The sequence below is a fragment of the Callithrix jacchus genome, chromosome 22, assembly GCF_049354715.1.
Source record: "Callithrix jacchus isolate 240 chromosome 22, calJac240_pri, whole genome shotgun sequence".
Taxonomy (NCBI): domain Eukaryota; kingdom Metazoa; phylum Chordata; class Mammalia; order Primates; family Cebidae; genus Callithrix; species Callithrix jacchus.
Genome location: NC_133523.1, coordinates 17,382,813 through 17,523,050, shown reverse-complemented (window position 1 = coordinate 17,523,050; position 140,238 = coordinate 17,382,813). Strand labels below are relative to the sequence as shown.

General features: G+C 55.5%; 3 protein-coding genes and 1 pseudogene across 12 annotated transcripts; 1 reads left to right on the top strand and 3 right to left on the bottom strand.

Moving 5' to 3' along the window:
• The first annotated feature begins 24,348 nt into the window (after positions 1-24,348).
• Positions 24,349-32,816, top strand: COMP (cartilage oligomeric matrix protein). Its single transcript, XM_035286334.2, has 19 exons — positions 24,349-24,448; positions 24,708-24,793; positions 25,028-25,079; positions 25,470-25,642; positions 26,308-26,445; positions 26,711-26,785; positions 26,874-27,032; positions 27,110-27,214; positions 27,295-27,402; positions 27,592-27,751; positions 28,579-28,697; positions 28,937-28,989; positions 29,082-29,263; positions 29,377-29,555; positions 29,682-29,730; positions 30,203-30,399; positions 31,239-31,411; positions 32,393-32,532; positions 32,625-32,816. The coding sequence occupies exons 1-19, from the start codon at positions 24,370-24,372 to the stop codon at positions 32,669-32,671; spliced, it is 2,274 nt and encodes a 757-aa protein (XP_035142225.1). The 5' UTR covers positions 24,349-24,369; the 3' UTR covers positions 32,672-32,816.
• Positions 32,817-33,248: 432 nt separating this feature from the next.
• On the bottom strand, positions 33,249-137,341 carry CRTC1 (CREB regulated transcription coactivator 1). 9 transcript variants are annotated; one of them, XM_035286335.3, is made up of 15 exons: positions 137,157-137,341; positions 74,410-74,526; positions 73,296-73,343; positions 71,440-71,577; positions 70,310-70,371; positions 66,952-67,046; positions 63,638-63,723; positions 57,525-57,565; positions 56,889-57,109; positions 51,330-51,454; positions 47,821-48,129; positions 43,930-44,034; positions 40,369-40,455; positions 39,598-39,778; positions 33,249-38,295 (listed from the first exon to the last, which is right to left on the bottom strand). In XM_035286335.3, exons 1-15 carry the CDS (start codon positions 137,280-137,282, stop codon positions 38,084-38,086), a joined length of 1,953 nt encoding a protein of 650 aa, XP_035142226.1. In that variant the 5' UTR covers positions 137,283-137,341; the 3' UTR covers positions 33,249-38,083. The 9 variants fall into 9 exon arrangements, with proteins under 9 accessions (XP_035142226.1, XP_035142231.1, XP_035142229.1 ...); XM_035286340.3 differs by having other exon boundaries at positions 47,821-47,871; XM_035286338.3 differs by lacking the exon at positions 40,369-40,455.
• On the bottom strand, positions 77,033-80,911 carry LOC144580938 (small ribosomal subunit protein eS6 pseudogene; annotated as a pseudogene). Its single transcript, XR_013531295.1, has one exon. The product of XR_013531295.1 is annotated as a small ribosomal subunit protein eS6 pseudogene (transcript).
• LOC144580916 (uncharacterized) lies at positions 77,033-84,037 on the bottom strand. Its single transcript, XM_078361617.1, has 3 exons — positions 83,965-84,037; positions 83,738-83,851; positions 77,033-83,181 (listed from the first exon to the last, which is right to left on the bottom strand). The coding sequence occupies exons 1-3, from the start codon at positions 84,035-84,037 to the stop codon at positions 81,785-81,787; spliced, it is 1,584 nt and encodes a 527-aa protein (XP_078217743.1). The 3' UTR covers positions 77,033-81,784.
• Positions 137,342-140,238: the final 2,897 nt, after the last annotated feature.

The window sequence follows — 140,238 nt, the reverse complement described above, 5'->3', positions numbered from 1 at the left end:
TACAGGCATGAGCCACCGCGCCCGGCCTGGGATATATTTTGGGTGGAAGTTCGCTGGCTGTGTTATTATTGTTGGTTTGCTTGTTTGAGACAGGGTCTTGCTTTGTCACTGAGGCTGAAGTACAGTGGCATGATCATAGCTCACTGCAGCCTCAACCTCCTGGGCTAAAGCAGTCCTCCCACCTCAGCCTCCTCAGTAGATGGGACTACAGGCATAGGTCACTACATCTGCCTAATTTTTTTTTTAAATTTCAGTGAGAGATGCCTGGCTAGTTTTATAATTTTTTGTAGAGACAGGGGTCTTGTTATATTACCCAGTCTGGTCACAAACTTCTGGCCTCAAATAATCCTCCTGCCTCAGTCTCCCAAAGTGCTGGGATTACAGGCATAAGCCACCACATCTGGCTACTGAGGCTGTTTTGGAAGGTGTGACGGGGTGGGGGGAACCAAATAACATTGGTGGGCCCCTACCCAATATACACATTGAGGTGGGTGTCACCGTCCCCAACTCAGAGATGACCATGTGACCCCATGGAGCCGACATTCTAGAGAGAGATGGACAATAAGCAAAGCCATCAGGCATAAAACTGGTGTCGTGTGTTAGAAGGTGACAAGATCCAATAGAGATGCTGTGGCTCTGGCCTGTAATCCCAACTCTTTGCAAGGTCAAAACGGGAGCACTGCTTGAGCCCAGGAGTTCAACACCTGCCTGGGCAACATGGCGAAAACAAAAAAATGCAAAACTGAGCAGGATGTGGTGGCGCATGCCTGTAGTCCCAGCTACTGGGGAGGCTGAGGCAGGAGAATTGCTTGAACCCGGGAGGCAGAGGTTGCAGTGAGCCAAGATCGCACCACTGTACTCCAGCCTGGGCAACAGAGCAAGACTCTGTCTCAAAAAAAAAAAATAAGGCTCGGGCCAGGCGCGGTGGCTCAAGCCTGTAATCCCAGCACTTTGGGAGGCCGAGGCGGGTGGATCACGAGGTCAAGAGATCGAGACCATCCTGGTCAAAATGGTGAAACCTCGTCTCTACTAAAAATACAAAAAATTAGCTGGGTATGGTGGTATGTGCCTGTAATCCTAGCTACTCAGGAGGCTGAGGCAGGAGAATTGCCTGAACCCAGGAGGCGGAGGTTGCGGTGAGCCGAGATTGCGCCATTGCACTCCAGCCTGGGTAACAAGAGTGAAACTCCGTCTCAAAATAATAATAATAATAATAATAATAATAATAATAAAAATAGGCCGGGCACAGTGGCTCACACCTGTAATCCCAGCACTTGGGGAGGATGTGGCAGGTGGATCACCTGAGCTCAGGAGTTCAAGACCAGCCTGGTGAATATAGTGAAACCCTGTCTCTACTAAAAACACAAAAAAATTAGCCAGGTGTGGTGGTGCCTGTCTGTAGTCCCAGCTATTCAGGAGGCTGAGATAGGAGAATTGCTTTAACCTGGGAGGCGGAGGTTGCAGTGAGCCGAGATCGTGGCACTGCACTCCAGCCTGGGAGACAGAATGAGACTCCATCTCAAAAAATAAATAACTAAATAAATAACAAAAACAATTCCTCCAATTTAGTAGCAGTAGACATCTTTTGTTTGCGTTTTCCTTTTTTCTTTATTCAGTTTTTCTTTAATCACATGTGTCACCTATGCAGCAGATTTTTTTTTTTTTGAGACAGAGTTTCGCTCTTGTTACCCAGGCTGGAGTGCAATGGCGCGATCTCGGCTCACCGCAACCTCCACCTCCTGGGTTCAGGCAATTCTCCTGCCTGAGTCTCCTGAGTAGCTGGGATTACAGGCATGTGCCACCATGCCCAGCTAATTTTTTGTATTTTTAGTAGAGACAGGGTTTCACCATGTTGACCAGGATGGTCTCGATCTCTTGACCTCGTGATCCACCCGCCTCGGCCTCCCAAAGTGCTGGGATTACAGGCTTGAGCCACCGTGCCCGGCTATTTTTTTTTTTTTTTTTTTTGAGATAAAGTCTAGCTCTGTCTTCCACGCTGGAGTGCAGTGGCGCGGTCTCCACTCACTGCAAACTCCACCTCACTGGTTCAAGCCATTCTCATGCCTCAGTCTCCCAAGTAGCTGGGATTACAGGCATGTGCCACAAAGGGTAATTTTGGTATTTTTAGTAGAGATGGGGGTTTCACAATGTTGGTCAGGCTGGTCTCGAACTCCTGACCTCAGGGTATCCACCTGCCTCGGCCTCCCAAAGTGCTGGGATTACAGGCATGAGCCACCATGCCTGGCCTCTAACACTTTCTAAATTCTTTTTTATTTTTAATTCAATTTAACTTTAGAGATAGGGTCTTGCTCTGTCACCCATGCTGGAGTGCAGTGGCACAATCATGGCTCACTGCAGCCTCCAATTCCTGAGCTAAATAGATCCTCCTGCCTTGGCCTCCCATGTAGCTGGGACTACTGGCACACACCACCACAACTGGCGAATTTTTGCTTTTTTCTTCTCACCATGTTGCCCAGGCTGGTCTCAAACTCCCGGGCACAGAGGTCCTCCCGCCTTCGCCTCCCACAGTGCTGAGATTACAGGCATCAGCCCCTGTGCCTAGCCAACTTGAAAACTGTCATAACCAGTAATGTGAATCTGGGCTGGGAATGGTGACTCATGCCTGTAATCCCAGCACTTTAGGTGACCGAGGCAGGCGATCACCTGAGGTCGGGGGTTGGAGATCAACATGGTAAAAGCTCATCTCTACTAAAAATAAAAGAAAGGCCGGCCAGAGGGGCTCACGCCTGTCATCTGAGAACTTTGGTAGGCTGAGGCAGGAGGATCATGAGGTCAGAAGTTCGAGACCAGCCTGGCCAACATAGTGAAACCCTATCTCTACTAAAAATAAAAAAAAACTAGATGGGTTTGATGGCAGGTGCTTGTAATCCCAGCTACTTGGGAGGCTGAGGCAGGAGAATCACTTGAACTGGAGAGGTGGAGGTTGCAGTGAGCTGAGATTGCGCCATTGCAATCCAGCCTGGGCAACAGAGCTAAACTCGGTCTCAAAAAAAAAAAAAAATTAGCCAGGTATGGTGGCGGGTGCCTGTAGTCCCAGCTACTTGGGAGGCTGACAGGAGAATTGCTTGAACCAGGGAGCTGGAGGTTGCAGTGAGCTGAGATCACACCACTGCACTCCAGCCTGGGCAACAGAGTAAAACTGCATTTAAAAAATATATATACAAGAATTAGCTGGTCATGGTGGTGCTCACTAGTAGTCCCAGCTACTCCGGTGGCTGAGGCAGGAGAATCTCTTTTTTTGAGATGGAGTTTCGCTCTTGTTACCCAGGCTGGAGTGCAATGGCATGATCTCGGCTCACCGCAACCTCGGTCTCCTGGGTTCAGGCAATTCTCCTACCTCAGCCTCCTGAGTAGCTGGGATTACAGGCACGAGCCACCATGCCCAGCTAATTTTTTGTATTTTTAGTAGAGACGGGGTTTCACCATGTTGACCAGGATGGTCTCGATCTCTTGACCTCGTGATCCACCCGCCTCGGCCTCCCAAAGAGCTGGGATTATAGGCATGAGCCACCGTGCCCGGCCAGGAGAATCTCTTAAACCCAGGAGGCGGAGGTTACAGTCAGCTGAGATCGCACCACTGTACTCCAGCCTGTGTGACAGAGTGAGACTCCATCTCGAAAATAAAATTAAATAAAAGGAAATAAAAGAGCCAAAAAGTAGAAGCCATCCAAATGTCCATCAACAGACGAAGGTGTGAACAAAATGTGGTCCGTCTATGCAATGGAATATGAGTCAGCCACAAAAGGGAACGAAGCACAAAATAAAATAAAACAAAATGAGAAAGGAAGGAGGCGCTGCTCCATGCTGCAGGGCAGAGGAGCGCCAGAAACATGTGCCCAGCGAAAGACGCCAGACGCAGAATGTCACATCGTGTGTAACTCCATTTAGAGGACGTGCCCAGAACAGGCAAATCCATAGAGACAGAAAGCAGGTTCGTGGTTGCCAGGGCCCGAGGAGGGAAGGGGGAGTGACTGCAGATGGGAACGGAGTGTCTTTACAGGGTGATGAAATATTCTGGAAGTAGATAGAGGTGGTGATTGCACAACATGGTGTGTGTACTGAAGGCCACGGGACTGTGCACTTTATTTCACTTAATTTTTTTTTGAGACAGAGTCTCACTCTGTTGCTCAGACTGGAGTGCAGCCTCCTGGGTTCAAGCTCCTAGGTTCAAGCGTTCCTCCTGCCTCAGCCTCCCAAGTAGCTGGGATTACAGGTGTATGCCACCATGGCCGGCTAATTTTTGTATTTTTTGGTAGAGATGGGGTTTCACCATGTTGGCCAGACTGGTCTCGAACTCTTGAATTCATGATCCACCTGCCTCAGCCTCCCAAAGTGCTGGGATTACAGGCATGAGCCACCGCGCCCGGCCGACTGTGTACTTTAAAATGGTCAGTTCTGTTTTGTACATGTCACTGAAATCAGAAACTAGAAAACCGGCTTTGGAGCCACTCTGTGTGTTGGGTTCTGACCCTGTCACTTATTCCCTTGCACCATCCCAGGCAAGCAGCTGCCCCCCAGTGCTGTGGGACATGGGGTCACAAGAAGCGCCCTCTTCCACCTTTCTACAAGCTCCCACAGAACAGTGAAAGATCCTCCTTGCTCCCATTTGTGCCGACACAAAGTGGGCACACTCTGGGAAAAAAGTAGATTGTTTGTTCAAGGAATAAACGATGGAAAAATGCATCAGCTCCAAGATTGAGCTCCCAATGTGTCTTTTCTTCTCTTTCCCCTCTTTCTTTCTTCTTTCTCCTTTCTTCTCTTTTTCTTTCTCTTTGTTTCTCCTCTTTCTCCTTTCTTTTTTCCTTCCTTCCCTTCTTTTCTTTCTCTTCTTTTGCTTCCTTCCTTTCTTTCTTTTTTTTTTTTTTTTGAGACGAAGTTTCGCTCTTGTTACCCAGGCTGGAGTGCAATGGCGCGATCTCGGCTCACCACAACCTCTGCTTCCTGGGTTCAGGCAATTCTCCTGCCTCAGCCTCCCGAGTAGCTGGGATTACAGGCACGCACCACCATGCCCAGCTAATTTTTTGTATTTTTAGTAGAGACGGGGTTTCACCATGATGACCAGGATGGTCTCGATCTCTTGACCTTGTGATCCACCTGCCTCAGCCTCCCAAAGTGCTGGGATTATAGGTCTTTCTTTCTTTTTTGAGACAGAGTCTCACTCTGTCATCCAAACTGGAGTGCAATGGTGCAATCTCGGCTGACTGTAACCTCCGCCTCCCAGGTTCAAGCAATTCTTGTGCTTCAGCCTCCCGAGTAGCTGGGATTATAGCTGCCCGCCACCACGCCCATCTAACTTTTCTATTTTTAGTAGAGATGGGTTTCACCATGCTGGCCAGGCTGGTCTTGAACTCCTGACCTTAGGTGATCCATTTGCCTCGGCCTCCCAAAGTGCTGGGATTACAGGTATGAGCCACCACTCCTGGTCCCCAACCTCTATTTTTTTTAGGGAATTGCTCCCCAGTCGGGGACAAGGACAGGGGAAACTTCCCTTAGCTGGAAAAACCCTGCAGAGGCCGGATGCAACGACCCATGCCTGTCATCCCAGCACTTTGGGAGGCTGAGGCAGGAGGATAACTTGAGCCCAGGCGTTCAACATCAAACTGGGCAACATAGGGAGACCCCATCTCTACAAAAAGTTTGAAAAAGATAGCCGGGCATGGGGGGTGGCAAGAGACTGTGGTCCCTGCTACTCAGGAGACTGAGGCAGGAGGATCGCTTGATCCCAGGAGGTGGAGGCTGCAGTGAGCCAAGATTGCACCACTGCACTCCAGCCTGGACGACCCTCTCTCAACAAAAAGAAAAGGAAAAAAAACCCCTGCAGAACCCTGGCCTCCAAGGAGGGCGTGGGAGGGCGGGCTGGGTCCGAGCCTTGCAGCGGGAGAAATGGTGGTGTGATGAACCCTTTCCACTCTGTGGTCGGACTCCTGGCCGGGAGAGCCGCAAAACAGCTCTGCTCAGACTGGAAACATTTCCCTTTCATGTGTTTCTGGAGGCGCTGGCAGGGCCCGCAAGGAAAATTCCAGCGGAATAAAGAGAAACGTCTTCGGCATCCAACGAGGGCCAGGAAGGGGTGGTCGGGCCGGGAAGGGGTGGTCAGACCCAGGCCTTGGGGGAACCTGGCCATGCTGGGGGCAGGCCTGGAGGCTCGGGCAGGGCCAGGAGGCTGTCAGCGCATTATCTGAGTCTGGGAGGCTCCTGTAGACAGATGAACCTCCCCGGCCTCGAAGTGGTAAGGACAGCGAGACCTGGCCTGTTGGAGACAGCTCCCTGCAGGAATTCACATAAAACTGCTTTGAGAGGCGTCCACCCTGCATGTTGAGCCCATGGGCTTCCCAGGTCTGGGAGACAGCTCTCAGTACCTGGAGCAGGGAGAGGGGGTACAGGTCCAATGTGTCTTCTCCCTCCCAAGCAGCTGGGACTACAGGCCGGGTGTGGTGCCTCACACCTATAATCCTAGCACTTAGAGAGGTCGGGGTGGTTGGATCACTTGACTCCAGGAGTTCGAGACCAGCCTGGGCAACATAGAAAGACCCTGTCTCTACAAAAATACAAAAATTAGCTGGATGGTGATGTGTGCCTGTGGTCCCAACTTCTCAAGAGGCTGAGGTGGAACACCCCAGGCCAGTAGTTCGAGGCTGCAGTGAATTGGGATTGCACCACTGCACTTCAGCCTGCGCGACAGAGCAAGACTCCGTCTCAAAAATCAACCAATCAACCAATAAAGTTCTGGCTGTAAATCCTGGGGCATTGCTGGGGGCAGTCTGGGGGACTCAGAGGGTAGATGTTTCTGAAACTTTGCTGTGATGGCCAACATCCTCCTTTGTCCCCAAGGAGACAACCTCACATAGTATATGCCGGGCACAATGGCATGAACTGGGGATCAACTACGTTCCCAACTCCATGAAAATGTAGCCACAAAGATCATTTCCAAGAGTGAGAAGTTTTTGAAAGAAATATCTGGGTGTGGGTGTTTTTGCCCATGGGTTGGGGTGGGGGTGTCTTCTGAGGTATTGACATTTAAGCCAAGTCCTGGGTTACAGAAGGGTATTATGTAAATATGAATTGCCAGGCGCAGTGGCTCATGCCCATAATCCCAGCACTTTGGGAGGCCGAGGTGGGCAGATCACTTAAGGTTAGGAGTTCAAGACCAGCCCGGCCAGCATGGGGAAACCCCGTCTCTGGCCTGGGAGTCCTACAGAGCAGGGCCAACCTTGACTCCTGTCATGGGACCCATCTGCCTGGCCCAGGGCTTGGCACGCAGGCAGATGCAGCACTTGACTTTGAATGTGGACACAATTCCATAGCAATGCCCTGTTTTCTAGATGGGAAGCCGAGTCTCCCCTTGTGCCGAGAGATGCTGGAACCCAGGTTTGGTTGTTTTTTTTTTTTAAGAGAGAGTCTCGCTCTGTCACTAGGCTGGAGTGCAATGGTTTGATCTTGGCTCACTACAACCTCCATCTCCCTGGTTCAAGCGATTCTCCTGCCTCAGTCTCCCAGTGCCTGGGACTACAGGCACGTGCCACCACACCTGGCTAACTTTTTTGCATTTTTAGTAGAGACGGGGTTTCACCATGTTAGCCAGGATGGTCTCGATCTCCTGACCTCCTGATCTGCCTGCCTCGGCCTCCCAAAGTGCTGGGATTACAGGTGTGAGCCACTGCGCCCAGCCGGGACCCGGCATTCTGGCCTTCTGCTCAGGCCCCTCTGCAGATCTCTGGCCTGTGGGTTGGCGGGGGTCCCAGGCCTGTTTTTCCGCCTGGTGCTGGGATCGACGTCTGGAAGGGGCAACGCCTTGGTGCTGGTGATTATTTTTTTAACATTTGCAGTTTCATCCAGAGACTCAAAATCAAAGCCATTCTGCTCCGCCAGCCCCTGCCAGGCCACAGTCAGCGAGGCCACATGGAGGCCTGGCCTGTTGTATGCTGGGCCGCTGGCCTCCCCAGACCACAGGGTCCCAGGGCTGCGTCCAACTCCACATCGGGACTTTTCAAGTTGATGGCAATTTCCAACTGGAACAAAAAGACTCAGGAAGGCGAAAACATGGGGTCCGCCCCATCCCACCTGTTCGCACAAAGGATAGGGGACAGAGCTCCCTATCTACCTCCCTGCCACGGGCACGGCCCAGGCCTGGAAGCCACAGGCCACTCTGCCCACAAGGCCCACAGTTCCATCTGGAGCCCGGCAGCCCAGCCCAGACACCTCAGCAGCAACATGGCCAAGGTGGGGTCCATGGTTTTCTGGCAGCATCTCCCCAAGTCTTCCGTGTCAGGCAAGAACCCTGCCAACTACCCTGTGATGGGTTCGATGTCTGGGCAGCGTCTGAGACTCCTCCCTTTCTTCCTCCCCAAGCTCAGCAGCAGCTCCAGTCCCCTCAGGCTTCAAAACAAACAAATCCAACCTCTCCTCCCCACCCTGCAGCCCCGTCCTGGCCCTGGCCCCATCAGCTCTTCCCTTGACATTGCCTGGCCTCTTCCCCACTGCAGCCACACGAGATGTCTCCAAATCATAAATCAAGCCATGTTCCTCCCCTGCTCACACACTCTCCATGGCTCCCTACTGCTCTCAGAATAAAACCCAACTCCTTGCTGCAGCTTGCAAGGCCCCCATGTGATCTCACCTCAGCCCATCTCTCCAACCCATCTCCCCCTCCTCCCTCACTCTGCTCCAGTCGCATCAGCCTCCTCACCTCTTCCAAAAAGAAAATTACTTCCTACCCCAGGGCCTTTGCACAGGGTCACCTCTCTGCCTGGAATGCCCCTCCTTAATTTTTCTTTTTTTTTTTTAAACAGAGTCTCCCTCTGTCTCAAGGCTGGAGTGCAGTGGCACGATCTCGACTCACTGCAACCTCTGCCTCCTGGGTTCAAGCAATTCTCCTGCCTCAGCCTCCTGAGTAGCTGGGATTAGAGGCATGTGCCACCAAGCCTGGCTAATTTTTGTATTTTTAAGAAACCAGGTTTCACCATGTTGGCCAAGCTGGTCTCCAACTCCTAATCGCAAGGGATCCAGCTGCCTTGGCCTCCGTAAGTGCTGGGATTTCAGGCGTGAGCCACCATACCCAGCCCTTTTACATTATTTGGTTTTCGTTTTTTGTTGAGACGGAGTCTTGCTCTGTTGCTCAGGCTGGAGTGCAATGGCACCATTTCTGCTCACTGCAAGTTCCGCCTCCTGGATTCAAGCAATTCTCCTGCCTCAGCCTCTGAGTGGCTGGGATTACAAGCACACACCACCATGCCCAGCTAACATTTTATATTTTTGGTAGAGACGGGGTTTCTCCATGTTAGTTAAGCTGGTCTCTGACTCCTAACTTCAGGTGATCTGCCCACCTCTGCCTCCCAAAGTGCTGAGATTACAGATGTGAGCCGCTGCACCCGGCCCTACTTTTTTTTTTTTTTTTAAGAGATGGGGTCTCACTATGTTGCCCAGACTGGTCTCAAACTCCTGAGCTCTGAGGCAATCCTCCTGCGTTTTCAAAACGTAATTTTAAAAATGAAAAAAGCTGGAGGTGGAGATTGGAATCAGACCTGCCTCTCATTTACTGTGTGGCCCTGAGCAACTGCCTTGGCCTCTCTGGGCTTCCCTTTGCTTCCTGCCTCCAATTCCTTGGTTCTTGGTCACTGTTGCCATCCAGAACTTGATAAGTCACCGTGATTCTGAATTTTCCCATTTTAACTCTTTGGACCCGGGGCCCGAGGGGATGAACATTATTTAAGTAGCCTCAGAACCAATAATGGAGTGAGGGGGCTCCTGGTACTTTTTTTTTTTGAGACAGGATCTTGCTCTGTCACCCAGGATGGAGTGCAGTGGCATCATCATAGCTCACTGCAACCTCTGCCTCTTCAGCCTCAGGTGATCCTCCCACCTCAGCCTCCTGAGTAGCTGGGATTATAGGCATGCATCATGTCCAGCTAATTTTTTTATTTTTAGTAGAGACAGGGTTTCACCATGTTGGCCAGACTGGTCTCGAACTCCTGACCTTAGGTGATCCGCCCACCTCAGCCTCCCAAAGAGCTGGGATTACAGGTGTGAGCCACTGTACTTTGGTCCATCAGCAGCAATTTGGAAAGAAGCTGCTGGTCGGGACTCTTCCAGGTAACGCCTGTTTCCTTGTGATGCTTAAGGTGGCTTGGTACCCAGGGGAAGTCGGGAGGCCAGTAGAGTAAGGAAGAGCCTCACTCCTGTAAACAGGGCAGTAAGAAGGGGCCTCATATACAGCAGCTGGAGGTAGACACAGAGGATGGGGCTTGGCACATGGCCAGGGTCTCCCCCGTTAAAGCTACTCAGGCCAGGGCGCAGTGGCTCATGCCTGCAATCCCAGAACTTTGGCAGGTGGATCACCTGAAGTCAGAAGTTCGAGACCAGCCTGGCCAACATGGTGAAAACCCTGTCTCTCCTAAAAATACAAAAATTATCTGGGTGTGATGGCATGTGTCTGTAATCTCAGCTACTCCAGAGGCCAAGGCATGAGAATCCTTGAACCTAGGAGGTGGAGGTTGTAGAGAGCCAAGGTCACGCCACTGCACTCCAGCCTGGCGACAGAGCGAGACTCTGTCTCAGAAACAAAACAAAACCCGGGTGTGGTGGCGCATGCCAGTAATCCCAGCTACTTGGGAGGCTGAGGCAAGAGAATCACTTGAACTTGGGAGGTGGAGGTTGCAGTGAACCAAGATTGCGCCATTGCACCCCAGCCTGGTTGACAAGAGCAAGACTCCGTCCCCTGCGGCCCCCCCATCCCCCAAAAAAGCAACTCAGAGTAGCCCGTGGTGCCAGAGGCCACTAAGGTAAGAGTCTGGGTGGGATTCAGTTTCCATCAAGTTTGCCTGCACCGTGAGTTAATGACAACATGGGCTCTGGCCCCTGCCCCTGCATCCTCCAGAGGGGACTCTGGCCCAGCGAATCAAAGCGCTCCACCCACCAACCACAGTGGTTGGTTCAGGGCTGAGCCAATGAGAGTCATTGAGTTCTTTAGGGGGAGGGTGCTTTCCCCAGTCACGGAACTGGCGGAATTTCAGCCTGGCACTTCAGGGGTTTATCCCTGCTATCCAGAAAGGGCAGGCAGGCCGGGTGCGGTGGCTCACGTCTGGAATCCGAGCACTTCGGGGGGCCGAGGTGGGCGTATCACCTGAGGTCGGAAGTTCAAGACCAGCCTGGGCAACATGGCGAAACCCCATCTCTATAAAAAAATACAGAAATTAGCTGGTTGTGGTGGCAGGTGCCTGTAATCCCAGCTACAAGGGAGGCTGAGGGAGATGAATCGCTTGAGTCCAGGGGGCGGAGGTTGCAGTGAGCTGAGTTTGCACCACTGCACTCCAGCCTCATTTTTTAAAATTTTTGTAGAGATGAGGTCTCAATATGTTGCCCAAGCCAGTTTGGAACTGCTGGGCTCAAGCGATCCTCCTGCCTTGGCCTCCCAAATTGCTGGGATTACAGGCGTGAGCCACAGTGCCCGGCAACACCTATGTTTTTACTACACTGCCGATGAGAGCCACCCTCCCTGAAGCTGCCTGGGTGGGTACCGGGAGCATAGAACCTCACTTTCTTGCCTTCTGCTTTCTCATAGGTAAGAAGGAATGAGATAATCACACAAGCGGAACCTAGCAAAAGAAGAAAAGAAAAGGGCCAGGCTCGGTGGCTCACGCCTGTGATCCCAGCACTTTGGGAGGTGAAGGCAGGTTGATGACCTGAGGTCAGGAGTTCAAGACCAGCCTAGCCAACATGGCAAAACCGTGTCTCTACTAAAAATAAAAAAATTAACTGGCCATGGTGGCACATGCCTGTAGTCCCAGCTATTCCGGAGGCTGAGGCAAGAGAATCTCTTGAACCCAGGAGGTGGGGGTTGCAGTGAGCCAAGACTGCACCACTGCACTCCAGCCTGGGTGATAGAATGAGATTCCATTTTTTAAAAAGAATAAGGAGAAGGAGAAGAAGAAAAAGAATAAGGGTGGGATGAACAGAACGATGTGGGCAAGGCTCCTATCAGGCCAGCAATCAGGTCCCCTTTCCGTGCTATGACCACAGTTTGTCCTCACCACAGCCCTGTGAGCTAGACATTCTGAGCCCATAGAAGGGAAGAAACTGCTTCGGCTCATGCTCTGGGCATTCCGCAATGCAGCACATTTGGAAGCAAACATCTGGGGGTCCCAGGTGAGGGACTGGGGCCTGAGGCAGCTGGGTGATTGTAAGCTCAGGTTTAGCATCCTGCAGGCTTGGGGTTGAGACTCGGCTCCAGCCCGCTGTGTTCCTGGGCTCACCTCTGAGATGGGGGCCTCAGTTTCCCTCATCTTAAATGGGCTGGTCATTCTGGGCATTGGGTGCAAGGTCTGCTGGGTAAACGGGTGCTGACTCCAGGGAGCGCATTAATACATGGATGTGTCTGGAGAAATCTGAGCTGAGCTGTGACTCCTGGCGATGGAGCAGGCAGCTTGTTAGCGTACCACGCCCTGGAGGGGACGCAGCTGGGGCACGGCCTCCCTTCCATGCTATGTTGCTGTTGGGTTTTGAAAGGATATGATGTAAACGTTGCTCATTGATGCCCTTGCCCCTGGCTGCAGAGCACTCAGCGTCCCCGGGAGCCTGGCTGGAGGCTGGCAGTGATTCCTGGTACTTGGACAGCCTCACTTGGCCCTGGTGCCAGGACTCACTGTTTGGAGGCTGGCTGGCTGCAGGCACTGGTGATGGCATGGTCCTGTCCCCCAAGGCTGATCCACAGATTGGGGAAAAGCACCCTGTGGCTTGAATGGCCCCTGGGAGGCTCCTTGTAGAGCTGAGAGGTGGGGGTCTGGCCAGAGGGTGGTTCTACTGGGGTCTACTCTGAGACTCTATCCTGGTGGCACCTGGATGTGGGATGCCCCAGTGGCTTATCTCTGCCCCCACTGGGGTCCTATAGCAGCTCCCTCTACCCTATGGAGCTGTGCTTCTGATGACTGGGCTGTGCAGATCTCTAACTCTGTGGTCCTGTGGCCCTGAGACTCTGAGATTCTACCATGCAGTGGCTCCATTAACCAATGAGGTCGTGATTCTGTCATTCCTTAGTCCTGTGGATCTTGTTTTGTGGTCTTGTGGCTTTTCTTTAATCCATCATCCATCCATCCATTCACTTACCCACCCATTCATCCACTTATCCACCCAACCACTTATCTATCCATCTATCTACCCATCCACCCACCCATTCATCCACTTATCCCCCCATCCACTTATCTATCTATTCCTCCACCCATCCACCCATTTATCCACTTATCCACCCAATCACTTATCTATCCATCCATCTACCCATACACCCACCCATTCATCCACTTATCCCCCATCTACTTATCCATCCCTCCACCCATCCACCCATTCATCCACTTATCCCCCCATCCACTTATCTATCCATCTATCCCCCATCCACCCACCCACCCATTCATTCACTTATCCCCATCCACTTATCTACCCATCCACCCACCCACCCATTCATCCACTTATCCCCCCATCCACTTATCTATCCATCCATCTACCCATCCACCCACCCATTCATCCACTTATCCCCTCATCCACTTATCTATCTATCCCTCCACCCATCCACCCACCCACCCATTCATCCACTTATCCCCCATCCATTTATCTATCCATCAGTCCACCCATCCATTCATCCACTTATCCCCCATCAACTTATCTATCCATCCGTCCACCCATCCACCCACCCACACACTCATCTACTTACCCCCATCCACTTATCTATCCATCCATCCACTTCTACATCTTCCATTCATTCAGCCATCTACCTATCTACCCACCATTCATCTACTTATCTATCCATCCATCCACTTGTTCATCATCTACCCACTCATCTATTCATCCACCAGTTCATCCATTTATTTATCCATCCATCCACTTATGCATCTATTCATCTGTTTATCCATCTATTTATCCACTATCCATCCACTTATTCATTCATCCATACATCTTCTCCATTCCTTTATCTATTCATCCACTTACCCAACCATCCATTCAGCCATCCACCCTCCCATCCGTTTATTCACCCATCCATTCACGTATCCACTTATACATCATTCATTCATCTATCCATTCACTTATATATCCATCCATCCACCCACCCACACATTCATCTACTTATCCCCCCATCTACTTATCTATCCATCTATCCACTTATACATCATGCATCCATCTATTCATCAGTACATTTGCTTATCTATCCACCCATCCACCTATGTATCCATCCATCCACTTATCCATCTATCCACCTATCTATCCATCCACTTATACATCATCCATTCATCCATTAATCAGTCCATTCATTTATTTATCCATTTGCCTACCCATCCATGCACTTATCCATTCATCCACTCATCCATCCTTTCACTTTCTGTTTTTTGGTTTTTTTGTTTGTTTTTTTGAGATGGAGTTTCACTGTTGTTACCCAGACTGGAGTGCAATGGCACAATCTTGGCTCACTGCAACCTCCGCCTTCTGGGTTCAAGCAATTCTCTTGCCTCAGCCTCCCGAGTAGCTGGGACTACAGGCGCGCACCACCATGCTCAGCTAATTTTTGTATTTTTAGTAGAGACGGGGTTTCACCTTGTTGACCAGGATGGTCTCGATCTCTTGACCTTGTGATCCACCCGCCTCGGCCTCCCAAAGTGCTGGGATTATAGGCGTGAGCCATCGCGCCTGGCCTGTTTTTTTGTTTTTTTTTAGATGGAGTCTTGCTGTCTCCCAGGCTGGTGTTCAATGCTGCAGTCTCAGCTCATCGCAACCTCCGCTTAGCTCTCCTGAACCTCCAGGTTCAGGAGATTCTCCTGCCTCAGCCTCCTGAGTAGCTGAGATTACAGGTACCCACCACCGTGCCCAGCTAATATTTGTATTTTTTAGTGGAGAAAGGATTTCACCATGTTGGTCAGGCTGGTCTCAAACTTGTGACCTTGTGATCTGCCTGCCTTGGCCTCCCAAGGTGCTGAGATTACAGGCGTGAGCCACCGCACCTGACCTCATCCATCCACTTGTGATCCATCCATCCATCCATCCATCCATCCATCCATCCATCCATCTATTCACTTATCCATCCATCTGTCCTTCTATCCATCCATCCATCTATCCACGCATCCACCCATCTGTCCATCTATCCATCCGTCATCCATCCATCCATCATTGGAGTATTCTATCATGTGTATATGCAGAGAACACAGAGGAGAACAAGGTGGTGGAACTCAGTCTGATGGAGAAAGCAGCTAAGTCTGATGCAGGAGGCAGCTCAGTCTGATGGAGGAGGCAGCCCCATGACCCAGTCCCATGACCACAGAGGAGAACAAGATGGTGGAGCTCAGTATGATGGAGCACACTAAGGGTGTGTGAAGGCCAGTGGAAACCTCTAACCCAGCTGGGGCGAGGAGTGAGCCATGTGAAAGGAGACAGAGCTCCAGGGAGCAGTCACAGCTCAGGTAAGGACCTGGTGTGCGGGAAGATGTGGGCATGGGCCTGCCCGTGGAGCCTGAGCACAGCAGATTTCCTCCACGTCTCTCCTCGCCTGCTGCAGCCACTCCTACTGCCTCTCGGAGCCTCCGACACAGCAAGCGCATACCCATCTCTGGGCCTTTGCCCCTGCTGTGCCCTCTGCCCGGGGCTCTGCTCTGCCAGCACCTGTTTGCCTGTTCAGATCTCAGCACCAGTTTCCCCAGCAGAGTGACCTCCCTGACACTTGGCCTCTGTTTCCAGAAGAGGTCCAGCTGGCCCCTTCTTCCCTGCAGCAGTCTGGGGGCTGGGCACCTCCCTACCTGGGAGCCTCCCTCCCCAACTGGCCTGGCCCTGGCCTGAACTCCTGTCTGCAGCCGCCAGTGGGTAAACACACCCCGCCCTCTGCCTCCCACGCCATCCATCACTCCCCTGAACAAGGGCCTCCTGTTAAGAGCCCAGGTAGGGGCTGGGAGGGGCACGAGGGGTACTGACGAACTGCAGCAGCACTCTGGTCCCTGCACTCTCTACTCTCTGGCCGCTCACCCCACTTCTCCAGCGGGAACTGCAGAAACCTGGTTGTGAGACCCTCTCCTGGAGCCTTAGGCAGGGCTAGGTGGTGACTTCCCTCTCTGAGCATCCAGTGACAAAACTGAGACAGGACAGACTTGCTAAGCCTCAGTTTGTTAACCTGTAAAATGGGGATGTTAATAACTGACATTGATTGAGGGCTCAGCTCTTTTTTTTTTTTTTTTTTTTTTGAGACAGGGTCACCCCAGGCTGGAGTGCAATGGCATAATCTCAGCTCAGTGCAGCCTTGTGCCTCAGCCTCCTGAGTAGCTGGAATTAAAGGCACACAGTGGCCGGGCAAGGTGGCTCACACCAATAATCCCAGCACTTTGGGAAGCCAAGGTGTGCAGATCACCCGAGGACAGGAGTTCAAGACCAGCCTGACCAACATTGAGAAACCTCATCTCTACTAAAAATGTAAAATTAGCTGGGTATGGTGGCACATACCTGTAATCCCAGCTACTCAGGAGGCTGAGGCAGGAGAATTGCTTGAACCTGGGAGGTGGAGGTTGCGGTGAGCCAAGATCATGCCACTGCACTCCAGCCTGGGCTACAAAAGTGAAACTCCATCTCAAAAAAAAAAAAAAAGGCAAGCACCACCACGCCTGGTTAATTTTTGTATTTTCAGTAGAGATAGGGTTTCGCCATGTTGCCCAGGCTGGTCTCAAACTCCTGACCTCAAGTGATCCACCCGCCTTGACCTCCCAAAGTGCTAGGATGACAGGTGTGAACCACTGTGCCCGGCCCTTTTTTTTTTTTTTTTTGAGGCAGGGTCTCACTCTGTCACCCAGGCTGGGGTACAGTGGTACAATCATAGCTCATTATAGCTTCAAACTCCTGAGCTCAAGCCCTCCTCCCACCATAGCCTCCCGAGTAGCTGGGACTACAGGCACATACCACCATACGTGGCTAATTAAAAAAACATTTTTTTTGTAGAGACAAGGTCTTGCTATGTTGCCCAGGCTGGTTTTAAATCCTAGGTCCAAGTGATCGCCTCCCGAGTACAGGCTGTGAGCTTTCTGTGGGATAATTCACTGGATTCTTATACTGACCCTAAGAGGTGAGGGTTCTTCTTGTACTGATCTTCACCGTGGTTTTCACTGCTGCACTTAAACTGCATAAAACTTTATGCAGCCCCGTTTTTACTTCATTAGACAGACTGAGGAGAGAACAAAACTTCTACAGTTAGCACTGCGGGAACTCTCCTTCCTCGGAACACAGATGCTGATTTGTTTTACCGCACAAAAACTTCATTCAGTAAGGGAGCTTTGCCTGTGATTCTAGCTACCCAGGAGGCCAAGGTGGAAGGATCCTGTCAGCCCGGGAGTTAGAGACCAGCCTGGGCAACGTTGCAAGATCTTGTCTCTGTGAAATAAATTAGCCAGGTATGGTGGCACATGCCTTTGGCCCCAGCTAAGCAGGAGGCTGAGGTGTGAGGACGGCTTGAGCCCAAGAGTTTGAGCTGCAGTGAGCTGTGTTTGTGCCACTGCACTCTGGGTGACAGAGTGGGATCCTATCTCAAAAATGAGAAAGAAATAAAGAGAAAAAAGGAGAGAGAGGAAGAAAGAAGGAAGGGAGGGCTGGGCACGGAGGTTCATGCCTGTAATCCCAGCACTTTGGGAGTCCAAGATGTGCAGGTCACCTGAGGTCAGGAGTTCGAGACCAGACTGACCAACGTGGAGAAATCCCCTCTCTACTAAAAATACAAAATTAGCCTGGAGTGGTGGCTCATCCCTCTAATCCCAGCTACTCAGGAGGTTGAGGCGGGAGAATTGATTGGAACCCAGGAGGCAGGGGTTGTGGTGAGCTGAGATCGCACCACTAGACTCCAGCGGGCAACAGAATGAGACCCTGTCTCAAAAAAAAAAGGAGGAAGGGAGGGAGGGAGGGAGGGAGGGAAGAGGGAAGGAGGGAGGGAAGGAAGGAAGGAAGGAAGGAAGGAAGGAAGGAAGGAAGGAAGGAAGGAAGGAAAGAAGGGAGGGAAGGAGAAAGAAGAAAAAAAGAAAGGAAGGAAAGAAGGAAGGAGAGAGAAACCAGTGTCCACTGAATATATCCACTAAATACTGCGAAATTCCTATCTGTTCCTAGTGAATTTTTTTTTTTTTTTGATATGGAGTCTTACTCTGTTGCAATTCAAGAAATTCTCCCACCTCAGCCTCCTGAGTAAGTAGTGGGATTATAGACGCCTGCCATCATGCCTGGCTAATTTTTGTATTTTTGTTGAAACAGGGTTTTACCAGGTTGGCCAGGCTGGTCTTGAACTCCTGATCTCAGGTAATCTGCTGGCCTCGGCCTCCCAGAGTGCTGGGATTACAGGCCTGAGCCACTGTGCCTGGCCCCTAGTGAAATTCTTTCTCTCCTGAAGCAACTCTTCAATATAGTAACCTGAGAAGTAAAATTTTACATTATAACAAACTTTTGAAGGTGGCAAAAAAAAAAAAGAAATAAAGGAAAAAAGGAAATCGAGGCACAGAGAGGGTAAGCAACTTGCCTCAGGTCCCACAGCAGAGCAGGGATATGAAACTCAGGCTCTGATGCCAGAGACAGAGACCTTCATCACTATGCCCCACTGCCTCCCATGATGACAAATTTCTGCTTTCTGGGACTTCAGGGAGGACAGAAAGGAAAAATCCACAAATACTGAGTGGCATGGTTTCGAGTATCTGGCACTTGCTCAAGAAAATTGTAGCCACTATATTTATTGTTGTCTTCTTTACCAGCATCCAGTGGAGCCTGGGATGCAATGGGGGTAGGGACGGGGTAGAAGGAGAACGAGGCTGGGTACAGTGGCACTTTGGGAGGCTGAGGTGGGAGGATCACTTGAGCCCAGAAGTTGGAGGCTGCAGTGAGTGAACTGTGATCATCACTGTACTCCAGCCTGGGCAACAGAGCAAGACCCCATTTCAAAAAGAAAAAAAAAATGGAGAATGGGAGAGGAGGTGGCGCCTGCCGAAGGTCACATGACCAGTTTGGGGGGTGTCTTCTGGACTTCAATGCTCAGAGCCCCCCATTCCGCCCTGCCTGTGGTTCCTTCTAGAGTGATGCCTCCAGGACATCTCTCCCAGCTCAAGGCAGACTAAGGATGCAGAGGTAATCAAGCCTCCTTCCCTTGCTGCCCTGATGAATTCCGCAGACCGGGGGCCTGCAGCTGGGCACGCCCAGGGCGGCCGCCTTCACAACATACTTTCCTTCTGCATTCACAGGGGCAGGCAACAGGGCGGGAGGCAGGGAGCTGGGGCGCCCACACGTCTCCTGGCTGAGCAGCCGTCTGCCAGGAAGGGCCCCAGGGCCCCATCATGCAGGCACTCGTCTCTGTTCCTCAGCCTGGCCAGGCTCCTGGAACCACGGGGGCCTGGTGTGGGGCTGGCTGGGGCGCTGGCCAGAAGCTCAGGCCAGGAGGTCCTGGGCTGAGAAGGCATCCCAGCTAATGAGGGGCTCGGGCCAGAAATATGCTGGATTCTGTTTCTGCGGCAAGGACAGTGAGGGTGGGCGTGAAGGGCTTGAGGGTCTTGCGTTCCCCAGTTCTAATTCTGACTGTGTGACCTCAGGCCGTCTCCTCTCCTCTCTGAGTAAGACGGAAATCAGAACAATCTGAGATGTCAGCGACAGACACAGGGTGTAAGTTTTTTTGTTTTGTTTTGCTTTTTGAGACAAGGTCTCGCTCTGTTGTCCAGGCTAGAGTGCAGTGGCGTGATCTCAGCTCACTGTGACCTCTGCCTCCCGGGTTCAAGTGATTCTCCTGCCTCAACCTCCTGATTAGTTGGGATTACAGGCACTTGCCACCATGCGCGCCTAATTTTTGTATTTTTAGGAGAGACAGGGTTTCACCACATTGGCCAGGCTGTTCTCGAACTCCTGACCTCAGGTCATCCACCTGCCTTGGCCTCCCAAAGCGCTGGGAGTATAGGCGTGAACCACCACACCCAGCCCACAGTGTGTAAATTTCACATGGAATAAGCAGGTTAGTGCTGGAGTCGGGCACTGGGCTGAAGGATTTCCATGGGTCACCTCATTCAATCCTCTCAACGGTGGTCATCTCATTGTATGGGTGAGAAAACCAAAGCACAGAGAGGTTAAGTAACTTGTTCTAGGTTACACAGCAAGGCCTTGCTCGGCCAATATTTGAACCCAGGCTATGTGGACCCCTTCCCTGCCATATCAGGTACAGAGGTGGCAGAGGTTACTAGGATTAATACGACGATGTTGGTGGGTGCAGTGGCTGTAATCCCAGGGTTTTGAGAGGCTAAGGAAGGAGGATCAGTTGAGACCAGTAGTTCGAGACCAGCCTGGGCAACATAGTAAGACCCCATGTCTGTTTTACAAAAGAAATAAATAGTAACAACATTGCATTAATTATAAAAAACAGTATTGGCCGGGCACAACGGCTCATACCTGTAATCCCAACACTTTGGGAGGTCGAGGCGGGCGGATCACCTGAGGTCAGGAATTCGAGACCAGCCTGGCCAACATGTTGAAACCCCATCTCGCCGGGCACGGTGGCTCACGCCTGTAATCCCAGCACTTTGGGAGGCCAAGGTGGGTGGATCACAAGGTCAAGAGATTGAGACCATCCTGGTCAACATGGGGAAACCCCGTCTCTACTAAAAATACAAAAAATTAGCTGGGCACGGTGGCGCGTGCCTGTAATCCCAGCTACTCAGGAGGCTGAGGCAGGAGAATTGCCTGAACCCAGAAGGTGGAGGTTGCGGTGAGCTGAGATCGCGCCATTGCACTCCAGCCTGGGTGACAAGAGCGAAACTCCGTCTTAAAAAAAAAAAAGAAACCCCATCTCTACTAAAAATACAAAAAAATTAGCCAGATGTGGTGGTGGGTGGCTGTAATCCCAGCTACTGGGAGGCTGAGGCAGGGGAATCACTTGAACCAGGGAGTTGGAGGTTGCAGTGAGCTGAGATTGCACCATTGCACCCCAGCTGGGTGACAGGAGTGAGACTCCATCGCAAAATAAATAAATAAATAAAGAATAGTAACAAACACAAATCATAGGCATGCTCTCCCAGCTCACCTAACCCTTCAACCTAACCTTTCTATACCAGTCCAGGCTCCTGGGTGGGAGCCCCTCAGGCTCAGAGGGACAGAGCAAACCACAGACACTCCCAGCCCCCAAGATCAGGGCTGGGCTGGAGGGTTATCCAGAGAATATCAGCAGGGAAGGCTTCCTCGAGGAGGGGGCATTATAGCTTGACCTTGAAGGATGTACAAGGTGGTGGGAACAGCAGGTACAAAGGCCCAGAAGGACACCTAGAGTGAGTTATTCTGTAATGTGAGGCAGGGGTGGTGTGCATGGGAGGAGGGACTGCTGCCTGGAAGGGGATTTCAGGGCTGGTGGGATCCAGGAGGCAGGAGTGTGACCCCAGACAGCCCCTCTCCTGGCCTCTGCTGTCTGATCCTGGGACACCCTCAGGATCTCCACCTTTGCAATTCCCTCTGCCTAGCGTGGGCTTCCTTGTAACTCCCCATGGCCCAGCCATGGATACGGCCACGTGTGTCCAAGCCCCAGCCCTTTGCCCAGCCTGCGGCAGGGGCCTGGCTTTCGTGTGTTCCTGTCCTAGCTCTGTGCGGCATATGCCAGCCCACAGGCCCCGTTGGAGCCGTGGTTTTCCCGAGAATTCCAGCGCTGTGGGGAGCGGCCCCCAGGTGTGCTGGAGGCCAAGGAAAACAGGAGGTGAGCTCATGGCCCCAACACAGGCTGCAGGCAGGGCAGGCAATACTGAGGGACAGAAAGGCTCGGGCTGGGACCAGCTGCTCCCATCCACCGTCCCCTTCTGTAATGTGAGGCAAGTGTGTGCATGGGAGGAGGGGACTGCTGCCTGGAGGAGGATTTCAGGCCTGGTGGGATCCAGGAGGCAGGAGTGTAACTCCAGACTTTTTTTTTTTTTTTTTTTGACAGAGTCTGGCTCTGTGCGCAGGCTGGACTGCAATGACGTGATCTTGGCTCACTACAGCCTCCACCGCCTGGGTTCAAGTGATTCTCTGCCTCAGCCTCCCGAGTAGCTGGGATTACAGGCGCCCACGACCATACCCAGATAATTTTTGTATTTTTAGTAGAGATGGGGTTTCACCATGTTAGTCAGGCTGGTCTCGAACTCCTGACCTCAGGTGATGCACCAGACATGGCCTCCCCTTCTAGGCCTACCTCTCCTTACTCACCCTCTGTGGCTCCCCATTACCCTTGGGAGACACCAGAGACCCACACCATCAGCACTGCCCTTTCGCAGCCTCCTCTCCTGCTTCTCCCTGAGCCCCAAGAGCTTGTCACCCTTAGGTCAGTCCGTCCAGCGGGCCAGGTTCGTTCCTGCCTCAGGGCCTTTGCCTGTGCTGTTTCCTGTACCTGAAATGCCTTTCCACTACCTCCGCCTGGCTGTGTCCTCATCTTCCAGCTGCCAGCGTGGTGGTCCCTCTGCCTCCAAAAGCCCACCCCGACCCATCCCATTTTCAAATAGGTCAGTCTCCTGGGGGTTCCTACCATGGTCTGTGTGTCCTCATCACAGCCCCATGAAGGAGAGACTGGGTGGCTTCTTCACCCTGTGCGCCCAGCGCCCAGCACAGGACATGACACACAATAGGTGCATAATGTGTTGGTGCAATAATTAATGTGCCTGGAAATTTCCCTACCTCTGAGCGTCACGCGCTTCCCTCCAGCAAAACTGCCCTCACCTCTTCCCTCTGCTGATCCAAGTCCTCCTTTTCCTTTATGCCTGTCTCCTTGCCACCCTCTCCAGGAAGTCCTCAGTGACTTTTCTGTAGGCTCCTGAGAGAACAGATCTGGCTCTGAGTCTAGCTTCTCTCTGCCCTCAGGCAGCGGTCTTAGGTTAGTCACTTCTCCTCTCTGGGCCTCAGTTTCCCTGTCTACAGAATAGAGGCTGTGAGTACCGGAACGTGGGAGTGGGGAGGGTTAACTGACTCCAGGAGGCCAAGGTGTTTTGTAGCTCCAGAGCGTGGCTGGCCAATGAGCGGTCATTTTTATTTTTATTACAGGCTGTTCCAGCAGCTGGAGCACAGTTTGGAAGGTATGGCACAGCCTGGACAAACAGAAGCCCCGGCCCCCACCCTCAGACCTCCCCTTGTAGAGCCCTTTAACTTGCTCCCCTCCAGATGAGGGCCTCACACCCTATTGTATAGATTGGAAAACTAAGTGGGCAGTCCCCTTGGACAGGGGGCAGGGCAAGATCCTGAGCACTGCCCCTCCTCCACCAGCTGAGGGACTATGGGGAGGAGGAGCACCAGCAATGAGCTGGGTTGGGAGGAGCCATTTGCAGCCCTCCAGTGTGGCGACTAGAAGCAAGTCTCCTTGGACGTGCAGGGGAGGAAACTGAGGCACAGACATAATTTATCCAGTTGTTTTTCTTGGTGGGGGACAGAGTCTGGCTCTGTTGCACAGGCTGGAGTGCAGTGATCTCAGCTCACTGCAACTTCCACTGCCCCATTCAAGTGATTCTCTGCCTCAGCCTCCGGAGTAGCTGGGATTATAAATGGGCCACCACACCCGGCTAATTTTTGTATTTTTAGTAGAGACGGGGTTTCACCATGTTGGCCAGGCTGGTCTCCAACTCCTGACCTCAGGTGATCCATCCACCTCAGCCTCCCAAAATGCTGGGATTACAGGCATGAGCCATGGAGCTCAGCAATTTACCCAGTTTTGAAGCACATCAAGAGGGAGTGGAAGGCCAGTCAGTCTGACCCATAGTGGGTGGGCCTATTCTTTCAGATACTGTTTCCCCACGTGTGAGCTGAGGGCGTGGCCAGGGAGCCCGATTTGTTTGGAGCTGGAACCCAGGCTTGGCAAACAGCAAGCACTAGACCAATCATCAATCAATGAATGAGCTGAATGCTACAGCGGAGCCTGTAATCCCAGTTCATGGAGGATCGCTTGAGGCCAGGAGTTCCAGACCAGCCAGCACGACATAGACCCAGTCTCTAACTCTAAAAATAAAAATTTAAAAAAATTAGCAGGGCATGGTGGTGCAGCCTGTAGTCCCAGCTACTTGAGAGAGGCAAGAGGATGTGATATAGCCACACCCTATCTCAAAAAAAAAAAAAAAGTGAATGAAAGTGGGGAGGCACCCCCTGACTCCCTGCCCCACCAGTTCTCTCCCCACAGATCCAGGGACTCAGTTTCCCCACCATGTCAGATTCAGCCGCGGGTGACTACACAGGGCATTCTGGGCGGGGCCTTGAATGCAGGGCCAGCGCCATCTGTTTACCTTGAGGCTGGACGCTGGGCAGGGCTGCGGTGGGCCGTCCCTGGGGCCGGCCGTGCCTTGGGGATAAATAGGCCCCGTGGGCCTCGTGGGCGGTAGACAACGCCCCGCCACCGCCATGGTCCCCGCCACAGCCTGCGTTCTTCTGTTCACCATGGCTGCCCTCGGCGTGTCTGGCCAGGGCCAGATCCCTTCGGGTAAGCCGCGTTAGCACCCGCGCCGTGGCCACCGCCCCAAATGGACTGCAGGACCCGTGAGAGGCCCGGGGTCCAGGCTGTTTGGGGGCTCACGGACTGTTCACAGGGGACGTGCGGGGCACAGAAAGCAGGTGGCGGGACCGAGGCTGGACGAGCGGAGTGGGGCGTCGGGTCCAGTGTCCGGGTCCGCTGCGGCGGTGGGAGTTGGTGGTGGGGTTCCCCTGCCCCATGACGCCTCACAGGTCCCCTGTCGCCGCAGGCTCAGACTTGGGCCCGCAGATGCTGCGGGAACTACGGGAAACAAACGCGGCGCTGCAGGACGTGCGAGAGCTGCTGCGGCAGCAGGTGCGGGGCCGGGTGCGGGGCAGGGAGTGCGGGGGAGCGGAAGGGGGTCTCGGTTCCCATCCAGGGGAGAGGAAGTCCCTGGAGGGCAGAGGGGAGCTGGGGAGGGAAGGGGGTCTGTGGGTAGGGAGTCCCCGGTGAAAAGAGGCGGTGGAAAGAGAATCCGGGGCAGAGAGAGGGGAGACCCGAGGGACCAGGAGAGGTTGGGACCCCACTGATTCCACCCCACCCCTGCAGGTCAGGGAGATCACGTTCCTGAAAAACACGGTGATGGAGTGTGACGCATGCGGTGAGCGGGCCGGGAGAAGAGATGGGGAGACAGAGACACAGAGAGACAGAGAGCGAGGGAAAGCTGGGGACAAAAAGAGACGGAAGGAGATCGAGGCTGACAGAGGTGGAGGGAGACGAACGGGAATGAGGGGGAAGGAACAGAGACAAAAAGAGACAGAGGCGGTGCGAGAGTTTTGGGGAAGTGAGAGACGCCGCGGGGCAGGAAAGAGCAACAGAGACTCAAAGAGAGACCAGGGAAAGAGTGCAAGCAGAGCGCCCAGCCCCGCCGGGGAGGGATCGCTGAGAGCTCCGAATTTCGGACCGCCCTCGGGGCGGGGGCTAGGGGTAGGGGGAGAACTTCCAGCCCCCGGGCGTGGCTACGACCAGCCCCACCACGTTCCCCCTGCAGGGATGCAGCAGTCCGTGCTCACCGGCCCCCCGAGCGTGCGGCCCCTGCTCAGCTGCGCTCCTGGCTTCTGCTTCCCCGGCGTGGCCTGCATCCAGACCGAGAGCGGCGCGCGCTGCGGCCCCTGCCCCGCGGGCTTCACCGGCAATGGCTCGCACTGCACCGACATCAACGAGGTGCGCCGGCCCCGACACCCCACCGCGCTGACGACCCCCTCTACCGCCCCCCAATCTCTCGCTGTCCCGGAGACCCCTTGCTCCACTTGGGGTGCTCGCCCCGACAACCCTCTCACCTCCGGGGGCACACGGCCGGGCGATCTCCCTACCGCTGGGGGACGCCCACCCGGAGGACGATCCACGCCACCACCCAGGACGCCCGCCCCCACGACCCTCTCCATAGCTAGTGACGCCCGCCCCGACGACTCCCACACCGCCAGGGGTGGTCGGCCCTAGCTACCCTACTCGCCGCAGGGAGTCGCCAGTCCCAACGACCCTTCCATAGCCGGGGAACGCACGCCCGGACGACACCGCCACCGCAGGGCCCGCACGCCCAGATGATCCCTGCCCCCCTGTGCTGGGGATGCGCACCCTCATCCTTCCTCCCCTCGCCCATGAGGGAACAGCCCCTGGAGGCGCCCTCTCTTCTCCTCTCCCGGTTGCACCCTTGCCATCAAGACAAAGTCGCATCTGACCCCTGCGACAATTGCTTCCATCTCGCGTGGAGCACAGCTCCAAGCGCTGGCTGATGACTCTTGAACTTTCCAAATCCGAAACACTCCGAGGTGTGGCCCCCAGGGCCCAGCTCGAAGCTCTCTGACCCTCCGTGGCCCCTCCTCCCCCAGTGCAGCGCCCACCCCTGCTTCCCCCGCGTCCGCTGTATCAACACCAGCCCGGGATTCCGCTGCGAGGCTTGCCCGCCGGGGTACAGCGGCCCCACCCACGAGGGCGTGGGGCTGGCTTTCGCCAAGACCAACAAGCAGGTGAGGGGTGTGGGGGCCCCATTTCTGCAGCAGAAGGGAAGGGGGCGTCCATTTTGTTTACTAGTAAACGCCTCCTCCAGCCTCACGCACTTTTTCCAGCTTTCTACCAGCGGGCGGGACGGAGAGAGGAGGGTCCGCTGCGCCAGGGCTTATCGGTTGAGGGCAGGATGGAGGGGAGAAGGCAGGATGTGGAGGAAGCGTGGACCAGGTGGGAGGTCCGAGGTATCTGCGTGGGGTGGTGGCCTCTGAGATTCCCCTCCCCTAGGTTTGCACGGACATCAACGAGTGTGAGACCGGGCAACACAACTGCGTCCCCAACTCCGTGTGCATCAACACCCGGGTAAGTCCCGCCGGGGAGGAAGGACAGATCGCGGGAGGTGGGGCGAGGGGCCGGCGGCCTGCGCTGACCTCCAGCGGCTCGGGCGCAGGGCTCCTTCCAGTGCGGCCCGTGCCAGCCCGGCTTCGTGGGCGACCAGGCGTCCGGCTGCCAGAGGCGCGCGCAGCGCTTCTGCCCCGACGGCTCTCCCAGCGAGTGCCACGAGCATGCGGACTGCGTCCTGGAGCGCGATGGCTCGCGGTCGTGCGTGGTGAGTGCGGGCTGGCCGGGCGCGAGGCGGGCTTGGGGGGCGGCCACGCCGGGGCACCCACTTACTGTCTCTCGCAGTGTGCCGTCGGCTGGGCAGGCAACGGGATCCTCTGTGGCCGCGACACTGACTTGGACGGCTTCCCGGACGAGAAGTTGCGCTGCTCAGAGCGACAGTGCCGTAAGGTGGGTCAGGGAGGGGCCGGGCAGGAGGGCGGGCGGGACTTAATGACCACGCCCCTCACACCTGCTGTGCCCGCCCCCAGGACAACTGCGTGACGGTGCCCAACTCAGGGCAGGAGGATGCGGACCGCGATGGCATCGGAGACGCCTGCGACCCGGATGCTGACGGGGACGGGGTCCCGAATGAAAAGGTAGAGCTGTGGGCGGGGCCTAGGGAAGTGGGGGTGGGCGTGGCTTGGGTGAGGGTGTGGCTTCAGTGGTCTAGGAGGGGCTAGGGGTTCCTTGCAGAGGAGACCGGACCACGGAGATTTGGGAATCTGAGGAGTGCGACCTTTGCCCTTCCCGACCTAATCCCACCCTTTACCCACCTTGTCACCCAGGACAACTGCCCGCTGGTGCGGAACCCAGATCAGCGCAACGCGGACGAGGACAAATGGGGCGATGCGTGCGACAACTGTCGGTCCCAGAAGAACGACGACCAGAAGGACACAGACCGGGACGGCCGGGGCGATGCGTGCGACGACGACGTCGACGGTGACCGTGAGTTCGAATGGGGGTTGGGGACGAGGAGAGGCGGCGGGCACCGAAGGGTGGGATTCGGCTCCGGGACCGGGCTTGATTGGTTTTGGAAGCCGCATAGGGTGAGCTGGACTAGGTAGGGCGCCCTGGACTACAGACCGTGCTGGGGCGTCAGAAAAATGCAAGCAGGGCTGCGAGGCTGGAAAAAATGCAGGAACGTTTGGAAGGGAAGGTGGTCAAATGCCGCAGGCAGGAAGTAAGAGGATAGAGATGCGAGCCTGGGGTTTAGGACTTGGGAGTTGACACTTTTACAGATAGGTACATAGGGGCTCAGAGTGGCACACATGGGCACCCAGCTGCGCCACCCCGGGAGTGAGGGCCGTTCTACCTCACTGGCCTTCCCTCGGATGGGCCCATCCATTCTTAAAGTTCCCGTGGGCCTGGCGCAGTGGCTCATGCCTGTAATCCCAGCACTTTGGGAGGCCTAGGTGGGCAGATTACGAGGTCAGGAGTTCGAGACCAGCCTAGCCAACATGGTGAAAACCGGTCTCTACTGAAAATACAAAAATTAGCCAGGCGTGGTGGCCTGTGCCTGGAATCCCAGCTACTCAAGAGGCTGAGACAGGAGAATCACTTGAACCCAGAAGGTGGAGGTTGCAGTGAGTCAATATCAGGCCACTGCACTTCAGCCTGGGTGACAAGAGCAAAACTGTCTCAAAAAAAAAAAAAAAAAAGTTCCCATGAAGCTGGGGCTCTGTCCCAGACCAGTCTCAGGGCTGGCCCCACCCTAATGAAGTCATCCTGGCCTGGTCCCAATCTTGGGCTTCTCATCCCTTGGGTTCCCGCAGGGATCCGCAACCAGGCGGACAACTGCCCCAGAGTACCCAACTCAGACCAGAAGGACAGTGATGGAGATGGTGTAGGGGATGCCTGTGACAACTGCCCCCAGAAGAGCAACCCAGACCAGGTGAGGGCAGGCCAGACTCCAGCTGGGTGAGCCCCACCCCGGGTGAGCTGCAGGATTACCCAGCCCACAGCCCAGCTTAGAGCATTTCACACTGCCAGAGAAATGACCTCCCAGTCTGGGCAGCCTGGGGTGGGGGTTTCCTTGGGGTCAGGAGGACCTTCGGTGTGCGGCTGGGGTGGGTGGGAGGCTTTCTGATTTCCTCTGATTGTGGCTCCTCGCATGCTTCGCGCCCCCCGCAGGGGGATGTGGACCACGACTTTGTGGGAGATGCTTGTGACAGCGATCAAGACCAGTAAGGAGGCCGCCTAGGGTGGGCGTCCGGGTAGCCCTTGACAAAACGCTCTGGAGAGCTCACTGTCTCTGGATCCCACCTATCCACCCTAGGGACGGAGACGGACATCAGGACTCGCGGGACAACTGTCCCACAGTGCCTAACAGCGCCCAGCAAGACTCGGACCACGACGGCCAGGGTGATGCTTGCGACGACGACGACGACAACGACAGAGTCCCTGACAGTCGAGACAACTGCCGCCTGGTGCCCAACCCCGGCCAGGAGGACTCAGACAGTACGGCGGGGGCGGGGCCTGCGGCGGGGGCGGAGCCCGTGGGGGCTCCTGCGGCAGGGTCTAGGGCGGGCGGGGCCTGACCCGAGCCCACGAGGGGGTCTCCCACATCTCAGGGGACGGCGTGGGCGACGCGTGCCAGGGCGACTTTGATGCAGATAAGGTGGTAGACAAGATCGACGTGTGTCCGGAGAACGCTGAGGTCACCCTCACCGACTTCCGGGCCTACCAGACAGTCGTGCTGGACCCGGAGGGTGACGCGCAGATTGACCCCAACTGGGTGGTGCTCAACCAGGTGGGAGCGGAGTCCAAGTTGCGGGTGAGGGGATCCCAGAACCCCCACAGCGGGGCCTATGCTGAGGATGGGGTGCCTAGGGCTGCCACGGATACCCTGAGACCCTCCTTCCTTTGACCCCATCAGGGAAGGGAGATCGTGCAGACAATGAACAGCGACCCAGGCCTGGCTGTGGGTGAGAAGCGGGGAGCAGCCGGCTCAGAGGAGGGGCGGGCCCGGACAGGATGGGTGGGGCCAGAGGGGGGGCGGGCCCGGGTCAAGAAAGAGCGAGGCCGGAGGGAGCGGGCTGGGTCTGAGGATGGGCGGGGCAAAGGGGGGCGGGCCCGGGTCCAAGAAGGGCGCGGCCAGAGGGGGGCGGGCCCGTGTTCTGGAAGGGCGGGGCCAGAGAGGCGGGCCCGGTTTCAGGGAGGGCGGGGCCAGAGGGGCCCCTCCCCCGGGCTGAGGATGGGCGTGGCCGAGTGGGTCTAGACTCTGGAGGGGCGTAGACAAGTGTAGATGGGGGCGTGGCCGACTCAGGGCCCCGCGAGTGGGGATGGGGCGTGTCTGCAGGGAGATCTGGACTCAGGAGGCAGGTTCGGACTCTAGGTGCCAGATTCCGGGGGCTGGGGCTGGCATTCGGAAGGGCTACTGCTCTCTCCCATTCCTAGGTTATACTGCCTTCAATGGCGTAGACTTCGAGGGCACGTTCCACGTGAACACTGTCACGGATGACGATTACGCGGGCTTCATCTTTGGCTATCAAGACAGCTCCAGCTTCTACGTGGTCATGTGGAAGCAGATGGAGCAGACATACTGGCAGGCGAACCCCTTCCGCGCCGTGGCTGAGCCGGGCATCCAGCTCAAGGTGCCAGGGTCCTGCCTGATCTCCGTGGTCCTCATGCCCTCCCATGATCCTCCCCACAACTCTTTACAACCCTTATAGCCCCCCAACCCCCCAGCTTCATACTATGAACCTTAGAGTGCTTCCAGCTCTCCTCTGTGCTCCCACAGTCCCCAAATCCTCCCAGTTCCTTGCACAAGCCCTTGAACACTCCTAGGGTCCCTCAGGCTTCCTATGGACCCTATGCCCTCTCGCAGAGCCCTGAACGATTTTTTTTTTTTTTTTGAGATGGAATCTCACTCTATTGCCCAGGCTTGAATGCAGTGACACGGTCTCAGCTTACTGCAACCTCCATCTCCTGGGTTCAAGCAATTCTCCTGCCTCAGCCTCCTGAGTAGCTGGGATTACAGATGTGCACCACCACACCCGTCTAATTTTTGTATTTTTAGTAGAGACGGGGTTTCACCATGTCGGTTAGGCTGGTCTTGAACTCCTGACCTCATGATCCTCCCGCCTCGACCACCCAAAGTGCTGGGGTTACAGGCATGAGCCACCACACCCAGCCTCGTCCTGAACTTTTCCTTAGTCTTCAAGTCCTTCTGCAGAGTCCCCAGTCCTCCCAGACCCTGAACCTGCACATACAGACTACCAAATCCTCTCATGAGCATGCAGACCACTGCTGCCCTCCATGACCTAGCCACAAGCTCCCATTTGGCCCCCGAAGAAGGCTTCCTTGTGGGTCTCTCGTCCAGATCCCCCCTGGTTTCCTACCACCTGCTGCTCCCCACTGTCTCTCCAGGAAGGTTTCTAGGGGGCTCCAGTGGCCCACGAGGTCTCTGATCCCCTTTCCTGGGCACTGGCAGGCTGTGAAGTCTTCCACAGGCCCTGGGGAACAGCTGCGGAATGCACTGTGGCATACAGGAGACACAGAGTCCCAGGTGCGGCTGCTGTGGAAGGACCCGAGAAACGTGGGCTGGAAGGACAAGATGTCCTATCGCTGGTTCCTGCAGCACAGGCCCCAAGTGGGCTATATCAGGTGGGAACTCCACCCTCTGCAATGTGCTGGGCTGGGGACACGTAGGCCCAGGTGGAAGTCCTCTGGCCAGGCAGGGGCTGTGTGACCCTGGTCCCCTAATCTGTACAATAGGAAGCATACAGGGCAGTTAGAATGAACTTATGCTGGTCCAGGTGTGGTGGCTCACACCTGTAACCCCATCACTTTGGAAGGCCAAGGTGGGAGAATCACTTGAGTCCAGGAGTTCAAGGCCAGCCTGGGTAACATAGTAAGACCCTATCTCTACAAAAAAAAAGAAAAAAAAAAAATCAGGGCAGGCACAGTGGCTCATGCCTGTAATTCCAGCACTTTGGGAGACAGAGGCAGATGGATTACCTGAGGTCAGGAGTTCGAGAACAGCCTGGCTAACATGGGGAAACCCGGTTTCTATTAAAAATACAAAAAAATTAGCCTGCCATCCCAGCTACTCAGGAGGCTGAAACAGAAGAATTGCTTGAACCTGGAAGGTGAAGGTTGCAGTGAGGTGAGATCGTGCCATTGCACTCCAGCCTGGGTGACAGTGAGACTCCGTCTCAAAATAAAAAAAGAAAAAAAAATTAGCCAGGCATGGTGGCATGTGCCTGCAGTCCCAGCTACTAGGGAGGCTGAGGTCACCTGAGTCTGAGAGTCGAGGCTGCAGTAATTGCACCACTGCACTCCAGCCTGGGTGGCAGAGCAAGACCCGCAGCACACAGTGCGTATCCTAGAAATGCGGCCTCACCCAGCTTGTTCCTCAGTCTCCATTCCATGCTGCTAGCAAGCCCAGATGCTCAGCACCAACTGTGTGCAGGGCCCTTGATGTCCACCACACAGGGAAACTGAGGCCCAGGGCAGAGGCCCCACCTGCTCTGAGTGCAGCCCAGTCAGGGGGTACCCATCTTCCAGGGTTGGCCAGTGAGGTTCTGAGGGGGAAGGGCCTGGCCCAGGTCCCAGCCCCCACCCCTCACTGTCTCTGGCCCTCAGGGTGCGCTTCTATGAGGGGCCTGAGCTGGTGGCTGACAGCAACGTGGTCTTGGACACTACCATGCGGGGTGGCCGCCTGGGGGTCTTCTGCTTCTCCCAGGAGAACATCATTTGGGCCAACCTGCGTTACCGCTGCAATGGTGAGCCGAGGGTGAGCGGGGCGTGGGCGGGGAGTTTGCACACAGGCCCTGCCGGCCTTCTCAGCCCTGACCCGCCCACCCTCTCCCTGCAGACACCATCCCAGAGGACTATGAGACCCATCAGCTACAGCGAGCCTAGGGACCAGGGAGGGGACCCGCCGAGGGATGACGGCCACCCTCACCGAGGCTGGATGGGGCTCTGCACCCAGCCCCAAGGGGTGGCTGTCCTGAGGGGGAATCGAGAAGGGCTCAGAGAGGACAAAATAAAGTGTGTGTGTGGGGAACGGCACTGTGGTTTTTGCTGCAGGGAGACAGCTGGGACAGGCCTCTAAGGGAGGGTTGGGCCGGGGGACCCCACACCAAGGCCTCAGTGCTGCAGCTGCTGGTGAGTGCCAGTGGCCTGGTGGGGATGGTCCAACTGTGATTTGGTATTTGGGGAGGCCCCCAAGTCTGCCTCCTCGACCCACCCCCCTTGTGATCACGGGCCTGGATGCCAGCCATGGACAAGCTGAGACCTCTGATACAGTGTTCACCCCAGGACTCTGGGGGGTGGGTTCGCAGTGGCTCCCAGATGTGATCCCTCCCCTTGCCTGGTCCAGGGTGTGTGTGTGTGTGTATGTTTGGAAGGGCCTAGGCACCTGCCAGGTGCACCTGCCACACCCACGTGTCATCCCTGAGGGAGGAGGGAGGGGCTTGGGAAAAAGAGGAGGAGCCAGTGACGAAAACGTTGGATTTTTATTATGTTTCATTACAAAGGATGCAAAGGTACAAAGACAAAAGCGGCCGCGCCAGAGGATGGGACAGGGACGGCCGAGTATGCCCTGAGCCGCCTGCCCCCGCCCACTGTGGCCACCCACGATCACGGCCCACGGGACATCCGTGGCAAAGTATACATGCTGGGGTTGGGGGAGAGCCAGCCTGGGCACAGAGGGGCACAGGCGGGAAAAGGGCTCGGACCAGCAGGTTTGCATATATTAGTGGGACCACGCAGCCCCTTGGGGGCAGTTTCCTACTTGGGCACAGCAGGGCCAGCGGACCTTGGCTGCCAAAGCACTCCCTCCTCAGGCCTGGTGGCCAAGGCCATGGCTAAGTCCCCTTGTCCCTGGTGGGCAGAAGGTCAGAAGTGCTTGATGGCTGGGCTACGCTGGGCATGGATTGGCCCCAAATTCCAGAACACTTCAAGATGGGGGCTGCCCTCGAACCCCAACACGTGCCACCTGTCCCTGGCTCCTGGGGATGGGGTGCTGGCCAGGAGCCCAGAAGGTGGAGAGAGCCTCTGGAATCGTCGGAGCCAGCACCACCCTAAGGCCCAGCCCCTGCCCTCTATCCTGCCCAGGAGGAGCCTGGGGCCTGAGACCTGCAAGTCTGAGAAAGTGACAGGAGAGAAACTGAGGCTAGGGTCAGGAGGCACTGGCTCCTGCCCCACCCCTGCTCTCAGGACCTCCCTAGCACCCAGCCCTGGTGGTGCAGCTTACTCCACCTCCTGCTCCCAAGGGGAGAGTGGTGTCTGTGGCCAGTGGGGATGGGTGGACACCTGTGCCACATGGAGGGGTATGGGGTGCCTGACCCCTGCCTGGTCAGGACCCCAGAAGGCCAAGAGCCATGGAGAACAGGACACTTGGCTCAGGTGGAGCTGGCTGGGGAACATCCCAGGGACCCCCAAATCACATGCCGCAAGATCCCCCCAGGAAATGGAAGCCCCTGGTCCATGGTGAATGGGGGTAGAAAGAGGCCCAGGTGTCCACGTAGCCCAGGCAGGCCTCCCAGGGTAAGGGAGGGGCCAAGTCTTGTCCCTGCTTTCAGGCTGTACGCCCTGTCCCAGAGCAGCACCTGCAGGTGACAGGCCAGGCCCGGGGCACCTCTGTGCCATCGGTTTGTGGCCCTTGCACTGAGAGCCCGTGTCCCACTCCACATGGTGGGCCCCTCGGCCTCTGAGACGGCTCCATCAGGACCCAGTGAAGGTGATGGGAGCTGCTGTTTTCAGGGCCAGGCGACAGAGGACCCCCGAATACTGCTGGACTTCATTCTGCCAGCCTATCCCTGGTCGGGGGTGCTCCTTGGAAATACAGAAACCTCAGGAAGCAGGTCGCAGCCTGAGTTAGGGTGTTTGTTTAAAAACCAGCTCAAGGCCCGCCTGAGGGGGGCGCCAGAGCACCCTCTAGGGATGGGTCCTGCCGAGGATGGTCAGGCCTGGGACACTGGGCAGAAGTGGCTCACACCTGTAGCCCCAGAACTTTGGGAGGCCAAGGAGGGAGGATTGCTTGAGCCCAGGAGTTCAAGACCAGCCTGAGCAACACAGCAAGATCCCATCTCTGAAAAAATAAAATAGAAGCAACCCATGGGCCTCTGGCAGGCTCCTGTCCCAAGTGACCGGGCTAGGGTGAGGTCCCAGCTCAGAGCCCCCAAGCCTGACATCCAGGCCCCAGCAGGAGGGATGGATGGACATGGGGGACCCTCCTGGCTAGGGGTCCTCCTGGGAGCTTGGCCCCCTGAAAAAATCAGACCAAACACACCAATGTCAATACCTTCCTCCCCAGAGCTGAAAACCCATGAGCAGGGCCCTGATGCAGGCAGAGAACCCTCTTCCCTGGAGGACTCAGAGAGAGGCTGACCTGGGGCTCCACCCTCCACTTACAAGACTTGCCACCCTGGGGAGTGATGGAGGGAAACAGGCAGGTGGGGACATCATGCTCTCAGGAGAGCCCTGCCTGAATGTCACCTTAGGGGACCGGTGTGCACAGCGCAGGGGCTGCAGAAGCCAGGAGCACGTGGGTGGGTCGGGGAGCATCCTCTGACCCATTGTGGACCAAGTATCTGGGCCTGACCAAGGACGTAGGCAGTGGGTCTCTGTACACACCACAGCCCCGTACGTGGGCCCGTCCCTCAGGAAGCAGCTCGTCAAATCACAACATGTTCACATCACAATGCAAAAGTCTGATTCCCTTAAGCCGTCTTGTTTCAGAAAGTCTTGGCAACTCAAGAATATGTTAGTGATATTTTTAAAAGCCCACAGGTACACACACACACAAAAGGCTGTGATGCAGAGCCTGGGAGGCCTGCCCAGGTCCAAGAGGGGCGTGAACCCTTCTGGAACGCAGGGACACCCGGCTCCTGGCTCCTGGCTGGGCCCCACCTTCCCTGGAAGCTCAGACCTCAGTCTACCAGGTTCTCATTGGAAGAGAACTCTGTAACGGACCGAGGTCTTCACCTTAGCACAGTGACACCATGCACCTGGCCTCAGGATGCTGGAAACGGGCTTCGGGCCTGGGACGCTCTGAGGTGGGGCCCGTCCTCTACTAACTATACCAAAGACCTGGGGATAAGCAGTGGCACCGGCCGGAGGCTGGACAGATGGAGAATGAGGGCTGACAAGGTTTCCTAGTGAGTCCTCAATGCCTTGTTTTGAAAACCGCATCCAGGCGGGTTGCTTGTAATTTTAAGGCCATTTTTTAAAAGTCCCACATACAAGTCTAATGGTAATCAAACTCTCCTATGTACATATAGTTTTTCTTTAAAAAAAAAAAGTCCCCACTGTCTGCCTCCAGCCTCCGTTGTGGTAAAGGAAAGGGGTCTTGACCCAGACAGACACCGTGTCCCCCACCCTGCACCTCGGCACAAGACGGCAATGGGAGCGACTGACCAGGAGCCTTCTGAGCGGCCGCTTGCACGTATGCTAACGGCGATGCCTGGGAGAGGAGGGACAATGGCCGCTAGGATCAAACCCGTCCCGAGGATGGAGGCCAGGGTGCCCAGGACCCCAGTGAAAGCGGCGGCCATGACATCACAAAGAAATGCACCCAGCAGAAGGCGCTGGCCAGGCAGGCAGGGGCGAGTGAGAGCCACAATGCAGTTTTGGGGGGATCAGAACAGCGGTTCCTATTCCAAGAACAACAGAAAACAAAGCCAGCCCGGATGCCTCCCTCGAAGGGACCGTGGTATGGAGGGGCTAGGAGGCTCCCAGGTGCCCCGACTGTCATCCTGGCTTTGGAGGTGCTCCTGAAACCTGCCACTAAAACGCACTGTGTCTCCATGTCCACCTGCCACGACTCTGAGCTGCCAAGGGGTGGTTGGCAGACCACGCTGCCTGAAAGAGGGGGCGTGGCTCGGAGCCAGAGGGTTGGCAGGGAGGGGACAAATGCCAGCCCCACTCGGGTTCTCAGGGAGGACCATGGGACTCATCTTGGGGACCCTCGCTCCCTGCCAGCTCTCGTAGAGCAGAGAGGTCTCGGCCACCACTGGTCACCGGGTCTTCACACACACATATAAGGACTGGCAGGCACCTCTGGGAGAGGCCGGCGGGGCTAGGTCTTCAAGAGACCCTCAATAAACATCAAGGCCCCTTTACAGAAGTCGGGAATGCGGCCCTGGCAGAGGTGCCTCTGGCTACTGTGAGCTCCTGCCAAGTCCCTGTCCGGCCCTGCCCGACTAGCCCTTTCATTTTGAGATAACTTGGGGTGAAACCCAAAAGCCAGACACACCGCTTAGACTCAGGTGGGTGGCGGGCTGCTCCGGGGCATGTGGCCTCCAATTCCAGTTAGCTTAAAAACAGGTAAGGCTGGATTTCTGGATTAAAAACATGCTCTCAGGAAAGCGTTGCCTTAAAGGTTAAGCGACTCATCTACAACCAAAATGTAAATAGAAACCAAAAGGAAAAAAACCACAGTGAAACTCACGCAGCCGCCTCTCCCTGAACCTTAAATTGGGACAGCATGTGTGGCAGGACGGGTGACCAGGACAGGAGGGTTGGAAAGCCCCAGGAGGGAACCCTGCCTCCGCCTGTGAGCCCTCACGGGCCTCCCGGTCATTTCCCGGCAAAGGCGGCCATCGAAGGGCCTGCCTGGATGAGGCAGGGCTTGAAGGGAATGGAGACAGGGGCGAGGAGGGCCGTGGGGTCTGCCGCCCCGCATGCTCTGTCCACTTTGCGCCTGCCGCGGTGGATGCCAGGGCTCTGTGTGTGCTCAGAAATATAAAAGACAGCCGTCAAAATAGTGTTTATTTCACTTTGCGTCTGCCCCGTGCTCTGGCGCCTCCTCCCTGGGGCAGCGTGTAGGGCTCACTCTCTATCTGACCATGGGCTGGGGGTGGCGGATGGGTTGGGGGACCAGGAACTGAGGAAGGCAGTGAGAGCTGGACAAACAGTCGGAAAATGCACCGCGGCCCACAGCGCCGGCGGACCATGCGCGCCCCTCCCTTGAGCCTGCCCGCCATGCCAGGAGCTGACACTTCCCACATCATACAGGGGACGACAGCTCAGGCCCCGGGGCTGGGGGCGAGGGAGCCGATGCAGAGAGGGTCTGTGGGGGCGGGGGGCTCATGGCCTCCCATCCCAGCCCTGCCCCGGGTGGGCGGGTGGGTGGACGGCCCAGCTCGCAGCCTCGCGATTGGGCTTTGCGGGAGGTGGACGACCGGGGGCGGGCTGGCAGGGGGCGCTTGGCGGCATTGCAAGCTCAGAATCACAAGCTCGGCCGTTGGCGAGGGACGGAGCACGGCCGTCCCCGGGCTGGGGAGGCGCCGTCGGGACAGCTGAGCGGCAGGTGCCGGGCATGCCCGCTCACAGGCGGTCCATCCGGAAGGTGTCCTCAGTGGCTGGGTCAGCCAGAACCATGTCGGGATCGTTGAGCATGTGCAGTCCGTCAAGGGTCAGGGGGTCGATCTTGAGTTCATCCAGGGGAAACTGGCTGTCGGAGTCGAAGCTGACGTCGCCGACCCCGGCCAGAGAGCTGGTCAGTTCTTTAGAGAGGCTGGGGGGGGACTCTCCTGTCACTGGGGATGGGATGGGGACAAAAGGCACTGCTTAGCCCTGGCTCCATCGCCCGCATCCATGGGCCAGCCCAGGCATGCCCAGCGGGTGACTCTGTCCCCTGGGGATGCTGGCACTGCCTGGGGAGATTCTGGCTGTCATGACTGGGGGCGGGGATGCTACCAGCACACGAGATGCTGCTCAGCACCCTACAGTGCCTGGACCTCAGAGACCAGCCTGGCCCCGAGAGCAGCAGCACCAGAAGCCTCAGGCCAAGGGCTGTGTTACGGACGCAGGTCAGCACGATCTGGCAGGAGCAGCATGATCGGCATGAGTCACTGAGAAACAGTCTGGGGCAACCGTGGGGACCCGGCTGCTGCTAGGGCTGAAGGGAATCCTCGGTTCCTCCACAGAGACCTGGGATCAAACCTGGGCTTCAGCCTATACTTAAGTTTCCAGGTCTGAGAAATGGGTCTGAAAGGCCCTGTCTTTCTGGGCTCTTGAGGCCACCCCAGTGGTCGGATTCCTAGATCCTTCTTCTCCTGAGTCTGCGGCTGGCTCGTCCACCCTTGAATTTCTCGCTAACTGCTGCCTACGCCTATGGGTGGCACTCAGAGCCCAGGCCACAGTCGGGGGGCACTAAATATAGACCCTTCCAGCCTGGAAGAGGCCAGTGAGGACCGCCAGGGGGTGTCACACTCATTTCGGCAGCGCTGGCTCGTAAGGGAATCACCTTCTTCATGGGAGAGAACCAGCTGGGGTGACCGTGGGAGCATCTGGGCTCTGTGAGAGACAGAGCTGGGTCTTCCTGACATGTGCCATGCTGGATGGGGCTGGCTTGTCCTCAGGACCCCGGGCACTGTGCTCAGACTGCTTGGGCGTGGTGGTCACAGTGCCTCACAGTCCTTACCCGTCAGCTGTCTGCCCAGGCTGGGTTCACCAGGCAGGGCGGATCCCATTGCCGTCCATAGCTCTGGCGCACACTCAGCTGACAGGTCAATGGCCTTGGCAGGGGACATCGTGCACACCCAGCTGTCTGACCTTTACCCGGGCTGTGTAGCCAGACAGGAGGCCGCCGAGAGGGGAATAGTGTTCAGCTCTATCCCATGCACAGGGCACCTGGTCCAGGGGCGTCTCCCTGGCCTGAGGTCCAGGTGCGAGTCAAGTTGGGGAAAGAGGGAGCATGGCCTCCTCAGGCCCCCGTCGAGCTTGGGTTACAGCCCCAGCTCTGTCAACCCTCCTGCTGTGGGGCAGGGGTCTCTGGCTGTCTCTGCATGGGCTGAGGCCCCGTGGGGCGCCACACGCGCGCCCTGGCCTGGCCTCACCTGTGAGGATGATATTGGGGATGCCACTGTGGCTGGCGTAGCCCAGCTGCTGTGAGTCCGGCAGGCTCCCGTGGCTGCCCGTGAGGCCCATCATGGCCGCCTGCGAGTAGTTGAGCGTGGAGCCGGGGCTGTACAGGCTGCTGGAGCTGATGGCATTCTCCATCATGTTGAATTGCTCCAGCTGGGAAGGGAGGCATACCAGGCCGTGAGGGCCACTGTGGGCCTGCCTGGCTGGCCTGCCCGCAGCTGGGGATGCCGCCCCTGCAGGATGCCCAGCACCCAGGCTGCTGAGCACAAGCCCCGCTCCCCCCGTCACCTGGGGCCTCCTTGCCACCCCGAAGGCCGGCTGGATGAATGGATGAATGAATGAGCGAGTGAGTGAGCAGGCCTTGGATGCCCACGATCCTGGCCTCCACAAAGAGCCAGCAAGACCTCCCGGCAAACCCACGTGCATGGTCCATGCCGAGGCACCGTGTCCACAGCCACGGTCCCATCCCTGCCTGGCCCAGCGTTTGCTGCCTGCCCCTTACCCTCCGTCCTTGGCCTCTGCTCTGTGGGTGGGCGCAGACACCAGGAGGCAGCACTAGGCCACCCCTGCTGGGCCCTCAGCCTCTGTAGCCCACAGATGGGAAAGGGCGGGGGCCGAGAGGTAAAGCCAAGGGGCAGGCAGGGGCCCCCCAAGAGCACGTGCAGCCCTGACTCGCAAGGCCCAGGTCCTAGCGAGCGTCTGTCCTGGGCACCGGCAGGCTGGCAGCCTGGGCGCCCGCTCACCTGGTGGGACAGAGCATTGGCCTGCCTGGCCGCCATCTGCTGCTCATAGTACGCGTCCCCAAACACGCTGCCCAGGGTGGAAGTGTGCTGCAGACAGAAGAGAGGCCTGCTGTGGTCATGGCCCAAGGCCAGGCGGGATGTTGGCACCTCCCAAGCCTGGCTGGAAGACAAGAGGCCCCTGGAACCTCCCAGATGGCGCCTGGGATGGCAGGAGGCTGATGATTATGCTTATTTTGGGGTTCTGGGGGTGCTCCCCATTCTGGATGCTCCTGGGAGGCTTCTGCACCCTGAACGTCTCTCCCCAAGGCCCCACTCCCATCTCTCCTCAACTCCATTTCCATTATAGGGAAGTTGGGGGCCACAGGGATGGGAACCCCCACCCAACAGGGCCCAGAGAACGTGTCACCGTGGCCAAGGCAGGAGTTGCCCAGGCGCCACATTCAGGAAGGAAGGTGCACTTAGTGACTCCTGAAGGGTCCCCAGGGAGACAAAGGACAGGACGCAGGTCACATACATAGACAGGACGGGTGCGGAGCCAGCCATCAGCCGAGAGTGCACAGGACAGGCACAGGGAGAGCCCCCGCCCGGGGCTGCAGACCTGCGGGACCCGGAGCCCTACTCTTGCTCTCCGAGGCCAGAGGGGCTCTCAGAGGAAGGGGGACAGGGGCTGTCCCTGTGGCAGGAGCAGGGGCGAGGGGACCTTATGTTTGGTGGAGATGCTAGAAAGGGGACACTCAGAGCCCCTGCCCAAGAGATGATGGGATGAGGCCCGGCTGGGGTGTGGAGGTGAGGAGAGCGGTAGCCGCTAGCGAGGCCCTGGGAACCACAGCTGCAGTGTGACCTTGCGGCTGCCAGAGGCCTGGTAGCGTCCCAGGGGCTGGGAGCTCCAGCTGGTGTCCCCTCCATGGGACATGGGGGCCTCAGGAAGCCACTGCCCCACAGCCACTCTCAGAACTACAGCGTAAGGCATGTGCCCTGCAAGCCATCCTGGTGAGTGTCTCCAGAGACCCAACGCCCTGGCTCTCCTCCCCATCTGAGCTTTGTTCTAGAGCGATCCCCTTTGTTCCAGAATGATCCCAAAGCCCTGGCTCTCCTCCCCATCTGAGTTTTGTTCTAGAGCGATCCCCTTTGTTCCAGAATGATCCCAAAGCCCTGGCTCTCCTCCCCATCTGAGCTTTGTTCTAGAGCGATCCCCTTTGTTCCAGAATGATCCCAAAGCCCTGGCTCTCCTCCCCATCTGAGTTTTGTTCTAGAGCGATCCCCTTTGTTCCAGAATGATCCCAAAGCCCTGGCTCTCCTCCCCATCTGAGCTTTGTTCTAGAGCGATCCCCTTTGTTCTAGAACAATCCCAACGCCTGGGTCTCTGGCCTCAGTCCCAGAGAGGGGCCAGCCACAAACCCACCGGCTGCTCCTGGTGGTCAGCGGGCGGTCAGCAGAGACAGACACACTCACCCTGGGGTGAGAGGGCTTGTGAGGTTGGACGTCCCATTCAAACGTCAGGGAAGAGGTAAAGAGCGGAGCCGAGGAAGGGAAGGCCAGTCTGTGTGGCAAAAACATTATCTCGGCCCTAAAAATCAATAGCTCCAGGTTTTGGAAACAAGGACTGCAAGCTTATGGCTGGGTTTGCCAGAGTCGAGGGAGGCAGGCAATAGGTAAGTAACATCATGGCTGCCCTGGGTCTGGACCAAAGCTGGGTCTCTCCTGGGGCTCGGGGTGTGGGGTGGCACCAAGCTTCCAGGATGGCACCTGATCCTGTCCCGGTGGCCTTGGGCTCAGAGTGGCCTGGCACACGCCGGGGGAGGTTGAGGTTCCCCTGTGAGGCTGCCATGGGACGAGATGGGATGCAGGGATGAGAGCTTCCCTCTACCAGGGACAGGGATGGCTTCAGAGCACTGGGCACAGCAGTGGCTCTAGGGGCTTGCCAGAAAGGTGAGCTTGGAAGTCGGGAGACAGCCATAACCTGGACCAAATGGCAGCTGCCTGTGGCCCAGGGCTGTGCTGGGTTGCCCAGTGTGTCTACTTGAGGTGGCACAGCAGGTGTGGGGTGGCCTGGGCCTGTGGGACCGATGGGCGAGTCCTCAGAGACCCAGCGCAGAGGGAAGGCAGGTCTGCTTCCGCCTAGAACCATCTGCCCCTGAGAGCCCCATCCTGACGTCCCCACAACTCTGTGAGCCACCTGCCTCCCGCACCAGCACATGACGGACAGGACACACAGATAAGGGCTTGCCGAGACTGTCACTTGCTCGCTGCCTGGCAGACTAACCCACTTTGGCTTGGGGCCCAAGAATTCATCAACCATTCCAGCAACTCTCTCATGAGAGAAACTGGTTCGACCCCTAATTCCTGCCCTGTCTCACAAACAAGACAGACCTCATGCAGGAACCAGCCCCATCTGGGCTGCCCGCCTGAGACGGGCCCTAACTGCTGCTTCTGCAGCCCCTCCAGCCCCGTCCCCAACACAATGAGACCAGACACAGTGCTAGAGCCCAAGAGCCCAGAGGGCTGGTGTGGACAGACCAAGCGTGTGCAGATACCAGGCTGACCCCTATGCTGCCTTGAGACCACTGCTGCCACCCCAACTCGCCTCCAGAGCAGGGGACTACAGGTGGTGGCCCCAGATGGCCCTCGTGTGAGCTGGAGACAGGACAGAGGTCTTCACTGTCCTTTTCTGTGGCGCTCACAGTTTGTGCCCTGGGACAAAGGAGTCCAACCTCAGTCCTGGAGGGTGACTCTTCTCTCTAGCTGGGAAGCAGGGGTGAGAGCATCCCTCTACCAGGCACGGGGATGGCTTCAGGGTCCCGAGCACAGCAGTGGCTCTAGGGGCTTCTCAGCTTGGTGATGTTTTGTGGATGAGATGGTCCCAGGATAGTGGGGTTCTGGGGAGGCACTGCTGCCAGGATAAAGAAGTTGGGGGCCGGATGTTGACCTGTGGGCACCCCTTCTCCCCCGACAGACATTCTGGATGGAATGTGGGGTCTACTGGCCACAGCTGATGTCCCAGTAGAATACAAGGAGGAGAGTGGGGAGCCAGGCTGGGCGCTTCCACCAGCCATGGACCAGGCTAGAGGGGCATTCCGAGGAACCCCCTGGGGGCGGCTGTGTCATCAGCGAGCCGGGGTTTTACAGTGCTGGGTACAGCAGGAAAAGCCAGGGCTGATGAGTGACGTCTGAGGCCAGCCTCAGTCCCCTGTCTGTGGAATGGGGACAAGGGCCCTGAAGAGTCAGCACCTACCCTGCATGCCGGCCAGCCACCTCAGCTGCACCCCCAAGCTGGGGGAGCCCCCAAAGCTCCAGCCCATGCTCTGGGCAGCATACTGGGTGTAGAGGACATCATCCCTGGGCCACTCAATGGGGACGTTTAGGCGGGGCCATGGCAGCTCCTGGGAAGGGGTGTGTGGGGTCCCTGTCCTGGTACAGCCTGGTGGGTGCACAGCTCAGGTCCGACGGAGCGGACAGGATGAATGGAGCGATGTGTGAGGACAGACAGTGGGCAGGGAACACAGGGGACGTGAACGAGGCGAGCGCGGTGCCACAGGCCAAGGAGGAGGCGGCGTCCCTTACCTGCGGGGAGCTCCCTGGGGAGAAGCCTTGATTGGAGACTGGCGAGGTGGGAGACTGGTTGGCCGGGGAGCCGGCGCTAGTGCGGTACTGCTGCAGAGCCGGTGCCTGCGACGACAGACAGGTCAACATGCCGCCGCCCAGCTGCCCCAAGCCCAGGGCTCCAGTCCCTGCTTTCCAGGAGCGGCCTGTGCCCTGATCGGCCCCCAGGCAGGTCCCCCCACCCCTCACACCTTGGTGATGGGTGCCACCCCAGTGGTAGGCAGAGGAGCCTGGGCAGCTGCAGGAAAGGTGGGTCCCTGAGCCCTATCTGCCTGAGACCTCAGGGGAGCTGCCCCCAAACCCAGCTTCCCAGGAAGGATCGGTGTGGAGGGTGAAGAACTGTCAATCCTTCCTCGAGCTACAGGAGGGCGATCAGAGGGTTGGCCCTGACTCAGCAGGCTCAGAGCCAGAGCGTAACATGTGCACTCTCATGCATGCACACCCAAAGACACACCCACGTGCACACACATCCACACTCAAATGTACACACCCACGCAGGCACACCCAAATACACACACCTTCACATGCACACACATGCACATATCCACACATGAATGTACACACCCACAGGCGCACATACTCATATGCACACCCAAGCACCCACAAAGGCACACACAAGTGCACACATCCATAGACACACCCATACAAATATACACACCCATGCAGGCACACCCACACCCAAATATACGCACCTCCACATGCACAACCCCACACACGTGCATACATCCACACATGAATGTACACACCCATACATGCAGTCATGCACACCCAAACACATGTACACATCCACACAAACGCATACATCCACACCAATAACCACATGCACACATGTCCACAAATGTACATACCCCACACATGCACACCCACACACAGACATAACCATACACAAATGTACACACCCACGCATGCACACCCACACCCATATACACACCTTCGCATGCACACCCCCACACAGGTACACATATCCACACACAAATGTACACACTTGCGTACACATCCAAACACAAATGTACACACCCTCACAAGCACACCCACTTACGTGTACACACCACATGCACACATTGCACATATAGCCACATGCCAAAATGTACACACCCACACAAATGTACACACATCCACAAATGTACGCACCTACATGCACACATACCCACACATGTACACACCCACATATGCACACACCCAATGTATACACATCCACAAACGTACACACCTACACATGCACACACTGCACATATACCCACACACCAAAATGTACACACCCACCCGTGCACACACCCACAAATGTACACACATCCACAAATGTGTACACCCCCACATGCACACACAAATGTGCACACACCCACAAATGTACACACCCACACATGCACACACCCAATGTACATCCACAAATGTACATACCCACATGCACACACCCAATGTACACACATCCACAAATGTACACACCCACACATGCACACAATGTGCACACACCCACAAATGTACACACCCACACATGCACACACCCAATGTACATCCACAAATGTACACACCCACATGCACACACCCAATGTACACATCCACAAATGTACACACCCACATGCACATGTGCACAGATCCACACACACGCATGCACACCCATGCAGGTGCCCACCACATATACCATACCTACCCACTTGTGCACACCCACACATGTGTCCACAGACCCACACACACACACCCCCATGGGCAGGGAATACCCAAGGCTGGGTGGGCGGGCGCTGCTCCTGCTCCTGGCTCTCCCTCGCTGTGTGCCCTGGGCAGGTCCCTGGCTCTCTTAGCTCCCAAGTCTGTAGCCCAACAGATCTGGCCCGCCACTGGGGTGGGGACTGAGTGAAGGCTTGCCAGTAGCCCAGGCTCCCAGCACGGGGCAGTCACTATCCCTGCTCTGCTGCAGGACAAACCTGCCTGGATTATGCTGTCTGAGACCTCCAAGGGGCAGTCACTATCCCTGCTCTGCTGCAGGACAAACCTGCCTGGATTATGCTGTCTGAGACCTCCAAGGGGCAGTCACTTCCTCCACCTGCTTGAGGGACGAAAGGCCTGGGCATCTCCCTGCTATGACCCAGGCCGGACCCTGGATTCAGACCACACTCTGGTCCTGGCCCGGCCCAGCCATGCGGTGCGCCTGCAGACAACTCACCTGCCCTGCCCGAGCCTATCACTGAACGAGCCCAGCCTGACCGGTCCAGGGCCTATAACTGCTCTGTCTCCCCCCATCCTCAGTGGTCCTTTATGGGCAGTTTAGGTAGGGCCTGAGTCCAGGTGGGGTGGGGTGGGGTGGGGCAGGCGGTAGCCGTGAGCTCGCCCAACAGGGTGCAGGTGACGGAGGTGCCAGCACGGTCACTTAGGGATGACTGACTTGGACCTTCCGAGAGTTGGAAAGGACAAAGTGATCAGAGGGAAATTCTCATTCAGGTGAGTCTGTGCAGAAACTCAGTCTCCCTGTACCTCCAGGAGGCCGGAAGTCCTCGAAGGGGGGCAGGAAGCCATCTTTCTTGCTGGGGGTGCTGGGCATGAATGCCCTGACCTGAGCGCCCTAGAGGGGTGGTCCCCGTACCTGGCCCAGACGCTTTGGGCCTCCAACAACCACCCAGCTCCAGGGTGAGGCCCCACCTTGGGAGCCTCCCCTACGACCTGCTGCGTTTCCACCAAAGCAAAGACTTGAGCCCTTTCCCACGGGGGGCCCTGGGTGGTGCCCTCCGAGGGGGCAGAGCAGCTTGGGAACACGGGTCTCTACCTGTAGGCTCACCTGCCTACCCTGCCCAGCCCTGGTGGCTATTCTTCACATAGCACACCATGTTTGGAGGACATTTAGCCTGGGGTTGGCAGCTGGGGTCAAGTGGGAGGGCTTGTTGTCCCCCAAACGCAGGTCCCTGCTTCCCTGGATGTGGCCCAAAGCAGCTGTTTCCCAACCCGCCCCCAGCACTGGAGCAAGCAGGTAGAAGTGTGCACAGTCAGGAAGGTCTGTGGGTACAGGGGTCAGCACCTCGTACCCAGTACCCAGTCCTGGCCTGCCTGAGCCTGGCCCTGGGCAGAAGATTCCATGGTCTGAGTTATGGCCCCCGGCCCTGGGTCCCAGGCACTGTGTCTCATGGGCCACTGCTTCTTGAGCTGGCTTCGGCCATCCTTCCCTGGTAAGCTCATGTCATCCCCTGGCCTTTGGGAGCCTGCACCCAAGCCCCAGAACACTGTGCTTTTCTCACCTCCAAGGAAGCCTGGCTTTGGGTGGGAGGGTCCCGAGAGACCAAGAGGGGGTACCTGGCAGTTAAATATGGAGTGGCCCATTGTGGGTGGAGTCTGGGGCCAGCCACCTGCTTGTGCCCCAGTTTCTCTATCTCTTTTTTTTTTTTTTGAGACAGAGTCTTGCTCTGTTGCCCAGGCTGGAGTATAGTGGTGCCATCTTGGCTCACTGCAACCTCCGCCTCCCAGGTTCAAGCGATCCTTCTGCCTCAGCCTCCCAAGTAGCTGGGATTATAGGCGCCTGCCACTGTGCCTGGCTAATTTTTGTATTTTTTTTTTTAGTAGAGATGGGGTTTTGCCATTTTGGGCAGGCTGGTCTTGAACTCCTGACCTCAGGTCATCCTCCCTCCTCAGCCTCCCAAAGTGTCATGATTACAGGCGTGAGCCACCACGCCCAGCCCAGTTTCCCCATCTCTATGGGTAGTGACAGTCTCAGCTTGATTCCAAGGGGTAGCCCCATGGAGTGCCGGGCTGGGCAGTGTTCGCTGGGGTCCTGGCCCCTGGCCCATGCAGTAACTCGACTGTTCTGCATCCTCCAGGCTGTCCTCCCCAAGATCCCCAGCCAGGCCCCAAAGGACCCCATGCTGGGCTTACCGAGGCAATGTCGATCCCCATTGATGGCTGGCCGGGGTTCTCTGGGGGGGACTGGGGGAGAGAGGATGGTACCGTGACTGCGAGCGGGGGTGGCTGTGGCCCACGAGTCAGGCTGGCGCTGGGCAACAGGGGGCCACCGGGGGGCAGGCGGACGGATGCCTGCGGGGGTGGTGGGGGTGGCGGCTGCTGGGACGCTGGCGGAGGGGGCGGCGGGGGCTGGGGCTGTGGCGGTGGCTGCTGGGAGCCCGCCTGGGTGAAGAAGGCATAGGGCAGCTGCTGCTCCAGAGACAGGGCATCCATGGCCACGGCCTGTGGGAGAGATGGGCATCAGGCGGGGCGGGCCCTGGCTGCCAATGCCTGTTCCCCTCGGGCCCCCACAGCCTGGCATGCTCAGCAGGCGGGTGGAGGGGCCCTGTGATCATAGGTAGCCCCTGGGCTGGGTGCTCCTCATGATGAGGGAGGCCAGGCTAGAGAGGTGGGCCTCACCCAGGGCCCCAGGGGGTCAGCTGGAGCTGGACAGGCCTGAGCTCCTGCAGTTCCTTGCACTTACATCCCCACTACATGCCACGAAGCTCAGGCAAGACACGGGATGGCCACACCTGCTGGCTCAGTGAGCGGCCAGTTCTCAGCCCCTGTGGGTGCTGTCGGGAGACCTCAAGTGATCCACCTGCCTTGGTTTCCAAACCCTCCCCCCTGCCCGAAGCCTTGCCTGCTCTGAGGATACTGGAGACACCAGCCTGGCCCTCACCAAGGGCTGGCTCAGGGCCTTCTCAGAGATGGAAAGAGTAAAATCAGTGGGAGGGAAGTGTGTGACATTCGCTGAGTCTGTGGAAACTCAGCCAGGGGCTACCATGCTGACAGTCCTTGGGGAAGGTGGGGGTTCCTGCCCTCTAAGAAAGGCTGAGCGTGCCCAGGAACTATGGGACAGAAACCACTCAGCAAGATGCCCAGCCTCTGAGAAGAGAAAGGAGGTTCCAGATAGAGAAAGGGGCAGGTGTCAGATTGAAACAGCCTAGCTCACGAAGAGGCTGAAGACACAGCTGCCAGGAGCCAGCGCCCACAGATCTGTCTGGGTCTTGATCTGAATAAGACAATTTTGTAAGCAGACAGAAGATGGGGGCTGAGGGGCAGGGAGAAATGGAGTCCAGGCCAGGCATTGCCAGGGAACTACCATTAACTTCGTTGTAGGTGGACGGTGCCACTGTGGTTATGTTAAAAACAGACAAGTGGTGGGCGCGGTGGCTCACATCTGCAATCCCAGCACTTCGGGATGCTGAGGCGGGGGATCACTTGAGGTCAGGAGTTCGAGACCAGCCTGGCCAACATGGCAAAACCCCATCTCTACTAAAAATACAAAACTTAGCTGGGTGAGGTAGGCACACGCCTGTCATCCCAGCTACTCAGGAGGCTGGCACAAGAATCGACTGAACCCAGGAGGCGGAGGCTGCAGTAAAGTCAAGAGCACGCTGCTGCACTCCAGCCTGGGCAAGAGTGAGACTGTCTCAAAAACAGTAATAAAACAAAAATTAAAAATGGCTGGGTGCAGTGGCTCAGGCCTGTAATCCCAGCACTTTGGGAGGTCGAGGTGGGCAGATCACGGTCAGGAGATCAAGACCATCCTGGCTCATATGGTGAAACCCGTCTCTACTAAAAATAACAAAGTATTAGCCAGGCATGGTGGCGCGCACCTATAGTCCCAGCTACTTGGGAGGCCGAGGCAAAAGAATCGCCGAGATCGTACCACTGCACTCCAGCCTGAGTGACAGAGTGAGACTCCGTCTCAAAAATAAAATAAAATAAAACAATATTTAAGACATAATGTTCTCTGTTAGAGTTTTTTGTTTTGTTTTTAAAAAGACAAAACGGATAAATTTCTAGAAATGCACAAATGACCAAAAGTGACTCAAGGAAGAACAGAAAACCTGAATAGCCTTATAAGAAGTAAGAAGAAATTGCAAATTTCCCAACAGATTTGAGCTAAGATGCAGGTGGCTGCACTGGTGATTTTACCAAACTCTTTTTTTTGAGATGGAGTTTCGCTCGTTACCCAGGCTGGAGTGCAATGGCTCACTGCAACCTCCGCCTCCTGGGTTCAGGCAATTCTCCTGCCTCAGCCTCCCGAGTAGCTGGGATTACAGGCACACGCCACCATGCCCAGCTAATTTTTTGTATTTTTAGTAGAGACGGGGTTTCACCATGTTGACCAGGATGGTCTCGATCTCTTGACCTCATGATCCACCCACCTCGGCCTCCCAAAGTGCTGGGATTACAGGCGTGAGCCACCACGCCCAGCCTTTTCTTTTCTTTTTTTAAGACATGGGGTCTCACTGCATTGCCCAGGCTGGACTCAAACACCTGGCTCATGCAATCTTCCCACTTCAGCCTCCCAAGTACCTGGGACTACAGGAATTTATCATTATGCCCACTTAATTCTACCAAACATTTAAAGAGGAATTAAAAATGCTTCTGAAAAACGAAGGAGAAATGAACATTCCTAACTCACTCTATGAAGCCGCACTGATGAGGCAACAAAGAGGGAGTCTCAATTGCTAAAATCAGAAAATGAAAATGGGAATTTTGCTACCGACTTTGGGTACATGAAGGATTACAAGGCCGGGTGTGGTGGCTCACATCTGCAGTCCCAGCACTTTGGGAGGCCAGGGTGGGCGGGTTGCATGAGGCCAGGAGTTTGAGACCAGCTTGGTCAACATGGCGAAACCCCATCTCTATCACCAAAAATTAAAAAAAAAATTAGCTGGGCATGGTGGCAGGCGCCTATAATCCCAGCTCCTCAGGAGGCTGAGGCACAAGAAGTGCTTGAACCTGGGAGGTGAAGATTGCAGTGAGCCAAGATCACACCACTGCACTCCAGCCTGGGTGACAGAGCGACACTCTGTTTCAAAAAAAAAAAGAGAGAGATTACGAAAGAGTATTATAAGCAATTTTCTGTCAATAAGTTGGACAGCAAAGACAAAATGGATAAATTCCTAGAGACACACAAACTACCCGAAGAAGTAGATAAGCAAATACAGCACACTGAAAAATAAAAAGCTAAACTCCCTTTTTTTTTTTTGAGACAGGGTCTCACTCTATCTCCCAGGCTGGAGTGCAGTGGTGTGAACGTGCTCACCACAGCTTCCACCTCCTGGGCTCAAATGATCCTCCCATCTTAGCTTCCCTAGTAACTGGGACCACAGGCATGCACCACCATGCCCGGATAACTTTCTCAATTTTTTGCAGAGATGGGGTTTCACCATGTTGGCCAGGCTGGTCTCGAACTCCTGACCTCAAGTGATCCACCTGCCTCAGCCTCCCAAAACGCTGAGATTACAGGCCTGAGCCACTGTGCCCAGCCTGAAAATTTAATAATAAAAATTAAAAGTATTGGGAGCATTCTCAAGATTTTGTGGCCTCCTGGAAGGAGTTCCAGAAGGCCTTCCAAGTGGCAGAGCTGGGCCTCCACCTTTCCCTTTCCCCCCTCCCACCTGCCCCCCACTTTGCCCTCGCACCTGAGTGATGGGTGACAGTGGGGATAGGGTGGGCGATGCCTGCTGACGCCTCGCCTCTGTGCTCAGGGACAGGGGGCTGACGCCGGCTGGGCGGTGCTGCGGAGAGGATCCAGGTGTGCTCATCCCTGGAAAGGAAGTGGGAGAGAAGGAGAGTGGGTATGAGACTGATCGCTAAGAAAGGGCTGCTTACACACCCATAGCCACACTGCATGAGAGGAGCCCAACTGCTCAGACAGAAGCCCATGGGCATGTCCCAACTGCCAAACCTGGGTACCCCCCCCCCCGAAGACCCTGATCCCTGCCCTGGGGATCCAAGAGTCCAGCACATTCTGTTCTTCCTTCCGGGAAGCGGGTGTCCCATAGACAGCCAACCAGCACGTCCCCATCTCTGGAGCATATGATTGGCCCCCAGATAGACATGTGACCAGGCTGGTCTAATGAGAGCCTTCCCAGGGACTTTAGCTGAATTCCAGGAAGGGCTATCTGAAGCCGAGGGCAGGGCATCCTGTGGCGAGGGGAGGAGCCGGCTGAAGGGCTAAGTGGGAGAGGCAGCACCTGAGCCCCAGCCAGGTGGTGCTTCCCACTTTCAGGAGACAATAAATGTTCTTTTTTTTTTTTTGCTGGAAATGGCTTGGGTTGTGGTTAGCTTCAAGCCAGCAGGCCCTGCCGAATGCTGTGGTTCCATCTATCGCCTCATGGATCTTGCCCTCCTTTGGTGAATGTGTCCACTCCTGTAGCTGCTTCCCATGGTTCCCAGACCTGAGCATCTGCTGTCCCCGATGTCCCTCATCCCCTCATCCACTTCCTCCTCCCCAACCTGGAGCATTCCCCGAGCTGCAGTGCCATCCCCCCACCCCCTGCCCTGCCAGGCTGCCTGAACTAAGGAATGTCACTCCTCAACATCCTTCCCCCATCTCTGCCCTGGGGTCTGACACCCTTATTCCTGCTGGAGGTCCTGTCAGGGGCTGCCTCATCATCCCTTTCCTCACCCTGGCCCCCCAAGGCCCTTGCCCTGAGCAATCCAATCGTTGGATTCTGCTGCAGTGATGGAGCTGAGTGAGGTCAAGTACAACGTGGCAGCAGCTGGGGCTGGCTGGGTTATTGTGGGCACTGTGCCAGGCAGGTAACAGGCCCCTCGATGGCAGGAGGAGCCCTGGGGGCCTGGCCTGATCCCTATGCCCCCCGGAGACTCAGTTTCCTGGTTGGCAAGATGGCAATGATAATAGCCACCCTCTCCGGTTCAACATGAGGCCCTCGGGAAGTCAGGAGCAGGCTCTGAAGAGCATCTGGCCTGCAGTCAAGGCAGGGGTGAAACCGCCTGACTCACCCCAGGAGATCCGGGCACCAGATTAACCTTGTTCCGGCAGATGAGACGGCGGGTGCGTGGGCCCATGGGAACACACCCGTCGAGCGCCAAGGGGAGATGACAAACAGCCTCATCCGTGCCCAGGGCAGCTGCTCACTGGGCGAGCTCGGTCACGCCTGCACTTCCCCTCGGATGCCCTGGCGGCTCTGCTTGGCTGCACGCTGTGGGAGGAAGCCTGGTGCTGCTCTCCAGGCAGCACTCTGTGCAGACCCTGGCGTCCAGGGAGGCCTCAATAGAGGCCTGGGCGGGAGAATATAGGGGAAGCCTGCTCAGAGTCACGACCCTGGGCCACTCTCTCGTCTTCTCCTGGGAGTCCGCCACTTTGTGCGTCCAGCGGGCCGAGAGATGCTCAATGCCCGGGTCAGAAGCAGAGGTTGGTCTCGGTACACAGTAGGGACAAATGCCAGGAATGTTCGAGGGCACGGATGTGGGCCGACAGGGCAGGTGGGGCCTGAGGCCAAACAGAGCACTGTGGCCTGTCTTGAGGTGCAGGCCATCGGCCCATGGCCACTGGGCTGTCTGATGCTCCAAGAGCAGCCAGAAATCTGTTGTTCTACTGGCACTCCCCTGGTTTTTCAGTGTTGATTCTAAGTACAGTCATGCATCACTTAACAACAGAGGTGATTTCTGAGAAACGCGTCAATAATGATAAAAATAAAAAATAAATAAAAAGAGAAACGCGTCGTCCCGCGATTTCATGGCTGTGCATGAGGATCACAGAGCAACTTACACAAACTGGACGGCAGAGCCTCTACACACCTTGGCCAGATGGTAGGGCCCTTGTTGCCAGGCGACAAACCTGTACAGCATGACTGTGCTGAATACTGTCGGCCAGGCACAGTGGCTCACACCTGTAATCCCGCACTTTGGGAGGCCAAGGTGGGCGGATCACCTGAGGCTGGGAGTTCAAGACCAGCCTGGCCAACATGGTGAAACCCTGCTCCTATTAAAGATACAACAATTAGCCAGCTTGGTGGTGCATGCCTGTAATTCCAGCTACTCTGAAGGCTGAGGCAGGAGAACGGCTTGAACCTGGGGCGGGGGCAAAGGTTGCAGTGAGCCAAGATCACGCCACTACACTCCAGCCTGGGCGACACAGCGAGATTTCATCTCAAAAAACAAAACCAAACAAACAAAAAACAGGCCTGGCATGATGGCTCACGCCTGTAATCCCAACACTTTGGGAGGCTGAGGCAGGCAAATCACCTAAAGTCAAGAGTTCTAGGCCAGCGTGGCCAACATGATACCTCGTCTCTACTAAAAATAAAAAAACTAGCTGGGTGCAGAGGTGCACACCTGTAATTCCAGTTACTCAGGAGGCTGAGACAGGAGAATCACTTGAACCCGGGAGGTAGAGGTTGCAGTGAGCTGAGATCGCAACACTGTACTCCAGCCTAGGCGACAGAGTGAGACTCAGTCTCAAAAAAAACCAAAAAAACAAAAACAGTAGATGCAGTAAGACATGGCATTATACTCCAATGGGGCCACTGCTGAATACGTAGTTTGCTGTTGGCTGAAATGTCAAGATGTGGCATGTGGCGGCATCACGGATGCCCGAGTGCAGGCCACATGAAACACACCGTGGGCTGGATTTGGCCCTTGGGGCACCAGTCTCTAACGTCTGCCCTGAATACAAGGGAGTTTTTAATCTTCCACTGGCTGCAAAGTGAGCTCTTGGCCACCCCTAGAGAGGCCAGTTGGCCCAAGAGGGCGGACGGGCGCCTTGCTGTTGAATTCCTTTTGGCAACCTGGCTCACCTTCGGGAACAGGCGCAGAGCCAGCTGGAGGGGAAGTCTGGGGCGGGCAGGGAGAGCTGCCAGGGGAGGGCGGGCCAGGTGGCAGAGCCCGCCTGGCCTCAGAGCCAGGCCAGGAAGGAGGAGCCAGGGCCTGCCCTCCTCCCGCACTCTGGGAAGCAGCCAGGGATACGGCAAACGTATATGAAGCCAAGCAGGGTGCAGTCTCCCAGGCCTTGAAGGCCTCCGTCTTCCTCCCCAGGGGGCTCACGTTCTGACTGGGCTTGGGAGGGAGAGGGCTGCCTTCGTGTATGCCAGGGGCCAGCAGCTCAGCTTGATTTAAAAGGCGCCCAGAAGGCAAAGCCCCCACTGGGCGGGCTGCTGGGGCGGCAGGTTCATACACAGCCCGACACGTCAGGCATTATTGTGCCGCTGCGGCCAGCGCCGGCTCCGGCTCCCACATGTGTTATGCTTCCCTGCGCTCGTTTAGACTGGCCGCTGGCTGGACGTGCGCAGCTCGTGGGCGGGCACTGGGGAGCTGCCAAGGACCCTCCAGCAGGAAGGGAGCTGTGTGCTCTGGAGGCAGTAGGGAGACGTGAGGAGAAAGGCAGGGGCTGGGAGATGGGGCTTCTATGTGGGGCAGGGGCACCTGTAGCCCCAACACTGGCCTTTGGCTTCCTGGTTCTACACAGGTGCGTGTGGATGCCGCCTGCCTGGCCCTGTCTATCTGCAGACAACGAACAGGGCTCCTCCGAGTCAGCTGTATTTTCTGGGCCTTCTCTGGTACCCTCTGTCCAGGGGCAGAGCCCCTCAGGTACAGGGCTTGGGTGTGGGAGTCAGGACAGTCTCAATGCGCTCAAGCTGGGGCCCTCTTTCCTCTTCATGGTTCTGGTCCCCACGCCCTCCTCTAAAAATCCCAGGAACATTTGCGACACCCTCCACACCCCTTGCCTGTCCCTGGCCCCATTGGTACCAAAGCCAAGAGTGCCTCCAGGCTCCTCCCTCTCCTTCACTCTCTGCATCAACCCGGCTCCCAGGCTGGCCAATTTCACCCCAGTCTCCCTGCAGAGCCCCAGACTGGGGTGCTGTCCTGCTCCAGCAGCCGCCCCTCCCAACAGCTTCCAGGGCAGCCAGAGGGACTTTGCCAGTTGTAAATGTAAGCACGTGACTGTCTCATGGAAAGCCCTGCCTGGTGAAGCCTTCCCAGCCTGGGGCAGAAGCAGGATGGGATGGTTCCTTCTGCGGTTCTGGGGCAGGATGGAGCATGGCGAGGTGGGGTGTGTCACCCTCACCCCCAATGCATTCCCCCATGGTCCCTCTAGCCTGTCCCACCCCCTGGGGCTAGTTGGAGTCATGTCATTTCTCCTCCTTGGAAGCCAGGCGCCTGCCACCCCCAGGATGCAGGCCACGAACCATACAGCCAACAGGGACGCAGGCAACAGCTGAGGACAGAGCAGTGACGTGGGCCAGGGCAGAGGCTCAGGAAAGCAGGAGATACCAGGGCTGGGAGAGCTCGACAAGGACACTAGGGCTGAGCAGGGCAGGGCAGGGGAGGGAGGGAGCCCTGCGGCTGCCTGGAGGGGGAGAACTCTGTGTGCAGAGGCCTTGCGGTGGGGCTGGGGCTGACTGTGGCCAGAGGGTGCAGGGTGAGCCAGGGTGGGCATCCCAGGCCCTGGAGGCCTCAGGCTTTCACTGAGAGGGAGCTGCGGGCTGTGCAAGGTCCCAAGCGGAGAAAGCCATGGCTGCTGACTGTTCTAAGTGGGGAAGGGGCTGGGAGCCTGGAGGGAGGGCCCAGGTCAGGCCAGGTCCTGAGGGTGGAACCAACAGGCTGAGGATGGTCAGGGCTGGGAAAGGACAGAGGAGTTGGGACGCCTCTGCAATCAGTGCAGCCACAGGAGGGGGTTCCTGGGGGAAGCAGGGTGACAGCGGCGCCAGGAGCTATTGGCATGGGCAAGGGGCCTGTGTGATGTCCCTGTGGAAGTGACTGAGGGATGGACTGTGGAGCTGGAGACGGGGTGGCGGGTGGGGGGACAAGGTGGTGTGGGGCTAGGGTGTGACAAGCAGGTGTCAGATGTCGGGTGGAGGAAGGAGGTCAGGCCTGGTCCTACCCCCATGAAGGTCTGGGGATGAGGAGGGGCCGAGGGGAGGCCTGGCCCACCCCAGCTGTGTTAAAACCCCCAGGGCTCCCCTCCTGGACTCCGCAAGCACCCTCACACACCCTCAAAGCCACCGTCTGATGTCTGGGGGTGCCATGCGCTCCTTTCTACCGGATCTGCATCCCAGCTGCACCCCTGCCTGGGATGCCTATGCCCACTGGGTCAGCCTGTCTGCCGCGCCCCCCAGCCCTGTACCCCAGGCCCTGGTTTTGGGGAAAGAGCTCTGCCAAGTGCCCCTGCAGATGCCTGTGTCGTCTCCAGAAGCTGGTGCTCCGTCCAAGGGCGGAACGTTCCCCCGCCTTACCCTGGCCGGCGCCGCCGATGCCCAGGTGCGTCAGGTTGGCCGCGAGGTTGCCGGTGCTGCTGGAGCCGCTCAGCGAGGGGAAGGTGGGCTCCTCAGGGTCCAGCGGGGTCGGGAGCGGGGAGGGGAAGTGAATGTTGGTCAGGTCGGGCAGGGAGCCCCCCGTGTTGTGGGTGGCGGGGATCAGGGCTGTAGTGTTTTCCTGGTCGGCGGATGGGAAGATGCTGGGGAAAGGCCAGAAGGAGGCAGGAGGTGAGCTCATGGGCGGCTGGCAGCAGGGACGGGAGGGTGGCGGGAGAAAATCAGCTGGTACAAAGCGACACCCCTCATCAGGGGCTGTGTGCTCAGGAAACCACTGGCTGGGACCCTAGAAAGCAGCCTATTGCCCAGTGGGGGCAGTGGGGACCTCGGGGCAGCGACCTCCCTGCACCCAGGAGAGGGCATCATCCCTGGGAAGGAGGTGCCTGAGGGGTGGGCGTGTGGCGGCTCTGTCACTGCTGCCGGTTGCATGGTGTCCCTCTGGCGGGGACTTGCCACCTCAAGAGAGTGGACAGAAAGCCCCGGGGTGGACAGAAAGCCCCAGGGTGGAGAAGCGGCGCAGCAGCTGCGGTGTGTGGGGCGGGCCCTGGGAAGACTTACTTGATTCCAGGGACCTCACAGGACTTGGGCCTGGACCCCGTCTGAAAGAGAAGACAGCAGAGCCTGAGCCCTGGGAGCTCCCTGTGGGGCTTCCTCCTGGGCCCTGGGCCTCCTTGAAACAGCTCATCTTCCCACAAAGGCCGGAAATGCGCCATGAGAACCAAGCTTGTGGGGGGCCCCACAGAGCCCCAGAGATGGACAGGTCACCTCCACACCCCAAACGGTGGAGAGGCAGGCCCCAGACACCTCCTAAGCTCAAGTGATCTTCTTCCTGCCTCAGCCTCCCAAGTGGCTGGGACCATAAGCAAGTGTCACTGCACTTGGCTACTTTTTAAATTTTTGTCAAGCGCCTCTTGATGCTCCCAGGCCTGCACCACAGCTCAGCAGCCAGCTCAGCAGAGGCCCCTGGCACCCAAAGCTAAGGGTCCCTAGAACTGTCCCCAACCCTCCATGCCACGCCCAGATCATGGTGGTGGGGGGTCTAGGGGCAGGAGCGGCTTCTATCCAGTGCCCACCGGGCAAGTTCATGAGCAGCCACCGGTCTCCAGGGAGTGAATCAGGTCCAAAGCCCAAAGAACAGAAGAACTGAGTTAGGGGAGCCCCAAGAGGCTTGGACCTGATGCCCTAAACTCAGTCCAGAGGTTGCTGCCCCTGTCTTGGGGCTGACCAGCCTTGTAGCAGAGATCTAGGCATGTGACTTCCCTGGAGACCCTCAGACTCTGCTACTTCCTGAGAGTCCCAAGACTCTGCTCTGCAGAGAGCCACACGCATTCCCCACTGACTAGGGCTTGGGTAGCCCTCGGCATGACACTGGTTTTTGTGCTTGGCTGTAGAGCGCTTTTAGGACACCTTTGGGACGTGGTGGACAGCAAGGGCCCCACAATGCGCTCTTCTTGCAGTATGGCCCACAGAGGCCTTGAAGTTCAGAGTCCCAGGAAGGGCTCCTCCACCCTTCTAAAAAATGGTGTTTTGTTTTTGAAATGAAGTTTTGCTCTTGTTGCGAAGGCTGGAGTGCAAAGGGGCGATCTCAGCTCCCCGAAACCTCGGCCTCCCAGGTTCAAGTGATTCTCCTGCCTCAGCCTCCCGAACAGCTGGGATTACAGGCGTGCGTCACCACACCCGGATCATTTTTTGTATTTTCAGTAGAGACAGCGTTTCTCCACGTTGGTCAGGCTGGTCTCGAACTCCCCCACCTGCCTCAGCCTCTCAAAGTGCTGGGATTACAGGTGTGAGCCACCTCGCCCAGCTAAAAAATGTTTAATTTTTATTTTTAAAATTTTTTGTAGAGATGAGGCCTCACCATGTTGACCAGGCTGGTCTCAAACTCCTGGGCTCAAGTGATCCTCCCACCTCGGCCTCCCAAAGTGCTGGGCTTATAGGCGTGAGCCACAGCCCCTGGCCTGAAGTTTGGACTTTCACAGCAATGGGAAAGTGAATCAGAATCCCAGCAAAAAGACTGGCCAGGTACCTCCGAGGGCTTCTGAAAGCAGGGTGGGGTCTGGCTCTGGTGTGAGCACACAGGGGTAGCAGGGTAGCCTCCAAGTCGGACAGAGCCCAGCGAGTTGGCCTTGGGGAGGGGGTGCCCAGGAAAACCTTCCTGGAGGACCAGTGTTTCCTCCCCTGTGAGTCGGGGACATAACACAAGCTGAGACATGGGATCACTGCAGGCCTGGGGAATGACAGGCTCCAGGTAGAGGGCCCCTAAGACTCCTGTTCAAGGACAAAAGAGGACCCATCTTCTGCTCTTGGCAGGCATGACCAGACAGAGGCCCGGCCATGGATGAGGGCACCAGTGTGGCACGTTTCCGCCCCTGGGGCCCTGGGGCGGACACTCCCGGCAGAGTTCTTTCAGGATTATCAGATGAAAAAGGCGAAGGCGCTGGCAGAGGGTGGGGCTGGCCTCGAAGTGCATGCACCGTGAGGGGGCGATGCCCAACCCGCAGCCACTGGGACGCCCGAGGGGTGGCGTGCGACCGGCGGGAGTTAAGCCTCTGCGGGGAACGCCGGCTGAACGGGTTTCTACTTGGCCAGAGCCACCTTCCTTCTGAGAGTAAACACTCGCTTCATTACCTATTTCTGCAAAGCACACCGGCGATCACGTTCTCAAGAATACTTTGAAAAGCATTCCACGAACATCATGGAGACGTTAATGGATTTCTGAACAGTATTAAAAATTCAGCCACCGTCCCCTGCTCCATCAGCGGTGTGTCTCCCTCTGTAAGGAGACTGTTGCTATCTTCCTTTTCTCGAGTGACGGCCCAACATCCAGCTGCGCAAACGCACCGTGACCTACTTACCCCCCTCTCTGCTGCTGGATGTCAGTTTTCTAGTTTTGTCTGTCCTTAGAATTTTTTTTTTTCTTTTTTAAAGACAGGGTCTCGCTCTGTTGCCCAGGCTGGACTCGAACTCCTGGGCTCCAGCGATCCTCTTGCCCCCCAAGTAGCAGGCACACATACATATCACACTGGCTGTTTTAAAACGTTCTTAGAGACCAGGTCTCTATACATTGCCCAGGCTGTTCTCAAACCCCTGGGCTGAAGCAATCCTCCCACCTCAGCCTCCCGAAGTGTGTGGGGATTACAGGCATGAGCCACTGTGCCCAGCTTAGAGTTCCTTCTTTCTTTCTTTCTTTTGAAATTGAGTTTTCACTCTTAGTGTGCAGGCTGGAGTGCAGTAGTATAGTCTCAGCTCACTGCAACCTCCGCCTCCTGGGTTTAAGTGATTCTCCTGCCTCAACCTCCCAGGTAGCTGGGATTTCAGGCATGTGCCACCGCACCCGGCTAATTTTTTGTATTTAGTAGAGACAGGGTTTCACCATGTTGGCTAGGCTGGTCTTGAACTACTGACTTTGGGTGATCCACCTGCCTTGGCCTCCCAAAGTGCTGGGAATACAGGTGTGAGCCACCGAGCCTAGCCTAGATTTCTTTTTTAAAGATTTTTTCTCCCAAGTATGGAAATCCCAGGGACTCCTTGTGCCAAACTGAAACACAGAGAAAGAACCCAGGAGTTTGAGACTAGCCTGGGCAACACAGTGAGACCCCGTCTCTACCAAAAATTAAAAAATAGGCCAGGGGAGGTGGCTCACGCCTGTAATCTCAGCATTCTGGGAGGCTGAGGCAGAGGACTGCTTGAGCCCAGGAGTTTGAGAGCAGCCTGGGCAACGAAGTGAGACCCTGTCTCTATAAAAGATTTAAGAATTGACTGGGAGCAGTGGTTCACACCTGTAATCCTAGCACTTTGGAAGGATGAGGTGGGTGGATCATCCATCTGAGGTCAGGAGTTCAAGACTAGCCTGGCCAACATGGTGAAACTCCGTCTCTACTAAAAATATAAAAGTTAGTCAGGCGTGGTGGTGGGCTCCTGTAATCCCAGCTATTCGGGAGGCTGAGGGAGAAGAATGGCTTGAACCAGCAGAGGCACAGGTTGCAGTGAGCCCAGACTGTGCCATTGCACTCCAGCCTGAGCAAAAGACCCAAGCTCCATCACAACACAAAACAAAACAAAAATTTGTCAGGTATGGTGGCGTGCACCTACAGTCTCAGCTCCTCTGGAAGGTGACATAGAGGACTGTTTGAACCCAGGAGACCAAGGCTGCAGTGAACTAGGGTGGCACCACTACACTGCAGCCTAGGCATAAGCAAGATCCCATCTCTAAAGTAAGAAAAAGAGCCTGTCGTCCCAGCACTCTGGGAGGCTGAGGCGGGCAGACCACTTGAGGTCAGGAGTTCGAGACCAGCCTGGCCAACATGGTGAAACCCCCATCTCTACCAAAAATACAAAAATTAGCCAGGCGTGGCGCACGCCTGTAATCCCAGCTACTGGGGAGGGTGAGGCAGGAGAATCACTTGAACCCGGGAGGGGGAGGTTGCAGTGAGAAGAGATCACACCACTGCACTCCAGCCTGGGGGACAGAGCGAGAGACTGTCTCAAAATAAATAAACAATTAATTAAAATAAATGTAACAAAATTTAAAAATAAACTAAAAAAACAAAAAGAAATACACAGATGGACGCAAAGGCCTGATAGTGCCACCCACTCGCCCCAGGACAGAGGATGCACAGCTCTCGCACGACGCCCGTCAGCTCCGCCTCCCAGCATCTGCACAGCCGCGTCTCTGCGTGTCTCATGCCTTTTCAAATCCTCTTATCCTGCTCTGTGCACATGGCAATAGCATCAGAGTGTCTTTCATGCGTTTACAATGTCTTCAAAATCCTAGCTCCTCGAGGACTGAGGACAATTTCCTCAACAAATCCCCCACTCCTGACCATGCAGGTTGCTTCTAGTTTATTACAAAAGCTCTGGGAAATACCTTCAAACACACTGCTCCTTGCTCGTGTCTCAACTCCCACTGACTGAATTCCTGCAGAATAAACTGATGGAGCCATACTTTTTTTTCCCCCTACCAGAAGGTGTCTTGCTCTGTTGCCCAGGCTGGGATGCTATGGTACAGTCATAGCTCACTGCAGCCTTGACCTCCTGGGCTCAAGTGATCCTCCCGCCTTAACCTCCCGAGTAGCTCGGAGTACAGGTGCACACCGCCATGCCTGACTCATTTCTTGAAGAGACAGGGTCTCATTTTGTTGACCAGGCTGCTCCCGAACTCCCAAGCTCAAGCGATCCTCCCGCCTCAGCCTCTCAAGGTGCTGGGATTACAGGCATGAGCCACGGCCGGCCAGGGGCAAACCCATTTGAGAGGATTTGGGCGCAGGATGGTGCATCGCTGTCCCAGAGGGGAAGAGTAATCTGCACTGCTGCCCCTTCCGCCATAACTTGATTCGCAACTGGTTTTATTTTTATTTTATTTTTATATTTTGAGACAGAGTTTTGTTCTTGTTGCCCCACGCTGGAGTGCAATGGCGTGATCTCAGCTCACTGCAACCTCTGCTCCTGGGTTCAAGCAATTCTCCTGCCTCAGCCTCCCAAAGTAGCTGGGATATAGGTCCCTGCCACCACAGCCAGCTAACTTGTTAGTATTTTTAGTAGAGATGGGGTTTTACCATGTTGGCCAGGCTGGTCTTGAACTCCTGACCTCCGGTGATTCACCCATCTCGGCGTCCCAAAGTGCTGGGATTACAGGCGTGAGCCGCCACGCCAGGCCAGCAATGGGTTTTATTTATTTAATTACATTTATTTATTAGGACAAAGTCTTACTCTGTTGCCCAGGTTGGAGTGCTTATTTATTTATTTATTTATTTATTTATGTATTGAGACGGAGTCTTACTCTGTTGCCAGCAATGGGTTTTATTTATTTAATTAAATTTATTTATTAGGACGAAGTCTTACTCTGTTGCCCAGGTTGGAGTGCTTATTTATTTATTTATGTATTGAGACGGAGTCTTACTCTGTTGCCCAGGCTGGAGTGCTTATTTATTTATTTATGTATTGAGACGGAGTCTTACTCTGTTGCCCAGGCTGGAGTGCTTATTTATTTATTTATGTATTGAGACGGAGTCTTACTCTGTTGCCCAGGCTGGAGTGCTTATTTATTTATTTATGTATTGAGACGGAGTCTTACTCTGTTGCCCAGGTTGGAGTGCTTATTTATTTATGTATTGAGACGGAGTCTTACTCTGTTGCCCAGGTTGGAGTGCTTATTTACTTATTTATGTATTGAGACGGAGTCTTACTCTGTTGCCCAGGCTGGAGTACAATGACATGACCTCAGCTCACTGCAACCTCTGCTTCCCGGGTTCAAGCTATTCTCCCACCTCAGTCTCCCAAGTAGCTGGGATTACAGGTGCCTGCCACCACTACACCCAGCTAATATTTTGTATTTTTCATAGAGACAAGGTTTCACCATGTTGGTCAGGCTGGTCTTGAACTCCTGACCTCAGGTGATCTGCCCGCCTCGGCCTCCCTAAGTGCTGGGGTTACAGGTGTGAGCCACCGCGCCCGGCCTGGGTTATAATTCTTTGTGCGGTTTTAGCCTGTTGGATAAGGCCTGCTGTTAGTGATCAACAGACCCTTCAGTTTCGAAGATGGAAAAATCATAGTGAGGTTCCCTGTCTCGGGAAGGTGAAGCCACCCCAATGTGCCATTTTGTCACCTCTGCCCGGCTGATGCTAGAGAAGAGCAAGAAGAAAAACACGTTTTGAAAGCCCATGGGTTCTTACCTTCTTGGTATCCCACGCTTGCTTGGAAAGGTTTTTGTCTGCCTCTGATGTGGTCTCTTCCATTCCTGGGACTGTTAACAGTAAGACTGGGGAGGTGGGAGGGGAGAAGGAGCATCAGAGAAGACATTTCTTTGTAGCCGCGTGGTGGCACAAGGAGGACACGTCCCTGACATGGAGTCGTGGCTGTCGTAGGACTGCAACTGTCTAAACAAAACTTCTGTGGACTCTACTAAAACCACGAAAAAGCGCTAAGTCAGAGAATCTGTGACTTAAGAAAAAAATAGGCTGGGGCGGTGGCTCATGCCTATAATCCCAGCACTTTGGAGGCTGAGGTGGGCAGATCGCCCAAGGTCAGGAGTTCCAGACCAGCCTGGGCAACATGGAGAAGTCCTGTCTCTACTAAAAATACAAATATTAGCCAGGTGTGGTGGGGGGAACCTATAGTCCCAGCTACTCCGGAGGCTGAGGCCAGAGAATCACTTGAACCGCGGAGGCAGAGGTTGCAATGAGCTGAGATCACGCCACTGCACTCCAGTCTGGGCGACAGAGTGAAACTCAGTTTCAATAAAGAAAAAGAAAAACAAGGCTGGGCATGATGGCTCACGCCCATAATCCCGGCACTTTGGGAGGCTGAGGCAGGCAGATCACTTGAGCTCAGGAGTGTGAGACCAGCCTGGGCAACATGGCAAGACCTCGTGTCTATCAAAAAATAAGAAAATCGGCTGGGTGTGGTGGTTTGCGCCTGTAGTCCCAGCTACTCAGGAGGCTGAGGTGGAAGGATTGCTTGAGTCTGAGAGGTGGAGGCTGCAGTGAGTTGTGATCATGCCATGGCACTCCAGCCTGTGTGACAGAGCAAGACCCTGTCTCTAAAATAAAACAATAAATATAAAAACAGCAGGTCTGGAGCCTGAGGATGTATTGATTCAGCCTCCCACAGAGGAGGTAGGCCTCGGAGGCTTCAGGCCACAAAGAACAGCTAAGAATCTCTCCCAAGAGCAGCTGCCTACCTTGTGTGTATTTTCTTTTTCTTTTTTTTTTTTGAGAGTCTCACTCTCACACCCAGGCTGGAGCGCAGTGGCATGATCTTGGCTCACCACAACCCGTGCCTCCTGGGTTCAAGAGAGTTCAAGAGATTCTCCTGCCTCAGCCTCCCAAAAAGCTGGAATTACAGGCACATACCACCATACCCAGCTAATTTTTGTATTTTTAGTAGAGATGAGGTTTCGCCATGTTGGCCAGGCTGCTCTCAAACTCCTGACCTCAGGTGATCCACCTGCCTCGGCCTTCCAAAGTGCTGGGATTACAGGAGTAAGCTACCGAGCCTAGCCCTAGCTTGCATGTTCTGTTCCACAGCCACCACTCACTGAACCCACTTCCTGCTCTGAGCTGCTGGTACCCAGTGGCCGAACCCTTACTGAGCCCCCAGTGCCAAGCACAGGGGTTCAGACCGTGTCACTCAGTGGTGATGGAGGTGGAACCAGTGCACTGGTGGCAGTGGCAGTCCCGTGAGTCAGCCACAATGTCAGCCAGTCCCAGAGCATGAGGAAGAATGGGAGGGTCTGAGGGACGGGATGGAGGGGCATCAGTCGAGGCTCTAGAACCAGCCAGGCCCGAAGAAGCCTTTCCTTGAACCTTTCAGTTGAGGTGAGAATAAACATGTCCCCATTTTCTTTTTTCTTTTGAGACAGGGTTTCACTCTGTTGCACTGGCTGGATCTCAACTCACTGCAACCTCCACCTCCTAGGCTCAAACAATCCCTACTCCTGCCTCAGCCTCCTGAGTAGCCAGAACACAGGCACAGGTAATCAGTTAATTTTTTTCTATTTTTGGTAGACGTGGAGTCTCACCATGTTGCCCAGGCTGGTCTCAAACTCCTGAGCTCAAGCGATCTGCCTTTCTCAGCCTCCCCAGTGCTGGGATTACAGGCACGAGCCACCACACCCTGCCACTTCCCCGTTTTCTTTATGCCTGTTGCATGTTTCCTGCTGTTTTTCTTTTTTAACTTGTAACTGGGAGAGCCATGAGCATAGCCAGATAGACCAACCCTCCTTGTTGAAAGCCAGGCTGCAGGGAGGCGGCCAGGCCAAATCCAGCCCTGTCACCACCTTGGGCCCTGCTAGGAGAGTGGGGACAGATGACTGTCTCTGCTAAGCCCCCACCCCAAGGCCACCAGGGGTCCCAGGTCACAGCTCCCTTCCCCGGTTACAGTGTCCCAGGGGATGGTGACATCCTGGTGCTTACGCCCTAGACATCCTCTGTTTGTGGGGACCTGGTAGTAAAGGCAGAAGCCTCAGAACAGCCCTCTCATTAGGAATGGCAGGGAAGACCCAGGCACTGTGCCGTCCTCAGCACCACTAGGTGTTCCAGAAGCCTCGTTTTCATTATGGAGACATTCTCTTCTCCCTTCCGCCTCTGCTGCATGCTCAGCCGGAACCCGCCAGAGTGAGGTTCTGGCCAACAGCCCTCCCCTTCCCCTCCTATCATCAGAATCTCCCTTGCGTGTTTACCCACCCACTCGGTGAATCGAGGAGACACAAGCGATTGTGTGTGGGCCTAAAGCACGTGCAGCTCCCGGGCTTCAGCATCTTGGGCCATGCCAGGTTTCCTGGGGCTGGCCTCATAGCCTCCAAGCTCCCTTCTCTGATGGCATCGGCCCAGTTTTTAAGACAGCATATGCCCTCCTTGAAGGTGCCCAGGGTGCCACCTCCACGCCTGGCTTCACATCGGAGCCCAGGACTTGGGTACAGATCTGCCCCCACCACAGGGGTGTGTATGGCTTGGCTGGAGGTGGCACTCTGGCCAGGAGTCGGGAAGAGATGGCCTCTTTCTCACTCGAGATAGCTAGGATGTGCCCAGGGGTTGGGGGCAAGGGAGTTCTCAGCAGCAGAGCCAGGAAACAGTCCAGTGGGGAGCCCTGGAAGGAGCTGGACCTGTGGCTGAAGGTCTAACCCTGGCCTGCTCTGTCATGAGCTGACAAATGGTCCTTTGGTGTGGGCTTGCTACAGCTACATGTGAAACATGCATCTGTGCAGCACTCAGACTTCATGGCCACAGCCTCAATCCAGGAATGGAAGCCAACGCGCACCTACAGGGTTGTTTTCTCTGTCTAGGAAATTCCTACGTACTCTTCAAAACCCAACTCAAGTGGCACCACCTCTGAAAGCATCCAAGCCCCTTCCCTGACCCCCCAGCATAGTCTCTGAGTGTTCCTTTGAAGGGCCATCTGCCCACAAGCTTGTGACCTCCTGGAGAACCAGGGCCACCTGCTGGACTTGCCTGACCCCAGCAAAGACACCCGAGTCCCCTGCCCATACCTCTTTTTTGGTGCACGTCCTGGGACCCACTGGTAAAGGATTCGGGCTGCGTGGGCGTCATTGTGCTCTGGTGCAGGGCGGAGTCAGAATTGGTCCTGGCCAGGAGGGAGGAAGAGACAATGAGCTTGGGCCCAATGCAGGCGACGCGACGGTCCTGATCCCAGCCCAGACGTGCTCCATGGACAGGGTGGCAGCTGTGGGTCATTTTTGTGAGCTGCTGCACCTGAGCAAAGTTCTCAGGACATCATTCTAAAAAGAGCCACCAGAGTGACTGTGGCGTTCATCTGCAAAGCCCGTGAAACACAAAGAGCAGTGGGGCAAGGTGGCGCACACCTCTGTCGCACCAACTCAGGAGGCTGAGGTGAGAGGATCTCTTGGGCCCAGGAGTTCAAGACCAGCTTGGGCAACAGAGAGAGGCTTCCTGGCTTTGAGGAAAGGATGGTGCCCTCCTGCTGCAATCCCCCCACCCACAGAAGGTGCCCCACAGGTGTCTAGCCTTGGGGTACAAGCCTCCAGCCTGTCACTGGGTTCCCTCCTGGTGACAAATACAATCGGGTGACAGTGCCCTCTGGGATGCTCAGTGTCACACAAACCCAGTGTGACAAGTGGAAGAGGCTTGGAGAAGGCCCTGGCAGGAATGAAGCCACTTAGAGGCCCCCATGGTTGGGAAGTCAGCATGAGACAGGTTTTGGTTCAACCAGCCCAGGAGAGGCTCTACCCTCTGCCTCCAGGGACCCCACTCGCCTCTGGGAGCTGATGGGGAGAAGGGACAAGGTGACCCAATCTGCTCCTGGCTGCAGCTGCCTCAAGGATGGGTCCCCAGAAAGCCTCCTTGGCTACTCAACAAAATGTGGGTGCAACCACCACCAGCTGTGTGTCCCTGAGCAAGTGTTCTGACCTCTCTGTGCTCAATTTCCTCATGTCTAAAACGGACTAAAATGGAGATGAACACAGTACCCATTACATAAAGCTCCATGCATTTCATGTCAGTTAATACATGTGATGGTGGAACACAGCCTGACCTATGACAAGGCTTGGTGAGAATTTAATATTTTGTGTGTGTGTGTGTGTGTGTGTGTGTGTGTGTGTGTGTGTGTATTTTTTTTGGAATAGCTTGCTTCCTTTTTTCTTTGTTTACTAACCTGTGTGTGTATTTTTTTTTGAGACAGGGTCTCATTCTGCCCGCCAGGTTGGAGGACAGTGGCACAATCATGGCTCACTGCAGCCTCAAACTCCCGAGCTCCAGCCATGCACCTGCTTCAGCCTCCCAAAGTGCTGGGATTACAGGCATGGTGTGAGTCACCATGCCCAGCTATATGTTTTTTCCTTTTCTTTTTTTTTGAGATGGAGTTTTGCTCTTGTTGCCCAGGCTGGAGTGCAATGGCGTGATCTTAGCTCACTGAAACCTCTGCCTCCCGGGTTCAAGCGCTTCTCCTGCCTCACCCTCCCAAGTAGCTGGGATTACAGGCATGCATCACCATGGCTGGCTAATTTTGTATTTTTAGTAGAGAAGGGGGTTTCTCCATGTTGGTCAGGTTGGTCTCAAACTCCTGACCTGAGGTAAACTGCCCGTCTTGGCCTCCCAAAGTGCTGGGATTACAGGCATGAGTCACTGTGCCTGGCTATATATTTTTTATATTGTAGCAAAATATACATGACAGCCAGGCACAGTGGCTCTTGTCCTGTCATCCCAGCACTTTGGGAGGCCAAGGTGGGTGGATCACTTAGGCCCAGGAGTTCGAGCCCAGCCTGGGTAATGTCGTAAGATCTTGTCTCTATTAAAAAAAAAAAAAAAAAAAGAATTAGCTGGAAGCAGAGGTAGGACGATTGAGTCTGGGAGGTTGAGGCTGCAGTGAGCTGTGATCGTGCCACTGCACTCCAGCCTCAGTAACGAAGAGTGTGACCATGTCTCAAAAAAAAAAATTGTATATATATATATATACGCACACACACAGATATATATACATATGTACGTATAGACGTGTGTATATACACATGCACAGTTTTAACTGTTTCTGAGTGTATAGTTCTGAGACATTAAGTACATTCACATTGTGCAACCATAATCTATATTATTTGTTGTTATATTAACTGCACTATTGTAATTTTAGGCCTTGGAGATGGGGTCACACTCTGCGGCCCAGGCTGGACTGCAGTGGCATGATCATAGCTCACTGCAGCCTTGACCTCCTGGGCTCAAGCGATCCTCTGGCCTCAGCCTCCCGAGTAGCCAGGACTATAGGCGTGCACTACCACATCTGGCTATTTCTCTCATTGTTTGTGGAGATGGGATCTTTCTAGATTGCTCAGGCTGGTCTTGAACTCCTGGGCTCCGGTGATCGCCTTGGCTGGTCTCCTGAAGTGCTGGGATTACAGGCATGAGCCACGGTACCTGGCCTGTCTTTTCCTCATCTTCCATCCTAAACGTATTAATATAATAATTTGGGCTGGGCGCGGTGGCTCACGCCTGTAATCCCAGCATTTTGGGAGGCCGAGGCAGGTGGATCACGAGGTCAAGAGATTGAGACCATCCTGGTCTCGATATATACATATCTACACAAAATACAAAAAATTATCTGGGCATGGTGGCACATGCCTGTAATCCCAGCTACTCAGGAGGCTGAGGCAGGAGAATTGCCTGAACCCAGAAGGCAGAGGTTGCGGTGAGCCGAGATCGCACCATTGCACTCCAGCCTGGGTAACATCTCGAATTTAAAAAAAATAATAATAATTTGATCATCACATTTTCAGTGGCTGTTGAGTAACGTGGGTAACTGCTCTGAACACAGCATTAAACGGGAAAGAGCAGGCTACAGTGCTGAATATGCAGTATCATCCTACTTTTTTTTTTTTGAGATGGAGACTCGCTCTGTTACCCAAGCTGGAGTGCAGTGGCTTGATCTCAGCTCACTGCAATCTCTGCCTCCCAGGTTCAAGCCATCTTCCCGCCTCAGCCTCCAGAGTAGCCAGGATTACAGGTATGCACTACTACATCTGGTGAATTTTTGTATTTTTAGTAGAGAAGGAGTGTCACCATGTTGGCCAGGCTGGTCTTGAACTCCTGATCCACCTGCCTCAGCCTCCCAAAGTGCGGGTATTACAGTCATGAGCCACCATGCCTGGTCCCACTTTTGTTTTTTGAAAGTCATAAATGGCGAGAGGGGGAAATATTAGAAGACTCCCCCACCAAACCTAGAACTCCTGTGTTTCAGGTTGAGGGCTAATTTCTAGAAACTTCTGGATGCATCTTAGTTTGGTCATTTTTTAAGAAACTGTGTCCTGCTTTTCCACGTGTAACCGTGACGAGAGTTTGGCTTTGTTTCCAACAAGAAGTGGGCGGGAGGATTCAGCCACTGACCTTCTCCAGCTGGTGTCCGCGGGTGGCGAGAGGTACACGGTGCCGTAGGGGCAGCTGTCGGCGTGAACATGAGTTAAGGGGGCAGTGCCGCTGGCTGAGACCCCGCCTCCACCAACACTCAGCCCAGGGCAGGAAGCCCCCCGGCTGGTTCGTCCCAGGGCCTGCAAACAGCTGGGACCAGTACGGTGGGGCGGGGGATGGGGGGGTGTTTCCTGCCGGCCTTTCCTGCCTGACTGCAAGCAGCCCCCGTTTCAGGGGCTCCCCAGGGGTATGGCCCTGTCCACCTAGCACTCAGCACTCTGCTCCATGAGCGCACGTGCAGGCTACACCCCTTCCAAGGGAGGGGGTTCTGGGCCGTGACAGTAGGGCCCATGGGGGCGCTGGGGAGTCTGGGTTCAGCTGACCCTGGTCTGGACTCTCCATCCTGGGCTGACAGGGCGGCTCCCGGGGCCTGAGGGCTCAGTCTGGGGCCCAGCTGGTTGAGCTCCCCCAGTCCACGGAAATGAGAACCGGAGAACAAGCTTCTCTGTTCTGGAGAGCCAGGGGATCCCAGGAGCAACCTGAGGCCGCTCAGACTCTGGTGTTGGGGGGCCTGGCTGGCTGAGCACCAAGGGGCGGCTGAGTTGGGGGTGGAGGGGAGACTCTGGCCAATCTCTGCCTGACCGAGTCACAGAGGCGAATGTTACTCCTGTCATTGAGACGGAGCCTCCCTCGGACGTGTCTGGGTCTCACAGAGACCCCCCAGCCCCACTGCCTCAGCTGGGCTGCCCTCCCTGTGGCACACAGGAGAGGGCCCTCAGCTCACAGCCCTGACGGTGGGCTCCCTGCTCACGGCCTTCCTGGCCCCACTGCCCCGCCAGGTGTCTAAGCCCTCTGTGTTCAGGTGTTACCTTCTTTAGCTCTTGTCTTGGGAGCTGTTCCCTGTGCCCCCAAGCCCCCAAGTCTGGCCAAAGGCTCTATTCTTGTGACATGTCCCCTTCCAGGACGTCCTCCCAGGCTGCTGTGAGATCAAGCCTCCCAGTCGGTGCTGTCGATTCTGTCCCCAGAGCTGGAAGCAGGGAGCCCTGTCAGAACCTGCCAGCACCAGCAGGGCCTGGCCTCCCACCCTCGTCTTCTGGGGAAAAGGATATCTGCCGTCCATGTTTGTCCACTGACAGGGGCCGGCGGTGCGGGGAGCCGAGCCGGCCGCGCTCCCGGTATACCCTGTCCACCAGCCCATGGTGCCGGGTGGTCCGGCTGGTGTCCAGGCCCGAGGATTGGAAGGGGGTCTGGGGTAGGAGGAGATGGAAACAGAGAGAGAAAAACCCAAACAATGGTTACCAGCTGTGGCCCTAGCGCTGCCCCCCGAGTTTGATCACAGGGCCCCCCACTCTGGAACACCCTCAGCCATTGCTCCGCAGCCTAGGATGGGCTTCTTTCTTCAGCCCCAGCTCCCCAGCTCTCCAAGCACTGGGGGACGGGGGGGGTGTGAGCCAGGGTCCCAGGAGCCAGGGCGGTAGGGGCGTGCAGTGCGGCTGGCATGCACAGGCCAGGCAGAGTGGCACAAGCTCGCGGCCAGCGCCCGCCAGGTGCCAGGGGTGCAGCCGGCCTGGGCAGCCCTCCTCCCCAGCCTTACCAGGTGTAGACGCCTCCGCCCTCTCTCTCTGGGCCTGGCCGGCCTCTTACCCCCACCTACGTCATCCCTGGAGGGGCTGCCAAGAGACAGCCCAGGGACTTCCAGCCCAGGACTGTTTCGGGGCCCACCTGGCCAAGCTCGAGTTCCCAGGAGGCTTCCTTGTGGAACCCAGGGCTGCTCTTGATTGAGACACAGCCCCCACGCGCTCTCCCCTACTGCCTCCTCCAGGCACCACCAGAGCCAAGTACAGGCACTTTCTGGAGCCAAGGCCTACTGCTTGGCTGGACGGGGCTCCTCCCAGCACCTGGGGCTGGCACCGGGCCGCCCCTCCCCAGGCCCTGCTCCATGCCCGGCCTCATGCCCCTGCGGCTGCCAGGAGCCTGCTCTGACCCTGTGTTGCCCACTCGCCATCTGACCGGGGTGAGATCGGCAGCCTCTGCCAGCTCTGGACGCAGCCAATCCCCAGCCTGGCCATCTGGCCCCTGAGCCCTTGTGCCTTCTCTAGGCAGCCGGGCAAAAAGTGACTCACACTGAAGTGACTCTCCCCTCCAGAAGCCTGTACATGGTTGGGATTGCTGCTCTGTCCCAGCCCGGGCCAGAGTTCAGGGCTGACTGCCATCCCCAGCCCTGGGACCCCCAAGTCTGTCTTCAATCCAGCATGAAGTTGCTGGTCTGCCTGGGACCCCCAAGTCTGTCTTCAATCCAGCATGAAGTTGCTGGTCTGCCTGGGACCCCCAAGTCTGTCTTCAATCCAGCATGAAGTTGCTGGTCTGGGTCTTTCTGTGGCTCTTGCTCCCAAAAGGCTGTGGGCACGGGAGACAGGCGCCTGTGGCAACGAGGGTGGGAACTGCACCATCCAACGCATGGGCTCCCGAGGGCAGGGGCTGTTCATCTCCTTCCAGAGATGCCTTGAAGCCCAGAGGGGAAACTGAGGCAGCCGAAGCAGCGTCAGAGGCGGAATGAAGCAGGGGCTGGCCACGCCTTGGCTTGCCAGGTCCTGCCTGCTGGCCTGGCTTGCGAGACGCGTGCGCACGTGGGTGCTTGTGTGTGTGTAGGGACGGACCATGCAGCTGTGGGGCACATGCTTGGATTCTGCTCTGCTGGACCCCAGATGGGGCTGCGCGGCTGTGGCATCTGCCCCAGATGGACCCCAAGAGTCCCCGGGGCCTCTCGACGCGACCATACGCACTTCCCGAGATGGGGGTGCGGAGTGGATCCATTTCCATTTGGCGGACGGGACACCTCCACCTCCCTGGGAGCCGCAGAGGCGGCCGCTCGGGGAGCTCAGAGATCCCCAGCGCCCGCACGCGGGTCGGGGTCTTGCAGGCTGGCGCCGGGGACGCCTCGGCCTCAGCCTGGGGGCTCATTTACCAGAGAGACAGGAGCCGCTGCCAGGGCCTCCCCCAGAAATCCGCTGGGCTGAAAATGCAAAGAACCGAGACTTTGAGACGTTGCTGCCTCGCCTGGCCCCGAAGATGGAACGTGTGGGACCCCCCAGGGCTGGGGGCCTCGGGCGACAAGCACCCAACAGGGTGCTGTGCCCCTTGGCCCCACTCAGACTGAGCTTGGGAGATGCCCAGAGAGACTCTCCTCCAGGGAAGAGGGGACGGGAGAAACAGGAAGGGAGAGAAGGGCAGGAGGGGAGAAAGCCTGGTCTGGAAGCACGCCCAGCATCAGTGACGGCCTGCTCTCAGTATATGCTGGAGAGATGCCCCTTGGGGCCAGCCCAGGGACCCCTGCCCTGTCCAGCAGCGGTGCAGGTGGGGGTGGAGCTGGTGGGAGACACGGGAGAGGGCTCGGCTCCATCTAGCCTGGCAGTGGCCATGGCTGTGTCCGAGGTGGTTTTCTCAGCCATAGAGTATGTGTGACCCCCAGGGGGACCTGTCCATGTGGAGCCCAGACACCGTCTTGGGGGTGGCCCTGACTCACAGGCCAGCTCCCTTGACCCTACCCCATCCCCGTTTCCACCCGTAGACCAGGGACAGAGGAGAGGACTGCTGTGGGCCGTATCTCCTGTTTATGATAAGGCTGTGCACGGCGGTCGAGCAGCCTGTGGGAGCCGCGCTGTGTGGGCCTCTGCCAAGAAACGTTTGCAGACAAGTGGGGTCAGGCCGCTGGGCCTCCTTCTGAGAATTGCTGGGCTTGCGGATTAGTGAGGCAGGACAGAGCCAAGTCCCAGCGGCCCCAAGCGGTTCCCGCTGCTGCACAGCCGGCCAACAGGTGTAGTGGCTGCCGAAATGCTGGAGGCCAGATGGAGGGCCAGCGTCGGGGTCTGCTGATGGGGAACGGGCTGGGGGGATCCTGGTGCATCCTGATGGGGCCGCTCTGCTTCCTCCAGTTCCCAGGACAGAAAAGGAGAAGGTACAGGTGGGGCGGGCTCTGGCAACTGTCTGGTGACCCCAGCTGTCTGCAATGTCTGGTCCCCGGTGGGAGGCTGGGGAGAAGCTCCTCTTAAGGGGGGCAGGGCCGGGGGTGGGGCACTCACCTGGAAGGGCAGGTCCATGGTGCCACTCCCAATCTGGTTCACATTGGGCAAGGACCCGCCGTAGTACTGGCCGCGGCTCGGGCCCAGTTGCAGGTACTGGGATTTCTGGAGCTGGAGCTGCGAGAGAGAAGCCGGCAGCTGCGGGAGGGGTCACTCCCAGGTTCATCCGGAGCGCCAGCCCCAAAGACATAAAAAGACCCAAGCGGTGGAATCAACAGCATCTAGGCAGAAGTTCTGAGGACCAGGGGATGCCATTTCTTATCACGGCCGGAAGCTGTGACTTGACAGGCCAGGCGGCTTTCCAATGGCCTGAGTCGGAGGGCGGCCTCAGAAGCACGGTAATGGCCTTCCAAGGGAAGGACTGGTGATCCCGACGAGCCCACAGAGGGCCAGGGCAGCCACGCCAGTCCCCCACACCCAGCTTGAGTTCTAGGGGGTCCTTAGCCCCATGTTCCTTCCACGTGGTCCTCCTCAGCCTCTCGGGGGCTGGGCCCAGCTGGGCACCTTCATCTCAGCTGCATTCCTGCTTCCCACTCCCTGATGGCACTGGGGCTCAGAACCAGGGGCCAGGAGCTCCCTGACCGGCCAGGCTGACTCTGAGCAGGGCTGGGACCTGGCCTCCTCCCCCTCACGGGGGCTAATGTTGATTCGCTGGGAATGGAGGACTCTGCCCCAGGTGGCAGGACCGAGGCCCTTAGGGATGCTGGTCTGTGACGCCCACCATGAGACCGGGGGAGGCAGCCACCGTGAGGAGAGGTGGGGGCTGGGCAGGCAGGAGGGAGGGGCGGTTGTCCGCTCTGGCCCGGCAGGGCCTGTTGCTAGGGTGGATACTGTGTACACAACAAGGCTGACTCGTTCCTTACAAACAGCTCCTGGCGGTGCATGGAGAGCTGGCCGCCCCACCGCCCCAGCTTCCTGGGGGGCTGTGGATACCGGAGGCGGAAGTGAAGCCCGGGAACTACTGGCTGCCTGCCCGGTGGAGCACCTCGCCCAGGTAAACAGCTGTTTCCTGTGAGCTGCAGTGGAGCCCATGGTAAGATTAACCATGTTCGTTCTCGGGTGGCTCTCAAGGGCCTGGGGTTCTGACCCAGGGTCTGTGCTGGGAGCCCTTGGTGGCTGCTGGCCAGACACACCCACCATGAACACCCACAGTGTCCCTCCCAGCAGTCATACCAGATGAAACAGCCCAGCTCCAGGCTGTGGCAAGGGGAGGAGGTGGAGGGTGGGGACCCCACAGCTCCCACCCCACGCCTACCTGGGTACGGGTCACCTGTGGCCTCCCGTGACCTTCTCTGCCCGCTTCTGTGTCCAAGCAGCATGGCAGAAACCTGTGCTACATCCACTTCTCACAGACCACGTGGCCCCAGAGGCTGTGACCCCTCGTGGACATGTGTCTCCCACCTAGAGTGCTACAGGCAGGTATAAGAGGGACACACGGCATGTGACACACAGCAGGTACTCATGCCACACGCGCTTTCTACACGGGCTGAGCCACCAGCTCTAGGAGGCCAGACCTCAGGAGCAAGAACTCCTTGAACTGGCTTTGTTCACACCATGTCCCCAGCCCACAGGAAGCCTGGCATGCAGGGACGATTGACAGGACTGGGGAGACACAGAACTCCCATGGTTCCCAAGCTCCATCTCTGTTCAAGCCTTTCCCGCGATACCCAGCTCCCGTACACTGCTGGAGGCACTCAGGTTTTGGACCAGGAGTGGATGTTGAGTGGGGACTCTTTTCTTTTCTGAGATAGAGTGTCACTCTGTTACCCAAGCTGGAATACCGGAGTACGTTGGTGCCATCTCGGCTCACTGCCACCTCCACCTCCTGGGCTCAAGTGATTCTCCTGCCTCAGCCTCCCGAGTAGCTGGGATTACAGCCACAAGCCACCAGGCCTGGCCAATTTTTTTTTTTTTTTTTTTTTTGGTATTTCTAGTAGAGATGGGGTTTTTCACCATGTTGCTCAGGCTGATCTCAAACTCCTGACCTCAAGTGATCTGCTCGCCTTGGCCTCCCAAAGTGCTGGGATTACAGGTGTGAGGCACCACGCCCGGGCTCTTCTTCTGGGGAACCCCGTGCTCATTCTTGGTTTTGCATGAGGAGTTGTGCAGTAAAGGGTTAACCTGTCCCAAAGAGAGGTCTGGCCTTTGTCCCCAGCTCCTGGGAGGTGACCTGCAGGAGAATATCCTGCCTGATAAGAATGTCATTGTGTGCCTGGGGCCTGGGGCCATGGCAGAGGCTGCTTACACTGTGGAACTAAAGACTGAGGCTGGCCATGAGTGTGGTCAGCCAATTCTACAGGGCCAGCCCCCAGGACAGACCCTGGACACGCAGGCCGGGGGAGCTTCTGTGGCTAGCAGTGCTCCATGCCGGGAGAATTATAGGCACTACTCACGCAAGGGGCTGACTGGACGCTCCAGCCTGGTCTCTCCTGGACCCTGCCCATCTGCCATTTCCCTTGATTTTTTTTTTTTTTTTTTTGAGATGGGAGTCTCGCTCTGTCGCCCAGGCTGGAGTGCAGTGGCACAATCTCAGCTCACTGCAACCTCTGCCTATTCTCCAGCCTCAGTCTTCTGAGTAGCTGGGATTAGAGGTGTACAACACTACATCCAGTTAATCTTTGTATTTTTAGTAGAGACAGGGTTTCACCATGTTGGCCAGGCTGGTCTTGAACCCCTGACCTCAAGAGATCTGCCCGCCTCAGCCTCCCAAAGTGCTGGGATTACAGGCATGAGCCACCGCACCCAGCCTCCCTTGGGTGATTTTAATGTATCCTTTCGCTGTAATAAACTATAAGCATAAACAAAACGGCTTCTAGGGGGTCCTTTCAGTGAACGCTCCAGCCAGAGGGTAGGCACAGGGACTCCTGAGTCTCCAGGAGATACCTGTCCTCCTTGGTCTGGCTGGAGCCCCTGGGAGCAGGGTCCTCCTTTCTCTGGGGTCCCAGGGTGGCGGGACCTCCGGCCTCACCTGGAAGAACTGCCAGACGCCAGTGCACTGCAGGCAACATCATCACCACGTCACAGTCCCCTGTGCATCCCTCACCCGAGTGTCATCACCCCGCCCCCCACCATGCTGTGCTCCCAAAACCACTGAGACCTTGCGGATGAGCTCCATGAACCCGGCACCCAGCCCAGGGCCCATTGCTCAGCTGTGCCGGACGTCGAAATCTCCAGGTCCACAAAGACGGGAGGGGGTGAATGAGGCAATGAATAAATGAACACTGCTGCCCCCCCACCCACAGCTGACTTCACAAGCCAGGTGACAGGCCCGTCTCGAAGCTGTACAAGCACTTAAGATTAGAACCCAGGAGGCCTCAGGTGGTAGCTCAGCCACCCCATTCCTCAGCTGGCCCGGGCAACGCAAGCCACCGCAAAGAGTAACCCTCAGAGGGTTAGCCAGAGCTAGCAGTTGGCCCTGGAGGGAGTTCCCAGGATGTCGCAGCAGCTCCAGCCTGCCCTACACAGAGTTTCGGGGCTAACCTAGGACTCAGATGTCCCATCTCCACATCAACCCCATGGCTGTCAACAAGCGGGGCCATAGGTGAAACAGCTGAGGCCTGGAGAGGGCGTTCCATTGGAGTCGGGGAAGCTGCGGTCCCCAGGGCGCCCTCACTCATGACCTGTGGGCTGGATAGATGGGCATCTGGTCCTGGCTCCCCAGCTGGGAGAGGAGACCCCACTGGCAATTCGGAGGGCCCTGCTGAGGGTGGGTGGGCACCTCGCTAACCACACTTTGCCTCTGGCCTCCCCAGCCTCACTCTCTCCAGCTGCCCCAAGTCCCAAAGTGCCCCCAGCTTGTCCTTCCCCTACTGACCCCCATAAAAAGCCTGTGACAGCCTTTCCTTCACTTAGGGATCTCCCCAACACCTCGCTCAAGAAGCAGCCCCCTGAGTCACGATCACACCAGCCTCCAGGTTTTTTTTGTTTTGTTTTTTGAGACAGAGTTTTGTTCTTGTTCCCCAGGCTGGAGTGCAATGGTGTGATCTCAGCTTACCGCAACCTCCGCCTCCCGGGTTCAAGCAATTCTCCTGCCTCAGCCTCCCGAGTATCTGGGATTACAGGTGCCCACCAGCACGCCCAGCTAATTTTTGTATTTTTAGTAGAGACGAGGTCTTACCACGTTGGCCAGGCTAGTCTCAAACCCATGACGTCAGGTGATCCACCCATCTCAGCCTCCTGAAGTGCTGGGATTACAGGCGTGAGCCACCACGCCCCAACTGTTGTTTCAACCCAGTTTTTGACTGTGGAAGTTTTAAGATTTACAGAAAAATTGCCAAGACAGTACGCCCCTCACTCAGTTTTCCCTAAAGCTTGCAGCTGATGGTGCTGGGCTATGTTTGCCAAATGAAGAAAACAGCCTCACTACCGCCGAGCTCACGGAACTGCCTGGCTCTCTCTCCCGTCCTCTGGTTTGTTTCACTGCATAGATCACGTCTCAAATGCCTTTACTTTCGAATGTGTCCGCCCTTTTGGGTCCTGACGCAGCAGACAGTGGGCCCCTGTGCCCAATGGTTGCTGCTGTGGCCGGTGCCAGGGCTGCGTGTGGCCACCATGGACCCTCAGGAAGTTACCTGTCTGGCCTCACTTCCCATCTGCCGGTGGCAGCCCTGGCTCCTTCCAGATCGCCAGCCTCACGCTGGATCTCAAAGCCTCTCATGCTCAGGTTTGAACCCACCATCCGAGCAGTGCCAGGGTCCTAGAGTCAGATGGGATGAAGGCTGAGGACAGGTGCCCTCATGACCCTGCCGCACATCATGGAGGTGTCTCAGGATGGAGGCCATGGGCTGACCCCGGCAGAGGGCTGACAGGGACATGGCAGAGGGTCAAGAAGCACTGCTCAGACCCCGGCCGTCCTGTGTCTCTCCTGGCCCTGAGCCTCCCGGGCAGCAGCCAAAACAAGTGCCACTGGGGGTTCCCCAAGCCCCCCAAATGGAGCATGGACCCCCTCTCAAGTCTCAGCACATCCAAGCATCCATCGTGACAGCCTGGCCTCAGTGTCCCAAGGCTGCCAATTACTGTGCGCCAGGAGGCTTCAGACAACAGTTGACCTCACACAGTTCACAAGGCTGAAGTCCCAGATCAGGGTGCAGGCAGGAACGATTCTTCCTGGAGAGTCTGAGCAGGGGCTCGTCCTCACCTCTCTCCTGGCTCCTGGGGCTCCAGTGCTCCTTGGCTTGTGGCAGCTTTGCTCCCGCCTCTGCTGCATGTCACAGGGCCTCCTCCGCCTCTCACCTGTCTCCAGTCTCCCTCTTTTTTTTTTGAGATGGAGTCTCTGTCACCCAGGCTGCAGTACAATGTACAATGGTGCGGTCTCGGCTCACTGCAACCTCCGCCTCCCGGATTCAAGTGATTCTCCCGTCTCAGCCTCCCAAGTAGCTGGGGTGACATCACCATACCCGGCCAATCTTTGTATTTTTAGTAGAGATGGGGTTTTACCATGTTGGCCAGGCTGGTCTCAAACTCCTGACCTCAGGGGATCCACCCGCCTCAGCCTCCCAAAGTGCTGGGATTACAGGCCTGAGCCACTGGGCCGGGTTTGGCTCTCCTTTCTCTTAACGATTAAAGAGAAAGGCTCACCCTAATCCAGGACAGTCTTATCTGGAGATGCTATTTCCAAATACAGTTAACCCTGAGACAACACGGGGACTGGGGAGCTGACCCCCAGGCAGTCAAAAATCCAAGTATAATTTTTTTTTCTTTTTTTTTTTTTGAGTCTGATCTTACTTATTTGTTACTCAAAAAATCTTATTTCTGACTGGATTCAGACTTAGAAGTAGAAGCTCGCAGAGACGAAAGTCTGCGTCTCTTCGCAATTTGTTCCTGGCGCTTCTCTTTAGCCTCCTTCATTCTCTTGGCCAAAAGTTTAGCATATTCTGCGGCCTCTTCCTTGTTTTTCTTAGTACGCTGCTTCTTCAGAGCAATCCGCCGCCGTCTGTGCTGCAGGACACGTGGAGTAACAAGACGCTGATCCTGGGTGCTTTGGTCCTAGGTTTCTTACCTTCTTTGTTTAAGGGCTTTCTTACAACATATTGGCGGACGTCATCTTCTTTAGAGAGATTGAAAAGTTTGCGGATTCTGCTAGCTCTTTTGGGCCCCAGGCGACGAGGCACGGTGGTATCAGTGAGTCCAGGAATATCCTTCTCTCCTTTTTTTACAATAACCAAGTTGAGAACGCTCAGATTAGCATCCACAATGCAACCACGAACTGATTTTCTCTTTCTTTCTCCAGTTCTCCTTGGTCTGTAACAGGGGTGCCCCTTACTCAGTAGCAGGCGGACACGGCCATGGGTCAGGACACCTGCTTCATGGGAAACCTTGTTTGTCATTCCCACCACTGATTCGGACCACATAACCCTTCCATTCTTCACCCACAGCGTCAGCGGCAACTTCTGTCGCCATACGCTTCTCATAAAAAGTACGAAGTTTGCGTTCATCATCCACTTCAATGAGTTTCTGGCAGCCAGTGGCTGGGAAGGAGATGTTCAGCTTCATCTTGAAAACCTTCTTTTTTCTTTTTATCTTCAGTTTTTTAATTCACTTATTTATTTTGGGACAGGCTCTCACTGTGTCACCTAGGCTGGAGAGCAGTGGCACAATCACAGCTCACTATGGCCTTGGCCTCCCAGGCTCAGGTGATCCTCCCACCCTGGCCTCCTGAGTATCTGAGACCACAGGCATGAACCACCACACCTGGCTAATTTTTAATTTTTGGTAGAGATGGAGTCTCACTATGTTGACCAGCTGGCCTCCAATTCCTGCCTGTAAGCAATTTCCCACCCCAGCCTCCCAGAGTGCTGGGATTAGAGGCCTGAGCCACTGCGCCCCCTCCCCCTCACCACCCCAGTATAACTACTGACTCTTCCAACACTTCTTTTTTTTTGAGACGGAGTTTCGCTCTTGTTACCTAGGCTGGAGTGCAATGGCGCGATCTCAGCTCACCGCAACCTCTGCCTCCTGGGATCAGGCAGTTCTCCTGCCTCAGCCTCCTGAGTAGCTGGGATTACAGGCACGCGCCACCGTGCCCAGCTAATTTTTTGCATTTTTAGTAGAGACGGGGTTTCACCATGTTGACCAGGATGGTCTCCATCTCTTGACCTCGTGATCCACCCGCCTCGGCCTCCCAAAGTGCTGGGATTACAGGTGTGAGCCACCGCGCCCGGCCGACTCTTCCAGCACTAAACTCACAGTTTACTGTTCACTGGAAGCCTCACCGATAACATGGAGAGTCACAGCCCAGATTCAGTATACTCTATGCACTGCGTCCTGTACTCTTACAATAAAGTAAGCTGAAGAAAAAATACTAAGAAACTCAAAAGGAAGAGAAAATATTTGCTATTTTGTGAAATGGAAGGAATCATCCCAAATGTCTTCATCCTCACCGTCCTTCATGTACAGCTGACTGAGGAGGAGGAAGAGGAGGAGGAGGAGGAAGAGGAGGAGGAGGAAGAGGAGGAGGAGGAGGAAGAGGAGGAGGAGGAAGAGGTGGAGGAGGAAGAGGTGGAGGAGGAGGAAGAGGAGGAGGAGGAGGAAGAGGTGGAGGAGGAGGAAGAGGAGGAGGAAGAAGAGGTGGAGGAGGAGAAAGAGGAGGAGGAGGAAGAGGTGGAGGAGGAGGAGGAAGAGGAGGAGGAGGAGGAGGAAGAGGTGGAGGAGGAGGAGGAAGGGAGGAGGAGGAGGAAGAGGTGGAGGAGGAGGAAGAGGAGGAGGAGGAGGAGGAGGTGGAGGAGGAGGAAGAGGAGGAGGAGGAGGAAGAGGAGGAGGAGGAAGAGGTGGAGGAGGAGGAAGAGGAGGAGGAGGAGGAAGAGGAGGAGGAGGAAGAGGTGGAGGAGGAAGAGGTGGAGGAGGAGGAAGAGGAGGAGGAGGAGGAAGAGGTGGAGGAGGAGGAAGAGGAGGAGGAAGAAGAGGTGGAGGAGGAAGAGGAGGAGGAGGAGGAAGAGGAGGAGGAGGAAGAGGAGGAGGAGGAAGAGGTGGAGGAGGAGGAAGAGGAGGAGGAAGAAGAGGTGGAGGAGGAAGAGGAGGAGGAGGAGGAAGAGGAGGAGGAGGAAGAGGAGGAGGAGGAAGAGGTGGAGGAGGAAGAGGTGGAGGAGGAAGAGGAGGAGGAGGAGGAAGAGGTGGAGGAGGAGGAAGAGGAGGAGGAAGAAGAGGTGGAGGAGGAGGAAGAGGAGGAGGAGGAGGAAGAGGAGGAGGAGGAGGAAGAGGAGGAGGAGGAAGAGGTGGAGGAGGAAGAGGTGGAGGAGGAGGAAGAGGAGGAGGAGGAAGAGGTGGAGGAGGAGGAAGAGGAGGAGGAAGAAGAGGTGGAGGAGGAGGAAGAGGAGGAGGAGGAAGAGGTGGAGGAGGAGGAGGAAGAGGAGGAGGAGGAGGAGGAAGAGGAGGAGGAGGAGGAAGAGGAGGAGGAGGAGGAAGAGGTGGAGGAGGAGGAAGAGGAGGAGGAGGAGGAGGAGGTGGAGGAGGAGGAAGAGGAGGAGGAGGAAGAGGAGGAGGAGGAGGAAGAGGTGGAGGAGGAGGAAGAGGAGGAGGAGGAGGAAGAGGGGGAGGAGGAAGAGGAGGAGGAGGAGGAAGAGGTGAAGGAGGAGGAAGAGGAGGAGGAGGAAGAGGAAGAGGAGGAGGAAGAGGAAGAGGAGGAGGAAGAGGTGGAGGAGGAGGAAGAGGAAGAGGAGGAGGAAGAGGTGGAGGAGGAGGAAGAGGAGGAGGAGGAGGAAGAGCTGGAGGAGGAGGAAGAGGAGGAGGAGGAGGAAGAGCTGGAGGAGGAGGAGGGCGGCGGCTGGGCCTTGCTATCTCAGGCAAGGCAGAGGCAGGAGAGTCCGTGTAGGGGTAGATGCATGCAATTCAAAACCGTTTATTCGAGGTCAACTGTAAGGTCACCTTCCCAGGCTCCAGGAGCAAGGCTGTGGACATAGCTTTTTGTGGGACACGTTTCACCCCTCTGCAGGGCTTTTGAGGGGGTACCAATCATGCCACTCTCCAGATGGGAAAACTGAGGCCCACACACCTGGAACTCAACCCCTGCGTGACTGGCATGACTGAAGTCACACGGCCGCTCCTGGGACAAGGGTTACTGAAGTCACACCATCTCAGATGAGAGCTCACCAGCATCTCCAGTGACACATGAGAGGCAGATATGGACCCAGAAGCTCTGACACTACCGCGCTGACCGCAGGGACCCATCCCGGCCTCATCCCTGATACAGCCTGCACCAGGATCTCATCACACAAAATCCTGCCTCTCCACCTGGCCCCTCTACAGAGCCCTGTGCAAAGCTGGCTTCTCAGGCCTCTGCTGACCCCTGCCCCTTGCTGACAGGATCCTCGCCCAGGAGAATGCCCACCCATACCTGTGCCCACATCCACACTCCTGCTGAGTCTACGCCCCCTGCCCAATCCAGGCAGCATCCACAGGGCTGGATGGAGCAGGGGCCCCGAGGTGGGGAAATAGGGGCCAGGTGGCCCTGGGGTGGCCCCAGTGTGATGTGGCTACAGCTACTTCTCCGGGATGTGGAGAAATGTTCAGGTAGCACCCTGTCTCCAGGAAACCCTGCGCAGGGCACAGCAACACCCCTACCTGCTTGCTGGCCCTTCCTGGGCTTGCTCTGCAGATGGGGCCAGCCTTGGTCAGGCCCAGAAGCAATTGCCATGGCAACCGGCCAACCTTCTAATGAGATTGAGGGGAGCAGGTGGGCTGATGGCTAAGCTGGGTCCTGCAAAGCTGTAGCAGGTATGGGGGGGGCCAGGGAGGGAGGTGCTGTCTGCACCAAGCAGGCCTGAGTTCCTTCCCCCGACCTCTAGGCTTCAAAGTCTGTCCCCCACTCTCCCTCACCACTAGGCTCCAGCTCACAGCCTTCCTCCTGGAGCCACCAGTTGCTACCTTGGGGCCTTTGCATGGGCACTACCTGCACCAGAAGGCTCTTCCCCCGGGCCCCCCACTGCTGAGCACTGAGCCTCCTCCAAGGGGCCTCCCTCTGCACGGCTGAGGTCTGTCTGTCTTCTCCCATCAGGCTGTTGCCCCCGCCCCCCACCGGGCCTGACAAGACAGTGCAGCTCAGTGCCCGAGGTGAACTGGGCACCTAGGCAAGGATGAGCCCTTGGTGGGAGCTACCCACTGAGAGACTCCCGGACTCCCAGGCAGGGTCTTGAGACAGTCCAGATGGGGAAACTGGGGCTCAAGAAAGAACAGAGACTGCCTGAGTGCAGAGGCAGCACGCCCCTCAGCCTGGGGCGTGGCCCTACAGGAGGAAGGTGAGGAGTGAATGCTTTCTCCAGACCAGCACACACGCAGCATACACCTGGATCCTGGGAGCTGACCAGGACCCCGGGGATTCACACCCCTTGACCCTGCAGCCCCATAACTCAGGGCTCCCTAAGACGGAGTTCTGGCCAGGCATGGTGGCCCACACCTGTAATCCCAGCACTTTGGGAGGCCAAGACAGGTGAATCACCTGAGGTTGGGAGTTGGGAGACCAGCCTGACCAACATGGAGAAACCTTGTCTCTCCTAAAAAAAAAAAAAATTATCCAGGCGTGGTGGCAAATGCCTGTAATCCCAGCTACTTGGGAGGCTGAGGCAGGAGAATTGCTTGAACTCAGGAAGTGAGCCAACATCGTGCCATTGCACTCCAGCCTGGGCAGCAAGAGTGAAACTTCATCTCAAAAAAAAAAAAAAAAAAAAGAATGGAGTTCTGGGAAAACCGATGAGGGCAGAGGGCCCCTGGAATGGGGAAGGAGGGCTCTCCAAGCGTCCCAGCAGCCACAGGCAGGGATGTGTGGTGACTTGAAGGACATCCCCACAGGGCAGGAGCCTTCATCCTCCCAAGTCCACGCTGGCTTGGACTTGGAACCCCTGTTGCTGGCTCGAAACCCGGCTGGGCCAACAGCTGAGAATCAAGCAAGGCTCAGGCACCTACCCACCCAGCCAATCCGGCTGTCGGCCCCCAATGGCTGCCACAGCAGCGTCCCCACCTCCCCTCCCAGACTCAAGGCGAGGGTCTGCCCAGCACTGCGCACAGTTCTGGGTTCGGTGGAGGCGGTGGCCAGACAACCAGATGGGCACTGCTCAAACGAGCCCACATCCCAGAGCGGGCGGCATTAGATCCTGGGGGCAAGTGGCAACTGTGAGAACTTCAGCCTGGACCACTGTGCTGGCTGTGGACTGGCAGAGACACAGCACGGGGGAGCCTTGCAGAGGAGGAGGGAACAGCAGGTGCAGAGGCCTGGGACTGGGAGCGCACAGGTTATGAGACGAACCATCAGGGGTGAAATAAAGCCACCGAGGGAACAGAAGCTTCTAGAGCCACTTAGCATCAACAGCCAGAGCAGGACTCTCCCCAAGGGCTCCAGGCCTCCACCATGAGGCCCAGGCCTGCCCAGGCCCACGTCGAGGCCGGCCCCACAGCCCTGTCACCGCCTCCCCCCAGCACTCCCATCTGCTGGGGACACGCCATCTGCTCCCTGCAGTTGAGACCTTGGCTTCAAAACGAGGCCTGCAGGAGGTGGCGAGCGCCTCAATCCGCGACAAGCTCAGGATCCCCGCTCCCTGGGGACCGCCCCTTGTCACCGCCCTGGATCAAGCAGAACAAAGGCGGTGAACACCCTCCAGGCTGGCTTTTTACCAGACATGCCAGCAGGGACGGCATCCCCAGCGCCAGGAGGGGCCGATGCCAGCGGGAAAGGGGAGACAGGGATGAGAGCCCTCAGGCCCCCGCCCAGCCCTGGGGCATCCAAGTTTCTATCGGACACCCTCAAAGCTCCGAGTGATGTCGGAGGCTGCGGCAAAGGCGTCTGCTCCCTGACTTGTGGACGCAGAACTTTCCATGTTTGACCCACAAGCCTCTCCTGTGCTCCTCCATGGGCCCAGCAAAGAGGCCCCGATCTCACACATTTTGCTCAGATGCACATCGCCCATCACTTGTGCCATTGTGGGAGAGGTTTTTATGCCCAGATGCCTTGCCATAGGGGTAAGGGATGCATGCCTGGCAACCACTGACCGATTCATTCTCCTAAAGGCCAGGGCTGCATAATGGCTACAGGGTACACAGGAAACAGGGCAGCTGCTGCCCACCTCCTCCAACCACTGGGCACTGAGTCCCAGGCTAACAGGACAGGCTGTTAGCCTGTGACCCAGGGGATCCCCTGCTGTGTAGCAGGAGCTGCCAGCCTTGATGGACCCTCCCCAGGGACCCACCACTGCCCACCTCTGGAGACTCTATGTGCGGGAACACAGCTCGAAGCTGCGAGGCTACGACGCCCCAGTCTGCTTTCTCTCCTTTTTTTTGTGACAGGGTCTTCCTCCGTGGCCCAGGCTGGAGGACAGAGGCACAATCAGGGCTTACTGTAGCCTCAACCTCCTGGGCTCAAACAATCCTCCCACCTCAGCCTCCTAAGTAGCTGAGAGTAGTGCTGTGCAACGCCGTGGCCATCTATATATGTATTTTTTTCTGTAGAGACAGGGTCCCCTATGTTGTCCAAGCCGGGCTCAAGCAATCCTCCCGTCTTGGCCCCAAAGTGCTGGGATGACAGGTAAGAACCGCTACACCCGGCCCACCACTGCTTTTCAACCAGTGCCGGGAAAATGATCTCATTCTCTCCGTGCATGTTTCTTTTTATTTTTAAAATCTTTTACGTAAAAAATATGCTTTCAAAAAAGCTGCCATAAAATGCACATAAAAAGTTCACCATTATGTTGTTTTAAAGTGAGTGATTCAGAGGTGTTTAGTACACGGCACAACTGTCACTTCTGTCTGGTTCTAGGACATTTCAATCACTCCAGAAAGAGACCCTGTCCCCATTAGCAGTCACTCCCCTTTCCCCATGCCCCAGCCCCTGGCGACCACTAATCCGCTTCCTGTCTCTGTGGATTTATCTGTTCTGGACACAGACTCTCACTCTCGTCGTCCAGGCTGGAGTGCAGCGGTGTGATCTCCACTCACTGCAACCTCCACCTCCTGGGTTCAAATGATTCTCATGCCTCAGCCTCCCGAGTAGCTGGGACTACAGGAACCCACCTAATTTTTGTATTTTGAGTAGAGATGGGTTTCACCATGTTGGCCAGGCTGATCTCGAACTCCTGACCTGAAGTGATCCACTCACCTAGGCCTCTTAAAGTGTTGGGATTACAGGCGTGAGCCACTGCGCCCAGCTTAACGTAATATTTTTGAGGCTCGCCCAGGTAAGTGGCATGTGTCAGTGCTTCCTCCATTTTTACAGCCTAATCATACTCTGTAGTATGAACCAACCGACTGTATTTTGGTTTATTCATTCAAGAGTTGATGAACGCTAAGTTTGTTTTTCTGCCTTTTAGCTATTGTGGCTATTTTGCTGTAACATGAGCACACAAATATCTGAGTCACTGCTCTCAAATCTCTCAGGTATAACCTGGGGCTGGAACTGCACAGTCAAATAGTAATTCTGTGTTTTATACACCGAGGAACCACGAGGCTGCTTTCCACAGCGGCTGCATCATCTTACGTTCCACTGGCAACGTATGCTGGTTCCAGGCGCTCCACATCCTCACTAATACTTGCCAGTTTCTAGGCATTTTTTTTTTTTTTTTTTTTGAGATGGAGTCTTGCTCTTGTTGCCCAGGCTTAAATGCAATGGTGCGATCTTGGCTCACCGCAACCTCCACCTCCTGGGTTCAAGCAATCCTCCTGTTTCAATCTCCCAAAATGCTAGGATCCCAGGCATGAGCGACCACATCTGGCCAAGTTATAATATTTTTTTCTGTTTTATGGGTTGTCTTTTTACTTTGAGAGTGTCCTTTACAGCACAACAATTTTAAACTTTGATGGAGTCCAACTTACCTATTTCTCTTTTGTTGGCTGTGCCTTCTTTAACATACTAAGTATCCATCGCCTATCTGAGGCCAGAAAAATTCGCCCCTATGTTTTGTTTTGTTTTGATTTGCTATGTTTGAGTCTCGCTCTGTTGCCCAGGCTGGAGTGCGGTGATGCGATCTCGGCTCACTGCAGCCTCTGCCTGCCAGGTTCAAGCAATTCTCCTGCCTCAGGCTCCCTAATACAATACTTGGGATTACAAGTGTGCACCACCACGCCCAGCTAATTTTTATATTTTTAGTAGAAATGGGGTTTCACATGTTGGCCAGGCTGGTCTCAAACTCCTGACCTCAGGTGATCCGCCCGCCTTGGCCTCCCGAAGTGCTGGGATTATATACAGAAGCCACTGCGCCCGGCCAGCCCCTCTGTTTCCCTACAGCAGTTGTACACATCTAGCTCTTGAATTTAGGTTTTTGGCCCATTCTGAGTTCATTCTGGGTGTGAACTTTGGTTCTGCCCCAGTCCCTCCACGCCATGGGTCCGCATGTTCACTGAGGGCCCGGTGAGAAGAGCCGAGCTGACCCCTCACTGGGTGCCTAGTCCACCAGAGCTTCTGAGTAAACATCTGCTGAGCTCAGGAAGCAATCATGAATGATGATGAGGGCATCACGGGCACATGGATTCCAGGCCGTCTCCCATGCCCTGGAGACACTCCCCTGCTGCCTCCTCGCTCCCTCCAACCGTGTAAATACAGAACCACATACACAAACACCAGGGCTGCCTTGGAATGCCTTTCATCAGGCATGGTTGCTGCTGCCAAATTTCCAGACCCAGCTGAACAGAGGGTCCGCCGTGAGCACATTTTGTTTCTCTTGTAGGTGGCGGCTGGGACGTGTGAAGTGTCCCTCGGGGGCTGAGCGCACACAGCTGGCTCACAGGGGCCTCCCTCCCTGCAAAGGAGACTCAAGCCCTGCCAGCTGGCCAAAAGCCCACCCTGGGTGGGGCCTTGCAGCAGTCCTAAGAGCGGGGAGACACAGCTGCACTCTTATTTTGCAAGCTGGTAAACTGAGGCACTAAGGGAAGACAGGAGCGGCCTGTTTCAATCCAGGCTCTTTCCCCAGCCAACAGGGCTGTCTCTTGTCATCATGCTTTTTTTTTTTTTTTTTAAGAGGCAGGTCTTGCCCTATTGGCCAGTGTGGAGTGCAGTACAGTGAACATGGCTCACTGCAGCCTCAACCACCTGGGTTCAAATGATCCTCCTGCCTCAGCCTCCTGAGTAGGTGGGACTATAGGTGTGTGTCACCATGCTCAGCTAAGTTTTTTGTTTTCAGAGATGGGGTCTTGCTATGTTGCCCAGGCTGGTTTCGAACTCCTGGCCTCAAGTGATCCTCCTGCCTGGCCTCCCAAAGCACTGGAATTACAGGTGTGAGCCACCACACCTGGCCTCCTATCGTTATTCTGAAAGGCTTCTGGGGTATCCCCAGGTTTAGAGCACTTTTCCTTCCCCCAGAGGCAAACTCCAGCTCCCCACTGGCGGCACTCGAGGCCCTCCGGTGCCTTTTGCCACTGGGCCCTGCACCCACGAACCCTTGTCTGGAAACTTTCATGGCGACCTTCATTCATCCATCTGAGTCTCAGTTCAAGCACTACCTCCCCAGGAAGCCCTGCTGGACCCCCAATCCCTGCATCCAAATAACCTCTGTCTTAGCAGCCCAGGCTGCCATAATAAAACACTGGACACCAAGCAGCTTAAATGACAGACATGTCTTCTTCTGGTTTCTGGAGGCTGGAAGTCCACGATCAGGGCCCAGCTGGACCCAGACCAGGGCCCTTCCTGGCCCACGGGGGCTGCCCTCTGAGTCCTCGCATAGCCTCTCCCAGCTGTGTGTGCTCAGAGATCTCTCTTCCTCTTCTTATCAGGCCTCCAATCCTAGAGATTGGGACCCCCGTTATGGCCTGATTTAACTTTAATCACCTCTAAGAGCCCGACCTCCAAATACAGCCTCGCTGGGGGTGAAGGCTTCAACGTATGAGTTTATGGGAGACAATTCAGTCAGCGGCACCCGCTTATGGATAAGCTGCCTGCATGTGTCTGTCCACAGGCCAACATGCCCTGCCCGCAGGGGCCCAGTGTCACCCCTGGGAACTGTCCACAGACAGGTGCATCTGAAACTGGGCAGCCCAGAATGACCCCATATCCCAAGTCATCAGGGAGCAACCGCAGCAGCCAAACCTGAACAAAGCCCACGGAGCCCAGGACTCTCCCTGCAGAAGCCTCTGGGGTGCAGGGTGGGTGAGGAGAGGTGGACCCCGGGCCAGGCTTTGGTGTGCCCCAGCCTTGAAGGGCCAAGTGTCTGTGATACAGGGGTGACCAGGGGTGCCTGCCCCTCCCCAGGGCAGCAGCGCAGCCGGGCAGCCAAGCAGGAAGCGGTGGGCGGTGTTTCTGGAATGAGTCTCCCAAAGGTAAGCAATGTGCCTGCTCAGTGGGGTTCACAGCCTGGGGACATGTGGGGGCTGGCGGGGGGCCTGCCATCCACCTGCAGGTGGTGCCAGGTAGCAGGAGTGGCCCAGAGTTCAAGGCCAAGTGGCCCGAGATGATTCAGCCCAGTGTCCTGTCCTAGACGGACTCACAGCCCCCAGAAGAAATGTCTACCAGAACCTCAGAATGTGACCTTATTTGAAAATAGAGTTTCTGCAGATGTAATTAGTGCAGGATCTTGAAATGAGATCATCCTGGAATTAGGGAGGCCCTGCATCCAATGACTGGTGCCCCCACGAGAGGGGAGGACACAGAGACGCCGAGGAAAGTGGGCCAAACGGCAACAGAGGCAGAGACTGGGGTGCCGTGTCTACAGGCCAAGGGCCTGCGGAGGATCGCTGGGGCCGCCAAGAGCCGGCGGGGTCTAAGACTGACCCTCCCTCATGGCCTCAGGAGGAACCAGCCCTGCTGAATCCTCGATCACAGACTTCGGGCCTCCGGAGCTGAGATAATACATTTCTGTTGTTTTAGGCCACCTCATTTGTGAGGCTTTGCTACAGCCACCTAAGAAAATGAACCCAGGCTGAGCACGGCGCCGCACACTTGTAGTGCCAGCAACACGGGAGGCAGAGGCAGGTGGACTTGCTTGAGCCCAGGAGGTCGAGGCTGCCGTGAGCCAAGATTGCACCACTCACTGCACTCCAACCTGGGTGACAGAGTGAGACACTGTCTCTTAAGAGAAAAAAAAAAAAAAAAAAACCCAGGCCTGGAATTGTGGAGGACCTGGGACAAGCCCTTCCCTCTCCAAGCTCCCTCTGGACACAGGACTCAGCTAAGGCCATGGCTTCAGCCACACCAGGAGGAGATGGCCACAGGGGTCACTGGCAGCCTCTGGGCTGGTCCCCAAGAGTAGGAGGACCAAGGGGCCTGCCATCAGCTGTAGAGAATGGTCAATAAGGGCTGCGGGGGGCAGGGATCCCGAGACTAGGGAGTTGGGAGGGGTGGTGACAGGAACCCTCCAGGGTGAAGGATGAGGAAGGCAGCAGGTCGGGCAGGAACGGCAAGGGCAGGAGTGGAGGTCGGATGCAGGTAGCCAGGACCAGCCCAGGCCAGCTCTCATGGCGGTCACTGCAGAGGGACGGGGAGGGCACAGCTGAAGGCAGGACAGGGTGTGGTGAACACCCAGCCAGTGACCCCACAGCAGGCCTGTGGGGAGTAGGAGGACCCCAGTACATTGGGAGAAGGGCCCATCCCAAAGACACGCCTCCTCAGAGGGCCCTGTGGGTGTCTCCCCAACTCCACCCCAAAGGCAAGGGGCTGCACCAGATAGTGCGTGAAGTTGGGGGTTCAGTGTTCACTAGGTGCTCCCTGCCTGGGACATGCCCCAGCAGATCCAGGGAGGCAGGAGGGGTCCCGAATGAGGAGCCGGAGACGTGCTTCATGGGGTCCATACACAGCACAAAGCCCTTACCTCGTAAGGGCTGCTGAGGCCCTCAGGGGAGCCCATCCCTACCAACGCCACCAGCAGGGCCAGCTGGAGGCACAGGCCACCTTCCCAGTAGTGGAGTGGAGGCCGTGGCTGGCCTTGGACAGGATATAGGCACGGGATGAATGGCACCCAGCACCATCCACCCTGATCTGTGTGGGGAGCTGCATGGCTGAGCGCACTTGCTGCTGGGCAGTGACCCTTGAGTGGGATGTGGCAGACCCTGGCACCCAGTACATGACTCCGCCATTATCACCAAGGGCGAGGTAAGAGTCACGGCTCCTGGCTTCACCTGCAACTCAAGGAATCTACCACAGGCTCCAGCGGGGCTGAGCAGGAAGATCAGGAGTGTGGATACCACCTCTGGGGAAGGCCAGAGAGCCACAGGGCTGGGAGCTAAAGGGGCTTCCCAGCAAATGAAAATGAGCCAACATGGCCGGGCGCGGTGGCTCACGCCTGTAATCCCAGCACTTTGGGAGGCCGAGGCGGGTGGATCATGAGGTCAAGAGATCGAGACCATCCTGGTCCACATGGTGAAACCCTGTCTCTACTAAAAATACAAAAAATTAACTGGGCATGGTTGCATGTGCCTGTAATCCCAGCTGCTCAGGAGGCTGAGGCAGGAGAATTGCTTGAACCCAGGAGGCGGAGGTTGTGGTGAGCTGAGATTGCGCCATTGCACTTTAGCCTGGGTAACAAGAGCGAAACTCCGTCTCAAAAAAAAAAGAAAGAAAGAAAGAAAATGAGCCAACTTCTTCTTATTATTTTTATTTTTATTTTATAGATGGGGTCTTGCTCTGCCACCCAGGCTGGGGTGCAGTGGTGCAATCATGGCTCACTGCAGCCTCAACCTTCCAGGCTCAAGCGGTCCTCTCACCTCAACCTCCTGAGTAGCTGGGACTACAGGGGCAGGCTAGCACGCTCGGCTGGTTGATTTTTAGTAGAGATGAGGTCTCCCTATGTTGCCCAGGCTGGTCTCCAACTCCTGGGCTCCAACAGTTCTCCTGCATCAGCCTCCCACAGTGCTGGATTATAGGTGTGAGCCATCACACCCAGCCTGAACCAGCTTCTAAAGAAGGTAAGGTGGGCAGGTGCAGTGGCTCACACCTGTAACCCCAGCACTGTGGGAGGCCAAGGAGGGCGGATCACCTGAGGACAGGAATTCGAGACCAGCCTGGCCAACATGGTGAAACCCTACCTCTACTAAAAACACAAAAGAAAATTAGCTGGGTGTGGTGGTGCATGCCCGTAATCCCAGCTACTCAGGAGGCTGAGGCAGCAGAATTGCCTGAACCCGGGAGGCAGAGGCAGTAGTGAGCCAAGAGTGCACCACTGCACTTCAGCCTGGGCAACGGAGCAAGACTCTGTCAAAAAATAAAAATGAAATAAAAAGGAAGGTGGCCTCTCTCCCAGCTGTGGCGGCTGCAGACGGCCTTGGCGCCTCTTGACTTGTACACATATCGCCTAACTCTTAGCTTCTGTCTGCTGTGTCCTTTTCCCTTTCTATCCTTGTGCCTCTGTTTTGCCTTGTTTGTTTGAGACAGGGGCTCACCGTGTCACCCAGGCTGGAGTGCAGAGGCACAATCATAGCTCATGGTGGCCTCGAACTCCTGGGTTTGAGTGATCCTCCTGCCCCAGCCTCCTGAGTAGTTGGGACTACGGGCGCACGCCACCACACCTGGCTGATTATTTTTTAATTTTTGGCAGAGACCGGGTCTGGCTATGTTGCCCAGGCTAGACCTGGACTCCTGGCCTCAAGTGATCCTCCCACCTTGGGCTCCCAAAGTGGTGGGATTACAGGCACAAACCACCATGCCTGGCCTGTTTTGCCTTCTTTAGAAGGACACCAGTCGCTGGACTTAGGACCCACCCTATTCCATAATGACCTCATCATGACTTCATTCCCTCTGTAAAGATGGCCCCAAATGAGCTCACTCACAGATCCTGGATGAACGTGAACTTTTGAGGGAACACTGTTCAACCCTCTGCAGTTACCAAATCCCACTTCCCCTCCAGCCCCACGCTAAGAACCATCCCAGGGAAGCAGATGCCCTTGGCTCTCGTCTCATCCCTGCAGCCAACCACCTGAGGGCTCCCCGCAGGCACCCAGCTCCCTGCTGGGTCTGGGCCTCCTCCACTGTCGCCTGGGGACCAAGGGGTAAAGTGAGGCTACGTCAGCAGTGCTGGAAATGCATGGGGCTCCGAGAGGCAGGTGGCTGGGAGCGCCGGCCGAGCCATTTGGCAGCGTCCGCCAAGCGCCTGAGCAACGTTCCTGTCCTCTGACCTGGTAATCCCACTTCTGGGAAGCTCTCCTGAGGGAAGTCGTCCAGAACGCAGATTTATGCGCAAAGATGTTTCTGCGTCACCAGCTGGGAGAGCAAGGGGCTGGAGCCTGTTCCAGGGCTTGGCCTCAACTCCAGAGAAGACTGAGGGCACAGTCCATGAGTCAGGAGGAAGCACTTTTAGAACATCTCTACCGCAGATCTGCGGGGGCACAGGTGGACCTGCGCTGAGGTTGGTGGCCACCGTCCCTGGGATGTCCCCGATGGGCTCTGGGCAGCAGGAGGGGCCACAGTGACTGGTAGCCCTGGAAGCACCACACACGGGGAGAGAGGGATTCTCCAGAACCTGGGAGGGCTGAGGTAGACCTCGTAAGCCAGGAGAAGGAGACGGGCAGGCCATGTCGGGGGAAGGTGGTGGAACACTTGAGCCACATGAGAAAGACAGAATTCCACTCTGGGGAGGAGGGAGAAGCCCCTGACCCAGGCCAGGGCAGGCCTCCCCAGGGATGCAAGTGGCCAAGCTGCGTCCAGCCGGCGGCCTGGAGGCCCTGTGAGCACGTGCGGCCACAGGCCTGGCACTCACACCTTCTTGTGTGTGTGGGGACGGCTGGCTGGGCTGCCTGACCTCTGAACTCCAGGAGGTTGGCCAAGGCCTCCGAGACTTTGGGTGGGGACTAAAGACTCCCGCTCCTCCTCTCCAGAACAGACACAGGTGGGAACCCAGAAACCAAGCGATGACAGAGTGAAAGGATTCTGGGAGCGGGGCAGGGACTGCAGGGAGGGACAACTGAGAGATCAAGCTCTCAGGCCCGCACTGGGGGAGAGAAGCGGCTGGAGGTGCAGAGACCTGCAGAGGTCAGAGGTCACAGGAGGCCTCCCCTCAGCACTGCCATGGGGCACTGGGGAACGAGGGAGTCTCACACAGGGACGCTGGCCTAGAGCGTTAAAAAGAAAAGACACTGAGCTCCCCGAGGGGAGGCATACGGGGTCTCCTGGGCATACTGAGGACAAAGGGGACCTCCACAGCTCCAGGCAGGTCTAAGGGACAGACCAGCAGGAATGCTCCCGAGTGGGGCCAGTGTGCCAAGGGAGGTGGGCAGGAGGTGACAGGGTCAGAGGCCTTAGAGAACCACCATGGCAACCAAGAGGGTGACAGGCAGATCCCGAGCACTCGACGCGTGTCAGCTCAGCTATGTCCACTTCCTCATCCCTGGAACCTGAGAGTCTGCAGACGTAATTAAGAGAAGGATCTTGGGATGAAGAAATCATCCTGGAATAGCCACAAGGACCTGCATCAGGCGACTGTGACTGCTGGCCTTTTAAGAGACAGAAGAGGAGCCGCAAATGCAGAGCGGGATGGCCCGGGTTGGAGTGATACGGCCGCAAGTCAAGGAACGGCTGGAGCCACTGGAAGCTGGAAGAGGCAGGAAAGATTCCCGCACAGAGCCTCCGGAGGGAGCTTGGCCCCGCCAACACCTCGATGTCAGACTTCCAGCCCCTAGAACGGTGAGAGAAGACATTCTTGTTCTAAGTGGCCCAGTTGTAGGACTTTATTGTATTACAGCAGCTGCCAGAAACTCACACACAACCCCCAAGTCCCAACAGGTGCTGCCATCTCCTCTTCCAGGGCAGGGCTGAGACCCTGAACACCCCAGGTTCCTCAATCCTAGAGCTGGCTCATCACAGAATCCCCCCACACACAACCCGTTACCTCTCTCTTTCTTTTAAGATGAAAATGAAATTGAATCCCATCGAGTACAGAGAACACCCCACGCACCCACACACACAACCCCACAGACTGATCAGCTGTCACTGCTCCCTCCTGGGGCCTTGCCATCTGCAGAAAAGACAAGGGAGCCCATCTGCCCTGCCAGTCCCTGCCTGGAGCCCAGGAGACAAGCCCTCAGCTCAGGGTGTCGCTCTCTCAATTTGCATGACCACATATGTGGGATGCTCTGTTTTGTGGGGGGAGGTTTCACGCATCTCGTAAGTTTCACGCAGTGCACGGTGTCTGCTTCTGCCTGGGGTGACAGTGGAATGGCATTGCCATCAACATGCCAATATGTGTCCGCTCTCCTGGGGGCTCCAAGTGCACTGGGATAGCTGGGAGGATGGTGGCATGTGCCGTGTGCCCCACACTGATGAGGCTGCCGTAGACCTGGCACGGGTGACAAGGTGGGTCGACATAGGGGCTGTCTCACTTCATCTGGGACCAGTGTCCCTGTGGGGCCACCGCCCTGTTGCCCACAGGCCCTCTGACCACATCAAAACACACGGCTCCCCAAGGCTTCCTCTCCAGCCCCCAAACAAATGGCGATTAGGCAGAAATACCAACCAGATGCCCCCTCGTCCTCCAGAGTTCTCTCTGAGATCCTTTCTACAATGCGATGCAAGCCCAGTTAGGAAACCCATCCTGGACATGGGGTCCCCTGTGAACCTGTCTTGGCCACAAATTTCCAACACTTTTTTTTAAAGATGGAGTCTTGCTCTGTTGCCAGGCTGGAGTATAGTGGTGCGATCTTGGCTCACTGCAGTCTCTGCCTCCAGGGTTTAAGCCATTCTCCTGCCTCAGCCTCCTGAGTAGCTGGGACTACAGGTGCACGCCACCACGCTCATCTAATTTTTGTATTTTTGGTAGAGACAGGGTTTCACCATGTTGGCCAGGATGGTCTCGATCTCTTAACCTCGTGATCTGACCGCCTCGGCCTCCCAAAGTGCTGGGATTACAGGCGTGAGCCACCACGCCCAGCCCAACTTCCAACACTTGAAGCCACAGCATGCAGATGCCACGTGGCTCTGCAGCTCTGGGCTGTGGTGACAGACACCCACCTTTCATCCCTTCCTCACTCCCTGCTACTTCCTGAGAGCTGTCTTCAGAAACAAGGATGCCGAGGCAGATGGGAAGAGACAGGTCTCCGTCTCTCCCCATGGGGAGACTGGAGATGAGAGGTCCACAAACTTACAAACTGCAAGTGGACAGTTAACAACACCCGCAAGACACAACCCAACAAATACACGGATAAACAAAATGTGGTCCATCCGTACAAGAAAATATGACTGTAGGCCGGGGAATTACAGTGGCTCAGGCCTGTAATCCCAGCACTTTGGGAGGCCGAGGCAGGCAGATCACTTGAGGTCAGGAGTTCGAGACCAGCCTGGCCAACATGGAGAAACCCTGTCTCTACCAAAAATATAAAAATTAGCCAGGCATGGTGGTCCATGCCTATAATCCCAGCTACTTGGGGGCTGAGACAGGAGAAGTGCTTGAATCCAGGAGGCGGAGGTTGCAGTGAGCTGAGATCGCACCATTCCAATCCAGCCTAGGCGACAGAGCAAGACCCTGTCTCAAAAAGAAAGAAAAGAGTGTAGAACAGATCCATGCTACAGCACGGATGAACCTTGAAAACACGATGCCGAGTGACAAGAGCCAGGCACAAAGGGCCACATGGTGTGAGATTTCCATTGATATGAAACGTCCAGGACAGGCAAAGCCACGGGGACGGATTAGTGGTTGCCAGGGGCTAGGGGTGGAAAAGGGGAGTGGCCGCCTCCGGGGAAAAGGCCTCCCTCTGGGGAGATGTGAACGTTCTGGACACAGACAGAGAAGAAGGCTGAGCAGCGTGGTGAGTGTGCCACGTGCCATAGAACGGCATACTTTAAAATGCTTAATTTTATGTTACATGAACGTCACGTCCTTTAAAAAACTGGTGGCGTCAGCAGTCCTTGGCCTTCTTGGCTTGTGTCCACATCACTCTGACCTCTGCCTCCTTCACCACGTGAGCTTCTGGCTGTATGCCTGCGCCTTCTCTTTAAGTAAGGACACCGGTCATTGGACTCGGGGCAGATCCTCAAGGCAAGACGATCTCATCTCAAGGTCTTTAAGTACGTCACACCCTCAAGTACCTTTTTTCCACATAAGGCCACAGTCACAGGTTCCAGGACTTAGGCCATGGGGAACATGTTCCAATCCACTCCACCAGCGTCCCTGTGAAGCCGGCTGGGAAGCACCTGGCACGTCCATGGCCTGCGCCCACACCCCAGGCCTCCTCTCCCTGGGAAAGGGGGGCCCTGGACAAGCTGCTAACTCTTTGGTGTATTTTCTCACCTCCGACCCAGGGCTGCAACTCCTTCCTGGCAGGATGGTAGAGGGGTAGGGATCAATCTCCAATGGGACCAGTAAGCAGATGCATGGGTGTGGGGATCTCTGGTGCATGTCCCCAAAACCCACAGCCCCTGGTGAATCAGGGGAGACCCCGGCCTCTGCTGAGACCCTGGTCGCACCATGACCTGGGCACTCCCAAGTGCTGGCTCATGGGCCGGAGTACGTCACGACATCTCCTGGGCAGACAGAGGAGACTAGGGGACTTTGGTAAGGGCCAGTGACAATGGACTCAGCAGAAGGTCGCTGTGGGTTACCTGTGTCTCCCAGAAACACATAGCCATGTCCTAACCCTGCTATCTGGGAATGCAATCATATTTGGAGACAGTCTTTGCAGATGTCATCAGTTAAGATGAGGTCGAGGCCAGGCGCAGTGGCTCATTCCTGTAATCCCAGTACTTTGGGAGGTCAAGGCAGGTGGATCACTTAAGCTCAGGAGATTGAAACCAGCCTGGGCAACAGAGTAAGACCCCGTCTCTACTAAAAATTTAAAAATTAGCTGGGTGTGGTGGATCACACCTGTAGTCCCAGCTACTTTTGAGGCTGAGGTGGGAGGATCACTTGAACCCAGGAGGCAGAGGTTGCAATGAGCTATGATCGTGCCTCTGCACTCTAGCCTAGGCAACAGAGAGAGACTGTCTCAAAAAAAAAAAAAAAAAAAAGGAACTGGACGTGGTAGCTCACGCCTGTAATCCTAGCACTTTGGGAGGCAGAGGTGGGCGGATCACAAAGTCAGGAAATCGAGACCATCTTGACTATCACTGTGAAACCCCGTCTTTAAAAAAAAAAAAAATTAAAAAAAAAAAAAGGAAAGGTTGAACTGGAGTAGGATATGCCCTAAATCTAATGACTGGTATTCTCAGAAGATGAGAATAGACTCAGAGACAGACACGGTGAGAGGAGGAGACCACAGGACAGTGAAGGCAAAGACTGGAGCCATGCAGAGAGTGCCTGGAGCCACCGAAGCTGGAGGAGGCAGGAAGGTCCTCCCCCAGTGCCTTCTACAGGCACCAACCCTGCCAACACCTGCACTGAATACATTCCTATTGTTTTAAGACACCCAGTTTGTGGTCACTTGCCACAGCAGAAACAGGAAACGAAGGCACCATTGAGGCCTCATGCATGAGGGCACCACTGAGGCCCCATGTCCGAGGGCACCACTAAGGCCCATGCACGAGGGCACCACTGAGGCCCATGTCCGAGGGCACCACTGAGGCCCATGCACGAGGGCACCACTGAGGCCCCATGCCCGAGGGCACCACTGAGGCCCATGCACGAGGGCACCACTGAGGCCCATGCATGAGGGCACCACTGAGGCCCATGCATGAGGGCACCACTGAAGCTCCATGCATGTGGGCATAGAGACAGAATTCCAAAACTCAACCAGGCACAATGGCTCATGCCTGCAATCCCAGCACTTTGGGAGGCTGAGATGGGTGGATCTCTTGAGGTCAGAAGTTCGAGACCAGCCTGGCCAACATGGCAAAACCCCGTCTCTACTAAATAATATAAAAACTAGCCAGGCATGCTGGTGCATACTTGTAATCCCAGCTACTCGGGAGGCTGAGGCAGGAGAATCGTTTGAACCCAGGAAGTGGAGGCTGCAGTAAGCCGAGGTGGCGTCACTACACTTCAGTCTGGGAGACAGAGTGAGACTTCGTCTCAAAAAAAAAAAAAAACAAAAACCACTTTTTCTCCACCTTGACTCAAAACACACCTCTTGGTGCGCACTCGGCTTCTGGAATGTGCAAACACATGTCTCTATTTGTAGCTGGGGGAACAGATCCTTTGCAGTTTAATTTTAAATCTTATCACCAATTGAATAATGCAAACCACTGGCGGGAGATGCCGGCCACTTGAAACAGGGTCTGCCTCCCCAAGAGCAGCCCCTCAGTCCTGGGCAAGGAGCCTGACGCCGACACCACCCACGTGGCCGCGACTGGGGCCTCCCCGGAGCCAGTCTGTGCCCGTCTTGAAAATGTCAGACCTGGTTTCTGACAGGTGCCGGACCTAACCTCAAGGAAGTCAGATCCCAGACGCAGCGGAGGAGGCCCAGCCCTGCTTGCCCGGGGTCAGCCGCCCGCAGGCCTCTGGGATTCTGAGCACTGCAAGGCGATCTGCCAGGAGCCACCTCCGGTCAAGGCGGAACAAATGATTTTTGAAAACGGCATCTGCCTGCCGACACAGGCTTGCTTGGGGTCTGGGCTGAACCCGCCTCTCCGAGCAGCTCTTTCGATGCTGCCTCCCCCCAGGACGGCTAAGACAAAGGCGAGATGCCCTCATTACCATGGGCCCAAAATAGCTTTTATGCTCCATTTTTTAGACATAGCTTGACTATGGAGTTACATAACACCAAAAGTCATTTTGTGATTTGGGAGGCCGGATCCTGGGCCTGCCATGGCCCACCTGGTACCCCTGGAGCACCCTCATGGCCCCGTCCCAAAGGCTTCACCCAAGCCTCCAAACTCTTGGCCGGGCTCCGGGTGGCACCTGTTCCAGGCCCTGGAGACCTGGTGGGGGCAGCCCTTGCCCATCTCACCACTTCAGGTCACATTCTGGGCCAGCGGAACAGGGCACCACAGCGGCTGCCCAGCAGACACACATGATGCAGGGAAGGACCAGGCCCAGAGGGGTCACCAGCTGCACCCACCAGGGTAGAAGCAGCAGGACAGAGGCTGGAGGCACCCCTTTCCTCTGACCCCCTCGTCACTCCCACGATCACTTCCCAGCATCTCGCCCTACAGGGGCCCGTCGTCAGCTCCCCCCTGGTCCCAGCCCTCCTCACCAGACTACGGTATGACCTTCTCCTCCCACTCCCAGGCCTCCTGCTCCCTCTGAAGTCACCGCCAAGACTCCTTCATTTTCTCCTCTTTATTAATTCAGTTCAAATCATGTCATGCTCCTGTTTTAAACACACCAGTAGGTTTCCATCCTATTTAAAATAAACCCCAATCTGTGTGACAGTTCCTCAACAAGTGACATGCTGAGCTGCCGTATGACCAAGCAGTCCTGCTCCTGGGTGGACACCCCGATGAAATGAAGACAATCGCCCATCCAGACACCTGTACGTGAGTGTGTGTACCAGCACGACTGACAATAGCCCAAAGGTGCGCGCCACGGGATGATGAGTAATGAGGAACTCTTGGCCTCAAGGTGTGAGCTGCTGCGCCCAGTCTTCATTCCTAGAGTGGAATAGGTTTCAGTCATAAAAAGGAATGAAGGCCGGGCGCAGCAGCTCACACCTGTAATCCCAGCACTCTGGGAGGTGGAGGCGGGAAGATCACTTGAGGCCAAGAGCTCAAGAGCAACCTGGCCAACATGGTGAAACCCTGTCTCTAATAAAAATACAAAAATCAGCCGAGCATGAGTGGTGGTACACATCTATAATCTCAGCTACTGGGAGGCTGAGGTGGGAAGGATGGCTAGAGCCCAGGAGGTGGAGGCTGCAGTGAGCTGTGATTGCGCCTTTGCACTCCAGCCTGGGTGACAGTGTGAGACCCTGTCTCAAAAAGGAAAAAAAAAAAGGAAGGAAGTCCCGACCCATGCTCCAACGTGGGTGAACCTGAACACGTGACACTGAGTGAGAGGAGCCAGATGCAAAAGGCCGCACAGTGTGAGCTTCCATTGATCTGAAATGCTCAGAATGGGTAAATCCATCGAGACAGGAAGCAGACGAGTAACTGCCAGGGAATGGGGAGGAGGAGGGGAGGGACTGCTAATGGGGACAAGGTCTCCTTTTGATGAGAATGTTCTGGAACTAGACAACTCTGATGCCTGCACAATACTGTGAATGTGCTGAATGCGAAGAACTGTTCACTTTCAGACGGTGAATCTTATGTTATGTGAAGTTCGCCTCAATGAGAAATAAATAAGTGAGACTCAAAGCCCCATGACAGGGCTGCCCAGGCCCTGCTGTCTTTTTCTTCTTCCTCACTCTTGTCCCCACTGCCAGGTCTTCTTCCTGCTGTCCAAGGCCCTCTCCCCAGGGGAACTCTGTCTGTGCTGTTCCTGCCTGACACACGCACCCTCGGGTCTGGGAACAACTGCCACCTTGACCAGGGCTGGCACGCGAAACCGTCCTGCCAGTGGCCCTCCTGTGGCCCTGCAGCCCCGCTTGGCTCCCACCTGGCATTCAGCCGTCTCAGGAACCCTGCACCCTCCTCTCTGAGCTGTATCCTCCAGCCCTGCACCCACTCACGGTAAGCTGGAGCTGGAGAGAAGTGTTTGAACCCGGGGTTCCTGCATCCAAGCTGGTAGCCACAGGCATCTGTGTCTGCCTCTCTGGGCCTCAGTGTCCCCCGCACAGGCAGAAACACAGGGTCCTGTGAGTGAGCACCACGACCCTCCTGAGGGGACAGGGTTTGCGGTACTCAGCTCTGGAGGGGAGGGGCTGGGCCCTACACAGTGTGGGGTAGCAGCCCCAGTCAGCTCAGTGCCTATGGCAAGGGCTCCAGGGCTGCCCTTGACCCCAAGGGCCACCACTCAGCAGTCATTACTGCACCAGGGACAGAGGCCACAAGGAGACACACCCAGTCCTGGTCCCCCACACACTGAAGACCCTGGGAGAGGATGCTGGAGGAAAGCCTTCCCCTGGGTCCTCCACTCCCCAGGCCAGCAGCCCCCTCTCAGCCCTACCTTGGGAATGCCACCACCCCCCTCACTCAAGGCTCCCTGAACTCATGTTTCCAGCCCAGCGCCCATCACCCTCCTGGGGCGACTGTACAGACATTACAGGTGTTCACACACCTGCACTCATAGCCATGCACACACTCACAGTGTCTACACATTCCTGCACATGCATACACACATGCTCACACTCTTGCCCTGCCTGGACACCTGTTTATATGTGTGCATGCATGCCAAATCACACACACGTCCGTGCACACTCACACACGACGTGTGCACCAGCTCCCATTCGCACGTATGCACACAAGCACATTCACACCTGCCCACACCTGGCCCTTCCTTAGGAAGCCCCCACGCCCACCTTGCTCCCCCTGCCCCAGCACCTCTTCTACCCTCTCCCCTCTGCTGTCCTAACTCTGGCCCAAGCCACATCCTTTCTTGCCTGGACAAATACAGAAGCCTCTCACTGGGGCCCAGAGTTAACTCTGCAGCCCGCACAGCACTCAGCTGCAGTCTCTCCAAACTCCCCACCTGACCAATCTCTCCAGCTCTGCAGGAGAGAACCCACAGCATGCTCTACTCACCAAGACCCCAGCTCGGCAGCACCCCCTCCACACGCTAATGCTTGCTGGGCTGCACTTGGGCTGAGTCACGTGGGAGCCCGCACTCTGGCCCTGCCTCCAATAGTGACCCTCAGGCTGATGTTCCATCAGGTGGGCTGTGGCTGCTGCACTCACTACGGGATCCCCAGAGCTGGGCACTGGGCCGTGCAGCAGGGGGCACATGCCACCAGTGACGCTGGGAGTCCTGGAGGCATCCCTCCCCCGCTGCAGCCCAGCATGGGCCCATTCTCAGCATCCCCACTCCTTGGCAACACCCCCACCCCCAGCCAGGCCCATAACCATACGCCTGTCCCAGGCTATGGGAGCAGGAATGCCGGGGGCAGCTCCAAACAGCAGCCAGCCGCAAGCAACAGCAGGAAGGAGCGTGGACTGCAGCAAAATCAACCAGGAAACGGGGTGTGGCCCTGAGCAGGGTGGGTTCAGCCAGGGAGGCCCCTTGGCTGCACCCACCTGCACGTGCAAACAGCACTTAGTTCCAGGGTGTGATCACACAAATGACAAAAGCAAAAGCATCGTGATGTCCACGCACTGGGAGGCACAGGACGAGGGCAGGCCAGGCCCATCCCCGGGGCCACAGGTGGCTGGGAGGAGGCTGCACCTCCCTGCTGGGCGTGGGGACTGTACCACATTACTTACTTGGAAATAAGGTTTTTGCAGCCGTAACTGAATTAAGGTCATGTTGCAGGAGGGTGGGCCCTAATCCAATGGCAAAGATCCTTATAAGACAGAAGAAGGGGTATTAGCCAGTGTGGTGGCGCGCGCCTGTAATCCCAGCTGCTCAGGAGGCTGAGATAGGAGAGTTGCTTGAACCCGGGAGGTGGAGGTTGCAGTGAGCCGAGATCGCATCCAGCCCGGGTAGCAGAGCGAGACTCCATCTTAAAAAAAAAAAAAGGCCAGGCACGGTAGCTCCTGCCTGTAATTCCAGCACTTTGAGAGGCCAAGGCGGGCAGATCTTGAGATCAGGAGATAGAGACCATCCTGGCTAACATGGTGAAACCCCGTCTCTATTAAAAATACAAAAAGTTAGCCAGGTGTGGTGGTGCGAGCCTGCAGTCTCAGCTACTGAGGGGGCTAAGGCAGGAGAATCGCTTGAACCCAGGAGGCAGAGGTTGTAGCTCCACTCTGTCTCTGGGCGACAGAGAGAGATTCCATCTCAAAACAAAACAAAGAAAAGGAGGAGAGAGGGAAAGAGACAGACACAGACACACAGACCATGTGAGGACAGAGGCCGAGACCGAATGATGCGGCCACAAGCCAAGGAGCACCTGAGCCCCGGAAGCCAGCAGAGGCAGGCGGGACCCGCCCCTAGAGCCCTAGAGCCTTCTACAGACGGGATCAACCCTGCCCACACCTTGATCTTGGACTTCTGGCCTCCAGAACTGGAGAGTATACATTTGTTTCTTAAGCCACCAGACTTTGTGGTCATTTGTAGTGGCAGCCCCAGGACACTAATAAAAACTGTGCTTAAACTGTCCCTGAACAGGCATGGAGACCCTTCCCAAGACCCAGGCTGGGGGCTGCAGGTCCCAGAGCCCAGTAGGGCAGGAGAGGCCCTCCAAAGGGCTGAGGGAGGGCAAGGAAGCACACAGGCCCCGGTATTCAGGGTGCAGACAGCAGAATGTGGCCGGGGGGGCTGAAGGTTCCCAGGGGTCATCCATCACTGGCCCTTTGGGAGTGAGAATGACACCTCGATCCCTAACCTGCCATCCTGAAATGAGAACACTCTGGAGAGACCTTTCTGGGGACTACAGCACATCTGACCTGTGGACGGGAAGCTGCCCTTGTCTGTTTAATGAGCTTTAGTTTTAAGTTGAGCAGAATGGCTCACACTTGTAACTGCAGCACTTTGGAACCCTGAGGTGGACAGATCACGAGGTCAGGAGTTCAAGACCAGTCTGACCAACATGGTGAAATCCGTCTCTACTAAAAATACAAAAATTAGCTGGGCGTGGTGGCACACACCTGTAATCCCAGCTACTCAGAAGGCTGAGGCAGAGAATCGCTTGAACCCGGGAGGCAGAGGTTGCAGTAAGCCAAGATCACACCACTGCACTCCAGCCTGGGTGACAGAGCAAGGCTCAGTCTCAAAAAAGAGAAAACTGAGCATGAGCTTTGCAGCAAAACGAACAGCAGGTGGATGGCATGCACCCGTCCAGACCCCTGAGACACCATGTCATGGCTGCATGTGCGCTGGGGTGCCTTCCTGAAAACTGAGCTATTCTGATTCCTGCTGATTTCTGGGGTGCCCCGAACCCTCGCTTGGGATACAGGGCTGTGGAGGGTGGCCTGGGTGTGCACAGCTCACCTAGCCTCATGCATACGTGGGAGGACAATATGGGCTTGCGTGGGGCCTGGCATACCCTCCCACCCTGCTGCCTCCGGGCACACTTGGGTGCCAGGAGAGGTGAGCATGGGCCGCCCACAGGAGGCATGTGGGTGCTATTTCAAGCATAGGTTTCCACACTTGCAGGCCCTGACGCAGCCCTGCCCGCCAGGCTGGGGAGCGCGCTGCCGGTGATGCAGGCCTTACCCCAGCAGACACCGCAGGACTGTCTCCCCGAGCTCCCAACTCTGCCTGGCCCTTCAGCATGTCAGCTCCTCCCCCAGCCTGTGCAGCTGGGTGTGCAGAAAGGGGCTCTGTGCCTAGACACACCACCTAACATCCCTGGGCCTCTGTTGCACGCACAAGTAGAATATTCCAAATGGACCCGGGCAGGAATCCCAGCCAACACGAGCCTGGACCCAGAGCTGAGGCCGGCCGGCGGGGAACCTGGCCTCTGCAGAGCCACAGGGAAGCACTGCAAACCCCAACAATAGGCCCAGTAAGCTCGGAGAGCAGAGGGGCCTGAGGAGGACGCCGAAGGGTGCAGGGCCTCAGCTCCCGCAGAAGGGTCACAGCAGAGAACATGGACAAGGGGGTCCACAAAACCGCTTTACTGCAGGAAGAGAGCTGGACCACCATTCAAACAGTGAAACCCAGAGTCACTGCACAATCCACAATTCCAGTCCTCAGGATACACCCAAGAAAACGGAAGACGGTGTCTGCACAAAGCCCGGAACACACATGCCCACGCAGCTCTGTTCACAACAGCCCGAAGGTGGAAACTGGCCAAATGCCCATCAGCGGACGAGTGGCTGAACAGCATGTGCTCCATCCAGCCAGGCGCGGTGGCTCACGCCTATAATCCCAGCACTCTCAGGGGCTGAGGTGAGTGGATCATGAGGTAAAGAGATCGAGACCAGCCTGGCCAACATGGTGAAATCCCGTCTCTACTAAAAATGCACAAATTAGCTGGGCGTGGTGGCGCACACCTGTGGTCCCAGCGACTCGGGAGGCTGAGGCAGGAGAAGCACTCGAACCAGGGAGGCGGAGGTTGCAGTGAGCTGAGATCACACCAGCGCATTCTAACCTGGGCGACAGAGTGAGACTCGATCTCAAAAAGAAAAAATAAACATACTCCATCTATACAGTAGAATGTTCTTCAGCCATAGAAAGGATGGAAGTACTGATCCACACTATGACATGGAATAAGCCAGAAAACATGATGCTGAGTGAGAGAGACCAGACACAGAAAGCCACACAGTGTGAGATTCCACTGCTCTGAGAACCAGAACAGACAAATCCATAGACAGGAAGCAGATTGGTGGCTGCCAGGGGCTGGGGAGGGGAACCTGCTGATGCGGGGTGGGGTGGGGTCTCTCTTTTTTTTCAGTCTCCCTCTGTCACCAGGCTGGAGTGAAGTGGCACAATCTCAGCTCACTGCAGCCTCCACCTCCCCGGTTCGGGCAATTTTCCTGCCTCAGCCTCCTAATAGCTGGGATTACAAGCGTGTGCCATCATACCCAGTTAATCTTTGTATTTTTAGCAGAGACAGGGTTTTGCCATGTTGGCCAGGCTAATCTCAAACTCCTGACCTCAAGCGATGCCTTGGCCTCCCAAAGTGCTGGAATTACAGGCACGAGCAACTGCGCCCGGTCTGGACGGGTGCACGCCATCCACCTGCTATTCGTTTTGCTGCAAAGCTCATGCTCAGTTTTCTCTTTTTTGAGACTGAGCCTTGCTCTGTCACCCAGGCTGGAGTGCAGTGGTGTGATCTTGGCTCACTGCAACCTCTGCCTCCCGGGTTCAAGCGATTCTCTGCCTCAGCCTTCTGAGTAGCTGGGATTACAGGTGTGTGCCACCACGCCCAGCTAATTTTTGTATTTTTAGTAGAGACGAATTTCACCATGTTGGTCAGACTGGTCTTGAACTCCTGACCTCGTGATCTGTCCACCTCAGGGTTCCAAAGTGCTGCGATTACAGGTGTGAGCCACTCTGCTCAACTTAAAACTAAAGCTCATTAAACAGACAAGGGCAGCTTCCCGTCCACAGGTCAGATGTGCTGTAGTCCCCAGAAAGGTCTCTCCAGAGTGTTTTCATTTCAGGATGGCAGGTTAGGGATCGAGGTGTCATTCTCACTCCCAAAGGGCCAGTGATGGATGACCCCTGGGAACCTTCAGACACCCCCCGGCCACATTCTGCTGTCTGCACCCTGAATACCGGGGCCTGTGTGCTTCCTTGCCCTCCCTCAGCCCTTTGGAGGGCCTCTCCTGCCCTACTGGGCTCTGGGACCTGCAGCCCCCAGCCTGGGTCTTGGGAAGGGTCTCCATCCCCTTTCAGTGGGGATGAAATGTTCTGGAGCCAGGTAGAGGTAGTCATTGCACAATACTGAGAAGGAATTAAAAGCCACTAAGTTGCACACACTTTAAAATGGCTAATAGGGCTGGGCACGGTGGATCATACCTATAATCCCAGTACTTCAGGAGGCCAAGGCAGGGGATCACCTGAGGTCAGGAGTTTGAGATCAGCCGGGCCAACATGGTGAAACCCTATCTCTACTAAAAATACAAAAATAATTAGCTGGGCATGGTGGTGGGTGCCTGTAATCCCAGCTACCAGGAATGCTGAGATGGGAGAAGTACTTGAACCCAGGAGGCGGAGGCTACAGTGAACCAACATCACACCACTGAACTCCAGCCTGGGCGACAGAGTGAGATCCTGTCTCAAAAAGCAACAATCAATCAAACGAAAAAAATGTCTAATTGGGCCAGGCCCAGTGGCTCATGCTTGTAATTCCAGCACTTCGGGAGACTTGAGGCAGGAGGATCACTTGAGCCCCGGAAGGAGTTTCAGACCAGCCTGGACAATGTAGTGAGACCCATCTCTACAAAAAATTTCAGAAATTAGCTGGACATGGTGGCATGTGCCTGGTCCCAACTACTCGGGAGTCTGAGGCGGGAGGATCACTTGAGCCTAAAGGTAAGGCTGCTGGGACTGAACTACCGCACTCCAGCCTGGGCAACAGAGCAAGAGCCTGTCTCAAAAAATTGAATAAAGGCTAATTTTTATGTTATATGTATTTTATCGCAGTGAAAAAAAATACGAAGGATAAATAAAAAGGCTGGGTGCGGTGGCTCACACCTGTAATCCCAGCACTTTGGGAAGCCAAGATGGGTGGATCACAAGGTCAGGAGATCGAGACCATCCTGGCTAACACAGAGAGGCCCTTTCTCTACTAAAAATACAAAACAAAATTTAGCCGGGCGCGGGGGTACGCGTCTGCAATCCCAGCTACTCGGTGGCTGAGGCAAGAGAATCAATTGAACCCGGGAAGTTAAGGTTGCAGTGAGCTGAGACTGCACCACTGCACTCCAGCCTGGGCAACAGAGCAAGACTCCGTCTCAAAAATAGAAAAAAAAAAAATGGAGACAAAAAAAGGAGAAATAAAAAGTATTCCCAAGATTCTGGCAGTGTGGGGGTGAGTGGAGGGGCCCAAAGTAGACCACCCCAGTGCCACCTAACCAGGAAGCCACCATGTCCCCACATGTGTATAAGGAAGAGGACATCAGCTGCTGATCCAAGACCCTTGGCCACAAGCTTCTCGGCCGTCACACACCCCCTCCCAAGGCAGCCGGGAAAGGTCGGAACTGCCCGGCACCCACCCCAGGACAGCCGCCCCACCCACTGCAGCCCAGAGGCCCTCAGGTCCACGTCAGAGCCTGTAACCTGGCAGGCAGGAGCGGGAGCGTGGCCGGCTGCAGCTGTGGCCTTCCTGAGGTCTGAGAAGCATTTTTTTTTTAAATGCAAACTGGTGGCCAACTTTTTTTTTTTTTTTTTTTTTACATTAACTTAAACATCAGAATTGCTTGGCTTCTCCTGAAACGCTAGAAGTGCTGACAACCCGGGGCCAGATTCCTGGCAGGCGATGCATCCCCAGCACCTGGATCCAGGCACGGAGGCGCAGCATCGGTGCCCTCATGCTCCCCTCTAAGGCAGCCCTGGGGCTGTCGAGGCCAACATGTCCCACTGCCCCTCACTCTGGCTCGGCAGCTGCGTGGGCAGATCCAAGGCCTAGAGGGAAGGACGTTTCCCCTCACCCCCAAACAAGAAGTCCTCCTGGGCCCCTCCCCAAGAAGAGGCCACCTGGGACAGGAAGGTTCAGCACTAGGATGCTGCACGTGGCCAAGCAAAGCCAGGAATTCGGGTCTCACCCTAAGCCAAAACCCCTCGGAAATTCACATGGCAGCTCGTCCAGCAGTTAACTGTTAGCGGCCCTGGCCACAGTGGACGTCCCATCGGCTAGAGGTCTACAAAGCCCTGGGGAGGGGACACTGTGGAGTGGGACAGGACAAAGAGGGAGGAGTCACCAGCTGTGCCTGGGCATGAGCTTTCTAAACAGTCAAGGGTGAGCCTGGGCGTGGTGGCTCACACCTGCAATCCTAGCACTTTGGGAGGCCAAGGCAGGTGGATCACTTGAGGTCAGGAGTTCAAGACCAGCCTGGACAATATAGTAAAACCCTGTCTCTACTAAAATATGAAAACTAGCTAGGTGCAATGTCGGGTGCCTGTAATCCCAGCTACTGGGGAGGATGAGGCAGGAGAATCAATCACGTGAATCCAGGAGACGGAGGTTGCAGTGAGCCAAGAATGTACCACTGTACTCCAGCCTGGGCGACAGAGCAAGACTCTGTCTCAAAAAAGTTTTTTAAATAAAAAATAAACTGTCAAGGGTGCTCGGAGGGGTGACCCTCGCCACCCTCTGACCCAAAGCCCCCATGGGAGGGAAGAGCTCAACACGGCCAGGAGCCCAGCTGGCCGTCCACTCACACTGGCTCCTGGTTCCCACACCCTCCAGCAGCCCCAGAAAACCCGCATATTCAGCTCAGCCAGAGGAATGGTCTCTTTAGGAATGATCTGCTGGCCAGGCACTGCCCCCAGCCAGTAGGACAAGAGGCCAGGGAGAGACATCAGCGCACAGGGAGCCCGCAACAGGGTAAGCTTGAGTCCTTGCTGGCCTAGGACCAGCTGTGCGGGCTCAGAAGGGCATGGGCTGGGCAGCTGCATAGGTGGAAGGAGTTGGGGGACTTCTGAGGGAGTGGGGCTGTGCAGAAAACAAGCCAGACTCAGGGTTGGGGGGAGGTGGCCAAGACAGGGACGCTGGAGCTGGGAAAGGCATTCCAGGCAGGAGGCCCCATGAGTGCAAATGCCCCGGGGTCACAGAGTGACTATGACAGGAGGCCACCAAGGAACCCAGGGTAAGCAAAGAAGTTGGGGTGGGCTCCGAGCCTCAAGAGAGCTGAGCCTTGTGGGACCCCATCCCAGGTAGGACGAGAGGCGGCCGGAAGGATTTCACCAGGAGTGACCTGAGCTGTCCCCACTGCGGCAGAGTTGCCACTGCTGGGAGGAAGCAGGACCAAGGGGCCAGGGCAGGGCAGGCAACATGGGGGAAGCAGCAGCCCGTCCACAACGGGGGGGACACCAGGCCGCTGTCCCTGGCCTCAGCCCTCAGAGCCCTCAGGACCTAACTTTAGGGCTCTGGATCCTGGGTCCGTTCCAGGCTGGCGTCCTGCATGAGGAAGCCTGCCCAGGGCAGATGGGACCCATCTCCCAAGGTGGAGTCCTGGGTGCACTGCCACCTTCCCAGAGGACCCCAGGAGGGGTGTGCGCAGGTTGGGACAGGAGCCTGTCCCAACTCCCATCCATGGCCTCGCTCAGACATAGCCTCCAGCCACCCTCGGACGCCCTCTCTGTTCCCGCTGAGCCCCACGCAGATCCTGCCCTTCTTTTCTCCCAGTGTCTCCCTCCTTCCTGTCCAGGCCCCAACTTGGGCCTGGAGGCTTCCCTGGCTCCTGCCACCTGGCATGTCCCCTGTGCCAGGAGCCATGCCCCCCTGCTGCAGCCCTTCTCCCACTGCCGAAGGGATCAGCGTGGGGGCAAGGCAGGCTGGAAAAGGCACCATGAGGGTACATCAGGACAGAGGATGAGGGTCAGGTGAGGGAAAGGTGGTCCCTGTGTGAGGGAGGCCGCGGGCACCAGGCTGGGAGACCCTATCCCCTTGGCCACCACCTCCTCGTGCACACCCTGCCAACACCAAGCCTCTGCAGCTGCGCCACTGGGCTCCACTGGCTCCTCCCACACCATGTCTAGCACCCGCTGCCCCAGGAACAGCCCCGGGACCCTGCACCTCCCAGTGCCATGGGGGCTCAGAGGAGGCACCGGGCAGACGTATATCCACTGCAGCCATGAGGCCTTCCTCTCCTCAGCCTTTGTCCCAGGCCCGGAAACAGCACCCAACGGAAGACAGGGCAGCAGGGAGCAGCAGGGAGGAGCCACCAGGGTGGCCACACGGCTGCCTGCACTGAGCACAGGTCCGGGCTTGCCACAGCGTGAGATGGTGGTACAAGGGCAGGGTGGCCAAATAGGGGCAGGAAGCCAGGGTCTGCCTGCTTCTGGGCACCACTCAGCTGGGGGCAGCTGGGGGCAAACATCCACGGCACATACCACAGGGTCCCGAACGGCAGTGGGAGGGGAAGGGCTGGCCCCGCAGGAGCCCTGACCTCAGTCCCCATGCTCCATCAGCCCCTCAAACTTGGCTCTCTGAGGATTCGGCCTCTGTGCTTCTCACATATCACTCTATACTGTCAGCTAACTCCCACGTGCCGCCCCAGCCCTGCTTCGGGAACATTCCCTGTGATACCCCAGGAGACTCCTCAGCCCAGCAGCCCCTCACCATGGCCCCGATTCCCCCACCCACCCCACATGCCCACTCCACTGGCCCTGGCAGACAGCGCTACGACCTTCCTGATGCTGACCTAGAAGTCAGAAACCCATGGTGGCCCCGTTCCTCCCTCAGGCACCCCGATGAGGGCAGCCTGGGGTCACCTCTCCTCTGCAGTTCCTGAGCCCCTCAGGACTCACATCTCCCTCCCCTGTTCTCTTCACCAACCCCACTATCTTTTTCAAGCCCTTCCTAAAGCTCAAAGCTGATCCTGGGTCTCCCCTCCCCGCCCTGTAGCTGGTGTGGGATCACATCCAGGCTCCCCGGCTTGGCTCTCAGGCCCTTCCAGATTTGAGTTTCCTTTCTCCTTCCTCCCTCCCTGCCTCCTCTAGGCCTCTTGGTCTTCATACATGCTGTTCCTCCTCCACCCAAAGACCATTCCCTTCCCTACCCACCTCTTGCACCCCCAACTCAGACCCCACCCCTACTGTCCCACTGAGAGCTCTCCTCCTCCAGGCAGCCCTCCCAGCAAACACGGCTCCCTTCATGGAGCACCACTTGTGCGAGCTATTTTTCATGCACTGACAAGTTAATCCCCTTCATAGCACATCTTACAGATGGGAAAACCGAGGCAGGGGCCAATCATGTGCTTGCCCAGGGAGGGTCACACAGCCGGGAGGAGGACAGCGTGGCTTCTTTTTGTTCTTGTTTTCAATAGAGACAGGATCTAACCACACTGCTTTGGCTGGTGTCAAACTCGTGGACTCAAGCGATCCTCCTTCCTTGGCCTCCCAAAGTGCTGGGATTACAGGCGTAAGCCACTGTGCCCAGCCACAACTTAATATTTTAGAGGTGGCAATATTACCCAAAGCAGTCTAGATTGAATGCAATCCCTATCAAAATACCATTTTTTACAGAAACAGAAAAAAATCCACCCTAAATCCATATGGAATCTCAAGGAACCTGAAACAGCCAAGACAATCTTGAAAAAGAACAAAATTGGAGGACTCACACTTCGTGATTTCAAAACTTAACTACAAAACTACAGTAATCAAAACAGTGCAGTACTGACAGAATGCCAGATGCCAAGACCGACGGAACAGAACAGAACAGCAGCATGGCCAAGCGGTCTCACGCGCTGGAATAGAATAGAAAGCCCAGAAATAAACCCTCACATATATGATCAAGTGATTTTCAACAAGGGTGCCAAACCATGCAATGGGGCAGGGACGGTCTTTTCTACAGTGCCCACTCCACTGGCCCTGGCAGACGGCGCTGCAGTCTTCCTGACGCTGACGTAGGAAATTTTCCTGGGAAAATAGGGTCTCCACATCTGAGAGAATGAAGCTGTGCCCTGACCTAACACCATACACAAAAATTAACTCAAGACAGATCGAAGATCTAAAGCTAAAACTATAAAAGTAAAAAACGAAAACTGTAACTCTATAACTAAAACCATAAAAGCTAAAACTATATATGCTAAAACTATAAAACTCTTGGAAGAAAACACAGGAAACGCTTCATAACAGTGGGTTTGGCAATAATTTCTTGGATCCGACACCAAAAGCACAGGCAACAAAAGGAAAAACACATAAACTGGACGCTGCCAAAATTCAAAACACTTGTGCATCAAAGGACGCAATCAACAGAGAGAAAACGCCCCATTCCCACGGAATGAGAGAAAATATTTGCAAATCATACAGCTGATAAGGGATCAATATCTAGACTATATAAAGAATTCTTACAACCCACCAACAAAGAGAAAAACAACCCAATTTAAAAATAGTCAAGCTGTGAATATACTAAAAAGCATTTAAAAAACAGGCAAAGGACTTGAATAAACATTTCTCCAAAGACAGACAAATGCCTAACAAGCAGATGAGAAGACGCTCAACATCACTAATCATTAAGGAAATGCAAACCAAAACCACCATCCCTATCAAAATATCATTTTTTGCAGAAACAGAAAAAAAATCTACCCTAAAATCCATAGGGAATCTCAAAAAACCTCGAATAGCCAAGACAATCTTGAAAAAGAAGAATAAAATGGGAAGACTCACGCTTCTTGATTTTAAAACTTAACTACAAAGCTACAGTAATCAAAACAGTGTGGTACTGGCACAAAGACAAACATAAACACCAAGGGGGCCGGATGCGGTAGCTGACACCTATAATCCAAGCACTTTGGGAGGCCAAGGTGGGGGGACCATCTGAGGTCAGGAGTTCGAGACCAGCCTGGCCAACATGGTGAAACCCCCTCTGTACTAAAAATACAAAAATCAGCTACTTGGGAGGCTGAGGCAGGAGAATCGCTTGAACTGGGAGGAGAAGCTTGCAGTGAGCCAAGATTGCGCCACTGCATTGCAGCCTACAAGAGCAAGACTCCATTACAGAACAAAATAAACAAAACAAAAAAGACCAATGGAATAGAATAGAAAGCCCAGAAATAAACCCTCACATATATGGTCAAGTGATTTTCAACAAGGGTGCCAAACCACTGGATAGGGAAAGGATGGTCTTGTCTTTTTTTTTTTTTTTTTTTTTTTTCAGATTGATTCTCACTTTGTTGCCCAGGCAGGAGTGCAGTGGTACGATCTTGGCTCGCTGCAACCTCCACCTCCTGGGTTCAAGCAATTCTCCTGCCTCAGTTTCCCAAGCAGCTGGGATCACAGGTGCCCTCGACCACGCCTGGCTAATTTTTTTTTTGTATTGACCACGCCTGGCTCATTTTTTTTGTATTTTTAGTAGAGACAGAGTTTCACCATGTTGGCCAGGCTGGTCTCAAACTCCTGACCTCAGTCTCCCACCTGCCTCGGTCTCCCAAAGTGCTGGGATCACAGGCATGAGTGACTGAGCCTGGGCAGGATGGTCTTTTCAATAAGCAACTCTGGAAAAACAGGATCTCCACATGCAAAAAGAAAAACAACCCAATTTAAAAATAGGTAAAGTATGAATATACTAAAAAAAAGAAGAAAAGGGCAAAGGACTTGAATAAACATTTCTCCAAAGACAGACAAATGGCCAACAAGCACATAAAAAGATGCTCCATATCACTCACCATTAGGGATATGCAAACCAAAACTACCATCCCTTCTTTGCAGAAAAAAAATGATATTAAGAGTAGTAGATATTAGTTGCCGTTAGTATGGCTACTTATCAAAAAATCAGAAAATGGCTGGGCAAGGTGGCTGGCTCACACCTGTAATCCCAGTGCTTAGGGAGGCCAAGGTGGGCGGATCAGCCTGACCAACATGAAGAAACCCCGTCTCTACTAAAAATACAAAATTAGCTGAGCATGGTAGTGCATGCCTGTAGTCCCAGCTACTTGGGAGGCTGAGGCAGGAGAATTGCTTGAACCCGGTAGGCGGAGGTTGCGGTGAACTGAGATCATGCCACTGCACTCCAGCCTGGGCAACAAGGGCAAAACCCCATCTCAAAAAAAAAAAAAGTCAGAAAATAACAAGTGTTTGTTTTTGAAGATATGGAGAAATTGAAATCCTATTTTGAAGATACGGAGAAATTGTGCACCGTTGGTAGGAACCTAAAATGGTACAGCCAATACAGAGAACAGTGTGGCAGTTCCTCAAAAAATTCAACATACTGCCCAGGCATGGTGGCTCACATCTGTAATCCCAGCACTTTGGGAGGCCAAGGCAGGCAGGTCACCTAAGGTCAGGAATTCGAGACTAGCCTGGCCAACATGGTGAAACCCTGTCTCCACTAAAAACACAAAAATGAGCCAGGCAGGGTGTCACGCACCTATAATCCCAGCAACTCGAGAGGCTAAGGCAGGAGAATTGCTTGAACCCAGGAGGCAGAAGTCAGCGAGCCAAGATCGCTCCACTGCACTCCAGCCTGGGTGACAGAGCAAGACTCCGTCTCAAAAAAAAAAAAATTAAACATACAATTACACATGATCCAGTAATCCCATGTCTGGGAATATACCCAAAAAAATTTTGAGTAGGGACTCAAAGAGATGGACACCGATGTTCACAGCAGCACTGTGTACAATAGCCAAATGGTGGAAACCAGCCAGGTGTCCGTCAACGGATGAACAGATAAACAAATGTGTCCCATCCATCCAGTGGAACAACAGCCTTACAAAGGAAGGCCATTCTAAGACGTTTCAATGTGGACGAACCTTGAGGACATTATGCTCAGTGAAATAAGCCAGGCACAAAAGGACAGATCCTGGATGATTCCACTTACATGAGGTCCCTAGCGTCTTCAAACTCTAGAGGTGGAAATAAGACGGTGGTTGCCAGGGGCTGGGAGGGGGTGGAGGGTAGGAGGGTGGGGGCTGTAGGGTGGGTGAGTGAGCATCTAATGGGGACGGAGTTTCAGTTTGGGAAGATGCAAAAGCTCTGAAGACAGACGGTGGTGAGGACTGTGAAACAACATGAGGGCACTTAGTAAACGCCACTGAACTGCACACTTAACACGGTTAAGACGGTAACTTACATGTTACGTGTATTTGTTTGGTTTTCAGTTTGTTTTTGAGACAGGGTCTTGCTCTGTCACCCAGGCTGGAGTGCAGTAGCGCGATCTCGGCTCACTGCGACCTCCGCCTCCTGGGTTCAAGTGATTCTCCTGCCTCAGCCTCCCGAGTAGCAGGGACTACAGGCACCTACCACCCCACCCAGCTAATTTTTGCATTTTTAGTAGAGACAGGGTTTCGCCATGTTGACCAGGCTGGTCTCAAACTCCTGACCTCAGGTGATCTGCCTGCCTCAACCTCCCAAAGTGCTAGGCTCACAGGTGTGAGCTATCGCATCTGGCCACATGTTACATGTATTTCACTAAGTTTTAAAAAACAAAAAGGCTGGGAAAAAAGGCCAGGCGCAGTGGCTCACACTTGTAATCCTAGCACTCTGGGGGACCAAAGAGGGTGGATCACTTGGGCCTGGGCAACGTTGCAAGACCCCCCTCTCTACAAAATAATTTTAAAACTTAGCCAGGCATGATGGTGTGTGCCTGTAGTCCCAGCTACTTGCGAGGCTGAGGTGGAAGGATTGCCTGAGCCCAGGAATTCCTGGCTGCAGTGAGCACGGCACTCCAACCTGGGCAACAGAGGGAGACCCCATCTTAAATATAAAAAAAGAAAAAATATAAAAAGAAGACGAACACTTTGCTTCTGTGAGATCCCCACCAAAATCCCACAATCTCAGTCCAGTTGCCAGAAAACCTTCATGAGACCACAATAAAGACGTTCCGCAAAACGCCTGCCAAGCTCTCCTCAAGACGCTGAGGGTCACAGATTATGAGAAGACATCGAGGAACCCTCATGAATTGGAGGAAACGACGGAAACGCTTTGACTAAATGCAACACGTGGCCAGGCGCAGTGGCCCACGCCTGCAATCCCAGCATTTTGGGAGGCCAAGGCAGGCAGATCACCTGAGGTCAAGAGTTCAAGACCAGCTTGGCCCACGTAGTGAAACCCCCATCTCTACTAAAAATTCAAAAATTAGCCAGGCATGGTGTCTCATGTCTGTAATCCCAGCACTTTGGGACGCTGAGGCAGGCAGATCACCTGAGGTCAGGAGTTTGAGACCAGCCTAGTCAACATGGCAAAACCCAGTGTCTACTAAAAATGCAAAAATTATCTGGGTGTGGTGGCTCATGCCTGTAATCTCAGCTACTTAGGAGGCTAGGACACCAGAATCCCTTGAACCCGGGAGGTGGAGGTTATAGTGAGCTGAGATCGCACCACTGCACTCCAGCCTGGGCGACAGAGCGAGACTCTACAGTCATAAATGAATGAATGAATACAACAAGCAACCCCAGCCCAGAGAAGGTGCAATCCGGGGAAATGAAAACATGACCTGGGGTCTAGTTAATAGAACTGTGACAACTCGAGGTCCCAGCCTAGCCGTCACACCCAGGTCACGTGTGATGTTTGCCATGCAGGAGGTGGGTGAAGGGTTACGGGGATTCCCTGCACTATCTCCAAAACTTTTCACAAAGTCTAAGACTATTTCCTAAGAGGCTGGGGGTGGTGGCTCAAGCCAGCACTTTGGAAGGCCCAGGCAGGAGGAGGATCACTTGAGCCCAGGAGTTTGAGACCAGTGTGCGCAACACAGGACTCCTATCTCTACAAAAAATATATATATATCAAAAATTAGCCAGGCATGGAGGTATGCACCTGTGGTTTCAGCCACTCAGGAGGCTGAGGCAGGAGGACAGCCTAAGCCCAGGAAATTGAGGCTACAGTGAGCCGAGATCACACCATTGCAGTCCAGCCTGGGCGACAGAGCCAGACCTTGTCTTAAAAAAAAAAAAGACAGAAAGAAAGAAAGAAAAAGAAAACTGCCAGGTGTGGTGGCTCACGACTATAATCCCAGCATTTTGGGAGGCCGAGGCGGGCAGATCATTTGAGGTCAGGAGTTGGAAACCAGCCTGACCAACATGGTGAAACCCCGTCTCTACTAAAAATTAAAAAATATAAAATTGGCTGGGCATGGTGACGTGCGCCTGTAATCCCAGCTACTCAGGAAGCTGAGGCAGGGGAATCGCTTGAACCCGGGAGGCAGAGGTTACAGTGAGCCAAGATGGCGCCACGGCACTCCTGGGTGACAGAGTGAGACTCGATCTCAAGAAATAAACCCATCTTATAAGTAAAAGTTAACAGCAATAAATACTCCCACAGATGAAACTGAACAGATAACCCAGAAGCCACAGAGTGGCAGCTGTCACACGCTGGGCCAAGGCACAGAGGTGAATGAGGTTCGATCCTGCCCTCACTGTTGCCCTGAGTAACAGCTCAACAGCTGGCCTCAGCCAAGCAGGCATCTTTCGAGGTGTGCACCCACCACAGGCCGGGCACAGGGCCAGGCGCTTTGCATGGGTGCATCACCTAATCCAAGCGACGACTCCTCAAGGGGGCTCTGTGAGCACCCGCTTTGTACATCCAGGAAACTCAGGCACAGAAGGGAGGGACTGTTTGGCAGGAACCAACAGAGGTGCAAAGAGCATCGTGATGAGCTCTGGGGCTCGGTGCTGGGGGAGAGGCAGGGGCCAACAGGCAGCCTCCACCCCTACGGGGGACCTTCAGGCTCTTCCCTCTGCTCTGGCTGAGCCGGCAGTGAAGGGATTAGCAGGCTCCTTGTCGAACAGAGGCCGAGGTCGCCTGGGCGCAAAGACAGGCTGTTGGGACCATAAATCATCCCTGGGGTCTGTGCATTTATTCTGTGATGATTTAATGAGCCGCTCCTGTCCTAATTACAGCCACCAATCCCTCCTGCCTGAGAGGACAGAAGGGATCCCCATCGTGATGGAAGCAGGATGCGCACAGATGCAAAAGGACTCAACGGTGTCACACGGTGGGGAGCCTCTGCCTTCAGTCACTTGAGAAAGAGACGCTGAAGCAGACACAGAGCCCCTCCAAGGCTCCATAGGCCCCTGCAGCCCGGGAAGGCAGACAGCTCGCGTGTCTGTGGACGCGCTCAGCCTCCCCACGTCCCCAGCCAGAGGGACAGCCAGCCCCACAGCACCAGTCCCGGGCGCCCTGCCTGGCTGTGCTCATATTTCCTCCCAGAGATTTCCGGGCGAATGACCAGCTGGCATGCACCCACCCACCCTCTGCACCCAGGTGAGTGGTGCCAGATGCAGAGGAAACGGGAAGTGCTTTGGTGTTTCTGTTTTCAATTTTAATCAAAGTTTTGAAACATAAATGATTTCTTTATTTTCATTTTTTAAAAAAAGGTGTGGCAGAGAGCTTCTCTGTAGCAAGAACCCCGGCAGGAAAGGGAAGGGAAGGGCTGCCTGCAGAAGTTCTCAGGGAGGTTTTGCCCCCTTGCCAGGAGCCCCCGAGCACTGTGCTGGTCTCTAGGCTGTTCAAATGTGAGAATGAAATGTGTGGATAAGGGCCGGGCGGCTAGGACACAGGCACAGGGTGTCAGCTCACTCACTGGGAGAAGGCCCGCCCTTCCAAGCAGACTCAGCCCCTCTGGGCCTCACCCCACCTTTCAACCCCACCCCACGGGGTGAAACTCCTGGGACCGGCAGAGGTGTCAGGACCCAAGTACAGAGAAGGGGGGAGTTTTATGTAGTAAATGAGGCCCCATTACTGTATGGGGTAGAGGTGACTTTCCCAGGTGTGGGGCTCCCTGAAATGGAAGACATGGCCACTTAACATAACCCTCCTGTTGTCAACCCTCCTGCGGAATCAGGGTCAGGATCCATGGGTGCAAGAGCTGCCGAGGTGAGCTTAGTCCGACATAAGCCCACCTCTGCCAAGCGCCAGGTCATCATGGAGCCCTAGCACCCACTATCTTTGGGGTACACTTGCCCTGGTCCCTCCTAGGCCTCCTGCTGCTCCCTCGTTCCTCCCAGGCCAGTCCCCAGCCAATGGGATCCTTGCAAAGCATAAATCCCACATCACTGCCTTGCTCAAAACCTTCCCCACCCCGGGACCAGACCTCAACCCCTCACCCTGGCCCACAAGGCATCACCCACAGAGCCAAGCCAGACCAGGCTCCTCTCTTCAGCTCCAAGCTGGGCCAGCTGGCACAGGTGTGGCTTCCTGTCACTCTGCAGGGCAGGGTCTCCAGCTGACCTGGTCTGCAAGGCGTCCCCAGGGCCAACTCACAGGAAATGCTCAGGATATACCAACTGACTGGAGGAATGGACTTTCCTGTCCAAACCCTCACTGCTGCAGGGAGAACTCACCGGGCCACACTGGGGCTTCTCACTCAGGCACTCTGAGGGCTGGGTGGGCACCACAATGCAGCTCCAGGACCATCCCGCACCCAAGGATCTGACCCTGGAACACATTGTGTTCCACACCGGTATACAGGCTCAGGATTTGCTTAGCAAAATCAGAGCTCCGGGAAGACCACAAACTACTCTCCCACTTCAGGGCCCCCCAAGAGTGGGCACATGTTCCCGGGAGGAGGGACTGAGAAGAAAACCCCGCACAACACTCCCAAGACTGAAGTGGAAATGTTGGACCACGTGGCATGGTACTGGCCCTCTTAGAGAGCATCTGCTTCTAGGAGATTGCAGAATGAACTGGAGACAGGATGCCCACAGGGAGGTCAGATTCCAGAGCCTGCTGATGCCGGCTGAGCACCTGCTGAGTTCCTGCTAAATACATACTGTGCACCTCTGAGCACCTGCTGAGTTCCTGCTAAATACATACTGTGCACCTCTGAGCACCTACTGAGTTCCTGCTAAATACATACTGTGCACCTCTGAGCACCTGCTGAGTTCCTGCTAAATACATACTGTGCACCTGCGGAGCACCTGCAGCGCACACACTGCACCTGCTGAGTACACACTGTGCACCTGCTGAGCACATGAATAAGGTGCCTGCTGAATACACACTGTGCACCTCTGAGCACCTGCTGAGTATATACTGCACCTGCTAAGTGCCTGGTAAGTACACGCTGCACCTGCTGAGCACCTACTGAGTACACACTGTGCATCTGCTGAGCACCTGATGAATACACACTGCACCTGCTGAGCGCCTGATGAGTACATACTGTGCATCTGCTGAGCACCCGATGAGTACACACTGCACCTGCTGAGTGCCTGATGAGTACACACTGTGCATCTGCTGAGCGCCTGATGAGTACACACTGTGCATCTGCTGAGCACCTGATGAGTACACACTGTGCATCTGCTGAGTGCCTGATGAGTACACACTGCACCTGCTGAGTGCCTGATGAGTACACACTGTGCATCTATCTGCTGAGCACCTGCTGAGTACACATTGCACCTGCTGAGTACATATTGGGCGCCTAATGAGTACGCACCATGCGCCTGCTGAGCACCTGCAGAGTACACACTGCCTGCTGAGCGCCCCGCCAAGTACACACCGTGCGCCTGCTGAACACCTACTGAACATCTGCCAGATGTTTCCTGTGTGGGCACCAAGTGCCTCTTGCATGCCTGCTGTGTCCCCATCAAGCACCTGCTGGATGCCCGCCAAATGCCTGCCCCCTGCCGACTGAGTATACCATGTGTCCACGGTGGCCACATCTCCAGTATCTCGGCAGCAGTGAGCACACAGTGCGTATCTATGCCAGGCCCCATTCCAGATACACCACATGCCTTCACATCCACTTCTCAGCGTGATCCAGTGAGGCAGAGACCTCTGTGACCCCTACTTCAGCAAAGACAGCAGGACCTCCCGGGCTGGGCCAAGTGCATTGGCTCACACCTATAATCCCAGCACTTTGGGAGGCCACGGAGGGAGAATCACTTGAGGTCAGGAGCTGGAGACCAGCCTGGCCAACATGGTGAAATCCCATCTCTACCAAAAGTGCAAAACTTAGCCAGGCGTGGTGACGCACATTTGTAAAAATCCCAGCTATTCAGGAGGTTGAGGCAGGAGGATCACTTGAACTCGGGAGGTAGAGGTTGCAGTGAGCTGAGATCACACCACTGCACTCCAAAAAAAAAGGCCTCCCAGGTCTAAACCTACCCAGAAGGAAGTGAGGAGGGGGCTGAGGCTGACTGTGTGGCCCTGGTCAGGCACCAATGGGACTGCCTCCCCCCGGTGCCAAGTGTTTCCGAATCCCTCCCTGTGAGAACCCCAAGGAAGAGGCCCCAGCCGTGCTTCGTTTCCAGTTGGCAAATAAACATTGGCTCTCGGGCACCCCTGGCCCTCGAGGCATGAGGCGCTTCCTTGTTTGCACACCTGGACCCCCATCCAGCCAATGGCACCACAACCACACCTGGATGAACAAGGCACCCACCTCCACCCTGGGGACATGCTGGACTGGGTGGGGGTCAGAGACATACCCCAACCAGAAACAAGGTGGGGGGCTGTTCCATCCCATGAGCTCCAAGGCAAAGGCAGGACAGGACTCTCCTAGCCCCGATCCCACCCCTGGGATTCTGATTCCCACTCTGCAGCCTGGGAGTCCCCTACCCACCCTCCCAATAATCCCTGTCACCATCACCTCCCAAATGCCCCAAGTCATCCTCCATGAGTGGCACACCTCCAGCTGCCTCCCCTCCTCCCTCTGCAGGGGGCTCAGGGACACAGAGTTGGGGCCATTCCCAGACAGGCACCCTGGAGAGGCCCCCACTCCCCTAGTACTTGCATTGGGACAAATGCAAAGAATGTTTAGGTTGAGAAAAAACAGGGACAACCTCTATGCTCCTCAACAGGTGAACATGAACTGAGACTTGGAATATGACAAGGGCCTCCCCATGGGCCTTGGAGTCAGACACAGGTTTAAGTCCCAGCTCCTCCTCCCACCATCACTCACGTGACCTCCTGTGCCTCAATTTCTGCCCACGGGGGCAGGCAACAGGCTTTTTCTCATGAGTTACTGTGACAATTCACTGTGCACAAATGCGCAGATCCCAGAAAGGCCAGCTCCTGCCACTCCCTGGACCCCCACTGTCACTCATGTTGCCATCCCACTGGAACCTTCCACAGCTCCACATGGCAGAGCCTGGCTCCCGGCCCTCCAACCGCTGCCGCACCTGCTCTGAGGGGTACTTCCGCCACACACAGGCTTCCAGCATCCTGGCCCACCCTGGCCCACCCTGGCCAGCTGGCTAACTCCAGAACTGTGTGACACAGCAGAAACGCATAGACTGTGGGCTTAGTCCAACCTGGGTCAGATGCCAGCCGCTCCACTCCAGCGCTGTGACTTTCGCTCTCCAGGCCGGTCTCCCCCTCTGTGAACCTGGGAGGATGCCACCGGCTGCCTGGGGCAGTCACATACTGCAGGATCCAGGTTTCCATCTCATGTAGCCAGGACCCTCACCCACCCCTCTGCACCTGCCAGCTCCTGGCACACGCAGGGCCTGACCCAAGGGCTTGTGGTCCGTGACACTGCTGATACTCAGGGCTGGATAATTCCCCATCATGGGGGCCATCCCATGTGCTGCAGTGTTGAGCAGTATTCTCAGTCTCTGCTCACTCAATGCCAGTAGCACCCCATTCACTGTGATGACAACCACAAATGTCCTCAAAAGTTGCCAAATACCCCCAGGTGCAGAATCGGCCCCAGGGGAACCCCCCATTCTGCATGGAATAAGCTGCGGATTTTGATGTTTCCCTGACCCTGGGCTCAGGCCAGTCTCTCCCAGGGCAGAGCCCACCCGCACTGTCTATATGGCATTTTACAGAGCCCATTTAAAAAGAAATCCCCAGGCCGGGCGTGGTGGCTCACGTCAGCAATCCCAGCACTTTGGGAGGCCAAGGTGGGTGGATCACTTGACATCAGGAGTTCAAGACCAGCCTGGCAAACATGGTGAAACCCCATCTCTACTAAAAATACAAAATTAGCCAGGCATGGTGTCACATGCCTATAATCCCAGCTACTTGGGAGGCTAAAGCAGAAGAATTGCTTGAACCCAGGAAGTGGAGGCTGCGGTGAGCTGAGAGCCTGCCACTGCATTCCAGCCTGGGCAACAAAAGTATAACTCTGTGTCAAAAAAAAAGCTGGGCTCATGCCTGTAATCCCAGCACTTTGGGAGGCTGAGGTGGGAAGATCACAAGGTCAGGAGACTGAGACCATCCTGGTTAACACAGTGAAACCCATCTCAGCTAAAAACACAAAAAATTAGCTACACATGGTGGCAGACGCCTGTAGTCCCAGCTACTCAGGAGGCTAAGGCAAGAGAATCACTTGAACCTGGGAGGCAGAGGTTGCAGTGAGCAAGATCGTGCCACTGTACTCCAGCCTGGGTGACAGAGTGAGACTCTGTCTCAAAAAAAAAAGAGAAGAAAAAAAGAAACTTGCGCTGTGCTGGCCACGGAGAAAGTGGGTACTCTGCCTAGAGCTGACAGATGTGGGAAGAACCTCAGGTCTCACAGTGATAATGCCCCTTGGCCACTGCCTCCAAGACCATGAGGGTTAATGACAGGAAATGATGCTTCCAAGATCAAGGCTGTAGGAGAAAGAAGCTTGGTTCAGGCAACTGAGTCACACAAAGAGAAACCCAGTGGAGCCTTGTGAGCTCTGCCAAGCACAAGGTTCTAGTTCATGTTTTTAACTCCTTGTTTTGGGACAAGGTGTGGTGGCTCATGCCTGTAATCCCAACATTTTGGGAGGCTGAGGCAAGAGGGTCACTTTGGTCCAGGAGTTCAAGATCAGCCTGGGCAACATAGTAACATCCCGGTCTCAACAAAAAATAAAAAATCAAAAAGTTAGCTGGGCATGGTAGGGCACACCTGGCGTCCCAGCTACTTGAGAGGCTGACATGGGAGGATCACTTGAGCCTAGGAGTTCAAGGATGGTGTGAGCCACAATCACATCACTGCACTCCAGCCTGGGAAACAGAGCAAGATCCTATCTCGGAATAAATAAATAAATAAATATTTAAAATTTTCAGGCCAGGCATGGTGGCTCACATTGGTAATCTCAACACTTTGGGAGGCCAAGGCAGGTGGATTGCTTGAGCCCTGCAGTTTGAGACCAGCCTGGACAACATGGCAAAACCCTGTGTCTACAAAAAATAAGAAAATTTGCCAAAAAAATTAAAATAATTTTTAAAAAATTTAAAAAAAGAAAATTTGCCGGCGTGGTGGCACATGCCAGTGGTCCCAGCTATTAAGAGACTGAGGCAAGAGGATTGCTTAAGCCCAGGAATTTGAGGCTGCAGTGAGCTGTGATTACACCACTGTGCTCCAGCCTGGGTGACAGAGCAAGACACTGTCTCAAAAAAAAAAAAAAAAATTTTTTTTTTTTTTAAATGGGGTTCCCGCTCTGTCACCAGGCTGGAGTGCAGTGGCAGGATCTCGGCTCACTACAATCTCTGCCTCCTGGGTTCAAGCAATTCTCCTGCCTCAGCCTCCCAAGTAGCTGAAATTACAGGCGCCAGCCACCACATCCAGCTAATTATTGTATTTTTAGTAGAGACGGGGTTTCACCATGTTGGCCAGGACAATCTCAATCTCCTGACCTCAGGTGATCTGCCCACCTCGGCCTCCCAAAGTGCTAGGATCACAGACATGAGCCACCACACTCAGCATTTTTTTTTTAACTCCTGGTTTCAGACACAGCAATGTTCACATGGGCACTCTGGGGCTGAAAACCAGCTCTGACTCTTCCCAGCTAGGACACTACCATGGGTCTCAGTCTCCCCATCTGCAAGATGGGAAAGAGGTCACCTCCTGACTGAAGTAAGCACCAGGAATCTGGGGTCAGAGGACAGCCAAATGGTACTGAGTAGGGAGAGGAATCCTCGATTTTACTTCCTCTCCAAAAAGCCTCTGATCATTCCTTCCCCACCCCCACTCTTAGGACACAATCTAAATGCCACAGACCGAGCTCCTTGCATTCCAGCCCTTCGCTGGGCTCCTGACCATGAGGTAGCTGTGGTCCCGATCCTCTGCCCCGGGCCCTGCTCCTACTGTCTCCCTCTGTCTTATTCAGTGCAGAGCAAGGGCCCCCGCTCCTGAAAAGGGCTGAATGAAGGGGTCCACTTCGGGCCGCGGAGGTAACCCCACACAGAGCCTTCGGAGCTGGCCCGAGCAGGATGGACTTGTGCATCTGCAGACAGCTGCAGCCCTGTCCAGACGGAGCCTTGTCCTGATGCAGAGTCCACAAGATTACCTGGTGCTGCAGGCTCTGCAGGCCTGGGGGTCCTGGCCACTGGCTAAAGTCACAAATGACCACAAAGTAAGGAGCATGAACAACAGAAAGTAATTATCTTACCATTCAGCAGGCCGAAAGTCCAAAGTCAAGGCACTGGGCTCAGCGCAGCGGCTCACACCTGTAATCCCAGCACTTTGGGAGACTGACGCAGGTGGATCACTTGAGGCCAGGAGTTCAAGATCAGCCTGGCCAACATGGTGAAACCATCTCTACTAAAAATATAAAAATCAGCGAGGCATGGTGGCAGGCACCTGTAATCCCAGTTACTCAGGAGGCTGAGGCAAGAGGATCACTTGAACCCGGGAGTAGGAGGTTGCAGTGAGCCGAGATCGTACCACTGCACTCCAACCTGGGTGACAGAGCGAGACTCCATCTCAGAAAAAAAAAAAAAAAAAGGCACTGGCAGAGTCACAGTCCCTCCAGAGGCTCCAGAAGAAGACCCTTCCTATCCCTTCCAGCTTCTGGGGCCTCCCAGCAGTCCTTGGCCTGTGACCATGTCGCTCCAGTCTCTGCCTCTGTGTCCTTTCCTGTCTCTCTCTTATTTGTTTTGGAGAAAAGGGTCTCACTCTTTCACCCCAGCTGGAGTGCAGTGGTGCGATCATGGCTCACTACAGCCTTGGACTCTTTCGACCCCCACTTCACCCTCCCCAGTGGCTGGGACTACAGGCGCACACCACCACATCCGGCTAATCTGAAATACAGATTTTTTCCACAGAGACAAGTTCTCACTTTGTCGCCCAGGCTGGTCTCAAACTCCTGGCTTCAAGTTATCCTCCCACCTCAGCCTCTTAAAATGTTGGGATTACAGGCATGAGCCGCTATGCCTGGTTCCCCTCTTTTTCTTTTTTGAGACAGGATCTCACCCTGTCACCGAGGCCGGAGTGCAGTGGTGGTGCAGTGATCGTAACTCATTGTAACCTCAAACTCCTGGGCGCAAACAATCCGCCTGCCTCGGCCTCCCAAAGCACTGGGATTAAGGCCCGCAGCACCACTCGGCCCACTCTTCCCTCCTAAGGACAGTAGCACTGGATCTAGAGCCACCCCCCCGGGTGATCTCATTTCCAGATCCTTACCTTAATGACATCTACAGAGACCTTTTTTCCCCATAAAGGTCCCATTTACAGATTACGGGGCTAGGAAGGAAGCCGATGTTTTTTAGGGGCCACCATTCAGCCTGCTGCGGGGCGTGCAGCTCAGAACCCAGGGAGTACTGAGACAGCTGCGCTTTTTGGAGGGGCCGGGGGAGTGATGAGGACGAGGGTGGCTTGCCCCACCTTCTGGTCACAGCAGCTCAGGGAGGCCGGCATATGTACGGAGACTGCGGATGGCACCAGACAGCTGAAGCAGCTGGCATAGAAGCAAGTGGTGCCAAAGCCAGGTCTGGGGGCGGGCTCGGCACGCAGCTAACCTAGCCACTGCTGTGCTGTGCCTGCAGCCCAAGGGCCCGTTTTACTCCAGCCTCTGCAAAGCCACCAGCTTCACAGGGTAGGTAAGAGCAGGAGAGTGCCCTCCTTCAGCCCTGGCCGTGCCACCGTGACTGCTTTGCCTGGAGACATTTTCTAGCCCGAGGTGGGTGGATCATTTAAGGTCAGGAGTTCGGGATCGGCCTGCCCAATATGGCAAAACCCTGTCACTACTAAAACATAAAAATTAGCTGGACGTGGTGGCACCTGCCTGTAATCTCAGCTACTCAGGAGGCTGAGGCAGGAGAATATCACTTGAACCCAGGAGGCAGAGATTGCAGTGAGCCAAGATCGTGCTACTGCATTCCAGCCTGGGTGACAGAGTTCAGATGAGAGAAGGAAAAGGAAGGGAAGGCAGGCAAGAAGAGAAAGAAAGAAAGAGCGAGAGAAAGAGAGAAAGAAAGAAAAAAAAGCAGATTAGTGGCTGCCATGGCTGGGGGAGGAGGAGTAGGGAGTAACTGCCAGTGGGGACGGGGTCTCCTTTTAGGGGACAGAATGTCCTCAAGTTGACTGGTGTTGGTTGTGCAAATGTGAATGCTGCTGCCTGAGGTCCTCAATGTCAGTCAAGGAGGAGCCTCAGGCAGGCAGATGACACGCCCCCTCCCTTCCCCTCACCCAAAATATCTGATCCTCCAACATGTCTGGGTGGCTCTGCTACAGAAACACCACCAAGTCGACCCATTCCCGGTCACTCCCTTGTGCAGCCACCACTCCCCCTGACCTGGATGCCTGCAACGGCCACTCGTACCGCACCCATCCCACCCAGAGCCACAGCCATCCTCCTAAGACACACAGCAGCCTCGAATGGATAATGGAGAGCTACCAAAGGACCCAGCAACTCCAATCCCCAGCGCATGCTCTGAGAAGTGAAGGCACATCCACCCAAAACATGGACACAGATGCCCACGGCAGCACGACTCACAACAGACAAAGGTGGAAACAACCCGTGTTCACGGACAGATGAGTGGACAAAATGGAGTAGATCCACACCATGGAATACCACGCTGAGTCTTACTGGGCCGCGCCGGTGACGGTACACCACACTGGGAATGGGGCCGATGCCACTGAATTTTATACTTAAAAAAGGTTGAAATGGTAAATGTTATGTATATATAAGGCCATCAATTTTCTTTTTTTTGAGACAGTGTCACTCTGTCACCCAGGCTGGAGTGCAGTGGCACAATCTCGGATCACAGCAACCTCCGCCTCCTGGGATCAAGCAATTCTCCTGCCTCAGCCTCTCAAGTAATTAGGATTATAGGCACCCACCACCACACCCAGCTAATTTTGGTATTTTTAGTAGATATGGGGTTTCACCATGTTGGTCAGGCTGGTCTCGAACTCCAGACCTCAGGTGATCCACCCATCCCCTTGGCCTCCCAAAGTGTTGGGATTATAGGCATGAGCCACTGCATCTAGCCATGCCATCAATTTTAAGAAATAAATAAAAAAGAAGAAAAAAAGAAAGAAAGAAATGAAGGCCGGGCACGGTGGCTCATGCCTGTAATCTCAGCACTTTGGGAGACCAAGTCTGGTGGATCACCTAAGGTCAGGACTTAAAGACCACCCTGGCCAACTTGTAGAAACCTCGTGTCCACCAAAAATACAAAAATTAAGCCAGGCGTGGTGGCTCATGCCTGTAATCCTAGCACTTTGGGATGATGGGGGGGGGGCGGAGCACAAGGTCAGGGGTTCAAGACCAGCCTGACCAACAAGGTGAAACCCCGTCTCTACTTAAAAATACAAAAATTAGCTGGGCATTGTGGCACACACCTGTAATCCCAGCTACCTGGGAGACTGAGGCAGGAGAATTACTTGAACCCAGGAGGCGGAGGCTACCGTGAGCCGAGAGCACGCCATTGCACTCCAGCCTGGGCAACAGAGCAAGACTCCGTCTCAAAAAAAAAAAAACAAAAATCAGCAGCGCATGGTGGCTCATGCCTGTAATCCCAGCTACTCGGGAGGCTGCGGCAGGAGAATCACTTGAACCCGGAAGGCAGAGGTTGCAGTGAGCTGAGAGGGTGCCACTGCACTCCAGCCTGGGAGACAGAGCAAGACTCTGTCTCAAAAAAAAAAAACAAAGAAAAAGAAAAGAAAGAAATGAAGCACTGATACAAGTTAGAGCCTTGAAAACACCATGCTAAGTAAAAGAAGCCAGACACAAAACGCCTCACGGTGCAGGATATGCTTCACGGTATAGAATTCTGTTGATATGAAATGCCCAGAGCAGGCAAATCCATAAAGACAGAAAGCAGATTAGTAACCAGGTAGTGGCTCACTCCTGTAATCCCAGTACTTTGGGAGGCCGAGGTGGGCAGATCACTTAAGGTCAGGAGTTCAAGATCAGCCTGCCCAATATGGCAAAACCCTGTCTCTACTAAAAAATACAAAAATTAGCTGACAGGGTGGCAACTGCCTGTAATCTCAGGTACTCAGGAGGCTGAGGCAGGAGAATCACCTGAACCCAGGAGGCAGAGGTCACAGTGAGCCAAGATCATGCTATTGCATTCCAGCTTGGGTGACAGAGTTGAGACTCTGTCTCCAAAAAAAAAGCAAAGCAGATTAGCGACTGCCAGGGCTGGGCACGGGGGAGTAGGGAGTCACTGCTGATGGGGACGGGGTCTCCTTCTGTGGGGACAAAATGTTCTCAAGTTGCCTGGTGTTGGCTGTGCGAACGGGAATATACTAAAAGCCACTGGGTGGTAGAATACCATGGGAATTCCATCTCAATAAAGTTGTTACAAAAACAAGCGGGGCCAGGCGGGGTGGCTCACACCTGTAATCTCAGCACTGTGGGAAGCCGAGGTGGGCAGAACACCTGAGGTCAGGAGTCCGAGACCAGCCTGACCAACATAGAGAAACCCTGTCTCTACTAAAAATATAAAAATTAGCCAGGCATGGCAGCAGAAGCCTGTAATCCCAGCTACTCGGGAGGCTGAGGCAGGAGAATCACTTGAACCTGGGAGGTGGAGGTTGCAGCGAGCTGAGATCACACTATTGCACTCCAGCCTGGGCAACGAGAGCAAATCTCTGCCCCCACCACAAAAAAAAAAAGAAAAAAAAGCAAGCATGGAGGTTTCCTGGGCCCCTCCCTTGGGGGAGATCCAAGCCCCTGCAGCCTCACCTGACCTCCTCCCTGCTTTCCACCCATTCTCAACCTCACTAAGTCCTTCCCGCTGCAGGGCTGTGACCGAGCCTGTCCCCAACCTGGAGTGCTCTTCCCTTCTCTCCGGGATGCCACATTGCCCCTGTCCCAGCCGCTCCTAGAACATGGCTGTGCCACTTCCCTCCCAGCGTATGCCACCTTCTCCCGTGCCCCCTAAAACCATGCTGACCCCCCAACAGCACAGCCCCAGCATGCCCTGTACCATGCAGGAGCCCCAGCACCCCACAGTCTCCGAGACATGCCAAGCAATGAAAATTGTCGTTTGATGGCATGAACACACTGCTCCAACTTTACAAGTTGGGATTCTATGGCCCAGGGGGGTTAAGAAACCCACCCAAACTCACACAGCAGAGTGCCACAGCTTTCCCTGCCTGTCATGCTGACCCAAGCCTAAGAACGGGAGGGAACACCCGCACACCCACCCCTAGGCTCCAAGACCTGCAAACAGTCTCCCGACTTTATGTGCTGTCTCCCCACCCAACATGCCCCTTGGGTGCTTGTGCCCTGGTGAGGTCCTTGTCCTCATCTAGCCACACATCTGCTGACTGGCCTTCCACGGCCACAAGACACAACAGGTACCATCACCAGGGGTGACTGTGAACGGACACCTGAGTGACATACCGTCCTTTGGAATTCACAGGAGAGGAGCAGGTGCTGACTGGGCCATGCCTCACCTGGCTGCAGGTGCGGGCCAACCCCTGGTGTCTAGAGTCTGAGGAGGCAGCGTGCCATGGATGCAGCCACAGAGGGAGGGCAGAAGGGAAGCCTGCATCATGTAGGTTCATTCTGCTCCGGGCACTGTGGACATGCCACTTGACCTGTGAGTGGCCAGTCAAGCTGGGAATAAGCTTGCCCACCCTGCTCGCAGCCTGCCCAGAGATGGCACAGCCATTCAGGTGGGTGCAAAGGATGGAACTCTACCTGCCCAGGTGCAAAGCTCACATCCTGGTCCACGTCACTGTGACACCTCTAATCAAGTTTCTCAGACTTGGCTGGGCATAGCGGCTCACACCTGTAATCCCAGCAATTTGGGAGGCCGTGGCAGCTGGATCACTTGAGGTCAGGAGTTTGAGACCAACCTGGGCAACACAGTGAAACCCTGTCTCTACGAAAAATACAAAAATTAGCCAGGTGTAGTGGCAAGTACCTGTAATCCCAGCTATTCGGGAGGGTGAGGCAGGAGAACAGCTTGAACCCAGGAGGCAGAAGCTGCAGTGAACCAATATGGGGCCACTGCACGCTAGCCTGGGTGACAGACCGAGAGTCTGTCTCAAAAGAAAAAAAAAAGAGTTTCTCAGCCTCGGCACTGCCGACATCTGGGGCCAGATGCTCCACATGGTGGGGCCATACAGTGCACTGCAGGGTGCTGGGCGGCATCCCCTCCTCCACCCACAGGATTAGGAGCACCCCCTAATCACAATGACCCAAAATGTCTCCAGACGTCACCAAGAGTCCCCTGGGGACAGAAGTCCCCCTGCCCCAGATAGAGAACACCGCTTTTTGTCTAAAAATCGAGTGCAGGCTCACCTCTGCCCAGAGCCCCTGCTCCTCTGACCCCAGGAGCTGAGGAAGACGGGAAATGAAAACCATCTTTCAGGGCTGAAAGAACTGCCATCTGCGTATCTTCAGAATCTTTTCCTTTTTTTTTTTCCTTGAGACAGTCTCACTCTTGTCCCCCAGGCTGGAGTGCCATGGCACGACCTCAGCTCACTGCAACCTCTGCTTCCCAGGTTCAAGCCATTCTCCTGCCTCAGACTCCCAAGTCGCTGAGATTACAGGCGCATGCCACCACGCCTGGCTAATTTTTGTATTTTTAGTAGAGACAGGGTTTCACCATGTAGGCCAGGCTGGTCTCGATCTCCTGACCTCGTGATCGGCCCGCCTCGGCCTCCCAAAGTGCTGGGATCACGGGCGTGAGCCACCACTCCCAGCCTTCTTTTGAGACAGAGTCTCACTCTGTTGCCCAAGCTGGAGTATAGTGGCATGATCTCAGCTCACCCCAAACCCTGCCTCCTGGATTCAAGTGATTCTCCTGCCTCAGCCCCACAAGTAGCTGGGATTACAGGCATGCACCACCACGCCCAACTAATTTTTGTATTTTTAGGAGAGACAGGGTTTCACCATGTTGACCAGGCTGGTCTCGAACTCCTGACCTCAGGTGATCCACCCACCTGGGCCTTCCAAAGTGCTGGGATTACAGGCATGAGCCACCATGCGCAGCCTTTTTTTTTTTTTTTTTTTTTGAGACAGAGTTTCACTGTTGTTACACAGAATGGAGTGCAATGGCACAATCTCGGCTCACCGCAACCTCCGCCTCCTGGGTTCAAGCAATTCTCCTGCCTCAGCCTCCCGAGTAGCTGGGATTACAGGCACGCACCACCGTGCCCAGCTAATTCTCCTGCCTCAGCCCCACAAGTAGCTGGGACTACAGGCACGCGCCACCATGCCCAGCTAATTTTTGTATTTTTAGTAGAGACGGGGTTTCACCTTGTTGACCAGGAGGGTGTCGATCTCTTGACCTCGTGATCCACCCGCCTCGGCCTGCAGCGAGTGCTGGGATTACAGGCGTGAGCCACCGCGCCCGGCCTATTTTTTCTAAATTCATTGATCGTTGAGTGGATAAACAAATACAACATATCGATACAATGGAATATTACTTGACCATAAAAAGGAACAAAGCACTGATCCGTGATATTATAGAGATGAGCCCGTCACAAACGCCACGTGTTAATGATTCCTTTTATGCAAAATGCCCAGAATAGGCAAACCCACAGCAACAGAAGACCACTCAGTGGTTGCCAGGGGCTGGGGGAGGGGAAATGGGGAGTGACTGTTAATGGGGATGGGGTTTCTTTTTGGGTGGACAAAAAATGTTCTGGAATTACAAAACAGCGACGGTTGCACAACTCTGTGAATTGACTAAAAACCACCAAACTACACACTTTAAACAAGTAAATTGTATGATGTGGGAATCATATCTCAATAAAGCTGTTACTTTAAAGCGATCTTTTCAACAAACAATAATCTATGTCCAACCCCAGGCAGAAACTGAACTTCCAATCATGATGACACCCATGAAACTACTGTGACCCATTTCTCTCGGTCACGCTGCAAACATTTGACACCAACTGCATGCTAGCCCACACCATGTACTGGAGACCAGAAGTGGCCACTCCTGCCTCAGGAGCCCTGATATGCGGGGGATATTCACGTGGAAGGAGGCTCAAGCTGCGCGTTTTCTTCTTCTTTTCTTTTGTTTTTGAGACGGAGTTTCACTCTTGTCGACCAGGCTGGAGTGCAGTGGTGTGATCTCGGCTCACTGCAACCTCCACCTCCCAGGTTCAGGTGATTCTCCTGCCTCAGCCTCCCGAGTAGCTGGGATTATAGGCGCCTACCACCATGCCCAGCTAATTTTCATATTTTTAGTAGAGATGGGGTTTCACCATGTTGGCCAAGCTGGTCTCAAACTCCTGACCTCAGGTGCTCTGCCTGCCTCAGCCTTTCAAAGTGTTGGGATTATAGGCGTTAGCCACGGCATACTGCCATCTTCTTACTGTTTTTCATTCATTCATTCATTCATTCAACCACCAGCCATCTCTTTCTCTACATCCTGAGCAAGAATGTAGCTGCTCGGAGTTGCAGGGACAGATGTGCATGCCTAAAGCAGTATCTGGCTGACAGCAAGCACCCAATCATTACTGACAGAGAAATGAAGACACAAATCCTAGTCTACAAGGTTACAATGTCTCAGAGAACAAACAACAAGTTAGGAAATAAGGCAACCTGAAAGCGCTACCTGAGGAATCGGAGACTGAGGTTAAGTCTACCTGAGCCAATCACATCAGGGGCCGAATCCAGAAACCAGAATATGGGTGCCTGCAAAGCCCACCCAAATCCTCCTCAAGGCCCCAGGGTACAGGAGAGAGGTCTCACCACACTGCAAGAACAACGTGGAGATTCAGCAACACCTTTGCAAAGTGTGCTCACCGCCTTGACCCAGGAGGAAGGTCTTGCTAGAATGCTTGACAAGGGAAGAAACTGAGGCTGGAGGAGCTCAGCTGCCTTGCCATGCTCAGACACCAGCCCCAATCAAGCCACTGCTCCTGGCCCACAGCAACTTCCCAGGTGAGATTTGCAGGGTATCTGCTCTGCCAGCCAGAAGCCTGGCAGAAGCTGGCCTGTCCCTACACGCAACAAATGCACCCAGCTACCTGAGGTAGACCTCGCCCTCCTCCCTGGTCCTGAGAGGGCAGGGGCCATCTGTGGTCAGCGTCCCCTGTTCCACTGGGAGGAACATCACCTGGTCCCCACCATATGGGCTACACGGAGAAGGGGCAGCTGTCTCCACTCCAAGTTCCAGAACTGAGCACAATCTGCCTTCTTGGCCCCCCTCTAGACCCCCCCAGGAGACAGGATCTGACCATTCTCTCAGCTGTCCAAGAGGGAGTGATCCCTGTTCCACCTCGGGTCTGCAAGTGAGGACATGTGTTCCCCCTTCAACAGCCAGGGAGTAAAGGCACAGGTAACAATGATGTAGAGACACCGGTCTCCCTCAGGTAGCAAGGATGGGAGGGCATCCGTCCCTCCCATGTAGCAAGGATGCGGGGGCACTTGCACCCTCACCTCCAGGTACCAATGGTGCTTGCAAGAAGCATCCAGCTCATACACCTGTGTCATCCTGACCCCCATGTAGCAATGATGAGGGGGCACCTGCCCCTTCCAGGTAGTAATGATGTGGGGCACCTGTCCTCCTTGGGTAGCAGTGATGTAGGGACACCTGTCCCCTGCAGGTAGCAACGAGGTCCTGGCACCTGTTCCCTCCTAATAGTAATGATGTACAGGCCCCAATCTCCTCCGGGGAGCAGTGATGTGTGGCACCTGTACCCCATCAGGTATGGATGATGTGGGGCTACCTGTCCCGCCCACGACGCCCGGGGCGTGGGGACACCTGTCCCCCTCGGGCCGTGCCAAGCCCCGCCCCCGCCGCGCGCGCCCCGCCCCCGCCGCGCGCCCCCCCACCCGCCCCGTGCACACGCCGGACACGCGCCCCCTCCCTCCCTCCGCCGGCCCTGAAGGGTCGGCGCGGGCAGCCCCCTTACCCGCGCGGCCCGCGTCAGGCTCAGGTCCTTCATGACCTCCTCGAAGGCCGCCGTCTCCTCCGCCTGCTTCTGATTGTGCAGCGCGATCTTCTCGCTGAATTTCCGCGGATTGTTCGAAGTCGCCATCTTCTCGCCGCCGCCTCCTCCTCCTCCTCCTCCTCCTCCACCTCCTCGCCCCCCCACTCGCCCGCGCCACCGCGCAAGCGCCGGCTGGGCTCACGGGCGGCGAGCAGTGCGCAAGCGCGCTGGTGGTTGTGAGCGCGGCGCAGGCGCACAGGAGCGGCGCGCAGCGCGGGGGCGAAGGCGCATGCGCGCTCCCCGGCGGCGCGCGCCGGGCCAGCGGGGAGGGTAGCCGGGTGCCAGTGGAAATTTCAGCGCCGGCGCAGTGATCCGCCTCCTGGCCCGCTGGACAGCGGCCGCCTGGCTGTTGGACAAGGACCGCGAACCGGCTGGGGCACTGGAGCCCCCAAGAGGGAGACGGCCTGACCCAGACCCTCCCAATTCACAAGGGTGGGGCCAGGCACCCCCCTGAAGGTTGGTAGCACCCCGAGGTTGAACTTGGGTTTGAACTAAAAGCTCTGAAAACAGACTAGGGCGTTGGTCATTCATGCATTCATTCATTCAAGGAATATTTACTGAGCACCTAGTATGTGCCAGACAACCTGGGGTACAGGCGTGAACAAGCAGACGTGGTCCCTGCCCTTATGGAGTGTACAGTCAGAGAGGGGCAGAGATAACATACAAATAACAAAGAACTTTTCAGATGGAGATAAATGTGATGTGAATAAGACCAGTGGCCAGCCAGAGGAGGACGTTAAGGAGGGAGGCTCCTGCAGCCACCACGAACAGGGAACCGGGAAGTTATCTTAGCTAAGACCTGAACCCTGCAGTTGGCCCCTCAGTCCATAAACCTGGCGGTTGCCCTTAGTGACTTTTTTTTTCCTTGAGACAGAGTTTCACCCTTGTTGCCCAGGCTGGAGTGCAGTGGCAAATCTCCGCTCACTGCAACTTCCTCCTCCTGGGTTCAAGGAATTCTCCTGCCTCAGCCTCCTGAGTAGCTGGGATTACAGGCACGCACTACCACGCCCGGCTAATCTTTGTATTTTTAGTATAGATGGGGTTTCACTGTGTTGGCCAGGCTGGTCTCCATCTCCTAACCTCAGGTGATCCACCCTCCTCGGTCTCCTTAAGTGCTGGGACTACAGGCGTGAGCCACCGCGCCCGGCCAACGACTTTCTTCTCCCATTCCCTTGCAATGGGTATGTTGCTGTTCTCTGGATACCTGAGCCCAAAGAAGTGGAGTTAGAGAGCTTCAGCCTTCACTCTGCATACTTCTCCAGTCCAGTCTTGTTCAAGGATCTCTATTTTGCAACAAGGTGCTAACAGAAGGGTCCAGAAATCCCATCTAGACTCAGCAGGGAAGGAAGGAGCAGAGACTCTCCGATAGCGGGGTGGTGAGCCAGCGAAGCAGGAGGGACTCTGACCCTCCCTTCCTCAAGAGAGGGACCCCCCAACCACCAGTATTGAAAGTTTATATTCTGGGGGCTGCAGGGATTTCAGAGCACCGGCTGGGTGGAAACTAGGAAGGTCAGCTGGGGAAATTCACAGTGGCTGTAATTGCACAATGGACACACTTTTTATTGGACGGAGGGATGGCTGGAGGGGAGGCTGACATTTTCCGAACATTCTTTGATTCACGCTTTACAAAAAGTAATAAAACATCCATGTTAAATGTGTATATACACAAACACACACACATCGATTTTCATTTGGAGTGCCTTGGACATTTCTACTGCCCTCATTTTTCTTTTGAGACGGAGTCTCACTCTGTCACCCAGGCTGGAGTACAGTGGCACAATCTTGGCTCACTGCAACCTCCACCTCTTCATTTCAAGCAATTCTTCTACCTCAGCTTCCCAAGTAGCTGGGATTACAGGGATGCACCATGATGTCCAGATAATTTTTGTGGATTTTTCCTTTCTTTTTTTTTGAGATGGAGTCTCTGTTGCCCAAGCTGGAACTCAGCTCACTGCAACCCCTGCCTCCCAGGTTCAAGTGATTCTCCCACCTCAGCCTCCCAAGTAGCTGCACTTCAGGAGGCAGAGGCAGGCAGATCACCTGAGGTCAGGAGTTTGAGACCATTCTGGCCAACATGGTGAAACCCCGTCTCTACTAAAAATACAAAAAAAGTTGCCAGGCATGGTGGCACACACCTGTAATCCCAGCTACTCGGATGCTAAGGCAGGAGAATCACTTGAACACTGGAGGTGCAGGTTGCAGTGAGCCGAGTTCACGCCATTACACTCCAGCTTGGGTGACAGAGTGAGACTTCATTTCAAAAAAAAAAATTAGTTCAGCTAGGCCAAAAGACTTGACCCACACAGAGGAAAACAGAGCCAGGCTGGGCGCGGTGGCTCACAGCTGTAATCCCAGCTTTGGGAGGCCAAGGTGAATGGATCACTTGAGGTCAGGAGCTTGAGACCAGCCTGGCCAACACAGTGAAAACCCATCGCTACTTAAAATACCAACTTAGTTGGGCATGCTGGCACATGCCCGAAAACTTAGCTACTTGGGAGGCTGAGGCAGAATGGCTTGAACCCGAGACACAGAGGTTGCAGTGAGCCGAGATCACACCACCGCACTCCAGCCATGCGTGAAGTAGACTCGCCTGCCTTTTCGGTTATGTGAGCCAAACATTTGTTCCCTTTTTTGTCTATTTGTTTTCTTGTTTGTTTGCTTTTTCAGACAGGGTCTCACTTTGTCCCACAGGCTGGAATGCGGTGATGTGATCATGCTCACTGCAGCCCCAACCCTTAGGCTCAGGGGATCCTCCTACCTCGACCTTCCAGACAGCTGGGACTACAGATGTGCACCATCACGCCTGGCTAATGTTTTGTGGTTTTTGTAGAGACAGGGTTTCACCATGCTGCCCAGCCTGGTCTCAAACTCCTGGGCTCAAGTGATCCACCCCCCGTTAGCCTTCCAAAGTGCTGAGATTACAGGTGTGCACCACCATGCCTGGCCTGCTTAAGTCTATTTGAAGTCCTTTTTCTGTTCCTGGTACTGACTGAGACTGCAGCTC

What these genes read in the sequence shown, in the direction of transcription:
- CRTC1 (XM_035286335.3), bottom strand. Translation starts at nt 137,282, where the DNA reads ATGGCGACTTCGAACAATCCGCGGAAATTCAGCGAGAAGATCGCGCTG. An exon ending in TGGACAAACATGGACGGCAG is followed by an intron (nt 70,372 to 71,439) that starts ATATCCTTTTCC and finishes ACTCATGTTCAC; the next exon opens with GCCGACAGCTGCCCCTACGG. An exon ending in AAGCGTGGGATACCAAGAAG is followed by an intron (nt 57,566 to 63,637) that starts GTAAGAACCCAT and finishes CTTCTCTTTCAG; the next exon opens with ACGGGGTCCAGGCCCAAGTC.
- COMP (XM_035286334.2), top strand. Translation starts at nt 24,370, where the DNA reads ATGGTCCCCGCCACAGCCTGCGTTCTTCTGTTCACCATGGCTGCCCTC. An exon ending in CCAGGGCCAGATCCCTTCGG is followed by an intron (nt 24,449 to 24,707) that starts GTAAGCCGCGTT and finishes CTGTCGCCGCAG; the next exon opens with GCTCAGACTTGGGCCCGCAG. An exon ending in GAGAGCTGCTGCGGCAGCAG is followed by an intron (nt 24,794 to 25,027) that starts GTGCGGGGCCGG and finishes CCACCCCTGCAG; the next exon opens with GTCAGGGAGATCACGTTCCT.
- LOC144580916 (XM_078361617.1), bottom strand. Translation starts at nt 84,037, where the DNA reads ATGGCAATTGCTTCTGGGCCTGACCAAGGCTGGCCCCATCTGCAGAGC. An exon ending in CAGGAAGGGCCAGCAAGCAG is followed by an intron (nt 83,852 to 83,964) that starts GTAGGGGTGTTG and finishes GGGCCACCCCAG; the next exon opens with GGCCACCTGGCCCCTATTTC. An exon ending in GAGTGTGGATGTGGGCACAG is followed by an intron (nt 83,182 to 83,737) that starts GTATGGGTGGGC and finishes GCCTTGCCTGAG; the next exon opens with ATAGCAAGGCCCAGCCGCCG.